Here is a 121,896-nt window from a genome sequence, read left to right as displayed (position 1 = left end):
CACCCAACAGCCTTCTTTCTGCTCCTCAGACACAACAGCCAGGTAAGAGCAAAGCCAGTGCTACATGGGGGTGTTTATCCACAACCAATCGGACACCAAATTTCAGAGCTCATGTACTGTAAATAAAAAGTATAATTCCTCGGGTAATTAAATAGTTAAAGATAATTAAAAGATAATATTTAATAGACAATTAAATAATTAAAATGTATTACCAAAAGAAGTTCTGCAATTTACTTTTTCTCCACTAGGTGGCAGAACAGCAGCAGAATAACAATTAGACCTGAAACAGACTGCACTGAACAGGGGTTCCTTTTACAAATATAAGTCCTGACATTTCTTGAGAAACAAAATATCAATGCAACACCGGAGCGGCAAAATACTATAATATATTTTGAATTTTTATTATGTTGAAGTCTGTAATTGTTTCCAGTCGAAAGGTTTTACATATGGGAGATAATAAAAGCAGAATCAATCATTGAAACGGAAATCCGTTAGTATTCCTTAAGACATGCAAATAAAGAAAAATATGTATGAAAATACATGTATGACTACCTTGAAAATATAATTGTGTTAATGCTAAATTCTGGACTATTTCATATGTATGCCATGTACATTTGTGACCTTCATCCCCAGTGAAAGTACCAGGCTTGGCTGTTCCGATGGTTTTTCCCACCACGTCAGGCCTGTGAGCGTATAGGTGTGTTCTTCCCTCCTTGGCACCTCGGTCACAGCGGCAGAGTGACAATTCGCAGAGGCTCACTGTTCCTGCCGTTGATGATGGGCCAGGGGTTGAAGTAGGGGTACACCCTTTCGGAGAAGCTGTCGGAGAAGGTAAACAGGTGGCTCATGTCGCCTGCGTCATAGAAGGAGACCTGCCCACGGGGGGTAGTCCAGGTAGATGCCGATACGCCGCGGCTTCCTGGGCAGACGCAGCAGGTTCTCGGTGGACGTGCAGGCCTCGTACTCGTCCCCGTTGCGCAGCACCAGTGTCCAGAAGCCATCCTCGGGACAGAGGCTGATCTCCTTCTTCCTGTTGACGGACTCGGCGGCCACCCCCAGACCCCAGGCCGTCTTGTCCCCGACCTCCACCTCCCAGTAGCGGCGGCCCGACAGGAAGCCTTGGGAGCCGAGCACTATGTTGTAGCGAGTGAAGCGCTCGGGGTTGTCGGGGAGGTTTGGTTGGATCTCGCCCACACACACGCTGGTGCGGCAAGCGGACACAGTGAGGCGAGGGTATGCTGTGTCGGGGTCCAGCGTCACGCCCATGGGTCCTGAGAACCAGATCGCGGTCGATGAGCAAACGTGCGAACAGCTCGGATTTCACAGCAGAGCTGAAATAGTCGTCTGTATTTTACTGCACTTCCCATATTGTTCATGAAGGTATCTCACTGCAAATGAGGAAGCTCTCTATATGCTTTTCTTGGTAGAAGCATAGATGCTTATAAATTCAATTGTAACTATTCAGGTTAAACACCTTGCTAAAGGATGCAACAGCGGGAAGTGAGATTCCAATCCAGGTCCTTGGACTGCAATGTGGTGGCTCTAATCACTACACCACCTGCTGATCCCCATTTACTATAGTAATGAAGAAGTTCTTAGCTGTAGAACTCAGTTAGGGACGAGGGAGGGTGACTTTATATTCTTTTCTTGGTGTAACCATATAAACTATATAAAATAAAGCCAAACAACATTAATTAACCACATAAATCATAATCCATAATCCATGCTTTTAAGTCATGCGCTAAGTCTTTATGTGATTTGTTGTGGTCCCTTCAGACTGTTTATCGCAGTTACAGGAGGGTCATGTGGGGCACTGACACACCATACCGTACCTGAGTCTCCCTCACTGTACCTGGGTTCAAGACAGACCGCATCTTCCTCCACACCCTGTACTGCAGCGGCCCCACAAAGTCCCCGGGGTGCAAGTCCGTGGACACCTCCTGGGGTGGCTGGAACGAGGTCTCTGTTCTGCGGGGGGAGGGGGGGCACGGCCTCAGAGCTTAAGCTACAGCTAGAGGAGAGCAGCGCGGACAGCGTGGCGCAAACTCAGCCCTTACCTAAGGATGAAATCTCTGATGCCCTACAGGAAGAAAGAAGAAGGAGCTTAAGCTGCTGCTCATCGTCCAACAGTATTTCTTACACTGGGATCATATTTACATATCCTTCATTATTTAATATCCTATTATTCAGCTGACACCTTTATTTGAACCATCTTATAATGACAAGTTTGTATACTAAGCTGTTTACAGCAATTTAACCATATTTACAGGATGGTGAATTAACTGTAACTACAAATGGCAAGCACACCTTTCTAAAAGATACAACAGCGGGAAGTGGGAGTGGAACCCAGGTCCTTGGACTGAAATGTGGTGGCACTAACCACTGCACCCCCTGCTGACCCCAGTTTATTAGACTAATGAAGAATTTCAGTTGCGGGGGGGGGGGGGGGTGACCACTGGCAGTCTAAGAAAATATATTTTTTATATTTTAGATATGAAATAAAAAAAACTTAATTTTAATAAAATGTGTTTTTTATTTTTTAATAAAAATATGGTATAAAAGTATTATTCATCATTTAATTATTCATCTTACATATATAAGTTATACTTGTATAAATTTCACCATAAATGCCAATACTGACAAAGTATGATATAATAATAATTGAACAATATTCAAAATAAAATAATGAATAAAAAGAATCTTAAAAACACAAACTTAATATCTGAAAATAACTCATAAAAATTCCTCCCTCCCCACAAGCTCAAACCTCCAGGTTCGAATCCCACGTCCTCCTGTAGTACCCTCGATGAATGCACTTACCCTGAACTGATACAGTAACAGGTTCCAGCCGTAAAAATGGGTAAATCAGTGTAAGCAGCTTCATAAGCAAACCTCACTATGCAGATTTGGGGAAAAATGTCATCTAAATCATGTAAAAAATTCTATAATAAAGATATCTAGGATCACTCAGGCTGTTGTGTTGAGTTCCACACCTCCACCCCACGCTGTGCTCTTCAGCTCACTCTCTGCTTCCCCTCACTGCACCCCTTGTCTTCATTTCCTCCACAGCTCCTCACCCGCAGCAGAAACGGGTTCTCCTCCTGCCTCAGTCGGAGCTCCAGCTGCTCGGCGCTCATCTCCAGCAGGGCCATCTGCTCCGTGCTCCGCTTCAGCGACTCGTCCAGCTGCCGCAGCCTCCGGTCCTTCTCCTGCCGCAGGTGACCCCTGACCTGGTCCTCCTCGCGCTCCAGGAAGTCGCGCAGCTGCCGGAACTCGTGGGCGATCTGGTCCTCCAGAGCAGCACCCTGCTCCTGAGGAGAGTGGAGGTCAGCAGCGCACATGATCTCTGGAGTCCCAGTGACACTGGGACCGAGTGTTCCCGCTGGGGTACCTGAGGCACACCTGCCTGTAAGATCTTTATACACTTTTCTTGGTATAAGCCTATTGGCTTGTAAATTTAATTGTAACTATTCAGGATAAGCACCTTGCTAAAAGATGCAACAGTAGGTAGTGGGATTCGAATCCAGGTCCTTGGATTGAAAAGGGGGAGCACTAACCACTACACCACCTACCGATGCCTGGTTACTATAGTTCTTCACTCTGGAGCTCAGTTAGGGATGATGGAGAGTGACTTTATTTTCTTTTCTTGGTGTAACCATATAAACGATATAAAATAAAATTAACCCATGAAATCCATCATAAGTCAAAAATATCGTAAGTTGAAAATGCATTTAATACACCAATAGACACCTCTGCGTGACACACTGGGAAATGCGGATCGCTGCCGCTGCCCAGCATCACGAGAGAGTATCGCTCCACATATCACTTGCCCGGGAAAAAAATCAAAATTCAAAATTCGAAGTACGGTTTCTACTGAACGCCTGTTGCCAGCTCACCATCGTAAAGTTGAAAAAAACCGCAAGGCAAACCATCGTAAATTGGGAACCACCTGCACTTTAAACGTTTTAAAAACTTATTGCAGTTTGAACCACATGCAAGAATGAATCGTTAAAGTCTTTTTTTAAACAGAAAACTTTCTGGATCGAAAACAGAGAGCAATTCTGGGAGTTCTCCAAGGGATGGTGCCTCTACGCTCTCCCAGAACGGCCAACATATGACACGAAGACATGAAACACCCCCACCCTCAAACACACAGCTTCTCAATATCCCCCCTAACACACCCCCCCACCCTTAACAGCGACTTCACCTTTATCTCCATCATGCTCTGGCTCGTTTTACTCAGAGAGCGGACTGCCAGCTCCATGTGTAGCCGGACCCTCTGCAGGGCGACCGACAGCTTCTCCTGCAAGCAGAGCACAAAGGACCATGGTGGAGCAGCATTAGCACCGTGTCCCACTGACACTACGGACAGCAGGCGTCCAACCTTCGAACCGCTGTAACTTGACACGCTAACACAATGAGCGATGGAGGCAACAGGTGGTACACAAACACAGGACCAAGCATGGGGTGGGACAATTTATGGAACGGAATGATGGATGGCATGATGTATAGGATGAGATGATGGATGGGATGATTCAGAGCACGGAATGATTGACGGGATGGAATGATGTACCTGGTTGTGTAGCAGTTAGAGCGTCTTTGGACCCAAAGGTTGGAGGTTTGAATCCCACCTTTGAGCAAGGCACTTACCCGAAATTGCTCCAGTAAAATTACCCATAAGTAACAACCCGTAAAATTTACCTGTATAAATGGGTAAATAATTGTGAGTACACTAACACTGTAAGTGGCTTAGGAGAATAAATAACTGAATAACTGAATAAATATAAATATAAGGAATGGGACAATTGATAGGATGGTGTAAGGGATGTGAATTAGGAAGGAATCAGGCCCAGTAAATGGGGTGAAGCTGCATTCAAGTGGCAACATCATGGTTTTCCCTAACACACAGGCTTTGTCCATAACCACTATGAGCAGGATGTGTGACCGTAGTAAAACCGTCACTGCACAGGAGAGAGTCACCGTCACCATCGGGGTCCTGCTACGTACCGCATTGTCACATATGTCTCGGATGTGTACTATGACGGAACAAGAGTAGCATGTTTAGCGCGTTTACAGCACGGTGGGAGGTGATCTTCTAATGCTGGGGATGCACTGCATGCGAGGTTATGTCTCTTAATGTTCGTGAGGGAATGAGTTTTGTTTTGAAGCAGGTGTGTATAGTGCGTTAAGAGAAGAGCGCTGTTCATAGAGATGTTAGGGAATGAGGGCGTTGGGTCACTTAGATTTTCTCTGAAACTATCATGGTTATTAAGTATGGAATAATAGATCTAATAGACGACTATGTGTATTAGTGTTACCATTTCTGGATGTTCACAGGTAACGTGAGGTAACAACTGGTGATGTGTGACGTGGAGAGTCAAGGAATTTGCGCTGAGTGAGATTTGTTTCTGTGCGTAATGATTCTTTTTTTTAAAAAAAAATCTGGTGATTTTTTGTCATTGTGATTCTCTTGCTGTATCTGGACTAGTACAGGAATCCACAAAAAAGGGAACAGATCGAGGACAGCGTGGGAAAGACCGGCGGCACCCAAGTGCCGAATTCCCCTTACTGTCTCCACAGGCTATTTCCCGCGAGAGGGATGCAATGCGCACGCGTTCCCGGAAGGCGCGCGCAGTCACGGGTTTCCCACCGAGAGTCGAAGCGCGCGCTGCGCCTCAGCGACTCCGCGAGTGCGAAACACCTGCACGTCTTATAACCCTTCTTATTGTCTACTCATTTTCATTTAAAACGTTTTAAATGTATAAAGAAACCATTCTAAGGATGGTGATTATATTCTACTATAATGATCTATAAGTGGAATAGAATGTTATTTTCAACAGGTGAACCGAAAACATCTATTTTAATTTTCATGTAATATATGTGCTTAATATATTTTAGTAAATTAACAATTTATATATGAACACACACAATTATTATTTCTTGGGTCCAATAACAGATTGAAGCCGGTATTACTTAGAATTATGATCTAAATGAATTTGTTTGATGCTTTTCTCCAAAGTTACTTTACACCGATTCGCACAGTTGGGTAATTTTTACTGGAGTAACTTTTTAGGGTAAGTACCTTGTTGACGGGTACGACAGCAAGAGAGGTGAGATTGAAACCTGGGTCACTCTCCCTGGATGATAACGGTAATGATAATAATCGGGAGAACTTTGAAACCAAACCTTAAAAATATGAATAAGAGTAATAATAACTTAATAAGTGCTTCAAATGCTTTTTCTTTAAAAAAAAACACACGAGTAAGTGCTGCAGATGCTGAGGTGCAGCAGCCGAGACACTAATCTCAGCTCGTTCACCCTTCGCGCTCAGTGGCGCCCCCTGGCGGCGGACCCGCTCAGCTCTACCTTATAGCCGTCCGCGGCTTCTTTGATGGGCACCACGCTGTGCGTCCGGTGGAGCCTCGACATGCCGCACACGACGCAGATCGCAGCCTGGTCCTCCTCGCAGAACAGCTTCAGCTTCTCCTCGTGCTCCTCGCAGTAGTCGGAGCCGGCGTTCCAATCATGGGCGCGCCGCGTCGTGAGCGCGACCCTCGCACCCGTGTGCGTCGCGCGCGCCCGCCTCACACTGTCCACCACGTTGCACAGCAGCGAGTTGGGCCTCAGCTCGGACGCGCACGGGGCGCGGCACTGCGGACAGGTGGCGCCCTCCTCGGAGCGCGCCTCCCAGCAGCGCGCGATGCACGCCCGGCAAAAGTGGTGTCCGCACTCCAGGATCACGGGCTCGCGGAACAGCTCGAGGCAAACGGGGCACGTGAGTTCGCTGCGGAGCTCGTCCAGGGCGCTGCGCTCGGAGGACGCGGCCATCGCGAGCACCACGGGCACCACGCGCGCCCTCCCGACTGCCGACGCGCGCGGGAATTCCACAGGTCCGCATCGGTGCCCGGGTGTGGTCCCGCGCAGAAGAGTGCCGTGGACAAGCGCGGTCCCTCCACGGGGGGGCAACGAGCGGGCACGTGGCAGAACAATAAACGCTGAAATATAGAGGCTATTAAAAATTAAAAAAAACATCTGTAGGAAGGTTATCAGGTGTGTAATGTATGTGTGTAATATCTATATATCTATACATCTATAATTAAAGTGCGGCCTGAGAACCCAGATTTGTACTGATTCAGTGTTACATGTGCCAGAAAAAGTATTTCAGTTAATATGCTGCTTTCTGAAGGACTGAAACATCTATAAACAAAGGATCAGGACACCCTAATACATACACACACACACATTTTCAGAACCGCTTGTCGCATACAGGGTCGCGGGGAACCGGAGCCTACCCGGCAACACAGGGCGTAAGGCCAGAGGGGGAGGGGACACACCCAGGACGGGACGCCAGTCCGTCGCAAGGCACCCCAAGCGAGACTCGAACCCCAGATCCACCGGAGAGCAGGACCGTGGTCCAACCCACTGCGCCACCGCACCCCCTCCTAATACATACAATATTAATATTTTTAAAAATTACGAACAGAAACATACCTCTGTCCCTCACCAGTGACCTGATGAAAATCTGATACACTGAAAACCAGTCCAAAATATGTGAAGAAAACCTTGCACTCCCTTACTGGGTGTATTTGTACTTCTTTCCAAACACAATAGCATATTATCTGTATATTTCCATATGTTTTCTCATACCATACTAATATGTATTCCAAAATGCATTTCACTTCCATAGGAGTAAGGCATGGATGTCTGATATGTTTCACAGTAAGAAATCCCTCTCTCACTCCTTCGCTCGTTATCACTAACCGCTTGTTCAAGTCAGGGTCACGGTGGTCCACGGCCTATCCCAGAAACAATAAATTACTTTATTCTCATACGAGCCAAATTGTCACAACAGCAAGCACTAAAACATGTGCACTCCAATAACTTTTAGTTATTGCAGACCATCACCCTCTATCACACTTTTTTTTTTCTTTTCCCCCCAGAGCAACGCAACCCTCGCTAGACAAGCAGTTACTGATAATGGACAGATGGTTTTAGATAAGAGCTTCTCGCTGGTTTCAAATACGGTTAAAAACGGATTTGCTCAGCCCCTTTGATATTTTCACACGCTGCAGACAAGGAAGAAAATTTGCAGTGCTTCAGTAGCTGTCGCTCATGCAACAAGTCCTGGCGACTGAGAAAACCACAAGGTCTGTTGAGAGACAGTGATGAAGAAACACATTTCTTCATACCTAAGAAGACCGCTGCCATACACAGCGTAACACGTGTAAGTAAAACACACTTTGGCTCAAAGAAGTCAAACCTGCGTACAAAAAGGCAATTTAAAGAATCAGGACACATTTTTTAATTTATTCAATCATTCAGCGAAAAATTTCCTCTAAAGCAACTGATGATAATTTACCCATTTACACAGCTGGGTAGGTTTTACTGTGTCAGTTTAGAATGAGTACCTTGCTCAAGGGTGCTACAGCAGGAGTGGAACCCAAAACCAGGCCTTTCCAATGCAAGGGGGCAGACAGCGCTAACTGTTACGCCACCTGCTGGTAATTTGAACGCCAGAAGCAGGAGCTGAAATCCCAGGCCGTCTGTTCCGATGCCTCCAACGCAGAGACGTGTGGATAGGAACTGTCTACAGGGACAGGAAGGAAAGATGAACATGAGGCCTGAGACGACTCTTGTCTGCAGGTACGAGCCATTCTCGGAACCACCGAGAGCGTATAGCATGCAGTGTTCCTGCATTCTCATTTTCCTAAGCGTGCAGTTTTATTTCCAAGCAGCACAGAAATCACAAGAAAAATCCGCAGACAATTTTTAACAGCTCTATTAGTTTATATTACTGTGGAAATCGGTTAAAAGTGCTGCTGGAAAATTTACTGAAATAATATTTCCGCCAAGAAAATCCTCAAGACTGTGTCGGTTTCTACACCGAGATGAGTTATATTTTCCTAAAAACTGGCCGAAAGAATGCATCGTAACAAGTTCGCCATTTAAAGACAGGTGCACGTGTTGCAATCCAGGACAATTTTTGTTCATGTGATGAATTTTCTGTAACCCGTGTTGTGGGACTTCGAAATTATGAGAATTTAAATTTCGGTTGATGAGTCCTGTCTGTCTCGGTGACTCAGTTTCGATGGACTGGTCAGTCACCCTTCCTGCTGTGCAGTTTGTATGGTCAGCTCTGTGTGTCATGGGTGTCATTGTGTTACTGCGGTAACCCCGGAAGGCTCATTTCCCAGCAGGGTACATGCAGGGGTAGCAGTCAACGAGGAGAAGCAAGGAAGTGTCGCCGCGGCTGGGGAAGTGGTGACAGACGTGCGAAGAGCACGTATTGGCCCCTATTTAAGACACAACGCACTCCGTTGAGTGCAGACGCTTCTCGGGCGAGAGCACCAAGGGTTTTTCGAAAGACGCCACGAAGAGATCGAGAACCGTTGGACGCGACCTGGACCCGTGAGCTTCTCATAGAAGTTGGACATTCGGAGGACAGGCTTTCAGTCCTTTGCTCGATGCATGAGAAGATGTTGTGCCTTTGGAACCCTGATGGGAGGCCGGTGCCGTCCTGGGTGGGGTGTCTCTTTCTGGGTCTTGCTGCACTCAGCATTGGCGTGGGGGCTGAGGTGGGCAATTTCTCCTCCTGCAGTGAGTATTTCTACAGAGGCATCCCTCCGAAGGGGGTCGGGGTTCGAGAGAGCCCCCAGATCTGCCAGCGCTATAGGAACACGTACCATTTTGCCAGCCTGTACAACAGGCAGTGGCGGACACCCCTGTACTCCGCATACGTGTTCACCGCGGGGGGTAAGAAGAGGCCGTCCACCCATTGGAAGTATGAGCCACAGGTGAGGAAATGCATGCAACGTATACAAATAACTCACAGCAAATCGACTGAAATTCATATGCAAAATTTAAAATGTTTTAAAACTGTTACTACATACACATTTATTCATTTAGCTGATGCTTTCTGCCAAAGCGACTTACAACAGTAAGGTACTTACAATTATAATTTGTAAGTATAATAAATAATAAAATATAATATTCATTATATAAAATGTAACTATTTATCCATTTGTACAGTTGAGTAATTATTTTACCAGAGCAATTTGGGATAAGTACCGTACCCAGCAGTACTGTAGCAGTTGATGGCATTTAAACCTGCAAATTTTTTTTGATGTGAAGGCAGTAGCTCTAACTACTATTCTACTTGCATATATTACAAAAAGGATAACATTACTATTATATTAGTATGATAAAAATTACTAAATATTTCTATTACTATAGTAGTATTATAATATTACTAAATGTTGTATTAAATTACTATTATTCTGTTTTTTATACTAATACTATTTTCTGTAGTGTATGCAATGTAACAGCAAGATGCAGTTTAATGTAAATATGTGGGAGTAAAGTTTCCCACAGATACAATTAGCAGTGTGTGATAAGCAATAAAAGGTCTAAGAATGGGACAAAATCCCTAAGTTGTTGTGGATGCGCAGTGGCCAAGTGGGTAGTGGCGTTTCTTCGTAACAGCAAGTTTGTTGGCTTGCACCCAACCGCAACCCTCTGTGCACGGTCTGGGCTTCTGAACAGCTGCCTTTCCAACTAGGCTGGACTCTGTCTGGAAAAATACGATACTGAAAATATCAGCGATCATTTACAGAGTGGATGCATTTTAGTTGCTGAATCTTGCGATCGGTCCCCCAAGAGCTCAGAGAAGGCTGGGGGCATTTCACTTTATGGAGCCTTATGAGGAGTAAAAAATATTTTAATGTTAAGAACAGCGTGCGAAAAAATTATTTGTAGGATGCACTATGCGCGTTACTGGTGACGGCTGACAAATCATCTCGCTCGATTAGCAGAAAAAAAACACAATGAAGGAACCGTCTGAAGCCCTCGGACTGACAGTAAACTTGCTGGAGGACTTTCCAGACATTTCGTTTGCGCTCATTTTAAAGTCTAGCGTGAAGGAGAGACTGGAATATTTTCTCAAAGTTTCATTTTTGTTACGCCAGAGTTGTGGTTTCCTAAAAATGAGTAACGCCTGGATCTCTCATTACTGTTGCTGCTTCTGCTTTTTCACAGCCATAATTACTATATCATAACTTTCAAGCTGTCGCCTTCTTACACCGAGTGTCCTATATTTGGTATTGTGCACATTCTGTATATGTACTCCTTTTGTCACAGCTTGTTACAACATTGTTCTCGGATCCCCACCATTCAAATGGAATAATTCAGAGTAAAAAACAGGTTTTGTTAACTTCTTTGTGAAAATGCACCAAAAGTAATAGCTGACTCTCACCTTCCTCACCTATCCTGGTTCTTTGCTTCTCAGCTGGCCAGCTCCCGAGGTTCCCCAGAGATGGCATGCTTCCATTCCGGCCCGGTGGATCAGAACGTGCTAGAGAGCCAAGCTGTTCTGCAGGACTACAAAAACTCGTCGTACACCAAAGGCCACTTGAGTCCAAACTCACACCACCTCCAAGATCTAGACAAGAGAGCCACCTTCACCCTCACCAACATTGTGCCCCAGAAAGCCGGCTCCAACTCCGGCCCGTGGGCAGACCTGGAGAACAAGGTGGCTGCTGCTCTGACGGCTTACTGCACAGGGAAAGCTTACATTGTGACCGGAGTGCTGCCGTACACCACCGCTCGGTGGATCAAGAACCGGGTGGCTGTGCCAGAGTACCTGTGGTCAGCCTACTGCTGTTCCTCCTTCAGCGCAGAGCTTCCTGAAAAACTCCGCTCCACATTTCCCACCTTCGCTGCCATCGGCCGCAACGACCCCCTCAGCGACGAGGAAATCGTCCCTGTGAACCCCAACGCCCCACTAACGACCCGGGGCTACGACGTGAGGCGCATGCCCCTCACAAACCTGGAGATGTACCTGAAGCAGAGGCTGGGTGGAAACATCAGCTTATTTCTTAACCACTGTCGGTGAAGGATGACTGAAGAACATATCTTACTAACCCTAACCCTACAATAAAAGACAGCACTGAAGAACAGAATAATATTAAATTTATTTTGTGGAAATGCAATTCGGCACACAGCCCTCTTCAGGAAAGAAACAGAATGAAACTGGACAAATACATAGGCAGATGAGCAACAATGATTCCGTATCACTCACTATGGCACCATAATAGTTAGGAGAGAAAAGTTTAACTGAAAATACTGGGCAAATGAACTTGGCTCCTCATCTTATAAACACAGTAAAGACCAAAAGTCTGTTTGCAATTTGTTTTGGTTATAACTCCAAAATCAAATTTAGCCTTAAACTGATCAGTCACAGCAAACATCCTTCAATTTATTTTGTTTTTATAAAAATATTTTCATTAGTTGTATTAAAAATAAATTTTAAATAACTGGAAATAATAAGTAGCCAACACAAACTATTATTCAATACTGATTGTTGACCAGTTCAACCCATAAACATGTGCATCATTTCTCTTGTCATTGATCACTAACACTTTAGATGTGAACTGTAAACACTGTGGAGAGGAGTTGAATTAAGTGCCACAGATCTTATTTCATATGGGTGCCCTTTACCAGCATCTATTGGCTGGACAGGTAAAAACATGTTAAATTCACTGCTGCAAACAGTAACAAAAATGAAATGCAACTTAGAAAATGCTTTCAGAAATAAGCAAACAGTAAAATGTTTGAATCTTTGGAAATGTGTAACTCATAACACCAGGAGCAATTGTAATTATAAATGTACTTTTTATTGAAGTTCAGTGCTGGCCCTTTATTTCAAATTGACTTGCAACACAACCAAACGTTCAGTGAATGTAATTTAATTAAAAAAAAAAATAAATAAATATTTATTTAACCTGATAAATGCAACGCTGTGTGTGCCACTCTGGGTCCTTGCAGGTCCAAATCTTGTATTCCTCTTCTTTTAATCCTTTATTATACATTCTATGGTATGCTACCAATGTAATGAGTGCAGAAAGCAATAAGCTTCTAGAAATGAAAACATACACACCTAACACAATGACTAACTGTAAAGACACACACACACACACACACACACACACACACACACACACACACACACACACACCCCGCTTGTCCCTGTAAACATCTCTTACGAATGTGGCTGTAAGGCTTTTTTGGGCCACTTAACACCAAATGTCGAGAAGAGGAGAAGAAGAAAAAAAAACCCCCCCCACACACCGTTACCTGTGTGTGAGTGAGTGCTTCTTCAGGTGTGCCGACTGCGTGAAGCTCTTACCACACAGCTGGCAGCTATAGGGCTTCTCACCAGTGTGAATGCGCTTATGCCTTTTGAAATTGCCCAGGTCCAAAAATCTCTTCCCGCACTGTGTGCAGGTGTGCCGTTTCTCTCCCATGTGGCCTTGCACATGCACGTTTAGCGTTTTTCTGTGCTTGAATTTTTTCCCACAGATGCTGCAGCTGTACGGCGTCTCTCCTGTGTGTTTACGCATATGCGTGGTCAGGTCTGACTTAAAGATGAAGCTCTTGTCGCAGTGTTTGCAAGCGTGTGCCTTCTCCCCTGAGTGTATCAGCTGATGTTTTGTGAGACTGAACTGATAAACGAAACTCTTCCCGCACTGTGAACACAGGTACTGCCCCTCTCCTGTGTGCACTTGGCTGTGTCTGTTGAGTCCTCGCAAGCTGGGGAACGTTTTCCCACAGCTGTAGCAGGAGTACGGTCTCTCTCCGGTGTGAACGCTTTGGTGGGCTTCAAGGGCTGCACTCGAACTCAGGATCCTGCCACACTGCCTACACTGACAAGGTAACATGTCTGCCGGTAGCTGTGGCCTTTCCCGGGGAGGCACACTTGGTATTTCTCCAGAGCAATTATTTCTATCTAAACACTCATGACATTCATGGCCATCAATCTGGTCACGTCTTGGCTCAACGGAGTCCATTTTATCCATTACCTCCACAAGAGGCTCAGTCTTTTGAGTCCCATGGCCAACATCCAAAAAGACATTTTTAATGCAGCAGGATCTCGAAGGGGTTCTTGCAGAGGTGCACTCGGCGTCCTCTTCCATGTAGGATGCGTGCTGCGTTTCTGTATCCTGCACTGTAGCCCAAGGTAAGGAAGGCCCATCAACAACTGTTCGACTGTCGTCCTCATTACACACGGCCCACTGCCAGGACACCCCATCTTTGCTGCAATTGTTGGCAAAGTGGTCAGTCTTAAAATGATTACAATTCTGAATTTCCTGCTTATTCTCTAATATTTTCCTGCTGACAGATCCTCTTCCTGTGCTGTAAAGAGCATCTGTCCCCTTTATGCAATTGCTTCTGTCTATTAAATCCTCGCAAGCTTCATCCTGTTTTATAACTTCCTTGATATCTTCTACGTGAGCAGCTTGCACATCACAAGGTAAGTCGTCTCTATCATCACAAGTGCTGTTGTGCATTTCATTTTCTAAAAAGAGGTGCGATTTAAAAACAAAAGAGCATTGAAACCAATACAGAGGAGAAAAGAGTTAAACTCACAAAAGTATCATATTTCATTCTCTTTTGAATATCTGTGTAAGTGTGGAACGACAAGAGGAAGGAACCTTGGAAAGTAAAAGCATGCATTGAAACTAAAAACATGATTAAGAGGATTCAAAATCCATTTCTGTTGCAATAAAAAGTAGGAACATGATGAAAAAGTCAATCTGAATTGATTTTAAAAGCAAAGCAGAATTGGATTTGAATGTTTGATATAATGCTCTGCACCTTTGTCATACTTGATCACTATAACTTTAAACAACAGGTGTCACACTAATGAAGAAAGTGTATTCCAAATAGAAATAAGTTCCAATGAAAACTCTGCAAAATTTTTGCTGCTCTTTATCAGAGGGATATTTGACACAGAATCTGTAATTCTTCCTTACTCTTTACAGCTGTTTCCTTAGACACATCATGAATGGAAAACATCTCCTTGGGTTTCTCCTTGCTGACCTCAGTCCCACACTCCTCAGTGTCAAGATCCTGAAAGACAACCATGACTGGCTGAGATCTAGGGGGCATGAACTGTGTATTGACTCACACCAATCAGCCACAACATTAAAACCACTGACAGGTGACGTGAATGACATTGATTATCTCATTACAATATCACCTGTCAAGGGGTGGGATATATTAGGCAGCAAGTGAAGAGTCAATTCTTGAATTTGATGTGTTAGAAACAAGAAAAACAGGCAAGCGTAAGGATCTGAGCAACTTTGACATGAGGCAAATTGTGATGACTGGGTCAGAGCACCTCCAAAACGGGAGGTCTTATGGGGTGTTGCTGGTATGCAATGGTTAGTACCTACCAAAAGTGGTCCAAGGAAGGACAATCAGTGAACCGGCAACAGGGTCATGAGCGCCCAAGGGTAATCTACATGTATAGGGAACAAAGGCTACCCATTTGGTCTGATCCCACAGAAGAACTACTGTAGCACAAATTGCTGAAAACCTTAATGCTGGCCATGATAGAAAGGTGTAAGAACACACAGCGCATTGCATCTTGCTGTGTAGCTGCAGATCGGTCAGAGTGCCCACGCTAACCCCTGTCCACAGTTGAAAGCGCACGTGAGCATCAGAACTGCACCATGAAGCAGTGAAGGAAGGTGGCCTGGTCTGATGAATCATGTTTTCTTTTAGATAATGTGATCAACTAGGTGCATGTGCATTGTTTACCTGGGGAAGGGATGGCAGCAGGATGCACGCTGGCAGAGGCAGTGTGATGCTCTGTCCAGTGTTCTGCTGGGAAACCTTGGTTCCTGGCATTAATGTGAATGTTACTTTGACATGTACCACTTACCTAAAGATTGTTGCAGACTACGTACACCCCTTCATGGCAACAATATTCCATGATGGCAGTGACCTCTTTCAGCAGGATAATGCGCCATGTCACACTGCAAGAATTGTTCAGGAAGGGTTTGAGGAGCATGACAAAGAGTTCAAGGTGTTGACTTGGCCTTAAAATTGCCCAGCTTTCAACCCGATCGAGTATCTGTGGGATGCGCTGGAAAAACAAGTCTGATCCATGGAGGCCCCACCATGCAACTTACAGGACATAAAGGATCTGCTGCTAACTTCTTGGTGCCAGATACCACAGAACACCTTCAGAGGTCTTGTGGAGTCCATGCCTCGACAGGTCAGAGCTGTTTTGGCAGCACAAGGGGGACCAACCCTGTATTAGGCAGGTAGTTGTAATGTTTTAGCTGATCGGTATATACTGTCAGCTGAAATACTGTCCTCACTGACCTCGTGTTTGACCAAGCTCAAATCCACTGCAGAGTTTTCCTCCTTCAGAGTCACGATGGGGCTCATCTTGACGACATCAACTGCCTCAGACCCGGTGAGCTGAACCGCTGGGTTGCTACTCTCGTCTGTGTCTGGATCTGAGATCTCTGAAGTGGGGGGGGGGTGACAGAATGAGTGTATCAGCATTTACCTCACATCCAAAGCTGCTGCCAGTGGCATAGCGGTAAGAACTGCTGCCTTGTGACTGAGTAATGTGATGTGGGTGGCATGGTGGCACAACTGGTAGCACTGCTGTCTCACAGCACCTGGGTGGTGCTGTGAGAGGATTTGGGTTTGATCCCCACTCAGTCTGTGTGGGTTTCCTCCGGGTGCTCTGGTTTCCTCCCCCAGTCCAAAGACATGCTGTTCAGGTTCCCCCATAGTGTGTGAGTGCCAGTGAGCCATTGGAAGTGGTGTATCTAGCAGTGTAAGTCACCTTGGTGAATAAGGTGTGAAGGCTGATAACACTATCAGATCCATTGTAAGTTGCTTTGGAGAAAAGTGTCTGCTAAGTAATAAATGTAAGTTCAGAGTTGGAATCCAGCCTCCTGCTTTCACTATAAAACTGTTATGCAGAGAAACACACCAGCTAATTAGACAAATAATCCATGCAGCATTCTTTTTCACCTAGGAAAACACACACAAACAAACCCATAGTGAGACTCAGGTGAAATCGCCTGAGGGAACTTGATCATTTTACTTAATGCATTCTGTCCTACATGACATGATCTGCTTGAATTTGAAACGTTTCCATCACACAAACAAACGAGATCTGAGTGTTCACTGTAACTGTTTTCCAGCGCCCAGACCCAGAGGCGAGGTGGTAGGACGACGAACAAGCAATTTCGAAAAGCAGCAGGGGAAAGCACTCGTCACGTATTTAAAGAGACTTTCCCTCACTTCTCTGTGCGATGCTGTGCCTGTCCGCTTCCCCCGAGCGCCGCAGCCGCGCCTTCAGCTCTTCGTTCTCCTGCCTCACGTTCGCCATTTCCACCCTCAACTGGAGGACTCCCGACTCGAAAAGTTTGGTCGTCTCGCACACTACTGCTTTCACCAACATTTCCATTAGAGCCGCGAGTTGCGACTGGAAGCCCATTGTATTTTCTGACATTGTTCCTCCGCTGTTTGTGCTATTCCAGCACAGCCAAAGACGCGCTGATCCTTGTGTGCAAGGACTCTCGCTGTATTGATCATTCACTTCCCAAACCCCAGACAAAGCACTTCCGGTATGATGCACGGAAGTACTACCGTAATATGCGGACAATAAGCGCCACTGTCGTTTGGATAGCAGGGGAGTCCGAACTGTAAATGGTTGAGGATGAAGCCATTCCACCAAAAATGTATTTTGTAAAGCACAATAAAGACAATTTAACAAGTCTTTGCTGGCCAAGCTGTGTTCATTACTGTTATTAAAATTAATGAAAACACAGCACATCGCCCAGAGCACTCCAAAGAACCACAGACCACAACTCCAGCGTTAAAAAAGGGAGAACTTTTCACATGGCAGCAGCTGTCAACCCCTGGTCCTCCCATACCAGCCTCTGCTGGCTTATGCTGTAGCTGAATTCTTCATTAACATTTTATGGCAGCTTGAAAACCACACCAATGCACAAGTTCAAGTAAATATAACATCTTACATTTATTGATGTAAAACAATATACAAGAAACAAGAGTACAAAAGAGAAAATGGTATTAAGTAGTATTTGGATAAGACAAGGTCAAGTTATGCTTTCAAGTGATTATGAATTTGATAAATATACCATAATAGCTTTTCACCATCAGAATGAAAACTTCATCCTCTACCAAATTCAACTTCATTCACCATTAATCTACTGAGTGACAGACCTGTTTTACAATTTTTTTTTTTTTTGTTTAAAAAGAGTTCTCTAGAAAGGAGAGCTGAGGTCCATGATTGGTTTGCAGAAAAGCCACTGTTGCAACAAGTCAAAAAGAGTGTTTAAATTAAATGGTATAAAAGCACTGGTGATTTTTCAGCTGCTCCGGCTCACTGAAGGTCTTCCCACAGTGGCCACACTGGTGGGCTAACCTCTCTCCGTTGTGGATCTGCTGGTGTCTCTTCAGGTACTCGACTCGGCTGAATCGCTTGCCGCAAGCGGCGCAGCCGTACGGTCTCTCCCCTGTATGAATGCGCTGGTGTCGCTCCAGGTTACCTAGACGGCTGAAGCTGCGCCCGCATTGGGGGCAGCGGTGCGGTCTCTCTCCCGTGTGGACCAACTGATGGCGTTCGAGAGACCGCGAGTGTGTGAACCTCTTCCCGCACAATTCGCATCGATGTGGCCTCTGCTCTGAATGAACGCATTCGTGATTCTTCAGGTTCCAGGACTGGTTGAAAGAGCGTCCGCACTGAGCGCAGCGGTACGGTCTCTCGCCTGCCTCCTCGGTGTGTAAGCGCACGTGAGAAAGGAGATGTGAAGCCTGGTTGAAGCTCTTCCCACACAGGGTGCAAGTATGCTGCTGTTCCTGGACAGAAAGGAGACAGGGGTGCTCTTCCAAATCGCCAGCTGAGTTGAACGTGTAACCACACTGGTTACAGAGGTGAACGAAATCCCCCGGGTCTCCACCAGACTCTGCCGTACTCACACCTGCAACCTGAGACATGTGTGTTCCCATGCCCCCCTGCTCCATCTGAGCAGGCTGCAGTGCCAATCTCTCCATACTGGCAGCTTCTCCCTCCCTTGTCCTCTTCGGCCAGCTGGATCGAAGGTCTCCTGTTCCCACCGAGAGTGATCTAATACCCTCCTTCACACGCATGGAACTGAATCCTCGAGTTTCTGAATGTGGGAGCGCTGGGACCATTCGACCATGGACCTCCAGCACGCCGTCAGCGTCTCCGTCAGGTGCCTGTGCAGTTTGATGGGCAGCATCCTGTTCTGAGCTGCACAAGCCGTCCAACCCGATGTACTTCTGGGCCATCACGTACTCCAAGTCCCCCAGGGTGTTCTCTATGCTCTCTGAAGCTTGACTGCCAAAGTCCCCCACCTCGCGCTCAGCTCCCGACTGCCCGAGACACTGGGTTGCCGACTCTGCGCCCCGCTCTGCCTTCAAGCCAGTCTCCAGGCTAGGGAGCTCTTCCACACCGTGTCTAGTCCTCTGCTGCTCAGCGAGTTTCTCAGGGCCCCCTGCAGATGTGATCTGCGAGGCCCACTCGCTTTCACACTGCGGCGGCTCAACAGCAGTCCTCTCTGAAGTACCAGCTAGCTCAGCGCCAGGGTTCGTATCTCCTGCGGACACAAGTCAACATCACAGAAACTGAGAGAGTGCATTTTAATCTGTGCAAAACACTGACATTAACCAAAAAAATGACAGCATAACAAAATACTGTTTTTTTTTTTAAAGAAGATTTCAGATCACTTTTTCCACATTTATTACATTAATACAAAGCTGTGTTTTTGAGCATGTTACTCTACTTGTTCAGGACGAATCTGTTGTACGTTCCCTGGCTGTAGAAATTTTCAGATTGACGTGTGATGAAATACCAAGATTCTGATCAGCTGGATCCATCTGAAGGACTTCGTGTATCAGTTGCAGAGATTCTGGTCTGTATCCTTCCAAGTCTGTGGACTGTGTGTAACATGAGGATTTTTTAAAATGTTTTTATTGACATTCATATTGTGAACTTACTGTACAATATTTTATGCGTTAGATTAACCTGACATCTTCACCAGCGCTCTTATATCCTCTTGAGGCCATGCATAAAAATGTTTTTTGTACATATTTCTGGCATTTCAAGGAAGTTTTCAAGTCCTACAACCAAAAATTATGCATCCTTTCGATGCATAAAATGTCCACTAAAGTTTGAGAACTGTAGAGGTACAGTGTGGGAAATACATTTAAAATATGTACTGTATATATATGCTCTAGAGCGGACAAAAATTAATAAGGCAGTCTTAGGAGGATATAGCACCAGAAGTAAAGACCTCAATACAACCATCATCTAATTCACAATTTTCGTAAAATTAAATTCAGGAACTCAGTTTCTAAGTACAAAAATAAGGTTAATGTAAGAATGAAAACTTGGTCACTCGGGCAAAACAAATTCATCCTCACTTCCTCTTTGATGTTGGTAGTCTCCTCTGACTCTCTCGCTGTGCTCTCCACTGCCTCCTCTTCCTCCTCCTCCTCACCACCTGGGAGCTGAACGAGGTACACGTCCCGAGGCGCCCCCCCAGCCTCTCCCGTGGTGGCTGACCCTGCCTGCCAGGGGCCAGTGGGCCAGTCTTTTGTGAAAGCAGTGCTGCCTATGTGCTTGGTTCCTACGGTGGAGGAGAACAAGAAAAGAGAAAATTAGATTAAATAAAAAATAAGTGGCCAGCTGAATTCAGTTTATTAATACATTTACATTCCTTCATTTAGCAAACGATTCTCCAGAGCGACTTCCAATGAACTCTATGTAGTGTTATCAGCCCACACTCCTTATTCACCAAGGTGACTTACACTGCTAGATACACTACTTACACTGGGTCACTCATCCATACAGCAGTGGAACACACACTCTGTCACTCACACACTATGGGGGAACCTGAACAGCATGGACTGTGGGAGGAAACCAGAGCACCCAGAGGAAACCCACGCAGACACGGGGAGAACATGCAAACTCCACGCAGACTGAGCGGAGATCAAACCCACGTCCTTTCGCACCACCACGGTGCTGTGAGACTGTAGCGCCGCTCGCTGAGCCACCACGCTGCCCACAGTAAAAACTGCCCAGCTGCATAAATGGGTAAATCAGTGTAAACTGCTTTTGGAGGAAAAACACCAGCTAAACAACTAAGTATAAACAGAAATGTTTTATTGCATTTATTATTATTATTATTATTATTTAGTATTATAAATTCATGGTTTAGCTGATCCTTTTACCCAGAGCAACTTACAGTCTTTATTTATACAGCTCTTCATTTTACCAGGCAACAGTTCAGGAGTATCACGTCATGAGCAACAGAAAGGGACTGGAACATGTTTAAAAGTATTCACTCAGCTGACGCTTTCTCCAAAGCCACCAACAACGTTAAACTAACTACAATCATCAATCATTTTACCCATTTTACAGCAGTGGGTAATTTTACTGGAGTGGGGGTAAGCACCGCAGCCGGAGGCGGGATTCGAACCTGCCACCAAGCCTAAGCTAAGGCTTAGGGCTCAAAGGCAGCAGCTCGAAGTCCGTGCTCTCAACCACCACCAGCACCCCACCTGCTGCTGTCCGTGGGAACGCGACGCTCTCCGGAATCGTGGGCTTCGCACTTACTGCCCGCGTCGCTCTTCCTCTTCCTGCGGCCGCTCTCCTCGGACACGAGCAGGCCGGGGGCGCGCCGGCCCGCCGCCCAGCCCATGCCGTACTTGCGCTCGTTGCGCAGCTTGTTCTCGGTGAGGCGCAGCCGCAGCTTGAGCGCCTCGTTCTCCTTCCTGTTGAGGGAGATCTCCACCAGGTAGTCCTTCACCGTATCCTGGAAGAGCTTCGTGATCTCGCACACGGACGCGCGCACCAGGCTGTCCAGCACCGAGGTCAGGTGCGACTGGAAGGTCTTGACCGAGTCGGCCATGGCTCTCACGCGCACAGAGGAGGAGGGGGTCTCAGGAGCCTTGCGAGGAGGAGCGACACACAGTGACACACACACACACACCGTCACGCTGACAGCCGGCAACCCTCGGGCTCTCTGGAACAACCCTTCACCGAATTACGCACGCGCACACTCTGCAAGCAGCATTTCCATCCATTGCTGAAGTGAAAAAAAAGCTTCATTTCAATCATGTGAGAAACTGTGCAAATTAATTATTATTATTATTACCAGCAAACTCGGGGTGAGTTACGGAGGTGCACTGTGTGTGTGTGTGTGTGTGTGTGTGTGTGTGTGAGATAGGGGGGGGGGGACAGCATGCCACGATGTTGATGAGCATCATTCGGACCCGATCATCATCCCTGCTGCAATTATAGAAGTGGTTATGTAAGTACGGTTTCCCAAAATGCTGCAAATCGCACATGCCGCACATCCACAATGCCGATTAAAGAGAGGAGTGGCAAGCACAGCGAACATTAGGAAAAGCAGGAATAATTAAGTACAATACTAACTACTTTTCTTTCTCTCGCCTCCTCAAGCGCCGTGTTTTCATCCTCAGCAACAACATTCGGATGCCGGAAGTTGAAGACTGCGCATGCGCCAATTTTTACCGTAAAGCAACGAAAAGAGTCTTGTAGACATAATGGTCTTATCCAAGCCATACAGGCAAAGACAATATCCAGTGTGTGAGGCGTAAAAGAAAATGATAGTGACCTCGTTATACTGAGAATAATTTCATTTTCCTCCCCCTTAGTTTAATTTTTAATAGAGTAACCTTTAAAATAATTCATTGTAATATATTCTGCCTAAGTACGCAGTGCAGTAGTTAAATTTAAGCCCTTATTCAAAATATTATATGCACATGCATGTCTAACTCTTAAAAGAAAAACATTCTTTATAGAGCTATATTATGATTATGCATACTGGAGAAATAAAACAACATTCAAAGCAAGGTCAACAGGTAAATATGCATTGCCTCCGGAAACTGGTGCTCAGGTTAAGTGAAATATCTTTCTTTATTAACCGTTGATTAGATAATGGGATGTTTGTTAATGGACACAGGTCAAGTCTGGCTGAGATTCGAAAGTGAGATCGGGAACACACACAAACACACACACTGACTGAGGCTGCTTGTCCCAGCGGGGTCGCGGCGGGCGGGGGGTGGAGGTGGGAACCACCCAGGACGGGACGCCAGTCCGTCGCAAAAACCCCAAGCGGGGCTCGAACCCCAGACCCACCAGAGAGAGAGCAGGCACAGGCCAAGCCCGCTGTGACGCCACGCCCCCTCGCCCCCCCTTCGCTCCCGCCCCCCCAGATCAGGAATATTGCGATATATTTAAAAAGTGCAGCAGTGGTGAATTGTAAAGGTTGCAAACATATATTTAAATAACGGGCCATTCTCTATTTGAGAATATTTGAATATTTTCTGTTGAAAGAGTATGTAATTTACATTTCTCTCTTCCCAATGAATTGTGACTTCCTAGATTTCTAATGATGCAGTGACAGATGATGCAAACAAAAAAAAAAAGACATGAGCGTTATGGAATGACATTGCTGATAAACCCAAGTTATGAAAAAGTATAACAATAGGAATAATATATTTTAGGTCTCAAAATGCTTGTATTTTCTATTAATGTAATTCCTGCATTCGAATAATTTGAAGAAAGGGGGTTCATGGTTCTTGAACTGTTTCCGTCCTACATTAAAAAGTACCGTATTGTAAAAGCGAATCAGAAAATGACCCGTTCCTCTTGTCCACTTCTGCGCTCCGTAATTTTGGCGCAGATAGTCATTCCTTTCTTGTTTTATTTTATTAAGAAAATGTATAAACGTGAATTGAGACGTTTAAAATCTTCGACGGAGATATTCTGTCATATGTGACTCAGTATCTACTTGTCTTGATTTAGGGCAATATTTTGTCTAAGAAAATAAATGTCTGTGTGAGTTCGCAGCCGGCAGCTCTCAGGACGGGCTAGTTGAGACGCCGACATTATGATTATTAATGTTTTTATTAAAATGTCGATTCTTCGCTGGAATGTGTTCCGCGTTACCACTTAAAGACATAACAATATGCGCTGTTTTACTGTTTAGTGATTGTGTGAGAAGTACGCTACCGCTGCACTGTGTGTATTTGCCCGAGAAACTATCCTCTTGGCGCCCATGACATGACATGATGAAAATGATGATGGGAAAGTCAATATTTGTGTTGTGCTTTGGCTGACAGAGACTTGTCCAGACTGATGTTGAAATTTGGAATGCAAGTGTAGCTTTTTTGGGTGTGTTCCCAGGGCCAAGTTGTTTCTGTGTCCCTTTGAGTGAGGTCGCAGGACTTTCCTCCTGATCGGATGTGGCGCGTTGACACTGCCGTCAGGAGGCTGCAGATCCTCGCCGACGACTGACGACCGAGGTCTCCGCGAAGAGTCGTGGAGCTCCTCCTAAACACGCGGCGCTATGTCTGCCGAGGCCATTCTCACGTTCCAGTCCCAGCTCTCGGGGATCATGGAGACTGTCCTCAGAGCGGCCGTGCACGAGATCACCTCCCTGGTGGAGGACAGCTTCAAGGGAGAGGTGGTCCGCAGCAGGAAGGAGGTAGAGACCCTGAGGCGAAGGCTGCAGTGGTCCGAGCGCCGATGGAGGGAACGGGACGCCGGGCCAAGGTGTGCAGAATGCGGCCGAGTGGGTGTTTCCCCCGGGGAACAGGAGCGAGTTCCCACGGGGACTCGAAACGGTTAGTCGACAGTTCCAGTTCGTTCACGAGGAATGGAAAAATAATTCCCCACATCAATGTGCTATTTAACAACGGTGCTCGCACACGCCTCTGCTGCACCACACCCTTTTGTTTTCTTAGCAAACTTCTGTAAAGTAATTATGTAAGGACTTATTTCTGCATCCGTCATCCTTACTATATATGGCAACAGAAGCCAGTCACACAAATAACACTCGGAGCAGCGCTTGTTGAACTGTTCACCTTGGGCTCTTCCTTGTCGGTTGCAGAGGAGGAGGAGGACCGCGGTGATAAAGAGAACAGTGCTCTGGACAGAGACTGGTGTGAAGGTTCTTGGACAACACCGGATGCAGAAAGTGCTGCCCCACTCAGCCCCATTATAAACCCAGAGGTGTGAGCTGCAGTATATCTAATGCTAATTATTGTAATGCTCGTCTGGAAGAAGGAATGATCTTTGCCCTCTTACTTGGTGCAGTACTGTATGGAGTAGAGCTTATGTCCAAAAAAATGCTGGGTTTAACCCAATACAATGAAAAAGAATTATATTGTTGCATTGTTTATTGTTTATACTACTAGTTCAGTTACTTTCTATGAAGCGTAAGTTTGCCTGAGCTGATGCTGATTTTCTTTGTAGCAGAACACAGATCTTGAATGGGACAGGTCTGACTTATTACACAAAGAAGAGACTCTGAAAGAGCCCCTAGACACCAGATGTAGTAGTCTGGATGGTAAGTAGTGAAAATGTGCTAAAAATGTTTTCATTTTTTTGCTTTGAAATATTGGTGGCCTTAAATGATATTGTCTTCAGTGTATTTTAAAAAAAAAAAAATTCAGCATTGTCAATTTACTCACAGCAAGCGCATTTGTTTCAGCTAAAAAAAAAAACATTTTTCATATTGGCTCCTATTTACTACTGACTATAATTCTTCATCATGAACTTGTCAGAAATAATATTGCAAATGTTATACATATATTGAAGTGACCATTTAATTTGTGTTATCGTCTTTTCCCCCCAGTGGCTGAAGCCTCAAATATTCTTTGTCACAGTAACAGTCTTACTGAGTCAGAGCCACAGAACTTTGAAAAGGAGTTGAGAGAAAGAGATGCTGAAGACCTTCGTGGCAAAGCTCTGAAAGCTGAGCCCAAGGATGTGCACATAACTCCAGATGCAAAGCTGAACAAACTTGACTTGGGTGACTCATTAGTCAGAATAAACCAAATTCGAAAAAAAAGACAGTCAAGTCATGTTAAAGCTGAATATGGCCCCTTTAATTCCAACATTCATACCTCTGACAAGTCTGTTAAAGCTGTTTCAATGGACATGAACAAAATTGCAGACCCTAATCAGTGTGGGCCATGTTCAGGATTGTCTCATAGTGACATGGATGTGAGGGTTTTCATCAAAGAGAAGGAACATCTTAAAAGTCCAGACAGACATGATGTGAGACCGTCTGCAACACAGCTAGAGAACAAAGACAGGCAGCCAAAACACAAATCTCATGATTGTGAGTTCTGGGTATCGTCACAAAAATGCACAGAGGACTGCCTTTCCAGTAGCTTCATGAAAAATTGCTACTCTTGTCCTTACTGCAGGCACACCTACAGTAACCTTGTTAATTTAAACATCCACCTACAAAGTCATAGCGCAGAGAGACTCCACAGTTCCTCCCAGCTCCCAATGGCCTGTAAGCAGTGGGATGGCAAACACGATTCCACTTACTCATGCTACTATGGTAAAAAATGTAACAGCACAGGTACCCTGGAGAGACACCAGAAAGTTCACAAGGGAGAAGTGTTGCATCGGTGTGGTCAGTGTGGGAAGACCTTCAACCGTGCTTACAATCTGAAGATTCACCAAAGAAGTCACACAGGAGAGAGACCTTACCTTTGCACTCACTGCAAGAAGGGCTTCATTTCTCCCACAGATCTGAGGAGACACAAGCGCATTCACACTGGAGAGAAACCATATGCTTGCATGCTCTGCGGGAGTAAATTCAGCCAGTCATGGAGTCTGAAAATACACCAGCGTATTCACACGCAAGAGAAACCTCACTGTTGCATGCAGTGTGGGAAGTGTTTTAGGTGTTCCGGCGATTTGAGCAAACACATGCGTGTCCATACTGGCGAGAAACCATACATTTGTGAGTTGTGTGGAAAGAGATACTCTCAGTCACAGAATCTGAAGTCGCACAGATGTTTCACTCAGCTTCAAGCAGGTAACTGTCAAGGAGGCTGCTGAACGATGGAATTAAGATGTTTTTGGTCATTTAAGAACAGCTTTCATGTTCATACATTGTATGTAATGTCTGACTAGCATATATATCGTATATTGTTCATGTTTTGGTTACCTGACATAATGGTCTTATGTATCCAAACAAAATTAAATGTGTGCATGAAAACTTGACTTTATTAAATGAAAGTACAGCTATGATTTAGTGTTTTGTGTTGAGTTTCTATAAAAACGTTTTAATTGGAAACAAGCAACTCCAGTGCAACACAGCTGACACATTAAAACCAAGGCACAGATTGTGGCTCCACACTCAGGGTTGCTGAACATTGACTGCAGAGCACTTTGAAAGGATGGGGGTATATACAGTATGGGCTTCAAAACCTGATTTCATCTGTTTTAATGACGAGTGTAATTCTGAAATCCCATATCATATGCCACGGACACCATCTGATTTAGTATGTTGATTTTTACTGTTTTAGCAATTGTGTAACACAAGTGTCTCAGCGCCGGGCAACAGGGCGCTTGGCACTCCGAGCAAGAACCTTGGACTGCGCCTGGGCGATTGCGCAACGTCTGCTCTGCGTTTTTTTCATGTATTCTCAGAAAAAGCAGGAGCTTTCTAGCCTGGGTGGTACAGGGGAGCGGTAGGTACTGCTGCTGGTGCCCCGCAGCTCCTTCCTGGGCTGTGTGTTTCGATGTGGGTTTGAATCCTACACACACAGTATATGATCATGTTGTAATGTTTGTGGTTTTATGAGCCATTCGACACCTGGCTGAGTTAACGTAGCTTCTTTATTCCGCCATCTTGCATGAACACACAATGAAAGCCTCCTACTTCGTAACACGTCACTTACGTATTTTACATGTTATAATTGAATATACTACAGCACATATGTGGGGTTCATGCGTTTGTGTGGGTTTCCATACGAACTGTACTTCACCTCAAGTTTTCAGTCAGCGGTGCTGTTGGATTTAGTTTAATCGAGAAAGGATTTAAGTTCACGGGACTGCAGACAAACTGTCTACCCACCTTACATTTACATTTATTCGTTAGCAGACGCTTTTCTTTAAAGCGACGTACATCTCAGAAAAGTACAACTTATGACGACATTACAATTTGTGGTCGACATTAATAAGAGAAAGAGACAGCTGCAGACATGTGACTCAACTTGAGTCTCATGTAAACCTAGTTTGTTACCTTCCACTTGCTTCACCGAGGTTCATCGTTCAAGTGGATGCATGATAAAACACAGGATAGACAAATCCTGAAACCCTCCTGCAGTTTTTTAAAATATTAAGATACACACCTTTTCCAGTCTTTGATTAGCAGAGATTATTATGAAAATCGGAGGTTTCAACCAGAAAAGTAGCACACATAATTTTAATTAGAGTTTTTGTAACTTTCATCATATTCCGGAGCGCATGCCTCCAATTAGAATGACTCATACTAGTCAATGATAACATTTAAATTAATGCGTTGTGTTCGTTTTTACAACCAAAATATATTATACTTCTTAACTTATTTGCTTGGTATTTTAGTGCTTAAACAAAGTGGGTTTTTTTTTTTTTTTTTTTTACTGTTGTAAAGAGTTTCGTCCTGTGTTATAGTGATGTTCCGCACTCGCGCCGCGCACATTTTCCTCTACTTTAAATTAAACACGGTAATGTGTACCGTCTTTTCAGGTGAGCAGTGCATTGTGGGAAATCGCAACCGGAAGCCAGGCGAGTCCGCCGGTTCACGTGCCTGCGCGAGCCATTCGCTCCATCGCAGCGTGCACGAAGCGGTCGACAAGCGCGCCCCTCCTTCGTATTTTCAGCACTCGTTCTTTCTGTGGCGGAGATCCGGGACCCGAGGCGCGATGCCGATGTTTGTGGTGGAGACGAACGTGGCGAAGGACGCCGTTCCTGACGCGCTGCTCTCCGAGGCCACCCAGGATCTGGCCAAAGCCATGGGCAAACCTGCGCAGGTCGGTGCGCTGCGAGTGCGAGCGCCATCGCGGCGTGTGCGGGGGCGCATCGAGGCTGCAAGGATGGAATGGGTTGTGCTACGAGCCTACGGGCTACCAGCACTATTATTATTATTATTTTTCAGCTAGCGGGCCGTGGGGGGTAACAACATCTCCAATCTGATGTGACGGATTCGAACCTGACAGTGAGTGTTAGTTGCGAGGCACCAGCACTGCAGCGCTATGCCACCGCGCCACTAGCTAAGACATGGGATGTAGACGTTTTAAGAAACAAAAGCACCCCGAACACGAGGTGGATGCGTTCGAATCCGCGTCATATTGTTGGCTCGCCTCGTGCTCACACAGGCCACCTGCCCTCGTGGTTGCGGGTTCGAGTCCCACCCACCCACTCCTTCTACCACCGGCTCTACTTTCCCTGGGTTGTTCTAGCAAAACGGTGCTGTGGAAGTGGGTCAGACAGCGGCGGTCGCTTTGCTAAGCAGTTGATTAATCAAAATTGAATTTTTTTATTTTATTGAATCATGCTATAGTTGTGCCCTCAGAGTAAGAAAATGAACTTGTGCAGTGAGAAATCATCATGATTATCATCATGTGTCTAACTCATAAAGCCAAAATCGGTTCATTCCCTGAAGTGGACTTTTCCAACTTTGGATACTGATATACTTTGGATCTGTGTATATTAATCTGTGTAATAACCGTGTTTTCACTGGAAAAACTGCAGAATTTCATGTGTTTTGTGCAAGTTGCAAAACTTATTTTTTAATACTTGGGGCATTTTTTTAACGAGAAGACCGGCTTTATTTCTGTAAAAGGTTGTCATATCTATTAAATGAGTGTATGCTGTGATGTTTATATTTTTGTTAAATAGTATCTGGTGTGTGGGATATTATTGAGGTGCTATTCTAGTAAATTTTTTTGTTTGCAGTATATTGCAGTGCGCATTAGCGCTGACCAGAAGGTGTTCTTCGGAGGGACGCCGGATCCCTGCGCTCTGTGTTCCCTGCAGAGCATTGGAAAGATCAGCGGGGCACAGAACAAGCAGTACTCCAAGCTGCTCTGTGGCCTGCTGAACAAGCACCTGGGGATCCCTGCAGACAGGTACACCCACATTCCAGTGCTTAATCACACATATTCATATTGCATCTGATCTGCATCTCGTTCCATATACAGATTTATGTTGCGATGTTTGCTCGGGAAAAACCTGTCAGTTTTACTCTGTTTTTATAGATATTTGTTTTCTCTTGTTGGATTTTAATGTTTTGACTGACAGTGTACCCTTTTTTTCTCCACTGAATTTCAGGATCTACATAAATTTTTGCGACATGCCTGCAGAGAATGTGGGTTGGAACAGCACCACCTTCGGCTGAAGTGTATCTCTGCGCAGCTTTTCACGGAAAACTGGATGTCCTCTTTTGTGCCCAAGCAGTAATAAATGCACTCTTCTTCCCTTCTGCTTAGATCTCCCCACAAAAGATGGCTTGTGACCCATTTATTTTTTTTTTTTCTTTTCTTTTTTTAAACTTTGACCATGCTGATTAGGTTGCACAGAAACAGTGAACTTGTTGGAAGTCTGTATGAGTCATTCCATGTTAAATAAATAAACCTGCAAACTGAAACCCTGGAATCTAATGTGAAAGAGACTTTTGTAACATCAGCAGCTGCTAAAGTACAACTATATTGTAGAAGAATGTATGGAGCATGCACAAAATGTTTTAAAAGTATACATTTTTCTAATTATTGCTCTTAAAATTCCTTCAGTATTTTTTTACATTTACTCATTTGGCTGACATTTTTCTCAAAAGCAAATTACAGCATTAAGGTTACAATTATTTACCTGTTTGTACAGCTGGGTAATTTTACCAGAGCAATTCAGGGTAAGTACCTTACTGAAGTGTACAACAGCCATAAGTAGGGATCAAACATGCACCCTTTAGATCCAAAGGCAGCAGTCCTAACCCATATGCTCCCAGCTGTCACAGTATAGTTGTAATATATGAAATTTTAACAAATTAGGTAACATCTTCATTGTACCTTCTGAAAACTGTGAATGTAGAAACTCAAACCATCTACTCGAAATGCTTAAACAGCTTTCTCAAAGTACACGGAAATGGAATGGAAGCAGCTTGAATCTGAAAAACAAAAGACATTAGGTCACATAGAGGAGCAGCAATGTCGATAGAATAAAAAGGAAATGACAGTTACAGATTGTTAGTGTTTCTATAAGAAGCTGAAGTATTCTTACCACACACCATGACGTATCTAGTACTTCGAAACAGGAAAGTCATAAAAGCAGTAAACTGACAGTATCCTAGTATCCATCGTTTTGTAAAATGTACTTAAGGCCTCAGTTGGTACAGTAAAAATACCCTGTTTCATTGGGTAAATTATAAATTTATCTAACTTTGTATGTCACCTCCGATAAAGGTGTAACTTGCTTACTAAAGACAAAAAAATAAATTTTAGACACGCTCCATTATTAAGCTTTTTGACCTAAAAGCTGCCTGCGTTGCAGTTCGGGTCATACCGTGTAGCATTATTACAAACGCGGTTTCTTTCTCATTCTTATTGACCTTACACGGTTTCCGTAGATTTCATGTTATTATACAGTAATGGTTCGTATTACGCCGGGGTTCAAAGATTGAACGGACTGATTTCACCGAGGTTATCATTATTGTTTTTTTTTCCCTCATAATCTGTGTGTTTAGTTAATCTAACAATTTAATCAGTCTTAGTAAAATACTGAATAATCTTTCATCGTGGAGCGGTCTATCTGTTTCTCCTGTTGTTCATGCGAAAAAAATCGTCACAAATAAATTCTGCTTATTTAATTTTTTCAGGTATGAAATGAATAAATCTCAGCATCTAACAAAAAAGGATGATATTAATTGATGATTACTGACAAATTTAGCTCAGATTTTAAATTGCGATCTCATTCTCACATACATAGGCATTTTGTTCTGATTTTGCGAGATATTTAAAAAAGTAACGTGATTTATTCATGTTATACATATATAACAATTTTTATGAAGAAAGATACAAATTTATCAGTTTTGACTGAGCTGTGGAAACATCTAAAAACCGTTCGCTGTCATTGTACGAGGTAGACAATAAAATAACTACATGACATTTTTTTAAATGAGAACCAGTGTGTCTAAAACTTATCTGCTTTAAATGTTCACAAAATTTAGACATTTGTTTATATTTTTACTGTTAAACAAAATGCTTAAATTGGTCTCTTAATTCTTATCTGATGTATAGGCCCATTTAATTTTTTAGTGTTCATTCCATAGCATTTGTCATATTAAATTTTTTGTGCTTATTAATTACCCTATGAAACAGTTGTCTGCGGTACATTATTAAATGTTGATACACAGTGAATAAGTTCACAGGGTCATTGCGCTTGTCCTCTTTTAATGTTGCGTATCTCACCTGCTGGGCCTGGACTGCAGGATGTCAGAAGCAATCGTCACGTTCCAGTCCCAGCTCTCGGGAATCATGGAGACTGTCCTCAAAGCAGCTGTGCGTGAGATCACCTCCCTGGTGGAGGGCAGTTTCCAGGGAGAGATGCTGCGGAGCAGACAAGAAGTCGAGTTCTTGAAGCAGAGGCTGCAGTGGTCAGAGAGGAGATGGACGGAACGAGAGCGAGAGCGAGGGCGAGGTGGAGGGGCTAAGTGTGTGGAATGTGGCTGTGCTGCAGACTCCACTCTGGTAATGGAAAGTAGGATCTCAAGGACTCAGTCTGGTGAGATTTTGGACACTGATATCACAGATAAACCAGTAGGATCCATGGCGTATGATGTGTTTGAATTATGACTAATTTCTTTTACCCCAAGCATCTTGTAGCATTTGACACAGACGGGAATTTATACACAGACAAAGCAGAGAAAGTTCCTTCATCAAGACTATTACAGCAAGGCTTCTGTTTCTGCCAGGTACTGAAGAGGGACCTGCTGTTAAAGAGGAGAAAGGACCGGTGAAGAAGCAGAGCAGCTGCCTGTGGGAAACGTTGGCTGCAGGTCCGCCTACTCTTTCAGATGGAAGAGCCACACCGAGTTCCTCCACGTCTTTGGAAATGGCCAGAGAAAGGGTGAATATCAGAGACTTGTTTGCTTTGTATATGCTGATAAAATTAACAAGTTATGTTTATAAATTTGTACTTGAAAACACAAATGAAAGTAATAATTTAAGTAATAATAATAGTAGTGATTATGTCATTACAGCCCACAGACTTAAAATGGAACAAGAGAAATTTAATACATAAAGAAGACCTCCTGACTGCTAAAGACAGCAGTGTTGTTCACTGGGAGCCCAAGGTTCATTCAGGAGGTGAGAATCCTTTTTTTGTGTGTGTTTCTTAGAGGCAAAGCTGCTATTCTTTGCTCTTTAGACCTGCAGACTTCAGTGAGTATATTATACTAGACATATTATTGCCTTGAAAAAAATACTTAAACAGTATATGCAGTACAAGTCTAAAGTTGAGTACACGTGATAAATCTGGGCAGTACTTTTATGTGACAAGAGTGAAAGCAAAACAGCCCACAAATGTCTTATATCTCTGGGAACTGCTGTAGAAGAGCTAGGAAGGCATGCCAGCTCATGTTCTGATCAAACTAGTTAACCAAATGCACTGTGGACAAAAAGTAGTTTCCAGTGAGCGTACTCAAACTTTTGACTTGTAATGAATGATAGCGATAATAATAATTGTAGTAATTTATTCAGCTTTACGTTGCCTTATAGGAATGGATATTTGCGCAGACAGTATTGACACTGAGGAAAAACAGTCCATAACTAGAGAAGGTGTAGAGGAGCAGGTTGAGTCAGTCATGGTGCAGCACAGCGCAGAGAAGATCTGCAGACTGCAGCCTGGACCCGAATGCAGCTCAGCAGATCCGCACGACCTGAACTCCGAGCGTATAATGTACGAGAAGGTCACTGTGCTCACGGATGACGTCAGCGATGCCGAGAGCGACGTGCTTGATTTTGTCCGTGCTCCGGAAAGTAATTCAAGGCCGAGTCCTGAACTGATTCATGCACAAGACAAGCCGCACCACACGGCTGAGGAGAGTGAGAGGATGCAGATAAACAACGTGATCAGCTTGTCTCACATACACAACTCAAAGGAGACAGAGAATCTATCACTTCAGAACAAACTTCCGTTACGCAGATCTGCAGGCAAACACATCCAGGCTGCGGGATGGAAAACCACAATGCAAGCAAACACAGATATTCCAAGTGAGAATATATTTGATCAAATGAACTTCACTGCATCAAAACACTTTACACTGTTTCCAGACACAGGCACTGGGGACAGTCAGAATATTTGCATATATTGTGGCAAGAATTTCTTCTACATAAGCCGCCTTAAAATACACCTACTGAAGCACACAGGGGAGAAACCCTTCAGCTGTACGCAGTGTGGAAGGCGGTTCACAGTTGCCAGGAATTTGGAGAGGCACCAGAAGATTCACTGGGGGGATGCAACATTCTGTTGTGGCCAGTGCGGGAAGCGCTTCAGGCGAGCGGACCACCTGAAGGTCCACCAGCGTGTGCACACGGGAGAGAGACCCTACTGTTGCACGCAGTGCAACAAGTGTTTTCGATTCTCCGGAGATCTAAACACACACAAACGGGTTCACACTGGGGAGAAACCATACCGATGTACCCTCTGTGGAAGTCAGTTCAGTCAATTAAGGCAACTAAAGTCACACATGAGAGTCCATAAGGGTGTGGGTAGACACCTGGCTCAGTGACTGTATTTACTGTAGTAATTCTTATGGCATTCCTACCTAAACTTACACCATAGTTAATGAATCTATGTTCTCGTTGCCTCTTTTTACTGATTTTTCACAGCACATAAATATCACATATATAACTGATTTAGGAATAATTCTTATTCCAACCATCTGTGAGATGATGTGAAGGGAACAATAACTGCATGCGTAGACAAATCTGATAGTAGGAAGGGGATAACAGGATAAAGGGAAAATGATATGCGAATAGGAATTTTTTAAAAATAAATTCTAATTTTGTATACAAAAACTGTGCGTCTGGTTTAACAGTTAAAGGCTTCGTATATTATGATGTGTGGATTTTTTTGATTATTTTATACAAGTTGCCTGAAAAGAGTAATCACTTTGTATATATTTTCATCATTTTCAAATCTGGAGGTTAGCAGTAATATTTACTGGGTCCTCATTCCCTCTTCCTCAACTTTGTGCCACTGGTAGCAGCATCTCCTCGTAAGTAATCATCCATTTACCACTGTATATTTACTGCAGCTTACCTTATTTCGTACCAGCAAACTTACAACCCTCATATGTTCTGATGTGGTTTGATATAGCAGCTCTAGAATAAAAACTGAGTCAAGCACCTGGAAAACCTTTTAACACAGTTAGAAAATAAACAATAAAAAATGATTTTGTCAGAAATGCATCTATGATCTGTGTTTTTTTTAATTGAAATTCATTCTTAATATGACAGATTTTTTTTTTTTTACTTTTACTTACTATTGCTCTTACCTATAAAATGCACTTTATGAATCAAATAGTACAACAAAAGAATTGGTCCAAAACTAATAGGGCAGCTGTTTGCACAGGACAAGCTGAAGGTATTTCCAAGCATGCAAGGACACGGAATGCGCTTTGTTCAAATAAAATACCTGGCAGTATAAACACACACACACACATTTTCAGAACTACTTGTCCCTTACGGGGTCACGGGGAACCGGAGCCTACCCGGCAACACAGGGCGTAAGGCCGGAGGGGGAAGGGGACGCACCCAGGACGGGACGCCAGTCCGTCACAAGGCACCCCAAGCGGGACTCGAACCCCAGACCCACCGGAGAGTAGGACTGCGGTCCAACCCACTGCGCCACCGCACCCCCTTTAGACATAAGTATATCTATATATTTATATAAATGTATTTATACATTTCTATTACATATAATGTATTGTATTATAGTCACTTCATATCTATATTTTTAGCATGAATAATTTCAGCACTGAATCAGTTTTATTTTGTTCATTTTCTCCCCTAACCACAGGTGATCATTCTTGAATTCGTGGAAAACCCTCACTGATATTTCAGCAGTATAAACATGCAAGGATAACTGAAAGTGGTGCCACGACAACAATCTCTCGCTCAATGTCAACAAAACAAAGGAGTTGATAATAGATCCACGGAGAACAAGGAAGCAACACTTATCAATGCATATTGGTGAGACAGCGGTGGAGAGGGTGAGCAACTTCAGATTCCTGGGTGTTCATGTTACTGAAGATCTCACCTGGTCTCACAACACAACACATCTGGTCAAGAAATCACATCAGCATCTGCATTTCTTGAGAAGGCTGAGAAAATTTGGCATGCCAAGCCGAATCCTCAGAAGCTTCTATGGGTGTGCAATCGAGAGCATCCTCACCAGCTCTATCACAGTGTGGTTTGGAAGCTGCACAGTACAGGATCGTAAGGCGCTACAGCGAGTGGTGAAGCTGCTTGAACCATCGCTGGAACGCCCTTACCATCGCTGGAGAGCCTATACCAGGCAAGAACCATTAGGAGAGCCACTGACATCATCAAGGACAGCAGTCATTCCCAGCACAGCCTTTTCACACCCTTACCATCAGGCAGATGCTATAGGAGTGTTAAAGCCAGAACCTCAAGGTTGAAAAACCGTTTTTACCCACAGGCCATCAGGCTTGTGAACAACACCCATCCACTCCCTCTCTACCCATCACAGCAGACACAGTTCACCCTCTGAGCCTGAGAGGTGTCAACTACCCCCTATTCCTCCAACACACACATACACATCCACAAGGCCAATATCATCAGAAACCACAGTCTACCTCCGCATACCTTGCGTACGCAAATACACCCCCCGACCCCAACTGCGAATAGACCCAATCTACCTCTGCAGGACTTTGCACATGTACGACTCCCATCTTTACATTGCGACTGTACACTTTATATACATATATATAACCTCATTTCTTGGATTTTTGCACTAATAGTAATTTTAATCATTTTTGTAATTTGTGACCTTGCACTAATAGTACTTTTTGTAATTTTGTGATTTACACCTTCTGTTGTTCTTGTGTTTTTCTTGTGTTTCTTTCCTTATAATTTATGTCATAGGCTGCTGAGAGGATTCACAGAATAAGAATCTCATTGTACGGTGTAACAAACTGTTTAATGTACACATGACAATAAACAATTGAATCTTGAAGTAGCTCTAGTTGACTCTAGGTTAATGATAAATTGTGGGGATGAATACACACTCAACGGCTACAATCACTTTTGCGGTGAGCCAGGGCCTAGCCCAATCGCACAGAGTGGGACACGCCCTGGACGGGATGCCAGTCTGTTACAAGGCATCCCAGGCAGGACTCAAACCCCAGACCCACCAGAGAGCGGGACCTGGCCAAGCCCACTGTGCCACTTGTCCACCGTTCCCCTCGAGCAGGATCAGTGGAGTGAAAATAATGCAACTGAATTTTGACATGGTACCGACAGTTTTTAGAGAGCTTTAACTTTATTTAACCAGTTCAACCAGAATGTTCACTTACTAGTATCTTCTGAACGATAATTTCCAAAGTTGAATTAATTCAGTCAATTTTTATTTCAATTATTTATGGCAAATGACCATGAGATTTGTGCCAGCCTATTAATAATAAAACGCGTTTCGTTTCCGTTTGTTTTGGTCTTTCCGGACCGCCGTATCACGAACTCTTGGAGTCATGTGTGCAGAAATATGCGCTGTTTTTATGTACATACACACGACACGGTGCACCAATTATAGGAATTTGAAACAATAATCAGCGAACAGATATTCCAAATATTATAAATATTCCTACAGGCGACCTGATGGATTAACTGTCACTCTCACGTCCTTAATTTTAGGCGTTTAAAGACAAAACAAAAAGGAGACGCGTTTTGGAAACCGAGCTGCAATTTTGTCTAAGAACTTTATGACTTTGCTGCGAATGAACGTGATCCGAATCGAATGTTTCTTAAATTCGATGCCTTCACTCCTCATTTTTGTCCATATTATACTGAGACCGTTCTTCGGTCGTAACGTTTCTTACCGCATTGTTGTCTCATGTCATGATCATCCCAGTTTAATTAAACGTGGAGTATTATATATTGTTTATGTGACGTAATCAACTAACTAGTCTAGTGTGTCATCAGATGGACTAGTTTAATATGATTGTTGATTATTATTATTATTGTTGATTATTTTGTTAAGTATTATTAATTGCACTGCAGGACACTTTTTTTTATATTGTGAATTTTGAGTAATTAAGTTCAGATTGGAGTTTAACTGATGAATTGTTGTAATCTCAATATGATAAACAGTTTGTGTGTTGCGTCCTAGGAATGGAAGACAGTCGCGTGATTATCGGTTGAAGCTGGACATACGTCCTGCTGACAGTGTGTGTAAGCTGAGGGACGTCCGCATGATAATAACCCATTGGTTAAGTGACCCCATCACATCCTAGAAATTAATCTTCTCTGCTTTCTACCAGGGTATCACTTGGTTTTAGGGGACCTTTGAAAGGACCTTCGCTGAAGCTTTGTCCAAAAATCTGTGGACATCGGCACTTTGCTCTGAGATATAACTTAAGACAGTGGAAATGTCCGAAGACATCCTCCGTTTCCAGACTCTGCTCTCCGGAATCATGGAAGCTGTCCTGAAAGGGGCCATTTATGATATCACCAGACTGGTGGAGGACAGCTTCCTGGATGAAGTCGTGAGGAGCAGACAGGAGATAAAGGCTCTGAGAGAGAGTCTGCAGTGCTTCGAAAGGAGGTGGAGAGAGCGAGATGGGGCCATGAGGGAACGGGGTGTGGGGTATGGAAGGGCTGAGGTGTTCGGTAAGGAGAGGATCCACAGAGCTGCGGAAACGCAGTCTGGTGAGTAAGGTGCAGAAGAGTGAGAAAGCTCTGCATTCATGAAATATGATCTCACCTGTTGATCATTTGTATTATTTTGTTCATTCTGAAATGCTACATATTGAAGCTAATGCCTGGATTCTTTCACAGTAGATGTTGAGGAATGGCTGGAGGTCAAAGGGGCAATTGTGAACCAGGGCCCATGCCTTTGGGAAGAGTTGGACAGAACGCCTTCTGAGGTTCGTCCGGAAACAGCTGCTTGCAGGGCCACCATGCCTCTCCAGATGGCCAATAAAATGGTGATTGTGGTTAAGTCTTCGAGAAAGCCTGCTTATTTAAAATATCTGAGAATATTATGTTTATTGGTTATGGAGACGTTTGAGGAAATGCTAGTATTGTCTTGTGCACAGCCCATGGATCTGGAAGGAGATGTACTTGAGTTAATATGTAAAGAGGAGGATCTCAATAAGGAACCATCAAGGGCCCATCCAACTGGTGAGAACCACAGAAACTGAAATACCAGTAAAATTCTTATCACCTTGAACTCCATACCATGGAGTTAATTGTGGAGACTCTGATAGTTGGATATATCTGTTTTACAGTAGTTGGTTATCATTTGCATGTAGTTATTTTCCTTCTCTTTTTCAGGAGCTACAAGTGGCAATAACAGTCAGCTCTATGTTGACCTCAGCGAGCAGGTCAGTAAAGCTCAGCCCAGCCTCAGCCTTGGCCAGAACACAGATCCCTCATCTACACGTGTTATTTCTGAGACGAAGAGGCGTCCAAGTGAGGGGGAAAGCAAGAAATCCGAATCGCAACTTGAGAATTATATACTGAAGCTCAGTCAAACCGAGGCTGAGGTTGGAAGTAGAAGGATGGCCAAAACAGGTTTTAATCACGTGATACACAAGATTGTGGACCGACAGCCAACTATACAAAAAGCTGTGTGTGGTGCACCCAGTATCTCCGGTCCTGCAGAACGGTACTCAGATGATCAGCATGCTGACCACTGTCAACCCCCTGTGGAATCTGTCAATGGGAAACCAGAGCACCCCTTGGCAGGTGCTGTGTCCATTAAAGAGGAGGTTGAAGTACAGTCTGCGTGGAGTGAAGAGGCCAGATCAGCGTCAGCTCGTGAACAACACAGCGAGCCTGGAGAAAACTGTCCGAATGAATTGCCGGTTCCCTTTCCTTTTGTAGTCGATGCAGTGGGGCTTCAGAGACTCAACTCTGCAAAGGCGAAAATCCCCGCACCGCAGCTGAGGGGGCAGGAGCACAGATTTGGGGAACACTCCCATCCAAGTGAGAGCGAAAGGACAGACCAGACTAACTCCAGTTCCACAAAGATGACTCATTTTGTTCCTCGCAATAAAGGATTTGAGACATCAGCAAACGCAGGCAACTACAAGGTTGTTTCCAGTGGAGAAAAACCGTTCAGCTGTCTGCACTGTGGGAAGAGCTTCATTCTGCTGAGGAATCTTAAAGACCACCAGCGATACCACACCGGGAAGAAGTCATACACTTGCACGCAGTGTGGGAAGGGCTTTGTTTTTATGTGTCACCTTAAGGTGCACTTGAAAAGTCACACAGGTGAAAGACCCTTCACCTGCACACAGTGTGGGAAGAGTTTTACTTACCTATGCAACTTGAAATCACACGAGCAATATCACACGGGGGAGAAACCGTTCAGCTGCTTACAGTGCGGGAAGACCTTCAGCCACCTTAGTCATTTGAAAAAACACCAGCTGGTTCATTCTGGAGAGAGACCATACAGTTGTAACGAATGCGGCAAAAAGTTTTCCACAAACGGGGACCTGAAACGACACCAGAAAACTCACATTAGGTAAAACTGTGTAGCTGTTTCAGAATCTTCTTCTCTGCAATGTTGATGTTTTTTCTTTTAAATGATCACCTGCTAATGTTTAACATCCTCAAATAAAAAATGGTTATACCCGCTTCTGTTATTTTTCACATTATGTTGTACGTCTCTTTAATATGCTGAACCTAGTAAACATTGTTCAAAGAGATGGGTATATTTACTATTATATATACTGTAATACATGCATAAGTTTACAGTACAATATAAGTTTTACTGTTATTCCTCTGTAAAGCTATATACGCATTTCATGAAAACTATATTCGAAAGGAACTTTATGAAATCTGAGGTAAACTGTCTTGTCAAACACACCATACTGTTTTTTACAGAAAAAAAAAACTAAAAATTGCAAGTAAGCGTTACACCGTTGATAAAATTGACCGGTCAGACTTTAACATGGTAAAATAGACAATGTGTGCATTAGCAGAAATGGAAAATGTGTGGATTTTCGAGTTGGGATTTGTACTAAATGTTTAAAACAAAGTTTTCAGCATTAAAACACACAGCACAATAATTTACACTATTTTTTACATCGTGGCTCAACATTTAGTTTCTGTTTGTTCACCCCAAATACGTTTAAGTCGATAAAACAATATCCGCCGTGCCTGTGCTTCCCCTTTTAATTATGTGTCATATTCACAAATTAATGACATTTTAAATGATTTCTTGTGGGAGACAGACGCGCCTGTTCGCTCCACCTTGCTGTCTGACAGCGCGCGCTCCCCCGGGACGCTCCGTGTAATGACGTCAGCCCGCCACACTCCACTCCAGCAGGGGGCGCTGCTCACCTCTGCGCCCCTCCGCGCAAAAACCTACGTTTCAAGTGAAGAAGAAGCGGACGCTCTATATATGGTGTGACCCAGGCGGAATCTTAGGGTTTCTTCTAGTGTTTTGGATTTTGCGTAGTTGTCGGCGCCACACTGTAGTGGTTTCTGTGCGATAACATGCAGGTCCGTTCTCCCTGGAGAGGGCGAAAGCGCACCGTGGCGGTGCCTGGGCGTGCAGTGAGAATGTTTTTCTAAAGATGAAGCTGTGTGAGTGAGAAAAGTGTGAGCTGTTACTGTGTTAGTTACTCATCATGACGTGGTTGGCTGTGCATCAGCTATCACACAGTTGTTGCTTTTTAAATAGAAGTAAATAAATTGCTAAAGTGAGGCTTTCACCCCAAAGCGGCTTTGAGCTTTTCTACAGTGAGGTATTTTGCTGCAGCAGTTTATTAGGGTAAGTACCTATCAAGGGTACTAGAATAGGAGTGGGACTCGAACCAACAACCTTTGTGGCTATGACTCCATCCATGTACGTTGTACCACCTGCTGTCAGCTGTTATGCTCTTCTACAGAGATCTAGGAGACCTTGTGAAAAGACCTGGTTTCCTGCCCTGATAGCTGCCTTGCTGACCGCTGCGAGGATGTCCGAGTCGGTGAGGAAGACCTTCAGCAGCCGCCTGAGCACAGTGATGGAGACCCTGCTCCGGGCCGCCGTCTTTGAGATCACCAGGATATTTGAGAGCACCCTGTGCGACTCTCAGCTGGAGCTGGCGCGGAGCAGGAATGAGATCGATGCCCTCAAGCGTCGGCTGGAGGCCTCGGAGAAGCACGTGAGAATTCTGGGGGAGGCCGGAACGATGAAGAGAGCGGGTCGGGTTCTGGGTCCTGTTGGGTGCGCTCCTGCTTCCGGTGCAGGTGGAGAACTGGCGGCGCCTCGACCCGGGGGTGAGTGACACAGTTGCTGTCCCAGTTTAAAGCCCACTTATGCTATTTTCGGAAATGCCACGAGTTGTTGCTATTTTGGGAAATGTGAAGTTTGTCAGACATCTGGTGGTGGTGGTGTTGTTAGTCCATGAACTTGCAGCTGGAAGGTTGTCAGTTTGGGTCCCACTCCCTATTACTGCTATGGTATGCTTGACCAAAGTACCTACCCTGAATTTTACATTCAAAAGTACCCTGATATGTAAATGGGTCTGATATTATAAGCTCAGCACTGCTGGAAGTGTAGCGGTTACAGCGGCTGACTTTGGACCCAGTGGTTAAAGGTTTGGTTCCCACCTCCAGCTGTAATATGCCTGAACGAAGTACTTACCCTAAAATTGCTCCCGTAAAATTTCCCAGCTGTATAAATGGGTAAATATTTGTAAGTTGCTGTGGAGAAAAGCATCAGCTAAATGTTTAAATTCCTAGCTGTCCCTGCTTTCCAAAGCACCTTATATTACAGTTTAAATACTTCTTAATGTGAATTCCCAATTTTGGGCCATTGGCAATATCAGTAATGTTTTAAAATAATATTAATAATACACTTAATGTCAGGTTAGAAGTGGCTGTTTGTTCTGTTCTATTTGTGTGACCAGGGCTTGCAGGCAAGAGACCCCCTCTCGCAGGGGATAAGCTCCCGCTGGGGGACGGGAACCTGCAGAACGGCCCCAAACAACCTAAGAGGGCGAAAGATGAGGGGCAAAGGGCGGAGTCTGCCAAATTTCGAGAGACAGATGCCGAAGTAGTCTCTGTCATAATCAAAGAGGAGGTGAGTGGTGTGGAGGTGATCCCTTAGTGAACAAGAACAGATCTTGCACATTGTCGCTGTTTATTCAGGTACAGCTGTCAAACCTTGTTGTGCTCGTGTCGCACGGATAGAACCCTAAGCTGTGATGGATTTTTGAACCAAAAAGAATGACTAATTGATAACTACAGTTAGCAGTCAGGTAACATCTGTCTTTCTTCCCAGGTGGTGGAGCAAGGTTCGGATCCGGTGGTCGAGATCAGGTGTGCGGAGAAGTCCGGTCCAGGGGTCAGAGCGGGACACGTTTCTGAAGGCAAGTGCTGTTCAGGTGTTTCCTTTCTGCAAGATTCCAGCAAGCTGAAAGTCACCCTCCAACTCCAGGGCTTGAATTAATTGTGCCAGTTCTGTTACCTGCTGTTTTATTTTCTTGTAAAACTTGTGCAGATAATTACCCTACTGTATTACTTTCACCTCACAAAATGTGTGACTGATTTTCTAGAATATGTGGGGGGGAGGAAAACTTATAAGGTGTACCCTTAAGTATTCTGGTATGTAACACTGGTGTCTGTCAAGTGCATTTTGTTTACTCCAGTTTGCATGCGGCTTTTGAGGAAAAGAACCGTTTAAATTAATAAATGTATTTTAGTTTATTTTGTGAACACTTAAAACTATATCCATTTAGGTATTTATGCTTTTTAATCCAAAATGATCTTGTTAAAAACATAACAGTATTGGAACACTCTACCCCCCACCCATATATATTTAAAGAAAAAAAAAAAAATCCAGAGCAACCTTTCACCATATTGAATATTTCTGAAAACTGTTTTGTAATGTTTGTGGCATTTTAAATGTTGAGCCCTCATTCCCTTTTGTGTTGCTTAAGTTCCCAAAGAGGGGAGTCGGCAGGGGTTGCAGGTGAAGATGGAGCCTACGCCAAACCCAACTGTATCACCACGCTTATCCCCCACAAGGGGGCCCAGTGCTCTGAGAAGGACCTGCGTCCAAGACTGCAGCCTGCAGGGCTTCAATGGCCTGAGGAGCGACAGGAGACAACCTGGACAGGGATGTCCCGAGACCCCCCCTGCATCCCTACGAGAGCACGGGGATGCGGGGGAAGCGCTGCAGTGCGGCATTCAAACGTGCCGCCTGACCAGTGTCCAGCAAAGATGCACTCGGGCAGAGCTTTCCAAGCATCCTCCTGACAGTGGGACTGCCGCCTTTGGGCCATATCAGCCCTGTCTGCTATCGGTCCGTGAGATTTCAGGGGTAAACAGGGCTGCGGAGAGCCTCCAAGCGCAGTATACGGTAAAACAAGGGAAGGCGACCACCCCGATCCAACCCCAGAGGCAATCTGTGCACAGCGCTGCGGGAGAGAGGCCGTACTCCTGCAGCCTGTGTCTGAAGGGCTTCATTAGCCCCTCCCATCTCAACATGCACATGCGAGTGCACACAGGAGAGAGACCGTATTGCTGCCCCCAGTGCGGCATGAGATTCGCTCAAAAGGGCAACCTGAGGGCCCACCAGCGACAGGTGCACCAGGGCAAGAGGCCATTCCCATGTCCCGAGTGCGGGAAGCGGTTCACAAAGCGGGGCAACCTCAGGACCCATCAGCAGCAGGTGCACCTGGGCAAGAGACCGTTCCCGTGTACAGAGTGCGGGAAGGGCTACTTCTCTCAGAAGGACCTGAAAGTCCACCAGCGTGTCCACGGAGCAGAGTAGACTGTGCCGTCGCTCCTGAATCCTGTAACTTGGGACGTTAAGGGAACGGCACCTTAAACTCAAGTAACCTGTGTGTGTATCTAGCAAGAGAAGAAATGCAATGAAACTTGTGGGAAAAGAGCCTGTAGATTCATGACATACTACTTTTGGTTAGTAAAATGCTACAGTTGGCAGTCCATAAGAATTACATAGTCTTTTGTGGAAACATGATTTCTGCTAAAGGGCTGAATTTGCATTAAATGACCCCCCTGCTCTGCCTGGCGAATGTCACATCAACGTGTTTCAAGTTCTATTGAAGGATGGACTGGCTCCTCACCTTATGTACACAAGTGAGATCAAATCTGTTTGCAACCAGATTTGTCTGTAAATTCAAAGTGACACGTACCAGCAAGTAAAAATTTAATAAGCTTAATATAGATATGCTTCCATTTGTTCACAGCTTCTGTGAAGACCTCCTAAAGCTATAATGAATTTAAAAAAATTACATGTTTTAACTTCAAAATTACTTAAAATTGACAATCACTGAACTTAAATGTCCATACCCTATTGCAACATTCTTCATTTTGTTATTGATCATCACTAGTGAGTGGTGCTGTAAGCACTGGAATGTCAGTGTAAATGTAAAATAAGGTGAGTTATCCTGTAATCTGTTTGGGGGCTGTTTGCTACAAACTAAGATCTGAATGTGGAAAATCTGGTTGTTTTCTTGCTGCATCAGGCAGGAATTTTAGAAGATGGATCGGGGGGGATAAAACAGAACTAAACTGGAAACTGGTGATATTTTTGAAAATGTGTAAGCGAAGGTGCCAGTGCAGTGGCTTTCTTGTATGACATGCAGTGCCCTAGACAACAATTCCAACTGCTACCTTAGCAATTACTTTAGTTTAATTTTATGGTTTAATATCACAGGGAGGTAACTGCATTTCATTGTATATCTGTTTTTGGGTAATGACCGGTTTAAGAAAAGCTTGCCGACGTGAATGTCGCACACAGTGACTTGATCAATAGTGCTGGTGCCATTGAACCAAATACTAGAGTATAGTCCAGTTGTTGAACCTGACACTTTGTTAAAAATGTGAACAAGCAGGGAACATGCAGAGAACATTCAAAGTGATAACTGAAGCCACTTTACAACTGCTCATTAATGTTGGAATGTACAATGTCATTTAAACTTACATTATTCTCAATGCAGTTGAGTAAACACTGTACACCGTTTAGAGAAACCAAAGGTCTGGGTATGATGCACTGGGTAATTGCTGACCAAGTAAATAAATAAACAGGTGGAAATGAAATTTCTTTGCTGCTGCCTTTGTGGTTCAGTGGTGTTTACTTCTTGCTTGAACATTTATGTAATTCATGCTGCAGTAACTTTTTAAGAAGTACACCAAGTTTGTAAAGAATCTGAAATTCACTCATTATAAAAAAAAAAAAAACTACTAGAATCTGTTCCTTTTTACCAGGTAAAAACAACTAAGGAAGCAAAGTTTCACTGGCATATTTGCTGACATGTTGGCTCAATGAACCACACTATGCATGGAAATGTTTGTCTTGCTGCATTTTCATGCAAAATTATACCAGTAAATGATAAAAATCGGTTTCTCTAAAGCGGTGTTTTCCAAAATCAAATTTCTGCAGCTGAGCGAAGGTACAATTTCCAAAACAAACTACACACAAATTAACACAAAATTCCCTCCATTCAAACCATTTGCAGATGCTGCTTTGGCATAAAAAGAGACAGATTATAATTCATCAATTGCACAGAGTGTGTCCCTCCATAATAAGGACTGATTGCTGATGACATACAGGGCACTGCGCTGGCCAGTTGCCCCCTGGTGGCACCTCATCCTCACACACCTGGACCACGGTGCATGTGGCAGCGCCCCCTACCGGGAGCGTGTGAACTCCAGCAGGCCCGCTCTACTTTTCATCACATACAGGAAGGGATTGGAACCAGCGCTGAAGACGGTGAACAGCAGAGCGATGGGCGGGGCCCACTGGGGCACATAGCAGGAGGGGCAGGCATACATGACCGCATTCAGCATGTTAAAGGGCAGTCGGGACAGGAAGTAAACTGAGAAGAGGAGGATGGTGAGGCAGGCGACCCGCCGCTGCCGGTGGTAGAAGAGCAAGTTTGTGGGCGACGGGGAAGGAGAAGGGGCGGGTGGGGGCGTGAAGCCCGGGCAGGTGTTTTGCTGGGACAAGCAGTGGTGTCGGATCGAGCGGAAGATGGAGAAGTAGAGGATGGCGACGACCAGTAGGGGGAGCCCCACACTACCCAGGAAGACGACATAGGTGAGGTACCCGAGCGACAGCACATTCAGGTAGACGCACGGGACCAGGCACTGGCTGGGAGACCCACAGCAGTTCAGGAGAAAAGAGGGGGGTGAGAGCACTGTAGGGAACAGGTGCCTATGACTCATAGGATCGTGATTTTGGTCGATTCCCATGTGGTCGGAACGATTCCGGTTTTGGAGGGAGACTTGCTCCTTCGACGAGCCGTGCACATCGCTGGTGTTGGGGGAAGGGTTCGAGGCAGTTTCCAGTCTGCTATGAGCTGAGTCTGCTTCCTCAAATTGAGTTGTGGCTGCGGGAACCGTGAATGTTGAATTAGGGGGTGGGAAAGATGTATCAAGTTGAGCAAAGGTAAGGAAGATTTCTGGAACGCACTCACTCATGCCCAACCACGATGTTCCGTCCGGCGATGCGCGACGCAGGAGACCGAGGCCCGTCATCGCCGCTCCATGAGGCGATGGCGTGGTCGTGTTTCTCGCACCGCCGTTGATGCGTTCAGCATACCGGGACAAAAGGAAACTCTCAAGGTTGCCATAGTTACCGGAGGATGGAGCTGAGTAGCTCTGCAGGTTGGTGTAGTTGTTGAAACCCATGTAGGGCAAAGAGCTGACAGCCACACCTGCCAACCAGCAGAGGAACAGGTGGAGAAAGGTGGAGGTGCGCGTCAGTCTGCACCTGTTCCCATGGGGGAGACGGAGTAAAATTGGGGGAATGTAAGTTATGCAAACCCGTCGGATCCACGGTGAAGTGTGCCGATTCATAACAGACAGCTGGAGCTGGAAACAGCTGCACTGTAAAATGTACTATTTCACATGTTCGACGGACCATGAGAAGTTGTTTACATGGCAACAGTAACGGAGGGAGTTCACTCCTCGGTTTAGTTTAATGTCTGCAGATCCTTCAAATGAAATGTGTAGACTACAGGGCCAGTCCAGCTGGTTTTCATTCACACACACACACACACTGCCTGAAACCACTTATCCCAAGTGGGGTCATGGTGAACCGGAGCGTAACCCAGCAACACAGGGCATAAGGCTGGAGGGGGAGGGGACACACCCAGGACGGGACGCCAGTCCATTGCAAGGCACCCCAAGCGGGACTCGAACCCCAGACCCACCAGAGAGCAGGACCTGGCCAAACCCACTGCGCCACCTTTGGTTTTTGTTCATTAATTATTATTTCATACAATTAATGAAAATCAAAGAATGCAAAACTGCCTGTTTACAAAACACCTTCTGTTAGCTGACATGAATGTGGAAAAGAGGCGCCGATAACAAGACTATGTCTTACACCAGGGAGTCACTGGTGTTCTTTATCTACGTTTACTTTAAATATAAACGTATGTAATATAAAATATCATATAAAATTGCTCATATTATAGGGACATTATATGGGTTGTTTCTATTATAAGGACAGCTGGTAGCATAGTGCTGCTGACTTTGGACCCAAAGGTTGCAGGTTAGAATCTCACCTCTAGCTGTAGGACCCTTGAGCAAGGTACTTATCCTAAATTACTCCGGTAAAATTACCCAGCTGTATAAATGGGTAAAAAACTGTTAGCACCTTAACATTGTAAGGGGGACCACATTGGGACCACTCTCCCAAACACACACACACACGCATGCGAGCGCTCACCGGAATGGCTGCGTCAGGAGGGTCCACCTGTAGTATGCCAGGAGCACGTGGTGGAGGGAGGAGACGAGAGCGCCGCCCAGAATCGTGCAGTTGAGCACCAGGCACGTGTAGAAGGGCAGGGGCACCGCAAAGTCGGACAGGAAGAGCGCCGGAGCGCCTGTCACGCACACGGCCAGGTCCGCCACGCCCATGGACAGCAGGACGCGCGTGGTGGCCCGCGAGATGTGACCGGCGCCACCGCGCCTGAGCAGCCACAGCATGTAGAGGTTGAAGGCTCCGAGCAGAGTGAGCAGGGCGAGGGAGAAGGGCAGAGTGAGGCTGACCGTAGCGTTGTCCGTCTGGTAGGTGTACAGCGCGGGGGATCTGGCTCCCGGTGCGGGGGACGCGACCGGGTCGGGCTGGCCGTTACCCTGAAGCAGAGGAAGGAGCGCAGACTGCTCCAGGTTGTCCATCGAAGGGACTGAAGGGACCTCCAGCGGAAGATCTTCGGATTCCGGTCCTGCTTCTTCTCAGCCGCTCAGCATAATTCTTAACTATTTCTAAAGGGTATTTTAACAAAGTCCTTAAAATCAGGTTCACCATTCAAGTTCTGGGAAGAAAAAGAGTAACAATAAGATCCTGGGGAAGCTCACGATATCGAACATCCAAAAGCCAACTGATTCTAACACTGTTTTACAGCTGTATTTTAGCTTTACCTCAATTTCAGTATCTTTACTTGCTGGAGCTGAGGATGAGTATTGTAAACTACACCGCTACACATACACATATGATGTACAGTACTACACACCTCCGGTACAACACACACCAGTAAATACTGACAGGCCCACGAATACATATTGATTAATCGGTTAATATTTGCTTAAATCCACAAACCTTCGATGAGTCCTTCTTTCCCGAAGGCGGTAAATTCTGAATTATCCCTCAAGTAACACGTCTTCTCTCCTGTACCAACTGTTCTGATCAAAATGAGGCACCTCCTCCCATCGCTCTCGATTTAAGCCGTTTGCCGAGGGCCAGACATAAGACTTTCCAAACGTCTTCGTTCTTGTTTTCGATGCTTTCACAACAGGCACCGAGTGAGAAAGAGGCAAAGACAACACGCCGAATGGTTAAACGCGTCTGTGTTACAAATTTAGCTTCGATTTAAATATAGCCCTAACCGGCCCACTCACTTTTTACGTTTACTTTCAGCACGGCCAAAACTGGTGCTGTTATCTTTATCCTCCACGCACCGCAGCTTTCCATTGTTTTCTCGACTCTCGGGCGAGAGCGGCTTTGTCATCGTTACCGTGTCCAGGTGTGTAATTTGTTTTTCCCGAGGTTTCATCCACGAGCAGCTCTCCAGTCAGAGCGTTCGGAAAAGGTCGAGCGGCAGAGCGGCTGATAGTCTCCTAGGTGCCACACAATGGTCAGCGCGGAAGTGTGAGCTGGTGCAGTGATTTTCGGCACAAACACACAGAAGCCCTTAACAAAGGGTCCAGGGTGTGTGTTTGTGTGTGTCTTCTGATTGCTTCTCACTGCAGTCGTGCAGGTCTACGTGCCTGTGTGACAGGTGCGTTGACCATGTGTAGTGTGAGCAGCAACAGCAGCAGTGTCACACAACACATGGGAACAGATCCATCCAAAGAACACACAACCTTGCGGTATGAAGGACACTTATGGCCACAGAAGCAGAAGCAGGATAACAGGAAGGACACCCACCCCCTCCCCCACTTTCCACCTGACGTGGGGTGTCACCCTGTTATGACGTGAATAACCTTAGTTATAGAAATCCAGTTAAAGAAAAGAAACCGTAAAGTATGTGTACATTTACATTCATTCATTTAGATGACACTTTCTAATGGTTACAATGATTCACTCATTTATACAGCTGGGTAATTTACTGGAGCAATTTAGGGTAAGTACCTTGCTCAAGCCTCAAGGGTACAACAGCCGGTGGTGGGATTCGAACCGGCGACCTTTAAACTTTAATGGATGTTTTTAAAAGTGCTGCACATAACTGCAAAATTCTTATTATTTTTTTTCTTCTTTTTAAATTATTTTCGGATCACTTGACTGGCTCGTATCTTAGGTTCAAAATTCAACTTTTTTTTACATGTTCTTCGAGCAGAAGGACATGTTTATTTTTAAGGACACTCCTCTTCAAAAACTTTGGTGCTAGTTAAAGCAGGAACTTTTCCTGACGTGCAGCACAAGGGTTCTTAATGGTGAACTGGGAAAAAAAAAAGTTTATGTAAACCCCTCTATGTGTTTTTTAGGGGACAGAGAAAACGTGCGAACGCTGGTGATCGCTGGGCCTCTCAAGTTATTATGCATTATTTATAGGCAGGCTGTTCCATATGCAGCTTGGCAAGGGCTCAGGGACGCGGAGGGACATTTTTTACTGTGACTTCACCACAGTCAGGCCACATGTGCGCTTTGAAGGGTAAACACTGGTGTCCTGTTCCAGCTGTGCAAGTACTGCAGCGCAGAAACAGAACAGGAGCGGAACCCCGCTGCCCTACACACTGCGCATTGTCGCCCCCTGCCGGCCAATTCGCGTCACTGCAGCCGCCTCCCGTCGCGTGCGGGAGCGCTGCGTTATGCGGGGATGCGACAGGCAGAATTTACGCTCCTCCGTCAAAAGGACCGTCTCTGGATAACAGTGTAAATATTACACGTGCGCACAGATGTACATTTAAAAGCGCTTTTATTGTTAAATAAATACATTTACAATCAATCATCGCTGCGCATCACAACACGTTTTCTCGCTGTGCTCCACGCGCTCAGGCGGTGCCCTGCTGCTGTCATCGATCTGCCACGCGCCTTGATGAAACCTCTGTCTGTCTCGCTCTCTCTTTTTTGGTTGCCTCGCTGAGCGGGTGGGTTTGCCAGCTGTTTACCGGTCCAGTTTCTGCAGGAATGCGCGCGCGCGCACATGAGTTACGGCTGCGCGCGCCGCAGTTATGGAAGTGGAAAAGCTGGCCCGGCCGATGAAAGAGGCAGTGTTCCTCCGGAAGGGCGCCCCCTCCCCTCCTCTCCCGTCCCCCTGCTCTCCTCCTCCCTATAGATCGTGCACACTTCCACGAGTCCGTGAACTGCGCGAGATACCGCACCGGGGGGGAGTAGGAGGGTACAGCAGGGTATAGGAGGGCTGGAGGGCTGGAAGGCTGTACGGCGGGAGAGGAGGGGAGAGGACAGCAGAAGAACATAGGAGAACACAGGAGGAGGATACGGGACAAGATCATTGGAGAAGGAAAGCAAAAGAGCAGAGCGCAGGAGGAGTTTATGAGTAATAGGACTCGCGGAGGAGAACACTGGGTAAGATGATAGGGTAAGAAGATTGGAAAAAGAACCCTGGAGGAGAACATTGGTCGGAAGAGGACATAGGAGAACGCTGGAGAAGAACATTGGAAGAGGACATAGGAGGAGAAGAAGAGAGAAGAGCAGCGCGAGCCCCAGACAGCGCTCCCCCATTATTTCCTATTTATAGGGAGCGTCCATCCAGGTGAGAGCCGCACCTCCACAATCACGTCCACACACAGTGACCATCAGCGTGATCTAACCGTTTCAGACTGAAGCGCAAGACGTGTGTCTGACTCCGTTAGCTGTTTTCTCTGCTTTTGCTGAGAGGTGACGAGTGGCAGTCGGTCGGCTGCAGACAGTGTACTCTGCTTGTGTACCATGATTTATACTATCTGAAGAAGGACATCTAATTGGAAACATCCCTGGTGAGTCACAGTAAAACCGGCGTGTGGGTTCGCTGACCACTGACTGCTCAACCTGCACCGTGGGACCTCCTCTCTGCTCCTTTTTTTGTATTCATATTGTTTCCATTCAGCCATATGAAAAAAAAAAAAAAAAAACAAACTTAGTTGCAGAATGCAACATGAAAGCAACAGAAATGGAAACTGTAATAATCATTTTCAAATGTTTTTCATTTGTGGTTCTGTCATTTTATTGTATGTTATTCATCACATTCGTATTTATCATCATTTTAGGGCACAAAACCCTGACATCACTGCTGCTGCTAATAATAATAATAATAATAATAATAATAATAATAATAATGGGTGAGATGGCTTCACGGCAGGTAGCACTGGTACCTCACACCACATGGGCTGTGCGTTAAGACTCGGATTCTGCATGCACCATGTTTGTACTACGATGAAACGGTGTCCCATCCAGGGTGTATCCTTCCTCACACCCTATGCATGCAGGATAGGCTCTGCACCACCACAACCCTGCACTGGACCAGCAGTTACTGATGACGACTGAATAATGATAATGATAACATGTTTAGTATAAATCCAGCGCAGTTCACTGCAGACTTTAGCATAAATAAGCACCTGTGAATTTTGTGTAATTTATTGCCTTAGATATTCTTTACTGTTTTACTTTACTGAAGACACTTGTTTGAAGGTGACTCTTAAACCTCTTACTGGATTGTGTACCTTTAATGGTGATCAGTCTTCGCTCAAGTGGAATGATAGTGATTTTTATTACCCCAATGAAATGATTGCATTTGGTTACTTTCCATATTCTCGTTCCATCCCTTTTTCCACTGTGGGAGTTTCTGACCGTAACTTGCAATCAGTTTACCGTTATATTGGATTCACACAAAGCAGGTAAGGGCTTTGCTGCAGGTTTGCCTTTCAGGCTAAGAGCTCTACTGGAAAACGTGATTATTGTTCAATAGCAAAAAAAAAAAAAAAAAAAAATTGGGCTCAATAAGGACAAGGATTATTTGTGACTCCAGTACTGAGAATATTACATTTCCAGAAGACTAACAATGTACAAATTTTTGCTTAATTTTTAACGTTTGATCATTTTTACACCCTTGACAAACAGTGCCAGTTACTCTGTTCTACACCATTTTTCAGAGCGCTTGCACCGTACTTCTGTTTTTAGTGCTTTACTGAATTTCTAGGCATCACTCCTGCAGGAACCGGAAAGGCCCTTTCTAGTGCACGTACAGTCAAAATACACACAGCTTCGTCCAACTAAATGCTTTCCATTGTTTGCACGCATAGAAACCCTTCACATCAGATTAAAAGTTGTTGCTCTTGGAGGTCCTCCCTGCCAGTGATTTTCTTTTGTACACTACACCATATTATGTGTAGCTCGTGCTTTTCTTGAAAGATGCTTGCAATATTAAGCCACCTGTAGTAATTTACTTGTTTACGCAGCTGGGTAATTTTCACTGGAGCAATTCAGGGTACAGAAAGTGCCTTTGCTCAGGGGGCTACAGCAGGAGGTGGGATTCGAATCAGAGTCCCACGACAGCGGCTCTGAGCAGCCGGGTACCTGTTGATGCACTGATTTACCCATAATGGAAAGGAAGTGGATGATCTAGCTGGTCGGAGTCGGAGAACGTGCCGCTGAGAGATCTTGTTGCCGAGTGACATGGTGTGTCCTGTCTTACAGGTATTGTCCTGGAGATGAGGGCTTCGTCGTGGTGGCGGCGTCCCAGTGCCGGGACGGCCCTGCTCCTGGCCGTGTGGCTCAACCTCGGCGTGGGACAGAACCAGCCCTCCGCGCAACCAGGGGGCGACAAACTGAAGCTGCGACTGGCGGGATACCCCCGCAAGCACAACGAGGGCCGGGTGGAGGTCTTCTACAAGGGACAGTGGGGGACCATCTGCGACGATGACTTCACGCTGGCCAACGCTCACGTGCTCTGTCGCCAGCTGGGCTTTGTTTCCGCCACCGGCTGGACGCACAGCGCCAAGTACGGCAAGGGGACAGGTGAGCGGAATACTGAGAAGCGTGGGAAAGGTGAACCGTGTCGGTGGCGGTAAGAGCAATACCAGAAGGGTAGAATATTTTGGGTGTCCTTGACTTATCAGGGAATATGATGAGCCGTAACACTGCAAATTCTAGCAAGTGTAAGCTGGTATAAATGTAGATATGACAAAGTGTGGAATAGAATGAAAATACACACACACACACACACACACACACACACACACACAGACACAATGTCTACAACTGCTTGTCCTGAACCGGGTCGCGGTGAGCCCCCCCAAGCAGGGGTCGAACCCCAGACCCATCACACAGCAGGCCCTGGCCAAATCCGCTGACCCACTGTGCCCCCCTAGAATGATAATAATACTGTATAATTGATAAACATGTGTTGTCATATTGATTCACTAGCGCCCCCTCTAGGCTGTACCCTTCATTACACCCGGTGTTTCCCAGGATAGACTCTGGACCGCTTCAGTCCTGAACCGGAAAATGGTTATTCCAAATTCATAGATGTCTACATTTATGGAATTGCGGAATTAAAAAAGGGGGAGGAATACTGCGATGGGTTCGAAACAAGGTAGCAGGGTGTACAACGAAGGGACCTCGTGGGTATACGGTGTAAACTTCAGGTCTGTGCCCCGTGCAGGGCAGATCTGGCTGGATAATGTGCAGTGCAGCGGCAGCGAGAAGGGCGTCGAGTTCTGCGAGTCTCGCGGCTGGGGTAACAGCGACTGCACCCATGACGAGGACGCCGGCGTCGTCTGCAAGGACGAGAGGCTGCCTGGCTTCGTGGACTCCAATGTCATTGAGGTAACGAGGCTCCCGGTGCCGGCGTCACGGGTGGAAAATGGGGCCGTGACCCTAGACGTCGCTCGTGCGGGGTGCTGGAGGACTCTATAGAAGGTCCGAAGCAGTACGATCGATGCCGTTCGCCAGCCCTGCGAAGCAGTCCTGTTGGATCAGAGCCATTTGGTGGGAACCATAAACAGCAGCTGCAGAGGAATGTTTGTCTTACATACTTCTGGCATGACTGTCCATGAGGAATGAAAACAACGACCTGCCATCAGCACGGCTTCACCCATCATCCCTAATTCCAAATCTCAGCTGTCGGTGCGTGCGGTTAAAAAGGGACAACATTTAAGGCTCTTCGCTGTGGATTGAAATAATTTTAACAAGCCCCTCCTCAATATCTGAGACATCTGGTGAATATAGTAAGCATGGGTGGTGTGTGCATAATTTTATTATGAGGACTGTACGGGTTAAATTTTAATTTTCCTCGTAAGGCCCACTCTGCTTTTCTATTTCCAGTCATGACGAGTCTCTGAACACCTGAAAATCCAGAGCAGCCCGCTGAATGCTGCACATTGATGCTAACGCTTATCTGGCTTTCCCGTAGTTCTCAGCGGTTATGCAGCCAACATTTCTCACAGTGAAATTCACCTCTTTAGTTTTCCCATGCATGGACCTGGTGACAAATCAATAATTAGAGTGAGTCGAGTTGAAGTGAAATATTTGGCGAGTGTATCATTTTGCTTAATGACATCAAGGATGTATTTTCCATTTCAATCAGATTTTCATCTGATTTTCATCTTGTCGTCCAATCAGACTAAAGAGACGCACCGTGACTAAAAGTATTAAGATGCATTAACTGCATTAAATACATAAAAGATATTTAGTATAAATACTAGAGAAAGTAGACTGTAGATCAACAATGAAACCGTCACCAACCTTTAGGCGTAAAGCCTGAGAGAACAGACAGAACTCTTCACTGGGACCTCTGGATGCTGGGAGTGTCTCTGACGTGGGAAGGCTGGTGGGGGGCGGTGGGAGGTGGTGGGGGGTCTGAGCTGGTTAGCGGCTCTGATGTTCCTACTGCTGTCTCAGCTCTGCTTGGCCAGCAGACGTATCCACCCCCACCCACAGTGTCCTGAATGGAAGGGTTCATTCGAGGCGGCGAGCTGTGGACCGGTTGTCAGACGGCTCTAGGAAAAGTCATTTCAGCTGCTGGGTAAACAGTCTGGCGTTATGAATCGGGCTTCAGCTGGCTCCTGTTTGGTATGTCCACTGTGGCCGGGGGCCCCGCACCCGGGGCTCGAACACTCCCTGTACACACAGCCGAGCGCCCTGGACAGGAAGGGCTTATCTTCTCCTTTTGAGCTGACTCATGTGGGCTTAAGGATGCTCTCTGTGCTGCCTGCTTCACTCCGGGGTTAATGACAGTGCGTGCGACACCCTGAATGGCTTTTAATTTAATTCCTCGAGAATTATGAGAATTAAAGGAGGAGCTGCTTGAAAAATCTTATGGCTGTGCATAAATATATATCTATACATGGTGGCACAGCAGGTAGTGCAGGTGTCTCCCGGCACCTGGGCCACGCGATGGGACGCTGCTTTAGTCCCTCGCCCAGCCTGTGCGGAGTCTGCATGTTCTCCCCGTGTCTCTGTCGGTTTCCTCCATGTGCTCCTGCGTCCTCCCACAGTCCAAAGATGTGTGTTTCGAGTGGACTGGTGACTCTGAATTGCCCTGTGTGGTGTGTGTGTGTGTGTGTGGGTGTGTGTCACACTGCTCTGTGTAGATCACTCTGATTAAATCTGCTAGATTTTATGAACTAAAAAGCATAAAAAGAAGATTCTGATGTTATTAGTGAAGTGTACCCAACATTAACACTCACCTGAAGCCGCTTGTCCGGAGTACAGTTGCAGCGAGCCAGAGCCTAACCCCATGATGCGGGTTGGCGGACACACCCAGGATGGGGCACCTATCCGCAACTGGGCACCCCGGGTGGGACTCGAACCTCAGACCCACCAGAGAGTGGGACCTGGTCAAATCTGCTGCACCACCCCACCCCCCTCCAACACATTAAGCAATTTCAATTCCCTTTGATTCTCGAGTTCTCTTATAGCTAAAGATATAGATAAAATGTATGAAGTCGCCTTGTTGAAACATGTTTTAGATTTTAAAACAACTACATGGAGCATCAAACCCTTAAAGTAACCATCCGTACCACAATAATAGTGATACAGCAGCGGGCCGTGTAACGGGTCTGTTTTTGCCGTCAGACCTCCGGTGGTTTAATGGACCAGTGATGGTTTGTATGATGCTTTGGAGAAAGGAATCTGCTAAACATATAAGTGCAACTGTAGATGTACTTATAGCTCTATAATAAGTTCTTCATTATGGTAGCCATTAGTCGACGTCTTTCTTTGTGTCTGTTTTTCTTGCTTTATGCCTGTGTTAAAGCGCTCTGTGTCACTGCGTGAGAAGAGGGCTCTATAAAAATTAAAAATAAAATTAAAAAAAAAAAAAACTTACAGTTGTAACTTCACTCGATCGGAGCCTGATCAGGTTGAATCGCTTGCTCCTCACCGGTGCTCCCTCCTCTCAGATGCAAGTGGACGAGAACCACTTCCAGGAAGTGCGTCTGCGCCCGGTAGCCGACGGCGCCCCCAAAAGGATGCCCGTGACCGAGGGGGTCGTGGAGGTGAAGTTCAAAGATGGCTGGGCGCGAGTCTGCGGCCTGGGATGGGGCCCCAAAAATGCACGCGTCGTCTGCGGCATGATGGGCTTCCCCAGCGAGAGGAAGGCCAGGAACCTGCACAGGTGAGCGGGGATCTCCCACGCGGGGCATCTGCTGTGATCAGGGTTCCCGGGCATCTTCGCAGTTTGTTCGGAAAAAAGCGAGAAATCCGGCACCACCGTCCGCGCTGCGTCCGTAGGAGTCGCCCCTGCTGTTTTACTGCAGTTTCCTTTGTTTTTTACTTCTTATTATTCATTTTTTCCATTTCCGCCTTTTTTCTTAGACGTGACAGTTGTTGTTGGTTAGCTGTGGTCTCCAGCTGATAGCTGTTTTTCTGAGGCCTGGAAAATTGGAAATTAAAGTCGCATGCACACACACACACACACACACACACACACACACACACACACACTCTCTCTCGCCAGGTCAAGGCTTTTAGCGTGATCTCGTCCAGCATGTTTGCTGTTATAAATCTCACGTCAAGGATGGATTTATGGATCGCTGGGTACGCTTTTCCAGTAGGTCTCGTCTTCAGAAGTCGTACAGATTATTAAGCGGAGTCGGGTTTTACGTGCAAGTTGACACATCTCGCTAGCTGGAAGGAACTGGGAAGGGAAAAAATTCCGGTGCAGTGCCCTTAGCCGGTAAGTATATATACAGTACGACAGTGGGATCCAGTGTCTCTAGAGTAAGCGAGGGTCTCTACAGTAGCTCACACTAGATTGCGTTACGCTACGGCCCCACAAACTCCAGACGAGGGTTTGTTTGTGCGTTCGGTCAGCCGGGCAATTTTCCACTGATTACGTTTAACAATCTGCACAACGATTCCTCAATATTCCCATAATTAGTAGCGAACGGTCCAAGTGGCTTAAGTAAATTCAGTCACAATACTTCAGAGGCTGCGGGGCCCCAACCTTTCTGGTGTTTTGCTCTTGGAAACGCGGGGGGTTTTTGGCCGGGCTCTCGCACACCCCAAAGGCAGTCGATCCTCTGGCCGATGAGGTCACCCTTACGCTTTAATGGCTTTTGTCTTCTGCTCGATCCATCTGCAGAAAAAGACGGCGTTAAGAAAAAGTGTTACAAGAGCAAAGATGCCGTCATTTCTTTTTCTTGGCTTGTGAGAGTATGATAATTAAGATGATATTGGTTTCAGGTTATATATTTTAGAAGAATTGAAGGGCTGTTTCAAAGTCTTCAGGGTTGCAAGTGGAATGTTTGCATTAACCCTGTAAAAACAAAGCAGTTTCCAAATTTTTCGAGGACAAAATCAGACGTTTGTTCTTCTGTCGACCGTGTCTTTGAATGGCGCAAACAGCGCGGCTGCTTGTCTACGAATTCCGGAAGCTTCCTGTTGCAAGAGTTTTGTGTACAGGGTTGACTGATGTTCTTTTTTGCAAAAGGAAGATGCGGCAAAAGAAAAATCCTCCTGCTGATTTTTTGACTCTTTGTTATATGATAAAGGAGGTCGTGGTGGCGTGGCGGCGCGGTAGGTTTGGCTGGATCCCACTCTCTGGTGGGTTTGGGGTTCGAGTCTCACTTAGGGTGCCCTGTGATGGACTGGCGTCCCATCCTGGGTGTGTCCTCTCCCCCTCTGCCTTGTACCCTGTGTTGCCTAGTTAGGCTCCGGTTCACCCTAACCCTGCTTGGGTCAAGTGGTTTCGGTGTGTGTGTGTGTGTGTTGTATGATAAGGGTCATTGCCATTTATGAGTCTTTTCTATTAAGTTTTTCCCAAATCTTTCACAAAGTTTGCATCCGCCGCTGTAGGCAGCTACTGGTGTCGCAGTTATAATATTTATATTTATTATATTATTTATATTTATTATGATATTTATAGGTCAACCGGAGACCCGAGTACTATTCAAATATGTAATACCTTTTAAAAAATAAGCACTTGTCAAAGTGGCACCTATTGATGAAGAGTAACTCTGCATGTGGTTATTAAGTGCTGTGTCCCTTCTCCAGGTCTGGAAGCTCAGATATTTTCCATATGTGTTTCGTGGTCCAGAGCCAACAGAATGGAACTGAAATCATTATCCGAGTCTGAAAATTAGACTTTTTAAATACAGGCGAGGTGATCGCACACAGGTCTGCAGTAACCATTTGAAACAATATAGGGTTGATGTTACTAACAGTGACCACAGTAAATGACCTTACTCTATTCATGTAACAGATGAAGGGTTTAAGCATGTGATTATACCTTCAATTTCTGTTCAACATCATACATCATAAGGCAGAAGGACCTACTTCTTTCCAGCCTATGAAGTGTTTGTAAAATGCAGTAGTGGTGAAATTAATTACTGAAGCGAGAGAAAGGTGCTCCAGACAGCCTGCCTCTAAAAATACACAAGAAAAAATGAAATCACACACACACACACACACACACACACACACACACACATTTTCAGAACTGCTTGTCCCATACAGGGTCGCGGGGGAACCGGAGCCTACCCGGTAACACAGGGCGTAAGGCCGGAGGGGGAGGGGACACACCCAGGACGGGACGCCAGTCCGTCGCAAGGCACCCCAAGCGGGACTCGAACCCCAGACCCACCGGAGAGCAGGACCGTGGTCCAACCCACTGCGCCACCGCGCCCCAAAATGAAATCAAATTCTCTATTTAATTAACTGGCCAATTAGTTGGAAATTGTTCCCTGTCAGTGACAGTGAGTAGAGCTCTTCCTAACTCTTTAGTCTCTAAAAACCAAAAAAAACCAATGACCCTACAGTGGACTTGCGGCAGAATTGTCTAGTAAACCATACCAACTATCTAGGAACAAAGTTCAAGATCACCCAGTATAAGTGTATTAAATATACGCTGAACACCATAGAGTTAAAGAGGTAAAAATTTGCTGGAGGGGACACATTACCAAAGACTCCTGGCCGGGACAGTCCTGAAAGCATGGGGCTTGCGGTCACACAGGTACTCTTTACGCTGCTCCGCATGTGGCTGCGCAAACGCGTACACGGTGTAACCGTAAATTATAGACACACGATGGCCTCAGACTGGGCCGCTCTGCTCTCAGGCGCTGGCCCGCTCGTGAATTCCTTTCATAGCATCCCGGCAGATCGCTGACTCTGGGCCTGTTGGTTTTATTTAAGGGGGCGCCGGCTTCGCACTCTGCGCTCAGACTGACCGGGTCCGGTCGCTGCAGTCCGCAGCTGGAACGGGGTCGGAGGATCACACCAGCTGGTGAAGCGCAAGCACGGGGTGGCGGGGTGGCGTGACACGGCTTCCAAGAAAGGCAGAAACAGGCTCGAAGACTCCATCTATGCTGTAATGACCTCAGCCACGTTTTACGTGGTTGTTTATAATGGGGGTCCTCTTTAATAAGTGGAGTTTGGACGTGCGAGCAGAATGAGTTGCTGTGGTTTCGACTTCACTGCCGTGCGCTTGTTGTCGGCCTTCGTTCCTATCGAATCTCTCTGCAGGATCAGAGCGGTTTCGACGTCTCAGCTTGTACGTGTCACGCTGCAATTTTTAAAAGTGATTTTTAAAGGGAAATGTTACCAGTAACATATTAGCTGTCCCGCTGCCCGCTTTTCTAGTAGAGTCTCGAGATTAAATGAGGTCACCTCATGTGAAACAGATGGGCTTGGATCCTTCGCTCTCCTTCTGCGAAGAGTCAGAGTAGCTGCGGTGCTCCATAAATCCACGCAGATGAGTGGAATGGTGATACAGTGCATTCCCCCGCTTGTGTATTCCTCAGGATGGATTTGTGCCGGAGTGGGGTGCTGCCCAGACTCCCCCGCTCTGTCCTAATGAAGGGGACGGTGTCTCACATGAGGGACCGGCAACTCGTATTACATCTACAGCTTTCTTACCGCGTTCGATTGTTCAGGGATACGTGAATCGGTATGGTGGTCGTATCGGGAGATGAAATCATAAGGATGTTTGGAGGCTTTGTTAAGATTTTGAAAGTCTTCTCACAGATCAAGTATTTATTTATTTTTTTTTCCATCCATCCATCCATCCATCCATCCATCCAAGATCCAGGGTGTTACCCTCATCCCTTCAGCCTTTCGCCCAGGCTTGCTGTGACCCCACTCGGGACAAGTGGTTATTGACGATGGATGGATGGGTGTTGGCAGAGAAAGCAAATACAGATCACTAATGCAACACAAGGACAAACCGTGACTGTATTTAGCACGGTTGGCCATGGAGCACAAAGAAAGTCCAAAAAGGCAACTGCATCTTCCATGTTTCTTACGAGTTGTCCTACATGTCGAATGTTAACTTTTCTAACGGCAGCAAATGGGGCAGTTGTGTCAAGCGCACGCGTGTGGACGGAACTCCTCGTACGGACCATAGCAATAACACACGTTTCGTCGCCAGACGCGTAAGAATAGTCAACCTGCTGAGATGGTGACGGTTAAAAACTTCCCGAATTTGTGATTATTCAAAAACATCTTTGGTCCTGACCGGACCCTCCGATCTGAGGGAACGGTGTATATGTTTTTTGTGATACGATGGACGAAATATCAATATGAATAGCTGCGAGTGAATGTGCAGGGCACTGTGGGATCGTTGAGGGTACGATACTTACTTTTCGGGACACTGTTGCGTGTCTGCCAGCAATTTGTTCCTAGCCAGATCTCAGTTCTCTTTCACAGGGATCTTGAACGGCGGAGTCGCACCCCCCTTTGCCTGATGCTGTATTTTGTTGCCTTTATAAAACCAGATGGTTGGCAGCTGCTTACAAAAATTCCGTGCGCTGTGGAAGAGAGATGCATGAGGGCGCCAGAAAAATTCATTCGAAACAGTTCCGAGTGCACGATCAACACGTCACCAAGCGTAGGCATGCGTTGGCTTTGTGTTCCAACACCTCTTTGGTGTAGTATGATTTACACTTTTATGACGATCTTATTTATTTATTAAGCAGGCATTTATTTATTCAGGTGATAAAAGCTTCAGGTTCCCCCACAGTGTGTGAGTGAGAGAGAGAGAGAGAGTGTTCCCCTGATGCATGGATGAGTGACCCAGTGTAAGTAGTGTATCTAGCAGTGTAAGTCACCACGGTGAATAAGGTGTGTGGGCTGATAACACTACATAGAGTTCATTGGAAGTCGCTTTGGAGAAAAGCATCTGCTAAAAAAAAAGTAAATGTAAAAGTAACATTTTCATGTGACGTCTATAGCTGTAAATTGTGTCCATAAGATGGGTTTGCTAAGGGGCAATTTTCCAGGTAAAGAGGCGCCGAAAAAACCCAAAACACACTTAGCGGCTTGTGTGTGTTGGTGTGTTCTGCCAGTGCACAGCACACAGAGTGACAAGGTCTTGCTGCTTTCTTTCAGAACGATTAATAAGAGAGCTGCGAAGTCAAAAGCCCTGATTGCCAATTCACCCCATTCCAGGTACCTTCTGAGGGGGACAAGCGGTGATCCCTTTCCCCCTAGAAGACATGTGACTCTGATAATGTGTGCAGTGGTTCAGTTTGAGTTCCATGCATGTGGCAACCCTGCCTTTTTTGCTGCGGTGCTGACACATCCACTCACTTCCTCAGCTGTAGTAAATGTCCCGCGTTTACCTGGTAATTTCCCGATCTCTCTAATTCCGGCTTTGCGGGCACACTGCAATAAATAACCGGGGAGTGCTTTGCAAACGATCATAATTATCATGACCCCATGATGATTATGGAATAATCTAACAGAATGAGCCCACAAAGGAGAGGGGGGGGCTTTATGAATCTGCTCATGAAGCCACTTCAAGCCTGTTTGTGTAATATCGCACTAAAAAAAATGCTTTTATAAGGTATGTCTTTCAACATCTTCCTCTTACTTTTATGGCGTGATCTATAATGTTTGCAAACTCCTTGCAAACAAGTAACAGAGCATAATCGGATACAGCAGAACAAAATCGGTCTGCTGTATCGGCAGCACTAATAAAGGTCTGCGTGAGTCCGTCTGTCTGATTCCTTATTTAACTACATCACATTTATTTCCAACCGCTTCCGATTCAATGGGCAGTCCAACGGGAGGAACATCGGAGTCCCATTCGCTTGTTTTTTCATAAAGGATATTTTCAAAAATAAACTGTTATTAATTGAAGCTTCATCTTAATTAGACCCAGAAAAATACATCTGTTGACGTCCGCTGATACACTGACTTCATTTAGTACGAACTTTGCGGGTTCCACCGCCGGATCGCCCCGTTGAACCTGCCCAGTACTGCTTCAGATGGACTCTTTGTACTGAATTATCTTTATGGTTTTAAAAATATCTAGAAATTCAGTTCGGTCACTGTATTAATGTATTTAATCCCTCTTGGCATTTAATGCAACGATTTTGTTCTACACCTGTCAAAATACCAGGAAAAATATTACTGAAGGATCCAAAACAATTGCATTTCACTACATCCCAAATGCAGGATTCTTTTGCATTTTTTTGTAACTCGCTGGATTGAAATACTACCCTTGTAACTTATTTCTGTCTGCGTATGACATGGGTTATGTGAATGACTGCTGTATGATCTCTGCTGAGAAATGTTGTCTCTAACTTGCGCTCTGGGGGTGAGCTGGACGCAGCCGGATCCGGATGGAAAATGTGGCTTCTGCCTTGTTTATTTATGCTTGCGTGTTTATCCTGATGACTACTTACTTTGCAGGCAGAAACTAAATTCTAAATCTAAGTCTAAACCGAGCAACACAAAGATCCACAAAAGGTAACCAGAGAATGAGAGATGACTCATCGAATACCCCGCACCAGTGGGCCCTCTTCTCTTGACGGCTGGCACCTTTCCGCCTGCTCTTCTGCACCCTCTGCATTCTGACAGCTCCAGCCATGCTGACTTCGCGTCCGAGACGCTGAAAGACAAGGCAATCTTTGTCGAGAGCGTGTACTCATTGAGAGAATTGCTTCCTGCCTGCACTTCTTGCTGTGTCATTTTCATGGTGCGAGAATAGACCTGGGGGTGGCGTGGTGGCACAGCAGGTAGCACTGGTGCCTCACAGCTGCTGGACTGTGGACTTGAGTCTGGCTCGGCCTGCGTGGAGTTCGTGTGTTCCGCATGTTTCTTCTAGCTCCTCTGGATTTCTCCCATACCGGACAAGCAGTTATTGATAAGGGATGGATCGATCACGGACCTGAAGAGATGTTTGCCCTCCTCTGTCACCCTCGGGTCTCATTCTGAGCGCCACCCCTAACCGAGCAGGGCTGAAGCACCACGTCTGCCGGTGCCGCTATTACTTACAGCTGTGTTTCTCCAACATCATTTCTGTAGCTTGCGGTTTTCTTTAACCCAAGTTAGAAGCAGTCTTTGCGAGCGTCACATTTCTTTGCTTTTGGTTTTGTATTAACAATACTTTACAGAGGCAACTCTGTATTATTGGCTATTCTTAACAAGTAACAGAAGATGATGCTAGATTCGCCACTATCGCAGACAAACATTATCCGCACGCCTTTATTCTTTTCCGCGTCAGATTTTAGAAGCTGAAGCATTTTAAAAAGATTATGATTTGTCTTTTTCTCTAATTCGATCCTGCTAAAGCAAAATATTTCTACCGTGATGACGTGACTTCTTTCCATTTCACGTTTATGCGCGTTTTCAATATTTATGGTGGGAATTTTCCTTCGGGAAATGGGAATATGAACTTTTGAGGAATTCGGTGTTGAAAAATGTACCGTGATGTAATGCAGGGTTATCAGTGGTCATGGAGATTTTATTTATGTCATGTATACAGAATGAAATTAATGCATGATGTTGATGATGTCGAACATGTCTTAGAATGCGTTCCGGCCTAATACCTTCCATCTATAGTTGATGTTCAGAGAGAAATTCACTGAAATATATCCAACCTAATCCTCACACCCCAGTGCCGCTTCCAAGCTGGCGAGCAACATCCGAATCCATTCCGTGGCCTGCGCAGGGAATGAGGTGCACCTGTCTGTCTGCCCCATGGAGTTCACCAAGGGCAACGTCAGTGTCGCCTGTCCCGGGGGCGTTCCTGCCATGGTCAGCTGCCTTGCCGGGCCCCAGTTCTCCCACATCAATGGCAAGAAAAGGAAGATCAAGACACCGGTAAATGTGTCTGTTTGGATGTCAGAATGAAATGTTTGACATTTCTTCTGTTGCTCAACAGATTCTCCAGAATACTTAGCAAAACTGAAAAAGTAAGGAGGAACTATGAAGAACTGGTTGTGGGAATGTGTGAAAATTGTCCCCACAGTCCAAAGTGAGGCTGAAGGGGGGAGCCAAAACCGGAGAGGGACGTGTGGAGGTGCTGAGGAACAACCAGTGGGGGACGGTGTGTGACGACCGGTGGAACTTGCAAGCTGCTAATGTGGTGTGTCGGGAGCTGGGCTTTGGAAGTGCCAAGGAGGCCTTGACAGGAGCTCGCTTGGGCCAAGGTGAGTGCGTTTCCTCAAAAGATCAGTGTAATCATGGGTCACCATAGAGCCATAGCAAGACTGAGCTATCATGGATTCATGGAAAAAATGCTTCTTCCTGGGGTCTTAGTGAGAATGTGCAAATGAGACCATAGTAAGAAGATGTCTTCATGGAACAGTAAGGAGAGCGTGTCTTTGTGGGACCGTGATGAGTACAGACATCCCTCTACTTATCTAAATTTGACACCTAAATCTGGATTCCCGGCATACGCATTACTTACGGACGGCTCTTACTCAAAACATCTGAAATACGTTAAGCGCAAGTCAGCGTAGCCAGACAAGGCAGGAAGCTGCATCTTCCCAGTTCCTGCGTTTTGAGCCATGAACCCATCTCCTCTCGTTAGTGTAGTGCTTTTTTCGCATATTTTCTACATTTTTTCATTATTTACCATGCTTGGTGGTAGACGTGCTCTTGAAGAAAAACAAGAACCATCTCGCAAGCGTACAGCAATCGATTTGTAGATTTGGAAATTGAAAATACTAAGGAAGTGTGAAGGTGGACCAAGATTATCGTCTATAGCGCGGGAACCAGGTTTAGCCGTATTGACTATGAATACAATAGTGACGGATGCTGCACGTGAAAGGAACAGCTAGCATAAAACAATAACGGAAAAGCGTCAGGGTGTAATAACTGAGATGGAAAAATTATTAATCTTATTACATTGAATGGTGGGGGAGGAGGGGGAATCTGACACATATAACTTGTGACTTACTTAAAGAGTTGAAGAACGGTCTTTTTGCGTAAGTCGAGGGGTGTCTGTATATGTTCTCACGGGGTCGTGGGCACAATGTGCGAAGAGACCGTACCCTAAAATAGATCTTTAGAAGGCGGTAAAGCAGTGCCATTGTATGGGAGAGAACTGACCCCTCTGTCCTAGACAGGCTGAGGAATCACAGCAGTGGGTCCTTCCAGGTTCAGTCTACGACTGTATTTAATCAGCGTAGTTCATCCGGCGCACAGTGGTACCTCAGCGGTCTGGGTTATGTGAAAAACCTCTGTGGACCTTTGAGAAGAATTTCTTGTTCTTGGAAGGTGGAAGATTTCACACTGGTGGTCTAGAAGCCCTGGTGCCCTGGGCAAGGGATTCCCCGCAGGCTGGAAAATGCAAACAATGTGGAGACACAGTAGTGATGTTTCCTCTCCGTTGACAGTAGACTTACTGTACACTTTCTGGGATGGACGTTGTGCTTCCATTCGCTCTTGAACTGAATTATAAAAAGGGTCTGGGGTTCGAGTCCCACTTGGGGTGCCTTGCGACGGACTGGCGTCCCGTCCTGGGTGTGCCCCCTCCCCCTCCGGCCTTACGCCCTGTGTTACCGGGTAGGCTCCGGTTCCCCGTGACCCCGTATGGGACAAGCGGTTCTGAAAAACAAATATTTTTTAAAAAGTTAATTAATAATTTGTCTTATAAATGTCAACATAACACACTTCTTCCCATTTATCTGATGCTTTTGTCAAAAGCAACTTACAATGATTTACCCATTTATACAACTGGGTAATTTTACTGGAGCAATTTAGGGTAAGTACTTTGCTCAAGAGTACTACAGCTGGAGGTGGGATTCAAACCTACAACCTTTGGGTCTAAAGGCAGAAGTGCTAACCACTACACGACCAGCTACCCCTGCGCCTACTGCTCACCAAGTGCGGGGTCTTGGTGGTACAGAGCCTATCCCAGACACTTACGGCATGAAATAGGGTACACCTTGGAGAGGAAGTTGATCCACAGCAGGGCAATATCACACACTAAGGGCCAATTAGAGTGAACTGTCTTTGGACTGTGGCTGGAAACCAAAGCACGAGGAAGAAATCCATGTGAACATGGGGATAACATACAAACTCCCACAAACTGATCTGAACTCGAAACCCAATCCAAATCCGCCTGCCAGGACCCGTGAGTTGTCAGCACTACTCGCTGCGCCGGCGGGCCATCCACAAAAAACATAGCAAAAACACAGAATTCATTCCTGAATTCCAGGCGTGAAACGCAAAATCCATGGTGATTCCCTGAGGTGTCTTTCCTCTAGTAATGGACCCCTGTTGCATCTTACAGCTGTGCTGTACGGTACGACCTCTTCGCTCTACTGATGACACTGATGACCTTTGACATCTGCAGGGATTGGCCCCATTCACATGAGCGAAGTCCAGTGCACGGGTTGGGAGAAGTCTCTGTGGAACTGCCACTTCAAGAACATCACTCTGGGGGACTGCAAGCACTCTGAGGACGCCTCGGTCCGCTGCAACGTGCCCTACATGGCCTACGAGCAAACGGTTAGAGAACCGAGACCTTCCCTTTGACGGAATGCAAATTTCTCATATAAACGGCCAGTGAATTTTACGTCTGGATTTATGAGCTATGCCTATTCATAATATGTCAGATACACCAGAAATGCACTAGACAACTTGCTGGGGGTATAATACTAAAAATCTTAATTTCACAAAATGTGGGACCACACTCTGGGGCCATAGAGTGAAATGAAGCAGCAGTTTCAGAAGCAGGGGCTCCTTACGTTGTGTTAAGTGTGGAAAAAGGCATCTGCCTTTCTGAACACTAATCCGGCACAATTACCGTACACTAACTATACATTTTACACTGGTGAGCCAGCTATAATTAGCCTTTTAATGACTGCATGTTGCATTTCAGGGACCTAAAATTTTTCATTGAATTTAAGCATTAATTTTTACTCACAGTTATTAACTTAAACATGTACAAAGGCATACAGCAGTTATGGCAAAAATTGAGATTATTACTCCTGCTTTAACCCCTCGGCTTCCTGAGACCCTGCAAAAAAGGTTTAAAAATATATTTCTAGCACTTCTAGGATGTTTTCCAAGCACCCCCTTCAAACACGTGCTATCATCTGAAATCGTGGGACGTCCTCTATGTCACGCATTGTGACTCGGCACGTACGGTTTGGGAAATGCACTTCAGAACGTGCGTCCTCTAGAGCGGACAAAAATGAACGGCTGGGTCTCAGGAGCTGAAGCAAAAACTTTCCAAATATATTAAGTGGTTAACAGTCACTGTTGTCTTATAAATCGCCATAACTGGCTTTTGTACAGTGTGGCCAGCAGCAGAGCTCAGCGTTCCTGCAGGCCAAACGCACGCGCTGCCGTGCGCTCTCGCGGTTCCGAATGAGTTCGGCGCTTGGCTTTGGGTGACCGGCTGCGCTTCTCTTGAACCCTGAGCCGCAGGATTCGTGACGCTGCCAGTCCTCTGCTCTAACCCCCTTGCCCAGCGCAGATGCGTCTCACCGGGGGGCGGTCGCCCACGGAGGGCCGCGTGGAGGTGGCCGCAAAGACCGGGAACGGGACCTGGGTGTGGGGGCTGGTCTGCGGAGAGGGCTGGGGCACACGCGAGGCCACGGTGGTCTGCCGGCAGCTGGGCCTGGGCTACGCTAAGAGCGGCCTGCAAGTAGGTAGCCCCAGCCCCGATGCACACCGCACCGCGGCCGCCGGCACCCGAACACTTCGCCTAACACTTCTCGCCGCGCCCGCAGGCCAGAGGAAACACTCCTGGAGCCAATGAGGCTGCTGTGTTTTCTCCTTGGAGGGGATTTGTCTCAAAGCCGCTGAATCTCAGTGAGACAAACAAATCTCGGGCGCTAAGATTGAAGAACTTTGGCTGGGGGAAGTTCTTCTGCTTTAATACCCATCTGAGACGCCTGCAAGTTTCGGCAGGCGAAGCTTTCGAAATAGGTGACTAATAACTAGCTGGGGGTCTAGTTAATGGGAGCAAGTGAGGGAGGGGGACGTGGAGCAGGTCATGCGACGGAGCTCTCGCGCTAACGCCGGCTAGGGCCTCTCTGCAGATCCGGCTGGTTGGCGGACGCAGCACCCACGAGGGGCGGGTGGAGGTTAAGGTGGGGTCCAGGTGGGGCACTCTGTGCAGTGATGGATGGACCACGAGGGAGGCTATGGTGGCCTGTCGCCAGCTGGGCCGGGGCTACTCCCTTCATGCCATCACAGTGAGTAAGGACCTGAGAGGGAGCGGCGGGAGCGGCGGGTGCTGCGGAGCTCCGTGTCTCCCCTCCCCCGCACCTCCGCGGCGGGAAACGGCAGAACATCGGGAGTGCGGAGCTTCACGTAGCAACACACTTGCTGTACGGCAGCTCATGGCGGCAGCCGACAGAGCAGATTACTGAGGATCTCGTGTGGCACCGCTGTTCTTCGGTTAAACACGTTCTACACACTTTTTAAGAACTGTCTGTCTTCACATTTCTGCATCCATCATTGCCTCTTAGACGTGTTTTTATTTTCTGCGTCTGTTTGAAAATTTGCTGCATTTGCAGAATTGCACATCTTTCATGTTTAATTCCTAATCTATTATTTTCTGGATGTCATGCGTCAGGTATTACTCAAGTTTTTAACAGAATCTGCTCAGAATTTAAAATGAAGCAAATGCAATATATATATATAAAAAAATGATTAAAAACCTTAGAAATTTAGCTGCATACTAGAAGTTTGAAATCATTTACAGTAGTGGAAGAAGAACTCAAAATCATGATTTGATGACCTCCTCCCTGACTGATGTGTCTTTCGCTGTTGCCAAGGAAACGTGGTACTGGGAAACCAACAATGTGACGGACATGGTTCTGAGTGGGGTCAAGTGCACCGGGAACGAGATGTCGCTCAGCCACTGCCGACATCACGCCGTGGTTAACTGCCAGAAGGCCGGTTCCCGCTTCGCGGCGGGTGTCATCTGTTCAGACAGTAAGGGGTGGGAGTGGGGGTAGGGTCACAGTCACCTCACTGGCCTCGCTTTCCGGGGAATACGGCAAAGTGCCATCAGTCCTTCCCAAAACCTTAGTACTTTGCCAGTAGAATTGTTGTATTGCTGCTGCACATTTTGAGACCCAGGGTTGAACTTTACTTATACTACTCCAGCTGATGCTCTTGTCCTAAGCAACATGCAGCGTCAAAGTACTTACACCGTTGTACTAATTTACAGAGCTGGGTAACTTTTTTGTTTCACTGGAGTAACTTAGAGTAAGCACCTTGCTCAAGGGTACAGCAGCTGGAGAGGGGATTTGAACCTGGGACCTCTGAAGGCGGTGGAAGGCGGTGGCTCTAAAATATATGCCACCAACTGCTCTTATTTCTAAAAAAAAGAGCCTTTCTCAAGGATACTACAGGGGGCTTGAACCAGCAACCTTCAGTTTATAAGGCCATCTCCTTTAGAACTACGCTAACACACCTGTTTTTCCTGTGACCCCTCTCAACCGTTTCCCAGCGGCCTCAGACTTGGTTCTCAACGCCCCGCTGGTCGAGCAGACGGTCTACATCGAAGACCGGCCCCTGCACATGCTGTACTGCGCGGCCGAGGAGAACTGCCTGTCCAAGACGGCTGCCAAAGCCAACTGGCCGTACGGCCACCGGCGCCTGCTGCGCTTCTCCTCCGAGATCCACAACATCGGGCGCGCCGACTTCCGCCCCAAGGCCGGCCGCCACTCCTGGGTGTGGCACGAGTGCCATAGGTAAATACGGGGCCCCGCCATGGCTTGCCGGCATGCCCGTGTCTTGCTGTCCCGATCCGGAGGGTCCCGGTGTCATTCATCAGCATGGCGACGCGGGCCGTGACTCGCGTGGCTCCCTGCGCTTGTGGCCCGCGTCAGTCGGCCGCGTGGCCGCGCGTCGACGCCTGCGCTTCGTCTGCGCCGTTCGCCTCCCGTGGCTGTCTCGAACCGTCCCGCATGTCTCTGTTGTTTGTGCCGCTGTTCAGAGTCGGAGAGGTGCCATCAGTCGCGCCGCGGGGTTGTTGGGGTTTCGGTCTGCATGTGTTTCCACTGCAGCTCAGCTCACGGCACGCACGCCGCACCTTTACACCGCTCTCCTCCCCGCGAGCCTCCAAGATGTTTCAGATGACGGTCGTTTAGAAACCATCGTTTAGACCTGAATGAATGTACAAGTTAAGTAGTGGATCCGCAGTGCTGTTAAAAGACATGACCCTATTTCTTCACGCTTAGGAAGCTCTTCATCAAGTCCTGTAAAAGTACAGGGTTAAATGTTTTTCGCTCCAGCTGTTATATTTAGTGTTAAACTTTCTAGAATAACCTGAAACAGAAACCAGTTAAGAGAACGTGAAGAAGTTTCCGGAAGTGGCCAGGAGAACGCAGTCGTGCAGTAATTATTTATAAGAGTTCAGTTATAAATTGGTTCTAAATGAGTTTGTCAAGTCTATGTAAATATAATACTCTCAGGATTTAGATGTGGATATGGAGAAATGCTGAAGTCTCTTAGGTTTCACGATTCTCTTGAAATGGAAATGATATTAAAAACATATTAAAATGTTTTTGGTAAACATTAAAAAAGGAAAAACATAATTGTACGGGAAAAACAGTGACTGCTTTCAAAGAGGACCGGTAGCGTCTGAGGTCAGTGCTGGAATTTCACCGTGGGCCACCCAGCTGACGCTCGGGGTTTGGCGCTACGGCGACACGGCGTGTCAGCTGGGTTTTCGCGGGATACTTGGGGCTGTACGACAAGCCAAGGGGGGGCCCCGTGTTTGCTCCATGGGTTCGGACCTCATCCTGCGCGCGAAGTGTCCACTGCCTGTCTGTGGTTTCCACCCTCGGTCTGTTCTGCATGACGCGTAAAGTTACGGCTTCTCCCCCCTTTCTGGTGCCGGAAGCCCCGCTTGCACCGCGGTTTACCGTGTTGGCTTCACTGTGTTTGTGTTGCACCTTCAGGCATTACCATAGCATGGACATCTTCACGCATTACGACCTGCTGTCGGTCAACGGCACCAAGGTGGCAGACGGCCACAAGGCCAGCTTCTGCCTGGAGGACACCGAGTGCCAGGAAGGTATATGGGCCTGGGGTCAGGGGTGCGACACCGCAAAGGGACAATCCAGCACTCGTCTTTACTAAGTTACAACTTATTCTCTCCAAATAGCCATCAGGGTGTTCAGCCACGTTCTTTGTCATTTTTATCCTTTTAACTCTGACAAATATGTACATTTCTTTATTTAGGTGATGCCTTTCTTCCAAAGTGACTTACAATGTAGCTATGTAATGAACACATCAAATCAAATATAATATAAACTGAAATATATTATCATTTATACAGCAGGGTAATTTTTAACTGGAGCGAATTCAGGGTCGGTACCTTGATTAATAGCACAACTGTGGGAGGTGGGATTCGAACCTGCGAACTTCAGGTCCAGGGCAGCAGCAGCAGCACTAACCACATGCCAGCATTTACCCCCCTTTTCCAAAATGCTCGCTTACATTTATGCATTTAGCCGACACTTTTCTACAGGGCGACATGCAGTGGACAGTGACCAAACAGGAAAAAACAAAGAACATTTCAGAGACTTATATGAACACTTATAAACACATCTCCCTTTTTTAGAATAGATACTGAATAGGCTGAATCTCTCCTTCAATATTAATTCAGTATTATTAATGGGGCAACTGGTACTGTAGTTGTCAGAGCTGCTGCCTTTGGACCCAAAGGTCACAGGTTTGAATCTCACTTCTGAATGTAGTACCCTTGAGCAAGGTACTTACCCTAAATTGCTCCAGTAAAGTTACCCAGCTGTATAAATGGGTAAATAACCGTAAGTAGCTTAACATTGAAAGTTGCTTTGGAGAAAAGTGTCAGCTACGTGAAAAGGTACAATTTCGAAGAGCCTAGTTGAGGAACTTGGAGACGAAGCAATACCACGCAACAATGTCCCATGCAGCATCTTCTCGTTCTTCACCCGTTTCCTCTGTTTTGTGTGTAAAGACACCACGGTTCCGATGCTCACCCTCTCGATAACCGTGTGCGTTGCTGGTTTTACACGCCTGCAGGCATCTCAAAGCGCTACGAGTGTGCGAACTTCGGCGAGCAGGGTATTACAGTGGCCTGCTGGGACCTGTACCGCCACGACATCGACTGCCAGTGGATCGACATCACCGACGTTAAACCGGGAAACTACATACTGCAGGTAAAGGCTGGCAGCTCAAGTGTGAGGAGGCGAGGAGGGATCGTCTTTTAGGGCTCAAACAAAGGAACGATGGGTGTGTCGAGTGCTCGGCGTCTTGGTGGTCGGGGATCGCAAACTGGATAGTCGGACCCTTCTGTTGCATCCTTGAGCGTCAACTATTACCGCAAAATATCCAACTGAACAAAAGGGCGAAACGGGTGAAGCGATCAAGTAAGGCACTTAACAAAAATTGAAATGTGTCACATGAAAGTTGTAAGAAACGAGAGGTTATAAGGACGTACGGAAAGGATTGGTTCGTAATACTGTAGCTAGAGGATATTTTAAAGCGCTAGGAAAATAGTTAAGAGGGAGCCGGCTCTTTGCGTGCCAGTGCATTTGACTCTTTTTATTACCGGCGGTGCTCGACTTACGACGGGGTTCCGTTCTCGACAGCCTCGTCGTAACTCGATTTCACCGTAAATCACAAAACTCCCTCACGATGTACTATATAAACCATAAGGATATATAAACGATTAACATACATGAGTTTTAATAGGTATTAGTAATAGGGCTCTGTTCGATTTTTTTCACTAATTTCACACAATATTCGCACTAAAATAATACTAGTACAGAATATTAATATACATCCAGAAAATTCTATTTTCATGCTGAACTATTACTTTCACTTTCATTTCTAGATCTAGATTTTCTTTTGCGTTTTCTACACAACAAATACATTTTCGCTTGGTAGACTGTAAACAACGGTAATTTGAATGGAATCGCAAACTCAACGTTCTGTAAATGAACATCGATTTTATAACAGAAACGCAAACCCTGGCAGACACGCTGACTGAGTCCGTCAGAAATATGGCGTCTTGCGGCAGCGCGGTCAGTCAATATTATCGTATTAGGAGCGGTCGACAGTAGGCGTCACGACCAAAAGTCGGAACTCAAAAATAATAAAATAAGGTGGTAAGTCGAGGATGATCTGTACGGCACTGTTTCGGTGACCGGAACCGAATACTCTGTTTCCCTTTTGCTGTTTTCAGGTCATCATAAACCCTAACTACGAAGTGGCGGAGAGCGACTTCACCAACAACGCCATGAAGTGTAACTGCAAATACGACGGGCATCGCATTTGGCTGCACAAGTGTCACCTCGGTACGTCGCTCCAAACCACGAAAAAACGAGAACGGCTGAGCTGGTCTGAACGCGTGCGGTGCGCTTACCGCTCGCATCACGCACTTTGCTTTACCGTGTATTGCTTCAGCTGCGGATCGAGTGAGAAAGAGCTCGTTTTTTCAAAACAAACTTTTGACCTGCATATACAAGCAGGTTGCATAAGGTGAAGGTAGAGTGAACTCTACCCTTTGAAATAATTGACCAGATTTCGTAATTAACGTATCCAAGCGGTACGTCTTAGTAAAAGAAGACACGATCATGGTTATCCGCAGACCGAAAATATATACACAGGTGGTCCCCGACTTACGATGGGGTTATGTTCCGCGAAACCCATTGTAAGTCGAAAATATCGTAAGTCGAAAACGCATTTAATACACCCAATACACACCTCTGTGTGACACGCTGGGAGATGCGGGTCTCTGCCGCTGCCCAGCATCGCAAGAGAATATCGTACCCCATATCACTTGCCCGGGGGTGAAAAAAAAAAATCTAAATTCCAGGTACGGTTTCTACTGAATGTCTGTCGCCAGCTCACAATCGTAAAGTCGAAAAAAATCGTTAAGTCTGGGAGCGCCTATATTAAGGCTGTGTATAAAACTTCCGCTGTAAATCGCTGTCACAAGGGAAAGTGTTTCTCCCAGGTGCACCAAACCGCTGCCATGACTACATGTTCCGACTCCCTTCTCCCCTCCCAGGCGACGCATTCAGCGAAGAAGCCGAGAAGAGGTTTGAACAGTATCCCGGACAACTGAATAACCGAATTTCATAACTGAGCCGGGCTTCCAAAACAGGCGACAAAGGTCGCATGGGAGTCGCGGTGTAATTTCTCGGTTGGTGCTTCTTTCGTACATCCCAGCCATCGTGAACCGCTTGGTTCCAGTGAACAAAAGAACCAAGACAAACCCCAGCAAGCAGCTGAAATGAAAAAGGGATGAGTCCGATTACTTGTCACAGAATTGTGAGGTGCTCCACTCTTTTTTTTTATACTCTCGCTATCCTTTACCCTTCATCAGGAACAATGCAGCTTCTTCACAGCAAGTGCATGAGATGTAGGTAGTATTATGTTCGAATATCTAGTAACCTTTTATAAATGTCTCTCTTGGAATAATAAAAAAAACATGAAGCTCTGTGTAATTTCTAGCTGTGAACAAAGCTGTCTTTGGGATTTTTAAATTATTATTAAAGTGCAGCCTGTAGCTGAATAAGAATAAATATGAGTAAATTAGTTGTTGCAGTTTAAATCGCAGTTCGGTGTCTCCTAAACTGGCAAACACAATTGGGACCAAAAATATTTTTGAAACTCGATTTGTTCCTAAATCCAAATCCAAAGTCACTTTTCCCTCTCAGTGACTATAAATAAAAGCTACCTAATATCAACCATCCTTCCATTTATTCATGGGTGAGATTCTCTAACACCCTCAGATGAAGCTTCAGTTAATTTAAAAATACTCTTCAATTTGTCGTTCCGTTACACAGCGCAAAAAATGTTTCATTCTTAGTGATTTAAATTTTTGCATTGGTCATAAGGAGTTACGGTTTACTGCTTACAAAAATATCACTAGTTCTTCTGTCAGTTTTAGTTTGGTACTTTACAGCCATTATATGATTCTAGAAGACATTCTAGAAAGCATCAGATCCTAAAAGGTGCTGGAATATTCTATGCTTCGGACCTGGTGCCAAAATTTACTAAGATCTGCTCATTTCGAGAATGTATTTTTCTACAAACTAACATACAGTATGAACTTAAGCCAAAACTATGCTTAATGTAACAAAATCAACAAATTTTCTATGTTGTGGAATCTATCATCGCTCGTCCAGTGCAGAGCTTGCAAATTAAAACTGAGATGAAAATCTTTCTGCCCCCAAATCTATGCAGAGGTAGCGATTTGCATACAGGCGATTAGGAAATGGTACGAACAAAAAAACTGCAAGCAATTAAAATAATTCCATAATGGAAACAGTTGCATCTTGTTGCAGACTCCCTGTACAACACTTAACAAGGAACAGGCACAAGTATGGTTTTACAATATTAAAGGCAGATATAAAATCCATGACCTACATGTGCAACTTGTGGACGTGTCAAAGCGGCAGAAGGATCGCAGCCGCATTTGGTCACGTGTGATGTCCGACCTTCCAATCTCACTTTACCTTACATGCAAAGCGCACTGGAGTTTCATGATCCACACAAACTCCTAAGCCACATGTCCTGATGTTTGGACTTAATGGTGGCACAGTGGGTAGCACTGGCACCTCATGGGTCTTTGGCTCCACAGCTCAAGTCCAGCTCTCAGTGGAGTCTGCATGTTCTTCGGTGCATTTTCACCCATGGTCCAAAAACATGTTTCAGGTAGACTGATGTATAATGGCCCATACCTCCAGCATAGACTCTGGGCCACCATACCCCTTCCAGGTAGAGTGCTTGGCTATGTGTCGGCATTAAAAATATTAGTTCTAGTGTAGCAGCTTCAAAAATCAATCTTGACAGTGATGTAGTTCAGGACTGCACCGTTCAGGGAAACAAGCTGAGCTGTATCAGTCTCTCTAGCTGGAGCCAACATTTTTGTTCCAAGCCCAGACTGTGTGCTTCAGACTGCTTAAAGATGTGGGATCATACAGCAGCACAAAAAGTGAAAATATAAAACCACAACAAACATGTAATATTAATCTGGACAACTACAGTGGAGGAACAACCAAGTCCTATACTATAAAACTATCCAAGACCTTCTAGTCAACTGACACCCAACTGAATTGGGGGGATCCAAACCAGGATCATCCAACTTTAGGACTTAGGAGAAGGAAGATGAAACATGAAAAACTGGTATGAAACATTTTATTTAGTGTTAGAACACTAATACAGTGTAACAGCTGAAGGTTGCCAGTGACAGTGTGACAAACTATCTGAAGAGGAGAAGACAGAATTCAGAGGCAAGTTGGAACGGAAAGTTAATTAAGCCAGCTCTTCCTCAGCTTCCTCCTCGAACTCGCCCTCCTCCTCGGCTGTGGCGTCCTGATACTGCTGGTACTCGGACACCAGGTCGTTCATGTTGCTCTCGGCCTCGGTGAACTCCATCTCATCCATACCTTCTCCCGTGTACCAGTGGAGGAAAGCCTTGCGGCGGAACATGGCGGTGAACTGCTCGGAGATGCGCTTGAACAGCTCCTGGATAGCTGTGCTGTTGCCGATGAAGGTGGCGGCCATCTTGAGACCGCGCGGCGGGATGTCGCACACGGCCGTCTTCACGTTGTTCGGGATCCACTCGACGAAGTAGCTGCTGTTCTTGTTCTGCACATTCAGCATCTGCTCGTCCACCTCCTTCATGGACATCCGCCCACGGAAGACCGCGGCCACGGTCAGGTAGCGGCCATGCCGCGGGTCGCAGGCCGCCATCATGTTCTTGGCGTCGAACATCTGTTGGGTGAGTTCGGGGACCGTGAGGGCACGGTACTGCTGGCTGCCCCTGCTGGTGAGGGGTGCGAAGCCGGGCATGAAGAAGTGCAGACGTGGGAACGGCACCATGTTGACGGCCAGCTTGCGGAGATCGGCGTTGAGCTGTCCAGGGAAGCGCAGGCATGTGGTGACTCCACTCATGGTGGCAGAGACCAGGTGGTTGAGGTCTCCGTAGGTGGGCGTAGTGAGCTTGAGCGTGCGGAAGCAGATGTCGTAGAGAGCCTCGTTGTCGATGCAATAGGTTTCGTCCGTGTTCTCCACCAGCTGGTGCACGGAGAGCGTGGCGTTGTAGGGTTCGACTACCGTGTCCGACACTTTGGGAGAAGGCACCACGCTGAACGTGTTCATGATACGGTCGGGGTACTCTTCGCGGATCTTACTTATGAGGAGCGTGCCCATGCCGGAACCTGTGCCCCCACCCAAGGAGTGGGTGAGCTGGAAGCCCTGAAGGCAGTCGCAGCTCTCCGCCTCCTTCCTCACCACATCCAGGACGGAATCAACGAGCTCCGCTCCCTCTGTATAGTGGCCCTTAGCCCAGTTGTTCCCTGCACCACTCTGACCTGGCAAGACATGTCAGGGAATTAAGTTAACACTTGGCACTTTAAGAATACGTAACATTCGCAGCCAGCCAGGCAGGACGTGTCTAACGGCTCTGCAACATTCGAAGTGAGCCATCCAAGAAATGTAGCCATCCATTTAACACCTGGAAGGAAATTCATACAAGATCACCATGATTTAAATAACTTAATTAGTACATAAGCCACACTAAAGGTTGACACACCCTCAAAATGCCATCCTTGTTGATCATAGTCAAAGATAAAAGGTCTTACCAGGAGATTACTTGTCAATACAGGGATCGAACTCATGGAGCCTAGAGCAACAGCTGCGCTGGTACGAGTTCATTACATAATAGCGCAATGTACCATAGAGCATCGGAGGACAACTTACCAAAGACAAAGTTATCTGGCCTGAAGATCTGGCCAAAAGGTCCAGACCTCACAGAGTCCATGGTCCCAGGTTCCAGGTCCACCAAGACTGCACGGGGTACATACTTTCCTCCTGGAAAAGCATTCAACATTTACAAATGGCTCATGTCATGATCAATAACCACCCTGGTTGTGAATCCCTGTCTGAGACAGAGAGACTTCACCTGTTGCCTCATTATAGTACACATTGATCCGGTCCAGCTGGAGGTCGCTGTCACCATGGTAACTCCCAGTTGGATCAATGCCATGCTCGTCGCTGATAACTTCCCAAAACTGGGGAGGAGGAAAAAAAAAAAAAAAAACCCATTAGAAACTACTTAAATGTTTAAGTAAGACGCTATATATACACACCTTTTTTTTTTTTTAATAAACAAGCAGATTTATTTTACGCCTCCTAGAATCCGCAGCAGGACCGGATTGCACATTCCAAAGAAGACAGATCAATGCGCCATTACACGTCAAGACCTACTTTCGAGACTTAACGGATAAAACTGAACAAATCCGCGCTTTAAAAACAGTACTTCACTTAAATCTCACAGGTCGTAGTAACCGAACCTATATTTATGAAGTTATTCATCTGACGACTTGCCACCAGTCATTTCACAGCAACTTCCTCGCACTCGATATTTGTTCGCGAAAGGATTTGAACGTTGAGGCTCGAGTCGCCGGCGATCATGGTATAGAGAGAAGGGACGGGTGAAGCGGGGATTATGAAAAGGATTAATAGGAAGAACGGGAAGCAGCGGGGTGTTGGTCGCTGCGGCGGAAGGGAAGGGCGCGCCGAGCCGCCCTAATTCACTGCGGGCCGCAGAACACCCTCGGGCACGCGCAGCCAACACCCTTCGCAGCGCCAGGGGAAGGAGCGGAAAAAAAAAGGGGAGGAAAAACAAAAAACGAGCGCTCAAGTCTAGTCTAGTCTAGTCTAGTCTGGACATCATTCCTAAAGTTCTTCACAAGCAGATTCTTAGTTAACATTTTCATAGCGTGGAAGTTTAATCATATAATCAATAATTAAAAAGTTTTTAAAAAAAAAAAAATAAATAATACTAACCTTGGCACCGATTTGGTTTCCACACTGGCCAGCTTGCAGGTGAACGATCTCCCTCATTTTTCCTCACTGGTGCTTTCAACGATCAAATGATGTGGAGAGGAAAATAACCGCACCAACCGCGAGCTCTGCCGTCTAGTCTCACTGCGCCACCAGCCACAAAGAAAAGCTGCCTATGAAATGTCGCAAAATCGCCCGAATTTAGATGCTTCCTATTTGTCCGCTACTCCGCTGGCCCGCCCCTCATCTACATTCTAATTGGTGACTTTTGGGCGACGGCGCAGCGATTGGTCTGTCGGGGCGAACGGAGGAAGCGCATTGGTACAGTGGATTTATGGGATTAATTTCCTCCATTTTAACGTGGCGAAGCGCATTGCAGCAGGTCCGCGTGGTTAATATATCCATCCCTACGTGGATGAATTCACAATATTCTTCTTTTTATCGACTCATACACTAATTTTCTCCTGGAGAATCAGCACCGAACATGAAAGGAGGGCAACCCGTTCTAAACCCTGAATAATATGTAGTGTATTTATGAGAAAGTTTTTAAATTAAAACTGTACACGTTGTTACGGTACAATTTCACTCTTTAAAAGCGAAGACCGATGGAGGAAAATTATTAAGATGTTATTAACAGCACTGCCCCAGCATTTGAAATGCCCCAGATTAGTGTTCGTAACACTATGAACGTCAGTCTGTAACGAGGTCATGCGCAGGCGGAGCGTGAGCAGGATTTGGACCCAATAGTCTGGACACACCGCCAAAATGTGAACTAAAGCTTTATTATGAACTTCCAGCCCATCACATATTCTTATGAAAATGTTTAGTTTCTCCCTTAGAGGCTAAAAAAATGTGAATAAAGTTTTATTATGGCACCACTCAAAAGATTCTCAATGGCACATTTTTTCCTGCATTCAGAACATTTTCCCTGCCGTTCATCATGTCTCGACTGCCTGTCTTTCTACCTACAAATACTTAACTTCATGTCATGTATTTGCTTCGAAATATCAACAACTGCATAATACTGCTGTTTTGAAAACATGGTGATGGGGAAGTACTGTTTGTAGACACGTTCATTAAAAGTGCTTGTCCCATGCAGGCTGCATACTCTGCAGTAAATGATGGGAACCATGCAATTTCAACTTTGCACTTATAAATGGTCAGCATTAATGCCATTAAAAGCGCAAAGACTGGATTTATTCAAACATATCGTCACAACACCAAATTTTCAAGATTTGACTTACAACAGATCAAGCTGAAACCTGCATCTATTTTTTTTTTTTATACCACCTTTGGACTGGGGGGGCAGGGAATACATATATTTCACTGACAATGGGTTATTACAAATTTATACCAAAATAATCTGATTTGTAGAGTTAAGATACATGCATGATTGCCATGCAAAATGTTTTAAAACCAAAACCCACAGAAGTTTCCAGAAGTCCATCTTTCCCCACACAAGTGGTAGTACAGAATCCTCTTTTGCAGATTTCATGTAAGTCTTTGTGATATTAAGGACCGTCATTGCCAAGAACTCTTGGCCTTGTTTTTTCAGATTCACATGTTGTTCTCCCGATTAAGTCCATGTTTCTCAATGTAACGTCTGCAAGAGAAGTACAGAAATGCATGTGAACATATCACACAGCTATATGACTTTGCAAACACAGATGAAGATTAAAATAATTTCAAGCCAAAATTTAAAGCAACATATTAAAAGAAATTCAAGTCAGTGTTTGATTAAATCACAAACTTGTCAACTACCGTTAATGAAGATGACTCAAGCATTAGAAAGTGCTTTCAAATTAAATGAAAACTGTAAAATGCAAAGACTGGTTTAATATACTGTGACAGGAAAAAAGATAGAATAGAATCAGTTGAGAAAACAGTATGACTTGTCAAAATAAATATTAAATTGTTTGCCAGCTACTCATTTTCCTGTCAGAGTATTTCTTGGAAGAATTAACTTCAGGTAACCTTGGGAGAGCAGGGCCTCCTATCGCTGACAGCAATACCGATTTTGGCTATTTTGCTTTGCTGCCCTTATAATAAATTTGGTTGTTAAGTGGACTCTGTTGAATATTCTTCCATGCTGCCCTCCATATGCATTTACCTTCTTGCATACTCATACAAGGCCTCTTTTCTCTCCTGGAGAGACATGTGCCGGTCCACAGGAGATTTGCCAAAGGTTTTAGCAGCAGACTAAGGAGGGGGAAGGAAAAAGAGGAGGAAAAAAAAAAAAAAGAAAAGAAAAAAAGTACATGTACACAAAATATCTGAAGATATAGCTTTATAAATGAATGTTAAAACACAACCATATATTAAGGATTGCTTGATACTCATTCAATGTAAAATATCTTTATACCTGCCAAGAGTCAAAAGTACTACATTCTTATGACAGGGCCCAAAAAAACAGCCAAGCAAATGTTCATCTATGATCTTAATCTCACAGACCATGTGCTAAATGCAGCTGACATCTAGACAGCTAACCTTCCTCAAATCTGTTCTCAATTTCAGAGACAATGCTGTCTTAGAGTGTTCAAGAATAGCCTTTGGCAGCTGTAATCATATGCAACAGTGTGATGTAAATGTGATTGCACAGACCTCGGTGTGCTTCTTTACCCTTTCATTTCAGCTTACTGCCCTGACCACCGATTACAGACTCACTGTGTTGTCAGAAGAACAGGTATTTGTTTACCCAAGGGGGTGTTGCAGGCCTGGTTGTGTAGGATGTGGGGCCCCTAGCTAGCCCAGCAGCAACTTCTCCAGAAGCAGTTCCACTGGAGACCTCTGCTGTCGCATCTCCACCGTCCTCAAGCAGGTTTGTAATGGTGGTGTCCACACAGTTCGTCTGCACTAAACACACAACCAGAGGAAAACTGAATTTGACAGCAACTCTACCTACTTCTGTACCCCCTGCAACACACCTGATGCTATACCTTATGTAGTGAAGTTAAACATAATGTGAAACTATTTCTGGGACTGGAGTGGGGTGGGTGTGATGGAACAAGGAAAACACTTTCAGCATGCCTCACAACTAAAGCGATGGGGCATACCCAGGTCCCTCATGATGATGCTGAGCGGGATGTCTGGTAGCACCTCCTTCACCTTCTGGGCCATCCCCACAATCCTCACATCGTCCACCCTGGAGATGGAAGCCAGGAGTCCCGGAGAGCGCTGAGAACGGGGTCTCTCATCCACATCTAGAGAAGATGTAGAAAGAACCATACAGTAACCAGTACAGCCAGACATCTGTGCCTCCTTATTCCCTGACATTCACGTTTATTCTTTTAGATGCAGCTGTTGCATCAAGAACCCCAATGTACATTTCACAGACTCATGACACAGGTAAGAATTAGCTTGGACATCACTTTTCATTTCTAGTGCTTTCTTACTGGTGCTCCTGATCTGAGGGGCCACGTGTCTTTTCCTTTTGATGTGTTCCGCTTTGTCAGCCCTTGTGATCTGTGTGGAGGCCAAGCCAAGCTCCTTTGCTATAAGCTGCAACAGCACCATAAGACAAAAAGAACTTATCAACTCCACCCAACTCTGAAATACTTTAGAGTACATAAGGCCCCACTACAAGTGTATTAATACCTTTTATCACGGTGTGTTCAGCTGACCTTTGACAACTAATAATACTGGAGACATCAGTCAACACAATGAACGTCTCAGATGTGAAAAGTTAAAGTCTCACTATATATGCTGTGACCCTCACCTGGTAAAGCAATATAGGACATTGATGGCTAGATGCTGTCTTTCAATTAATGAAGCAGCTGCAGTATTGTTACTGAGAAATATTGATGTAATGCAGGAGGAGGAAGGGAGGGAAAAAAACTACTCCAACCAAGCCATACCTCTTGAACTTTGTTAGCAAAATCTTGAGGTGGTTCTCCATCTTGTCGTGACAGGGGAGAAAGCCATCTGCAGTGAGTGTGGACAGGAGAAAACCTTCAATCACTACTTAATCACTAGTTTTTTTTTTTTTTTACCATTAGTGTGTAGAGTAGTGGCCGCAATTCTCGAGTACAGCACGTCTTCCAGTAAGGGTTGTGTTACACGAAAACCCCATCTGATGTAGCACCAACGTAAAACTGCTTCAATTACTTTTGTGTTTGACAAAAAGCAACGGCGTGCCGACTGGATTGAAAACAGCAACATAATACCTATTGTAAATGCACTGTAATCTGTGTCATATCAGATTGCCAGGGGGCAGCAAGAAAGAAAAGCTGTTCCATTGAATTTCCAAAGTTCATACACGTGCTGCATGGCAACAAATCTGCCTAGCTGTGTGATTACACAATTTCGTCAGAGAAAGAGAGAAACGCCACAAAAATAATCACAACCTCAACACACTCAGAAGACACAAATTACTGGACATTCACTTCAAAATTCAACACGGTCCATCTTTCTAAAAATACCAAAATTATTTTGCTGCTTTCCTTCACCGAAGGAACGTGCACATCTTTTTTTGTCAGTTCTGTGACAGTTAAGAGTTGGTTACTATACCACAGTATAGTCCTACAGCTAAATATACTGTATCTTCGCACAACCAATTTACAAAATTAAGAATGAAATACTTGCAATGCTTGAGTCAAACTCAAACATTTTATTGCTAGTAGAAAATGTTAAATCCTTCCAAAAGGAAATGGACTACCAATACAAGGAGAGATAATAATAGGTAGTACCTTACTTGGTACACTGTAAATGGGACGAATAGAATCCATAACAGTTCTGTCACCCAAGATGATTCTGCTGTGCTCTGAGTGAGATTGGGAAAGAGTGTTAGAATCGAACACTGGAAATTAATTATATCAATCTCAGGTATATCAGCACCAGATTCTGGACCCAATATGACAGAACAGGCTTTGGGCAGGAGCAAAATTACTCTGGAATAAAAGCTGTATACACATGTAGTGAGATTACCACAGCCAGCAAGGGTCTCCTCGCTGTCAGGGCCACGGGCTGGACAGTGTCGGTCACAGTGAAGGGCCAGGAGCTGGGAGAGAACACAGTACGATAATCAGGTTCACCCCTCCTCCGTGAGAGGAGCCATGAGACGCTATGAAGCTTAGTGACGTCTGCCCTTTAATCACCTGGAGGCAAGTACGTGACCCGGAGAAAATACGAACATGGCACTAACACCATAGCCGCATTTTCCATTCATACCTGAACAACAAACTGTGATAAAAGGCCCTGCAATTCTGACCAAGCAACAACTGCATTATTTAACAAAACTATGTACTGCCAGTTGACAATAATATTTCATGTGAGCCTCTTTGCAGATGTTTGCATTTTAGGCTGGAAATGCCTGATACAAAATGAAGCAGCTTTGTTTCTTTTCCACATGCACTGCATATTTATAAGTTTCCCAACTTGCCCTTAAGTGCTGACAAAGCAAACTGGCACTCAGGCACAGGTCAGCACTTGATCTCTAAGGTATGGCTGCCCTTGTGCCAAAAATTAAGGTTTGGCAGTAAAAACACAGTACAGGGCTGGATTCAGTAACACAAACACTGAATAGCCATTTCTATATTTCAATGTTTTCTTTCACATGCACCTCATTCTGTTCTTGAATTTTGCTTTAAAACAGTGCAGTAAGATGTATTATTAGCCTGGCAAGCTCAGTGTCGGGTTTTCCCCTCACGGCCTAAATCAGATTCTGCTCCTCTGTATTCATGAAGCATTAAGGCAGAGCCACATTTCTCATTTTTGACATGTATCTACCTGTCACATTGCATTTTACTACAGTTGTTCAGACACTGCTTTTCAAACCAGAGTTAAAGTAGAGAGTCACATGGGAGACACTGCATTAGTTATGACTTTAAAAATGTGGTGATTTACTCTTGGAGCAAATGAAAACGAAATAAAGTTATTAGGAATCCTGAGCTGAACAATACAAATCTACGGTGAAAAGGTTCGAAAGTGCAGCTCCAGAGATCAAGACCAAACATACAGGCGTAGAAATGCTACCTGAACTTGAGGAGGCCTCTGCGACCATTGGTGGTGTCCTCCTCCGGGAAGAACAGCAGGGGGAGAGCACTTAAATCAGAGCAGTACTGCTGAAGCCCCCCTGCCAGTTCAGTGTGGCTCGATGTCGTGTCCAGCTCTAGGAATCCCCGTGCCCAGCACAAGAACCCTGAAGAGCTCCCTAAAACAGGCTGGTGAGGGGACATAATGTCACATAGCCAGAAGGGCCATCATCACGTTCACATACGTCCTGTATTGTTGACATCTGCTTGGAGGGAGGATCATACCACACACAGCATACTTCTTTCCAATTCTCAACTTCAATCTCCCATATCCATGAATTCACTACATTCCGTACCACACTGTACAGAGACTAACAGTGGTGTGCTCACCGTGTTACAGGATGTAACGATGTTGATAACGTTGTGGTCAAATGGGGTCACGTGATTACTGATGTACAACTTCACGTTTCTGTCTCTTAGCCACGAACTCCTCTGCTTCACGTAGATTCCCAGCACGGAACACATAACCCTCAAAATGAATCTGAAAGAAAAACAAAGACGTGTTCATAGGGAAACAGCAAGGAGGAACGACTTCATATTATGTTTATGTTGTCAGCTTCTGGTCTCCTTTGAACATTGCTAACAAACATATGTTTCAGTGTTTAAAAGGGCAGAAGCAGTTCAAATTTGTAGGGGAACTTCCATAATTCAAACATTATTAATGCTGACATAATCGTAAAAAGTTCATCCTTTATATAATAACTACTTGCCCAATGCAGGGTGGTCCACAGCCTATCCTGGAAACTCAAGTTGAGAGACAGGGTCATGTAGATTCTCATATTTCCTCAGCTCTTATTGAATTAATTATTTACTTAGACAGGAGGAGATTTTTAAAAAAAAAAAAAAAAAAACTAATTTGTAATTGAGTGCTTGAAAGGTTGGTGATCTTTAGTAAACTGAATTTTGAGCTGGAATTCATAGTGCTCAATGCATAATGCCTGCATGTTTATAATGAAAAAGGGACAAGCGATAGCCAAACAGTTCCTGTTTATATATCAGTGTCTGACCTGATGAGGAATAATAGCAGATGCTGAATAGCAAAGAAGCCAGTGTAACTTCTGCCAGCACTGAGATCAATGTATTTTAAAACTGTTACACAGCATGCGATGCACTTACGGCGATCCATAACCATAAATGCACTGTCTGCATTGCGACAGGGTCTGAACTCAGAGCACAACAAAAGGTAATCTCAACAAAGCGCAACAATATTTGGCACATGCATTTATATGACCTATGCATCTTGTATTTATTCTCTTAATGCATCTTTAAAGAAATGAAATGGTAGTACAAAAACAAAAGTCACATTTCGCTTCTATACATTAAATTTTATTTGGCTGATGCCTTCGTCCATATTGACTTCCAACTTTAGATACACTACACTAAGTGACTCACAATTACCTACCAGAGCATTGCAACACATTCACTCAAAGACACACAAAGTGCGATTCAGTCACCTATCTCAGCAAACATCTCTGATACATGATCAATAACTTCATTACCCCCAAGGTAACTGAACATACATGTACAGACAGTAAAACAACTAAAAGTATGCGATAGTTGACTGTTCATCCGGTATGTCGGACAACTAGCAGCATAGGGGTTAGGGCTGCTGCCTTTGGAGCCAAAGGTCACTGGTTCGATTCCCATCTCCAGCTGCATTACCAGCAAGAGACACACACACACACACACACACACACACACTTTCGGAACCGCTCGTCCCATACGTGGGGACCTGGAGCCTACCCGGCAACACAGGGCGCAAGGCCGGAGGTGGAAGGGACACACCCAGGACGGGACGCCAGTCCATCGCAAGGCACCCCAAGCGGGACTCGAACCCCAGACCCACTGAAGAACAGGACCTGGTCCAACCCACTGCGCCCCCCCCACCAGCAAGATACCTACCCTAAAATTGCCCAGCTGTATAAATGCAATTAGCAGTGTTGTAACATGAAAACAGAATGTGTATTGGCACTGTAGGCTGCTTTGGAGAAAAGCATCTGCTAAAAATGAGTAAGTGTAATTGGGCAGCATGAGCCAAAACATGTGGCTATAACCAGTGACTGAAGGGCTGCAACACTGACATGGCATGGAAAATGAGTTTCACGTGTGCTGTGTGTCACCTGTGACAGACTGTATACAGAAACATCATGAGACATACAGTAAGTAAGTGTGAGGACATGGATGGATGGATGGATGGATGGATGGACAGACTCACCTGCGGAGAGAGCAGCGTGGCAGGGCGCAGCTCACTAAAAACACGTGTACGCCGACAAATATTCGCAGCACGAGAAGACACAGGCCGACGGGGAAGTAGAGAGCCAGCAGGAAGAGCAACACACCATCGTGTGGAAACCTGCGGGAGAGAAGTACATTCCCACCTTTAGTGACTAATGGGACACGCACTGCTGTCCTCTTTCGCGCTCCTTCCATCACAGAGAAATAAGATATTATTAAAGGGGCAGTGAGCAGCCGAGTAGCAGCCGCGGCAAACACGCAACCATTTGGACCACCTCCCTTTAAGAACACACCGTTTCCCAAGATTAAGAAACAATAACTCCTCAACAGCCACTTCTGCTTAGCTCTTCAAAGTTAGCCTACTAAGACTAGACTAGTTACTACAGAGTTGGTTCACCTTTTCCTCCTCACCCGCTACCGTATATCTGCTGAATCGCTACGCGCGTACCGGCGTGTTGACATTCATGATTCAACATGCATCAAGACGAGACGGCACCTTTTAGTCTAACAGCCAGTTACGATGCGTATCTGTCCTCGCGCCCAGTTAGCAGTTTAACCTGCTGCTGTCCGTCAGGATTAACCAGCTCGTGGTAGTAGACAAGTCGCTAGCAGCTCCCGGTCGGGCTTAGCTTACCTGTTGAAGTCAAAAAGCTGCTCTATCCTTGGCGCGTCCATTGTTTTACTTCTCTATTAAATTCAGAGCTGCAACCTTGATTTCCTGCATACTATTATAGTGTTCCAGCTGCCCAGATAGCTAGTTAGTAGTTAGAAGTTGACACATATAGACGATAACCGAAACCATGTTAAGAAGTGTAACCAGCTGGTCATTGGTGGAGATGCGACGAATCAATTGGTCGTTTGTTCAGATAGAAGGAATTGATTGGTCACTGAGGATGGAAGGAATTGATTGGTCATTTGTGAAGATAGCGGGAACTGATTGGCCATTACTGGATATGGGCGGGTCCCTATTGCACCTTTGTATGAACACTACTGACATCTATTGTTGAGTGAATGTATTACAGGATCAGCATAGTTCATTGTTCAGAGTTCATCTGCATTTCAGAGAGAAAATTGCAAATGGATCAATCTAAAAAGGGATGAATTAATACATATAAACTTTAGCAATCTCCCTTGGAACGAGCAGTAAACATATTAACCTGTACTATGACGGTTAGCCTTTCTTCAGTGTCTATTAACTATGTTGTCTCGAATAACTCATTTACTCAAGGCTTGTAACCTGAGGACTGCAGGTTTAAGCCTCTCCATGCTGCCCCTGAAATACCTTTTCAGGATGCTTGCCCTCTGTTGTTCCAGTAACCATATGGTAGAAACTGGTCGAACACACTGCCTCGAGACACAACTGGCAGCTGGCCAACACCTTAATTTAAACAAGCATTAAGATATATGTCACACAAATAAGAAAAACACAAACCATGTTTTTATTATCTGGAGTCATTACCCAACAATTTCCACTCACTTTTCAATTTGGAAAAAAAGTTCTGGATAGTTGATTACAAAATTGAAACTCTAGATCACTCACACACTGTCTGAAACCGCTTGTCCCAAGCGAATTGGAGCCTAACCCGGCAACACAGAGCGTAAGGCCAGAGGGGGAGGGGACACACCCAGAACAGGACGCCAGTCCATCGCAAGGCATCCCAAGCAGGACTCAAACCCCGGACCTGCCAGAGAGCAGGCCCCGGCCAAACCTGCTGTGCTGCCGCGTCCCCCCTTACTCTTTAGATCCTGAAGTGCAAATGAAAAGTATGTCATTTTGACCCCTTCCATGAAATAAGAAAATCACAGCAATTGACAACACACAGCAGTCAATACACAAATGCAAATACACAAATTGTTTTCATATTAAAACACTAATGTAATTAACTGAAGTTAACGTGATACTTTACATGTATGAACCCATAGCAGTAATTCTTAGAGTAATTTCCCACACATGGAGAATTTGCAACCTTTCAGCTTACAGGAAACATACAAGCCATTTCTGTGTAATAGTACAAAAACAATTACACAGAGAAAACAGAAAGTGATGTTTCGTGATAATCTAAACATGTAAAGTAACGAACACTCCATCTCACGTCCGTGTATAACATTTGCCTGCTAAAGCAAAACTTCTTTCAAGAGAACATTCATGAAAGGGAAAAGAAAGTGTGGTTTCTGTCCTTGGGGACTCTTGATTCTGGTATGGATGAACTAAAGCAACTGTGTGCTGGAAGTCCAGCTGTGACTCAAGGCAGTGCAGTTCGTTTCACAATCCTGCCCTCCTTGTCGATGGCAAAGTTGTAGTTCTTGGGATTGTCCAGAGCTTCTTCGATGCGTTGCTCCAAATTCTCTGTGGTGATGAATGTCTTAACTTCCTCCTGCAGAAGATAGAGCACAATGACACCTGGCATCACAGTGAGAACCGAACTATCCTCAAAGTGTGAAACTTACAGCGGTAAGCAGCATTACACAAGCGCATCAGAAGCTTGGGCAGTATGAGAAGGGAAATGTAGTCTTAGATACTCAGGGACACAAGCGTCATCATCTTAAAAAAGGTACTTGATCTGAGCTGCTTCAGTAAACATCGACGGAAAGTGCACATACACACTTCCGAGTTCAGATACCCTATCAAAGTGCACTGAAGCAGACGTCCGTACCTTAGGAGTAGTTATCAGAGAAAGGGCAGAAAAGTAGGCGACGTCAGCATGTAATGCACTGCGGAAGTCTGTGGCCACACAATCGCAAGGTTCCTGGTTCAAATCCCATTCCTACTGTAGCACCCTTCATCAAGGTACTTACCATGAGTTGATATAATAAGAATACCGCCAGTATAAATAGGTAACCCACTATACACTTTATCTGAACACTGCAAGTTGTCTTGTCGTCTACATATAAAAACAAATGATACTTATTCCATGAAGAGGAAAATGGAAAATTTGTGGCTCAGTGAGGCTGTTGGCGAATTTATTTAATGCTTGTGCTGTACCTGTAGCTGCAATATCTCTTTCTCTTTTTCTCTCAGAACACTTTGTCTTTTCTCTTCTCGCAGGCTGACCACCTCCGCCCGCTTCTTGGCCTCCTCTTCCACCTGCTTCTGAATCCGTATGACCCTGGAGGGCGGAACATATTTGATGCATGAAATGTCATCATTCAGCCATCCTGCTGCCATGCATTCAATGCAGTTCAGACTGAAACGGAAAACTGAGGATCCAGGATGAGCCAATATCAGCTCATCTATTATTAATAAGTGCTTGTTCGGTGCAGGGTGTCGATGGTCCAGAGCCTATGCTAGAAGCACAGTGTGTGAGAGAGGGCACAGCCTGCATGGGAAACCAGTCTATCACTAGGGAAACCCCCGACACACAACAAAGGGCAATTTAGTTCTCTCTCAAACACGCACACACACACAGTCTGAAACCGCTTGTCCTGAAGGGGGTCGCAGTGAGCCGGAGCTCAACCTGGCAGCACAGGGCGCAAGGCTGGAGGGAGAGGGGAGACACCCAGGACAGGATGCCAGTCCATCGCAAGGTACCCCAAGCAGGACTTGAACCCCAGACCCACCGGAGAACAGGTCCTGGCCAAACCCGCTGCGCCACCGCACCCTCCCAATTTAGTTCAAGTTGTTTTTAATTGTAATTCCTCTATGTAGCATGTATACAGCGGAACGAAATGTCGTTTTCTCCGGAGACCACAGTGCAACACAGAACACGAGTCACCAACCCAGGTGAAACGACTCTCTGGACTGGGGGAGGAAACCAGAGCACCTGGAACAAACTCTACACAGACCGAGCTCAGCTGGAACTGGCATCCGAGCCCAAACCCCAGGAGCCACGAGGCACCAGCGCTACCCACTGTGCCGCCAGCGACACCCAGGCGGCAATGCGACTCCAGCTGTTCCTCGTGCCCCCACTGTCCGGATGTTGTGAAAGTGGCCTCGCGCTGGCCGACCGGCCCTCCCTCACCGCAGCTGCCGCAGTCGGAGGTTCTCGCGGTCGTTCCACTCCATGAGCGCGCGGTGCTCCTCCGCCTCGCGCTTAGCGCGCTCCTCGGCGCGCGAGCCCACCTCGTTCTCGTAGCGCCGCCGCACGATCTCCTGCTTAAACTCCGCTCTGCGCCGGAGGAAGAGAGAGAGAGAGAGAGAGAGAGAGAGAGAGAGAGAGAGAGAGAGAGAGAGAGAGAGAAAAGAGGGAAAGACCACCGAGGGAATTAATGCAAGTAACTCAGGGGAAGCGTGTATGTAAGGTAAAAAGGCTGGTGGTCGGTTCGAGTACCGCTGCCCTGAACTTGCTGAAGCCAGGTAGGTACTCAGCCCAGTAAAACAGCCGACTTGTGCAGCAGAGTCACTAGGAAAAGGTAGCACTGCAGTGCCTAAGCTAAGCAGCGAACTTCGAAGGGCTCCGGACGGCGCACGGACCTGAGCGCGCGCACGACGAGGTCGTACTGCTCGTATCTCTCCTTGAGAACCACCATCTCCTCCGGGTCTATGCGCGGCGGGAGCTTCACTCTGTCCGCTTTCGACTTGGCCTTGGGGTCGTTCCGACTCTTCCTGCCCCGCACCGCCTCCACCAGCACGCCTCCCCGCGGGGAGAGCAGTCGAAACAGCGGAGCCGGACTTCTGACAACGTGAAACATGACGACTTTGCGAGTCGACGATTTCTCCTCGGTGTTACATGCAGGCGGCCATTGTGGATCCGGTGCGATCCTTCCTCTACGGCTTAGCGTGACCGAAGCTTCCAGCCGCAGGCGAAGAGCGCCCCCTACCGTCGCGGAGGACGCGTTTTGGCTGCGCAGCCTTTCTACTCAGCGCGTCGGCGTTAAGTGTCATTTCAATGACCAGCCTATATAATACCAGCGAGGACTATTTTTACTGAGTTCCTAGTTTGTTTTATTAACTGATTTTCTCCAAATACACTACATGCTAGGCTTAACATGATGATCCTAGAGGAATATGACAAGGCAAATTACACGCGTTGTTATAATACGATCAACAGGCATAATAATACTTCAACGATAATATTGTAATAAAACGTTTCAGACGCAAAGTGCTTCGCGACGCGAGGAGACCAAATTACTGTTACTTAGTCGAGGCTCTCCTGAGTGTGTGACTTGTGTGTTCCGACAATAAACAGTGTCAGTGTCTGTGTAGGCAAGCGCTGTTCCCGCTCCGGCCACTAGATGCCACTATTTGGACATTTTCCGTCCCACTTATATAAAAAGTGTCACTTTTTATTATCAGTATAAATTAAACAATGAATCCCACCCAATTTTATTATGTTTTGTACAATTTCATTATAGGACAGCATATATTGTCATGGAAATCTGAATCAATGTTTTACGTGGTGGGCCGAACAAAGGAAGGGGGTTTAATGAAGTACGTAAATAAAGACCTTGCATTGTTTTTTTTGAACTTCTTAAGCTTTTCATAATTTTTTTACAGTTAAATTGGGGTACAGGTCCACATTCTGTGACGCTGCTGCGGTGGAACAGTGCAGGGTGGGTTGTTTGCCGTGCATCTTGGCCAGTGGTCAAAGTGGAGATACAAAGAGAGTTTGACCGGCTGTCCCCGGTCTTGGCCACTTGAGAAAGCTGTCCAGTCCCCCTCTCCCCCCAGGCCCCCGTGTCCATCACGGTCCTGACAGCCCCCTCCTGTTTGACAGATAGCAGCGGTGCTCCTTTAGCGTGGGGCCGTAGCCCCCAGCTGCAGCTCCTCTATACATCTCCAAAGCAGAGATTGAATTTGCCCCATTCATTAGTCTAAGTGGATGAGGCTCCCTAATAAGAGCTCCCTTCCCCTCAGTAATTGCTGTTGACTGGCGTAAATTAGACCCTAGTTGCCAGACGGGTGATTCTCGACGACGATAATACAATTTCAAACTCAAACTAATAGGATTTTAACTCTGGACTCGCCTAATGTCCGTCTGCAAACTCCGCCTGGGTCCCTGCGCCCTGTCGACTGCCTGGACTCTGTTTCATATCCGTGCCCGCGGCCACCCCCACCCCCACCCCTTCCCCGTCCCTGTCCCCCAAAGCCTGGCACGACCCCCTGCCCGTGACCCCCTCTGTGGTGTTCCCCTTCTGTCAGCCATGGTGCTTCCTCTCGCCAAAGTGGAAATAAATGAAACTGTCATTCGTAAAGATATTATTTATTGTACTAATTTCGAAAGCACCAGGACAAAGGGACACACTGAGATAGAGGCGTGGGTTCGAAGAGCAGCGCAGGCCTAACTTTGGTAGGAGATACACTGTTGTTTGCAAACTTGAACCCACAATTTCATATTTTGCCTGTGTGTGTGTGTGTGTGTGTGTGCGCGAGCCTTTTGCTGCTGCTGTTAGGTTTGATGGTTCACCGATGGAGCCCAGTGTGTGAAGCACACTCGCTATTCTCTGCCTCTCCTATGGCATTACACAGGTGTGTGTGTGCGTGCATGTGCACGTATTTCACCATATTTATTTCAGTGTTTTACCCTGAGCTGATATGGTAAAAATTACACTACGATACAAATGGGTAAATCAGTGTAGCAACCTCACTTTTTATGTTTGTAAGGAAAAATTAAATTAAGAGACTGCTACTAGGTGTGGGGCACAGCTCGTCCGATGCGTGCAAAGAGCCAAGGACACAAAAAGGTAATTTTTACCCTGACACCCAGTGCGGGGCTTCCCTCAACCTTCACCGCCGCTCCCTCCACGATGAGGCCAAACAAACCAAGTAAAAAAATTGTCACATTTATCCAAGAGCGATCGCGACGCAAACTGCTGCGGTGTCCCGTTTTCGTGCCAGGACCTCGGCTGCCCTACCTGGGACGGTGAAAAGTGAGGCACAGCCGCATACTTTCAACTGCGTTATACTCCATTTACGCACTACTCTCGCCGCTGTGTTTGTCCTCAAAGTTAAACAGCAATAGAAATGATCCAAAAAAAAAGTGGAAAAAAAAACTGCTCCATTTATTGGCAGTTCTGAAGAAAGTCCTTGTGTAAAAACTAGAATATTAAATAATACTATGACTTGAAGAGTGGATGCAAAGAAGTACAGAGAATACAGGAATATGTTCCACTACTGGCCCTTTTGGTGTGTATTTCTTGTGTTACTGGTGATTAATAAAGAACGCGCTTCCTCCTGACTTGTTTCCTACACTTACGCTCACCTGTCAGAGCAGATTAATCCACTCCAGGTTCATCTCAAAGTAAAAGATGCACTTAAGTATGACGTGTGATAAGTATGAGTAAGTTGGAGCACTGATTTAAAGAAAAGGTGTGTTTCCCTCTCATGGTGCTCACCTGTCAGCACACATAAAGCTGATGAAAGAGTAGTAAGAGTTACTAATTTGGATTCAAAGATTGTAGGTTCGATCCCCACCTCCAGCTGTAGTACCCTTGAACAAGGTACTTACTTTAAATTGCTCCAGTAAAAATATGGTGTACTGCATATTTTATGTGAATATTGTACATATTGAACAGGCTTTTTTGTGTATATTGTATATATTTTTTGCAGTCTGTATGTAACTTATGCTGAACAGCTGCGGAGAACTCACCTAAGAGTTTCACCACCTGCACATTTGTGGTTATGGTGAGTGACAATACAGTGATTTGATCTGATTTGATTTGAAAATTACCCTGCTGTATAATCGGGTAAATCGTAGTAAGACTGCAACCATAAAAGCGTAAGTTGTTTTGGAGAAAAGCTAAGTGAATGAATGCAAAGCTGTTTCACTGCATGTTGCTCTTTTCCTTCCTTATTTTAAAGCCCAATTAAAGGTCCCCGAGGCTGCGGCCTTATATCAAATGGAGCTGATCAAGTTAGCGCGGCTCCTCCTGTAACGATATGCTCTTCGGCTCAGAATTTGTTAATTATTCATCTATTTAGTGGCGCTCCATTGATTTCTCCGACTTCGTTAATAAAGTGTGTCCACAGGTATTAAATATGACCGATGCGCAGTGTAAGCGATCCCTTTCGAACAGCGGCCTCCGGGCTCGATGCCTCTGGGCCACTTCATCTGCACACGCGACAGGTGTTATTATTCATATTTTCATATGGATAATAAAGCGGTTTTCTGGTGCGGCTGCTGTATTTTTTGCACAACCCCAGTATTATTATTTCCTGAGACAAAATGATTCATTCGCAGTGAAGTGCTCTATTGAAAAATACAAGTTCGGGTTCACTGGTAGTGTAGTGGGTTGGGTTGCTGCCTTTGGACCTCAAGTTCACAGGCTTGAATCCCACCAGGAGTTGTAGTGCCCTCGAGGAAGGTATTTACCCTAAACTGCTGTAGTAAATTTACCCAGCTGTGTAACTAACTGTAAGTACCTTAATGCTGTAAGTTGCTTTGGAGGAAAGTGTGAGCTAAATGAATGAATGGAAATGAAGTGGGAAGACTCAGGTTTGAGTGCCAACTACTGCCACGGTGCCCTTGAGCAGGGTTCTTAGGCCTAAATCGCTCCACTAAAAGTAGTTTAAATAAGTTGCTTTGGCGCATCAACTAAATTAATAAATGTTATGGAAAAAAAAAAACGCGCACTGTTATTTTTTGAAGGCGTCCCGCATTTTGAAACACATTGAGCCATTTATCACATTAATAGGTGTATTTAAAAATAATGTGGGAACGTCCTTTCAATGTGGGGGGGCGGTGGTGCAGCGGGCTTGGCCGGATCCTGCTCTCTGGTGGGTCTGGGGTTCGAGTATCGCTTGGGGTGCCTTGTGATGGACTGGCGTCCTCTCCTGGGTGTGTCCCCTCCCCCTCCAGCCTTACGCCCTGTGCTGCCAGGTTAGGCTCTGGCTCCCTGCGACCCAGCTTGGAACGAGCTGTTTCAGTCATTGTGTGTCTGTGTCCTTTCAATGTCCGCAAATTTCTTTGTGCTGCGAGTCATCATGAATATGAAAATATGCAGAAGGCAGCATCTAAAGTGGGATTTTACAGGTGGAAAAAGGAAGATGTAAAGGAAGAGACTTTGGACAGTGAAAATAACTCCTCCGGCACTCCTTCGGAAGCCCGTCTGTCGGCTGCACGGAGCCCTCGTTTTGGCGCCGTCCTCTCCGTGCAGGACAGAACACGTTCAGGGGTTCGAGGACGTGAGTCCGAGGCTCCGTTCGGACATTGTCATCCGTAGGTAAAGGGATCCGTCGCTGCCTCGGCCCGAAGCCTAATGAAACTCCACTCCATTAGCGCTGAATCGGACAGATTGCTCTGCCGGAGAAATGAATTGAGTTTTTTGTATTTGTGAGATCATTCTGCCTCCATTAACGGCTATTTATCCCATCTCTTCATCACGGCTAAATTGCGTTAGGCGGCCATGATTAGCCGGAGAGGCCTCCCTTCTTAAGCGGTAATTGGGTTTGGCGGCTCAGCTGATAGCGTCATTAGGGCCAATAAAGGCAGGGTTTGGCTCATTGAGTGAAACAGATTCTTCATGAGCAGATGGCGCATGCGGTATAAATAGAGAAAACAAAGTTTGTACAGCCAGTGTGCACTTTAATGCCTGGCCTCCCTAAACCTTTTCCCTTCTCTTAAATATATATACATATACTTATACATACATATATATATATATACACACAGTATACTGTATGTATGTATGTATGTATATTTTATTTCCCAGGGATCCCCAGCGCTAGAGGTTCCGCCAGCGGGCCGTACGTTCGACACCCTTCCGACCGACTTTATCTCCGGCGAAATTAATGAAGACGCTAATTAAAAGTGCCATTTTTTTCCCCAAGCAATTCATAAGACACACAAATCTAAATGACCACCGTGATTATGGCTTCGCTATTGATCTCGTTTCCATTTTATTAGCCTGGGGTGTTGCACTTCGTGGGGCACTTTCAGGAGGACGTGGGGGCAGAATGAGAACATGATGGAAAGCGTGATTCACACACACACACACGTGCGCCGAGCGTGAAGGACGCGGGTCGTTAGGCTTGTCACGAGCAGTCCTGGTCGCTTATGTCTTGTGACACGGAACACGTGTTCCAGCAGATCCTAGCAGATAGTGTTGCAGGACTGGCGTGAACAAGGCGTGACACTGAGAGCACGCTATGATATTTGTCTCTCCCTCTAATGGGGATATAGTCATACATACACATATGGATCGCTAATTCATTAATTTATCCATTCACACACACACACATAGCGGTTCAATGGGACATAATGAGAAAATTCACAGTAATACCCAAAATGATAATAGGTATAGTAAAAGATACACAGCAACATCAGTATTTGCAAATTACCATTATACCTAACAGTGATAATAATAATAATAATAGTAGTAATCATAATAATACTGTTAGAATTAGCATATGAACTCAGGTGCGGAGAGTGCAGGTAGGGTAATGGTTAGAGGTGTGGTCTTGCAATGGGAGAATGCTGGACTGAATCCCACCTCCTGCTGTTGGACTGTTGATAAAGGTACTTGCCATGAATTGATACGGTAAAAATTACCGTGTTGTGTAAATGGGCAAATACATTTACATTACATTAACATTTTTTTATTTAGCAGATGATAGGAGGGTGCGGTGGTGCAGTGGGTTGGACCACAGTCCTGCTCTCTGGTGGGTCTGGGGTTCGAGTCCCGCTTGGGGTGCCTTGCGACGGAGTGGCGTCCCGTCCTGGGTGTGTCCCCTCCCCCTCCAGCCTTACGCCCTGAGTTGCCGGGTTAGGCTCTGTGACCCTGTATGGGACAAGCGGTTCTGAAAGTGTGTGTGTGTTTAGCAGATGCTTTCTCCAAAGTGACTTCCAATGAACTCTATGTAGTGTTATGAGCAAACACACCTTATTCACTGCAGTGACTTACACTGCCAGATACACTACTTACAACGGGTCACTCATCCATACATCAGTGGAACACACTCTCTCTGTCACTCACACACTATGGGGAAGCAGAACAGCATGACAAATAATTGTAGGTATCTTAGTGTGCAAATCTCTCTGGAGAAAGGTTTTAACTGAGTGAATCAATAGTGACGGTACTATGTTTTGTGCTCCGGATGCTGTTTTAGGCTGCCTCCCATGTCACCCAGGTGTGTGTCCAGCAGCGGGTCCAAGAGCATGGATCCTCCTACCCCTGGAGACGGCTACACCATTACCTGTAGAATGGACAGGATTAGCCTCTAGTTCGTACCCCTCCTCGGTGAGCACGCTGACCCATCGCTGAGTCAGACCGATGGAACCCTTAGTAATTAACAACCCAATAATTGTAGAGACACAATTTAGTGTTTGTAGGTCCTGGGCACTTTCACTCTGAAATATGCAAAAATTGGGGTAAACGCCAACGGAATTACATTGATTGACATGATCCACTTTATCCTAACTCTAAACCGTGAATTTTGGAATCATGTTTTTGAAATGTCATTTTGAAGTTCAACTTGCATTACATTTCTGACTCACAGTCTTTTCCCAATATTTTTTCCTTACTTTTGGTGCTTTTTAATTTTCTCCCTCCTTCCAGGCCTTCGGCACTGTGCCTGTAGGGGCTGATGGGAAATCCAGCCCTGCTAACGCTCAAGCCGCCCTGTCTCTACAGTTCTAGTGAGCTATTAATTATTTATCTAGAGCATTTTTCAGAATTATAAAAAAAATCTTAAAATGCAATGGAGGCTCTGTGATCTTACATGTTAAAAGCTAATAAACTATAAATATGATCAGAATCAGTTACTGTTACTGAATTCATGCAGGTATATTCCACTTACAACGATGTCCTTGTAAAATCACTCCTAAACACATCTAACATTATTTTTTTTAACACTCCTGTTGAATCGTGCAACATCGGCACGTCTTACATACCTGGACTGTATGGATGAGGTTACAGCTTGACCAGACTTTGAAAGACTTCTTCAACAAACGTGAGAATTAACATTAGCTGGTCTCAGGTCCGAACCGTTGCTTTTATTCGTCTGGCTGACGCTTTTCTCTAAAGCAACTTTAACTGTAAAGCGTTTTGCTGTGATTTGCTCATTAATACATCTGGGTAATTTCTATTCGATCACTTCGAGGAAAGTACCTTGATCAAGGGTCCTACGGCACATTTGTTTCGAACCCGGGTCCTTTAAGTGGAAGGTGGACTCTAACCGCTACGCCACCTGCTGCTTCAGGACACCATTTTACACCGTTATTGCTGCACATATACCTTCATTGCGAGTTTGTGTTTAACGTCCTTCGCTGGGGGCGACGCTGCTCTTCCACGAGAGCCGACGTGGCCGGGCGAAGCCATCGAGCGCGATGTATTAGGCTCGCAGACATTAGGGCCGAAACTCATCGCTCAAGTTGCACTCGCTGCTGCCGCGGACTTTGAGAGGTTTGCGAAGCACTCTTGTTATTTATGTGCGGTGGACAGCGCAGTCCGGCGTGCCGTAGTGCAGAGATTCCCGCACGCTCGATCCCCGAGGAGCCCTAATGAGCAAACACTTCAAATAAATGATGTATGCCGTTTTTAATTATTCAGCTCGGGGTGTGCATGGGCAGTGACTTATGGGAAGCGGAACGTGATGTCACTTTTGACTTTATGCAGTTGCGCACGTCTGCTTAACTCTTCAGAGTTTGTCCGACGTCCAGCGTTTCTGTCATTTGCCATAATAAAGCCATAATAACTGGCGTATGATCATGTTTAGCCCATTGATTCGGCACTATCAATGACAAAACTGCTCTTCTTAATAATTAACGAGTTCTTTGAAGGATTATGAGAACCTTTGCGAGCATCTAGTTGGTACGATGTTTGGTACATGTTTTCTCAGTCTAGGGCAGGACATCATCGTAAACATATTTCAATGAATCAACTTTTTCCAGCTCACTCAGCTTCTTGGAAACAGGTTGAGGTTTCTATACTGTGTAAAACTGGTAAATTACCGTATGCAGAAAGGGATGTATTGGGTTATGTTGATGTGGATTTTGTCAGTTTTGAATAATGTGGCAAAATCCTATTATTCATGTGTCTCTTCCAGGCCTTCTGATGATGATCGCATCAATATTTTTCTTTTACCGTCTTTGTAATTCAGCCGTTGACTCTGATATTTCAGTCAAAAATGAACACCCTATGGGCAAGAGGGAACACCTGGCTAATTGCAAGTGAAAAATGAATCAGAAAACCATCTTAAGTACAAACTGGCGGTGAATCCATGCGTGCGGCATCCTACAGCTTTTCAGCAGAACAATTATCGTTTACAGTTGAAGGAATTGTTTACTCATGCAGCTCAAGTATGGCTGATTTCCATCCTTTTAGTAAAAAAGAGATATCGCGTCTGATCCTCCGTGTCCAAAAATCGCTAAAATATTATTTCTGAATTCTTTTGTTCATATGATGATGTGAAACATTTCCACCATGTGGGACTGTAGGGGAAATTGCACTAGAGATCTGAGACTGGAAAACCATAATTTCTCACAATGGTAAAAAAAAAAGACCATGCCAGACATCTTTCTCTTAGATGGAGACCTCTACTTGTGTGTGTGTGTGTAAGAAATCCTACTAACAGGTTACAGCCTCCCCTTCGGAACTAACACCCCGAGCTTTTAAACAATTCCCGCTTTACATTTTCTCTTTTTTTCCAAGAGATTTAACACATTCCCTGTTCTTAGCTCGAAAGGTTAGGCTTTCCAAATAAACGCTGACGTCCGAGAGTCACGGATGTAAACAGCCATAAAACTGCCTTTAAAGGGGTCCCGTTTCATTCCATTTCATGCCATGAATCATCGCTTTTTATATTATCAGGGGCCGCTGCGAAACCTCCCCAAGGTGAAGTGTATCTCTCCCCTGTTAGCACTTAGAATAATACAATGAGCGTTCAAACGGTAATACCCCATTCATTGCTTTTAACATATCCTGCTTTGAATTATCTCCACGTATGATTTCCACTCTGTGCCGGCGTAATAAAATAATCGCCATTTTTGAGGCTCCGCAATGGCTACCTCATCATTTTAGTTTATGGGGTGGGGCCTTCCTCTCGGAGAAATGGATGTCTGGATGGCTGTTTGCTCCACTTGCCCTGTGTATGGTTATTAAATGATCTTGTTTTCCCCAGCATAAAGGGCCCATTTCATACAGGGAGGTAATCTTTCACGAGGAAAAAAAGGAAAGGAAAATGAAAGGCCATCGATCTTGATAGAGTTGTGCTTCTTTTAAATTGGAGCAGGCTGAGCTCTGACATCAGCGCAAAATAAAAGGCTCTCAACGACATGCTCCCAGGACACGGGGAAGCAAACAAACACATCTTCGGGCCTCGATTATTGCATGAGTGCGGGATTTTGTGCGGCGACACAAAGGTCCCCTTCCGCCCATCTGGCTGCCGAAATTACCCTGTTCACGTGGAGGATGGAACTGAATGAGCGCAGTTATTCGGCTGCCGCTTTTCCTGCCCCTCGGAAAACGCTCCATATGCGATGCGGACGGTGCTGTTCGAGGTATCTTCATGACCTGGAGGCTCCTCTGATGTCTGTTTAAGTTCTAACATGATTAAAATGTTTTTATACACATTTAGATTCACATTCAGTTTGCAGCAACGAATCCTCAGTCCATGCGATGAGGTCCAAAGTGGCCCTCGGTCTTTTTTTTTCTGGTCATTTCCTCTAACATTTCCGACTCTCTTTCCTGTCCAAAGGAGCAAAGCGGTTTCATCATGGTCCAGACAAACCCCCCAAGGCCAAAAAAAAAACAACCTCTAGGAGAAAACTCCCTCCTTTGAAACACAAACTGGGACAGAACCAGCTCTTTTGCACTTTAATGCCATTTAATACCATTATAATTGGAAGAAAAAATATAAATTAAGTAATTTAATAGTGAAGTAATCCAGCGACTTTAGCCGATACGCCACCAGCTGTCCCCTAGAAGTATCTTAGTGAAAAACGCACACATGGTCATTTTGGAGAAAAGCATGGGCTCAATACTTAAGTAATAACTATACTGTATATGCTTATTACCATCGTTGGTGAAAAAAGGTGTATGGAGATGAAATGAGTGTGGACAAAACCCTCCTATGATGAAACCCCCCAGGACAATGAGGATATATAATGTATTTGGACTGACAGGTCGCAGGTTTGATCCCCACTTCTAGCTGTAGTACCCTTGAGCAACTTACTCTAAATTGCTGCAGTAAAATTACCCAGCTGTATAAATAGGTAAATGACTGTAACTAATACCTGTAACCCAGAGGGGGTGCGGTGGCGCAGTGGGTTGGACCACAGTCCTGCTTTCCGGTGGGTCTGGGGTTCGAGTCCCGCTTGGGGTGCCTTGCGACGGACTGGCGTCCCGTCCTGGGTGTGTTTCCTCCCCCTCTGGCCTTACGCCCCTGTGTTCCCGGGTAGGCTCCGGTTCCCTGTGACCCCGTATGGGACAAGCGGTTCTGAAAATGTGTGTGTGTGTATGTGTAATACCTGTAACCCTAACTTTGTAAGTTGCTTTGGAGAAAAGTATCAGCTAAATGAATAAAGGTAAATGTACCCAACTGGGACTTTGTTCACCAGGGCGATTCAGGCTGAAAATCTTGATCGACGTTACGGCAGAAGCCGGGACCCGAACTGGGGACCTTCCCACGGCAAGGCAACGGTTCCAATCACTGCACCACCACTACCGTTTAAGACATACCCGCTGGCTGCTCTAAATCCGTGAAGGAAAATGGACGGAAATGCGATTCGCTGCTTTTAAAATACCTGTTTGTTTTTTTGCCCTGATGAACGCTACGAGTCTAAAAGCTTTGGCCCGCCGGAGAGCCTTTCACACCTCTAAAATAACAGAGCTGCCAAAATGTGACGGTAACTTGTGGAATTCCTGGAGCGCTAATCACCGGGGTGCCGGGACTCCCCGGGCAGAATTACCCTCTTTTGTGGCTCTCCCAGGCGCCACGGCTCTGCTTTGTAATTTCCCCTGAATGTTTCCTGTGGAAGGACTAAGACTGCGAAGCGGCCGGCGAACCTACATGCCCGGGAGGAGCCGACGCACACAAATGACAAGCCGTCGCACGGATGCTTCAAAGAGTGTGTTTTACGGGCAGCGAGGTGGAGAGACACGGCGATGCGGAGCAGAGGGCGCTAGAGCAGCTCCGTGCCTCTTGCTGGAATACCGGAGGACGGTGGGGCGGGTGGGTTGTGTCTCGGTAATCTACAGTGGCGTATCCATAAAACACTTTTCTCCCCGGGATACAATGACTGGTGGGAGCAACTGCTTTGGACCTCCTGTTCCATTTGACTGCTGCCCATCACACACACACACACACACACACACACACACCCACCAGTCATGACAGTGATATTAGCCATAGATCATTAACTCTTTACCTCCTGACTACCACTGGATGGTCTAACGCACTGTTGTGTTCATCAAACCAAGATAATACACCCTTACTGGTGTAAATTGTGGTTTAAAATGGTGTCTAACCATGTTATACAAATGCATTTAGTCATTTATCTGACTCGTTTCTCCAACGTGAGTTACCGTGTTAAGACACTTTCACTGATGCAAACACACATCTGTGCATATGAATATATAATTTATATTTACATTTATTTATTTAGCAGATGCTTTTCTCCAAAGCGACGTGCATCTCATAGAAAATACAATTTGTGCATTACATTAGGAGAAAGACTAACCCTAACCCTAACTGCAGATGTGCGATTCTTAAGTACAGTTAGTTTCTTTCCATCATATGAATCAATGCACATAACACAAGTAGCTGCATAAAACTTTATCAGAATATCGACGTTTCCTGATCACCTTCCTAGTAATAATTTTTTTCTGAGATATATATAAACATTTATGTTACACACATACATAATAACGGGGGTGCGGTGGTGCAGTGGGTTGGACCACAGTCCTGCTCTCCGGTGGGTCGGGGGTTCGAGTCCCGCTTGGGGTGCCTTGCGACGGACTGGTGTCCCATCCTGGGTGTATCCCCTCCCCCTCCAGCCTTACACCCTGGGTTGCCGGGTTGGGCTCCGGTTCCCTGTGACCCTGTATGGGACAAGCGGTTCTGAAACTGAAACATACGTAATAAACACTTCAAATCACTTCCTTGAAAGGTTATTCACTTAAAACATAATTTAAGCACCGTGTCATTCATAAGCAGCGTGGGTCCTGCAATGACACAACAAATTCCAAAATCAATAAGGATAGAGCGCTATAATGAGGGGACATCGCTGGATGCAGGGAAGGGTGCCTGGTCTCTCGCACATCTGCTGCCACGGACCGCGGGAAGTCTGGGATGTGGTTCGGGCGGCACCGGGATGCCTGCGAGGGTCTCCGCAGGCACCTTTCCACGAGAGATGGAGCGGCATGGTGCGGAGCATCCTCACTGTTGATCTGCACAGCATGCAGCAGCTCTGGCCTTTTCATGCCACCTAGGGCCCTGCTCACCTTGACCATTTCCATTTCAGCGGTCCGCTGAGACGGCCTGAGCCAATTAAAGGCAACAAATATGTGCTCATTAGGCAGCACCGAGTAAATAAGATCTGCAAGACACAGTTAATCAATATTAGTGATTGATAGTATACAATTAACAATAGGGCCTTAATTACCTGCTAATTATTTACCGTTATTTATTTCTCAAAACCCATTGCTTTTGGATCCACTTCTCTCCCCATTTCCACATAAATTTGCGTTGCACCATCTGTCTTGATCACATTTGTATTTCCTATCAATTGTATAATTACTGAAGCTATTATAATCAGCCATTCGTGTGCCCCGCATAGTAAAAACGGTTTCGCTGAGCAAACTGACTGCGCTTTGGCGATGTTGCGCGTATGTATCTAAAACTCTTTGTCTGTCGTGAAAGGAACTTTGTTTCACCGAGTTAAGCGTCACAGTGGGGAGAAGTGTCTGCTGAAGGAATTAACCTAAATGTAAATGTACTCTGTTTGAGCGATTGCTCACGCAGCTCAGGTATCAGTTCACCACCTATTAGCGTTACATCGACGTCTATGGAATGCGACTTTTCCGCGTTGTTGTCATTTTGCTGTTAATCAGAACCTTAATTTCATATCAAATGCTCCAGATTTCTTTTTTAAGTGACGTATCGCTAATGAAAAGCGGCATCAAAAACAGTGACGCTCTTCGGTCAGGGATGGACTGCATGTCTGTTTAGTATTAATGAAACAAATCCTGAAGAGCTCATGTGCAGGCTGAGAGGGAACAGATGTTACGTGTGGACGTAAATGAATAGTAGCTGTGAGCAAAATGCTGTTTTACCTTCTAGCATCTGGTCGAAGTTATCGTTCAACTAAATTCCTGTTGGATGAAGACCGGTACCGTGGTACTCTTGTGGGTATTAGATGTGCCCGTCTCGGCTGCGTGAACCTCTGCCGGGGTACGTGTGGCTAAGGATCGGTGTCACCAAGGCCCTTTGAGTGGTGCTGTGATGATGTGACCGTGGAAAAGACTTGGAGAGCAGCAGAAGGTCTCCTAGCTCCCGGCTGTAATGGGACACCACGGACGCTCCACTCCGCCCATGGCCCATTACCATTGACACCCTGCAATTTAATTGACTCTCCCGTGAAGACTTCCACAAGCCCCCGTGGGATCTCTCCTTCCCCCTGGAAAGGGCTTCATGCCTTTTGTCAAGCTCTGGGCGGAAAAGCCAAAGCCAGGCAAGGCTTCGTGAGAAGAAGCTGAGAAGCTGAGCCTGGATTTTGATGAGAAGCCTCAGAAAACTCCTCTGCTTAACCTCACGAGGAGATACCGTACAGGAGCGGTTCCCACAGGCCCAGGAACTGTAAGTTCTTGCGGTAGGAATAGTTTTTAGACCCACAGATATTTAAGACTCTGTTACGGAGACTCGGCTACCGGGGCCACTTTGGAGGTTTCGGCGATGGAAATTGTGGCCTTGCTTCTGGCGCTCTCGCTCTTGCCGTGGTTCGACACTCTGCCTGCTCGGCGCTACCGGCCCCGGGACCGACGGGTGAGCTGCCCGCAGTGCAAGCCCGACCGGTGCCCTCCGATCCCGCGCTGCCCCGCGGGTCGAACCCGCGACGCCTGCGACTGCTGCTGGGAATGCGGCAATGGCGAGGGGCGGCTCTGCGACCCGGACACGTACTTCGGCACCTTCTTCGGCCGCTGCGGGGAGGGGCTGAGCTGCCGGGCCGGACCGCGGGACCCCTTCTCGGACGAAATCCCCAAACCCCGGTGTGTCTGCAACAGACAGGAGCTGCTTTGCGGTTCCGACCACAAGACCTACGAGAACATGTGCCAGTTCCGGGCGGCCCGCTTCAGGCTGCGCGATCGGGGCCGGCTCACCGTGACCCACTTCGGGCCCTGCAGAGCCAGTAAGTGCCTCACAGGTCTTGTGCTTAGCAGCGCCTCTCAGATGGATCACTTTACTTTCGCCATCGGGTTGTGTTCCAGACAGCCTTACATTATTGGTGCTCCCATCCAAAATTGGGTCCCTCATTATAATTGTTTATTGAACAATTATAGAACACAGATGATCACCTAATGCTGTGTTACAACGTTTAACCCCCGTTAAGACACACCGGGGCTTTTGAAATATTCCATTAGTACGAAATGCTCATTTGTACAATTTATCTGCTTTAGTTATGTCACAGAGTGATTTCTATCCTTACGTCTTCTGAAATTTAAAGTATTTATTCCGTTTTGTTCATTATTTCAGATAATGCCTTTTTACGACTTACTTGCGTGACAGAGTCAACGTTTTTCTTTGTGCTGTTGCGTTTTACACCTCGTAACTGAAACATGGAAGATGGATTTTTTTTTCTCTTTTTATCTCGTCGGAATTATTTGCCACGCAAGATCAGTCCGTTCAAAAATAGTGATCATCTATTCAAATCAGCACTATATTCAAAGGGCTCATCTTTTAAGTTAATTTTCTAGATTGAAAACTCAGGATTGTTTTTATGGCAGGGAGGTTTCCCATGATGCAACAGGTGAAACAAAAGGCACGTACCCCTGCTGGGGGGCAATTACCTTCGCATGGAAACGAATGTAAATTCATCGTAAATATAACACCCGCCATCCAGGCAACAGGGGGTCCAAGGAATTAACTAAACAACAGGCTCTTTCTTTAGGTCTCTTTCGCTTTGTGTTTTCGAATGCGGCGCTTTGATTTAAGGAACGTAGGTGGCAAATACAACTGGGTTCCCTTATGAATTCTGGCTTTCTCTTCAAAGTTTGAAAACTCTTGAAATTCCTCAAACAGCAACACTTTGGAAGACATAACACAAGCAATAATTAAGTATGTAACAAATAAAGGGAAAAACATTTTTTATACTTCGAATTTTGAAGTGTAGATAATTCTGTTTAATGGTCCTGTAATGAAGGGGGCGCGGTGGTGCAGTGGTGCAGTGGGTTGGACCGCAGTCCTGCTGTCCGGTGGGTCTGGGGTTCGAGTCCCGCTTGGGGTGCCTTGCGGCGGACTGGCGTCCCGTCCTGGGTGTGTCCCCTCCCCCTCCGGCCTTACGCCCTGTGTTGCCGGGTAGGCTCCGGTCCCCCGTGACCCCCTATGGGTCAAGCGGTTCTGAAAATGTGTGTGTGTGTGGTCCTGTAATAAATGACTGTCTAATTACCTGTAATAAATGGATATAGAAGGGTTTGACAATAGCCATCTTTTAACTTCATGGGACCCTTTTTTTCGTTTTTGGGAAGTACAGACACAGTCACCCTTCTCCCATGTATTCCTGCACACTGTGTGTAAACAAAAAAACAATGAATCTTTACCAGAGCCGGTGATTGTCGGTCCTCCCGGCGACGTCACCGGCAAGGAGGGAAGCGACGTCGTCTTCAGCTGCAAGGTGCTTTCTTACCCCATGGCAGTGATTGAATGGAGGAAAGAGGGGAACGGTATCTTCCTACCTGCGGATGACACCAACATGATGGTGGAGGTATGAAGCATTGCCACGTTCCGTAGTGGTACAAATGATCCATAAACAAAACTTTTAAATCAACACACTTATAAGCATCAAAATCAAAGCAATGCCTGTCTTCATACTTTTTCTGTACACAAAAATTTTTGTAGGTATCATTGGGTTTACTTAAAAAAAACCTGAAATAAACCCCAAGAAATTAACAATTTCATTTGTATTAATTCATTTAGCAAATGCTTCTCTTCAACGTGACATGCAATGATTTTTATGCGTTATTTACCTGACACCTTGGGGGGGAGCGGTCGCGTAGCGGGATTGGTCGGGTCCCGCTCTCTGGTGGGTCTGGGGTTCGAGTCTTGCTTGGGGTTCCCTGTGGTGGACTGGCATCCCGTCCTGGGTGTGCCTCCTCCCTGTCTAGCCCTGTGCCCTGTGTTGCCGGGTTAGGCTCCGGTTCTCTGCGACCCCACCTAGGATAAGCGGTTGTAGACATTGTGTGTGTGTGTGTGTGTACCTGACACCTTAGTGCAAAGTGACTTACAATGTGAGATAGACTACATTGCACTCCCTATAATGACAATCATTCATCCACGTACCAAAATCCCACCATTTTTACTGCGAAAACTGACATTTCACATTTATCTGGTGCCAGTAATTTGCAATGTTAGTTTTTAATGTTAAGCTTTTACAATAATTTGCCCTTTATACAGCTGGGTCATTTTTACTTGATCAGTTCATGGTAAGTACCTTGATTAAGGGTCCTACAGCAGGAGGTGGGATTTGAACCCATCGTGTAAGGCGACAGCTCTGTCCACTTCACTACCTTCTTTTCCGATTTTAAATGGTTTGGTTAAGGTTGGCATATTGAACAATGTTCACTGTTATTGCACTGAACGCTTATATAATAGAGGTTTTGTGCATCTCGCTGCGTGCAAGGAAACCTGGGCAGCCCGTGCAATGTGTGTCTAAAAGCGGCTATCCTTTCCAACGTTTACCCCACAGGCACACGGTGGGCCCCGGCGCTTCGAGCTCACGGGCTGGCTCCAAATCCAGAACATCCAGCGGGCCGACCAGGGCACGTACACCTGCGCCGCCAGGAGCCCCTTCGGAGAGGTTTCTGCCTCAGCGAAGCTCTGTGTTCTGGATAAAGGTACAATATGTCTGATTGGTGGGCTGTGGGGGGTGCGGTGGCGCAGTGGGTTGGACCACAGTCCTGCTCTCCAGTGGGTCTGGGGTTCGAATCCTGCTTGGGGTGCCTTGCGGCGGACTGGCGTCCTGTCCTGGGTGTGTCCCCTTCCCCCTCCGGCCTTACGCCCTGTGTTGCCGGGTAGGCTCCGGTTCCCCGTGACCCTGTATGGGACAAGCGGTTCTGAAAGTGTGTGTGTGTGTGTGTGTGTGGTGGGCTGTGACCTGGGTGCTCTGGTTTCCTTCCACAGTCCAAAGTTGTGTATTTCAGTTGAACTGGTGACTCCAGATTGCCTGTACTGTGTGTGAGTGAATGAGTGTGTGTGATGGACTGGTGTCTCACCTAGGGCTGCCTCACACCTTTTGTTTCCAGGACAGGCTCCAGACCACCACGACCCTGCACTGCACTAGTGGTTGTTCGTAATGGATTTTAGCATGTGGGTTGCGTAGCAACAGGGCTTATTTCTGTATAGGCCTGAATGTTCCAGCCTGTGGACGCATTAACTGTGACATCAAACTCTTAAAAACTGATATGATGTACACTGAAACATAAACTTCATCAGCCATTATGACTGTTTTCCATAAAGGTGGCAAAATTAAGAATTTTCCTGAGGCTTGGAATATGTGTCTTTGGTGTCCCTGGGAAAACATGGTAAATCTCCCCATCGCGCTAACCCCTCCCCAACCCCATCAGAGGTCACCCATCTAACCCTAACCCTAACCCTAAATCTAACTTTAACCCTAACCCCTCCCCGATCCCATTGGAGGCCACACTTCTAACCCTAACCCTAATCTTTAACCCTAATGCTAACACTAAATCTAACTATAACCTAAACCCTAAGGCTGAAAACGACCTTTCAAAGAGCCCTTTTCCACAAACGTACCTCATGTTATACTTTAGACGAAGATTTAGCATTTTCCCCAAAGCATTTCTTGCCTTCTTTTCTCCTCGTCGCCTTTCCGAGGAGAACTCTTCCAGCCTTGCTCCTCCTCCTCCTCCTCGTTCTGAAGCCCTTCTGTCCGGCTGAGTTCTCCAGTCGAGCGACGGAGGCGGCTCGTATCAAGAAGCGCATTAACCACAGTCTGAGATGAGCAGGGAAGACATTCGTATCAACAGTAAATGTCAATCGATTCGCCCTATCAGCCTCCGTCGTCTGAGCTCCGGCAAAGGTGAACTTGGCATTCCGAGAAAATTCACGGAGCGCAGATAACCTTACTGCGTCTCGGCCTTTTTTTTTCGCTCCTCGAGGAAAAGGTGCATTAGTGTTGACGGACGGTCAGAGGAGATGGGAGATGAAGGCAGATTAAGACGACTGGAGCTGCGCGCGTGTATTATGTGGCAGGCGGTTTCGTGGCTGTCTCCCGCCGATCCCCGCTATCTCGCCCCCACGGGGCCTGCCGCTTCTCCCGACCGTCCGAGGGATAGAGTTTTTCCTGCACTTTTCCCGGAATCGGGACTATAGGTTGTCCGCCGCTCCGCTGATGTGAAAGGTGACCCTCGGTGGAGCTGGTTACCTCCTCTCCGCTTCGTTCTGTTTCAGCTGGATGCGGGCAGCAGATCTGGGGGGAAAAAAGTCACGTGTTTTTTAAAACACTTTCGTTCACAGTTTTCGATGGGAGAAGATCCCACTTTTAATAGAGAAGCTTGCGGATGCGCTTATTGCGCAACATGTCAGAATAAAGTGCTCCTGTTATGAAATACAGTTCCTTCATGAACTCAGACTACGTTTGTACCAGCTCTCAGTGACCGACCACACACACACACACACACACACACACCTCCTATTAATACTAACAATTTACATTTATCCATTCAGCTCATGCTTTTCTCTAAAGTGACTTACAATTATTTATCTATTTAAACTGCTGGCCACTTTTTACTGGAGGAATTGAGGGTAAGTACCTTGTTCAAGGGTCCTGCAGCTGGACGTGGGTCCAAAGGCAGTAGTTCTAAGCACTGCATTAGCAGCTCCCTGACCTGTTACATATGCTTAAATATTCATTCATTCATTCATTCATTCTCACAGTTTTCACCATATTTCCCCATCATTCCATTATTTTTCCTCTTACTTCCCTGGTCAAATTGTTTCAAATCTCATTTCATTTTAAATGCTTCAGAACGAAAACTTCCTTGCACAGTATAGCAAAGTATTTCCTTAGTGAGGCACTTGATGATGTGAAGATTTAAAAGTATTTAAATGCACTTACTGGAATCACAAATGAATTAAGTGATCACTCGTAATGGTTAAAGCCATTAGGCTGAACCGATACAGGCCCACACAAAATGCTTTGACAAATCGGGCACTCAGGGCTGTTCTACCATACCGGTTCCGTGCGTGTTTGTGTGTGTGTGTGTGTGTGTGTGTGTGTGTGTGTTAGCTGTGTACCGCAGACGTATGTAAATTGCGTTAACGCCCTTTGTATGTTCTTGCAGAAGTTCAGCCGCCACGTCCTCCTCCGCAGAACACGGGAATTTACGACGTCCCGGACGACGAAGACTACGAGAGCTTGTCCAGTGGACTTTCATATTAAAGATAAAATTTCCCCAGGGACACTAACAAAGAAAGATTGACCTTTTTATTTCCTTTATTTCGAAAAGCGAAAATCAAAGGCTTCCGCAGCATTTAGACGCAGCGCCGTGCGGAAACATCACTCTTTATATTCAGCTGCTTGTTGCAGTGAGATGGTTTTTTTCTTTTTTTTGGTTTGAGTGCATTTCTATTTGAGGGCAGTGGAGTCGTGTAAATAAAAAATATCTCTTCCTCGTATGATTTTTTTCGGCTTTGTTCGGTTTTTATGCACTTCTTTAGGCCGTCAGCGCAGACACTTTGAAAGTCCCGGATGACACAGGAGCTCAGGATCTTTCTACGTTTAGAAAAATGGTACTGGGAACATACAGCGTGAAGCCCTGCGTCCCTCAGTTTTACCATGAAATGGCTCATTAATGAGAATCAGCGTTTCTCATGTGACATAATAGGTGTGTAATGACCAATTCCATGTTACTTTAGAGGAAATCATGTGTGTAGTAGTGCAGGTGCAAAGATACTGTAAGCGAAGCACAAGCTGCATTTGCTAAACCAAGTAGGTGAGTAGAATAAAGGGTGTAAATCACTGTCATTTATTAGTTTTATATGTTTATTTTAAGGTTTACATTTTATAAGCTTATTTTAATATTTCATCCAAGCATAACGACCATCCCTATAGGGTTCACATACCGTATTTGTTGGTTTGGGCGCTGCATGTGTAACATGACATCTTATGAGCAAGTAGATGAAAACATTCTTTCCTCATATTAAAAAATATATAATATATAAAGTCAGCTGCCGAATGGGGCATGCGAACATTAAAGAAAATCCTTTCCCCCCCGTGTGTGAATAAGTGTACAGGAGCACACGAATTCCCAAATCCACGGAGCCCTTTAACCTGAACAGACGCAAAGAGCTGAGAAGGAAAGAGACTGTTTCTTGGACGCGCTGGCCGTGTACCCCTGGCACGGTGCAGCAATCACCCATATCGCCGCGCAACACCGTGGCCTTAAAGACCAGGCGGCACGAGAGTAAAGAGCGCACAGGTTAAGTAGTTTGAAAGCCCCGGGATTAAGAGGTATTTTACACTTTAGAATTTGGTTTTGCAGGGGTTTGTGTTTCCCCTTATTGATTGATGCTCCACTATCAATGCATAATAGAAAAGCACTCAAAGCAAATGCAGGGTTATGGCCTTGCTGGGAGCCGGGAGACGAGACAGCAGCAGAACGCCATTATTGCCCCATAAAAGATCCCGCGGGAAGCGCGCGCCGTTTGGATCAGCACACACCAAATACCCAATTAAAAAAGACTTTAAATCTCTCCTCTTTCCCGGGCGGAAATCAATCAGAATTCAATCTGCTTAGCTGGGATTCCAGCAGAGGAGGAAATTGCTCACAATCAGTCAGATGGGTGACAACCGCTCAAAAGGGACACACCGGTGCGACGGGGTGTTTTCTTTCAGACGCTCGTCCCCGCGCCGCGCTTTTAAGGAGCGAACTTGTCGAGCCTAGAGTTCCACGACGCGCCGTTGCCTTTCGCGGCGTTCGGATCGCTCCTCTAAAGCCGCCTGTGGCCAGCAAACCGTCTGAGGCCTGGCCAGCCATGTACCATATACCACGGGCTGCACATTTTTTTTGTTAACACCAAGCTGCTGCTGCAAAAATGGTCAATAATGATATGATTCATTTTTCACACTGCTGTAACTCAATCTGCACATATTAGCATGAATGCCCTGCTCCACGGCGGTGTTGGGCTCAATAAAGTCGTCCCCTGTTACTCTTTCCACTCTTGCCAAATCTGCTTAATGGCTCTTTCCCGAGGGGAGCGGCGGGTCTCCGGCGGTCCGCGCTCCAGGGCGGCAACGGGAGCCGGGCGCGGCAGCAGGTTCCCTCGGCCCGTTATGTTCAGGGGTCAGCCGGGGTCAAGGGGCATCGAGAGAAGACTTCGATTAATGGATGTCTCAATAAGTAGGCTTATATTACCAGCTCTGCTGTTTGACCCGGAGGAAAAGAAGAGAGAATATCGCTTGTTTGAAGAGGAGTTAATGATGCTTTCTTTTCTAATGGGCCCGTAGGAGAGGTGGGAAGTGCAAAGTTTGACTTGAAACTGAAACGCCGGGATGCGCGCACACGCATGAGAAATTTAAATTAAAGGCAAAAGTGCATGTAAACATCTCAAATGTCATGTAAAATATTGCGATAATTTCAAATAGCCCCATTAGTTCTGCCCGGTATTCATTCTTCAAACATTATAGAAGGTTTTCCTTTAAAATATGCCGAATTTTCATTCCTCAACTCGTGAGAGAAGTTTGGAACTTGGAACGAACAACCATTTCCAGTTAAACCCTGTGCTGGGACTCATTAAAGGTATTTCCTATTATCCAAAAAAAAAAAAAAAAAAAAAAAAACACTTCTAACGTGTTTAATGTCATTTATGTGCAACGTGAGCTTGACTGCGAAACTGGAATCTGACTCTTAAGATGTGAAATCAAAGCTAGCATATTCAATAGCAACACTGCCAGGGGATGATATCACTTTTGATGAATGGGTCGAGGACATCTGTGAAAGCCTTTTAATGTTTATTAGTCAATACATGGTGAATATACACTTGAGAAATCAATGCAGATATATTGACTGTTTATACTCCGTAAGTGACTCCTGCTTTTGGAAGATTTACTTATACGGCAACATTTTCGCAATCAGCGACCGGAGGAGGTATCGAAGTATGTTTTTACTCGCCGTCTGGTGATGCTCTGGAAATAACGTGAGGGCATCAAAAGCGCCGAAAGCGACAACTGTGGCACATTTCCGACTCGGACAAGAGGGAGATGATAAACGGCAGTGAAGAGATTTGAAGTGGGACGGAGTGACGATAACGCAGACACTTATATTCGCACAATGGTTATTCACCTGGGCTTCTTTTTAAGGCCTGCATGTAAAAATGTGGGTGATACAAGTGGAAGGCTTCACCAGCAGTTCCATGGCGCAACTGGGCTGTTTCCAGTGGCTGCACTTGCGCAGGCCGGACACTAGGGGGCACAGTTTGCACTCATTTGCACCCATGTTCCCTGAGCCTTTGTGCTCCCTGGCATTTGGATTATGGATCTGGGCCTCTCTCATTAACATGGCTGTGGCTGAAAAATGTCTCTGTCTACCTTGGTCACAAAGCAATAAAGAAACCATATTCTTCCACGCGGTTGTTAATTATGAGAGCTAGGGCTGAAAGAGTTTTTTTTTTTTTTTTTAATTGATAAATGACCAATTTAGCGAAAATAAAAGGTTGCGGCTGTCTTGCAGGATGAGAGTGCAAATGATTTCTTTTTGGAGAGCATATATCTTCTTCTACATAAAGCTGTCTCAATAACTCGGCTGAGGAATAAAGCTGTTAATCACGGCTTCCCAACAAATTACAATTTTAATCACCCATCAATACATGTCTGGAATTTATGAACTATCATAGGAAGTAGCTGTCTGACAGATTAAAAGGCATTAAGATTAAATTTAATAATTGCACAGCAATCATATTCTCAATCACTGCTGCTAATGTATTTGCCAATTCTGAGTGATAGATTCCTTGTTCTTGTTTTAAATGAGTGCATCTTTTCTAACACTGGGGATATATTGATTAAATTCAATATTCTCCTGGTTGGATTCTCTAAGAAATGTATTATTTTGGCCAAATCTGTACTTTGGGTAATTTCATATCATGGTATCATTATTCGTGATATAATTTGTGACTGCTGCAGAGATAATGAAGTAGTACATGGATTTATTTTGCGCAATTATTTTCCTTCAGAATGATTTGTTTACTTGGGTTACAGTGTGAAAGTCTTCTTGGTTAAGATTTTGAATGGATATTGAAATAATAGGTTCCCTGCAAAAGCAAACAAATTAATTTCTGTTAAACACAATTGAGAGCTGCCTTTCAGAAATATGTATTGCTTCAGTTACATTAATTCAGCAGATGCTTTTCTCCAAAGCAACTTCCAATGAACTCTATGTAGTGTCATCAACCCACACACCTTATTTGGCAAGGTGACTTACACTGCTAGATACACTACTTACACTGGGTCACTCATCCATACATCAGTGGAACACACTCTCTCTGTCACTCACACCCTGTGGGTGAACCTAAACAGCATATCTTTGGACTGTGGGAGGAAACCAGAGCACCCAGAGGAAACACATGCAGACAGGGGGAGAACAGGCAAACTCCACACAGACTGAGCAGGGATCGAACCCCCGTCATCTCACACCAACCAGGTGCTGTGTGACATCAGTGCTACTCACTGTGCCACCCAATTAATTTCTTATGGTTGTGTGTTACAGTTAATCTGTTAAATGTAACTTGTGGAATAGAAGCAATTTTTAAAATATAGTTACACACACACACACAAACACACACACACACCTTCAAAACCGCTTGTCCCATACGGGGTACCGGAGCCTACCCAGTAACACATATTTATAAATTCATTACCACTGAATTTTGACAGTTTTGCAAGTTTTCAATAAATAGGAACAGTTATTTCAGACTTCTGGAGACAAATCGCCAGTTTATTGTAAAATAAGTATTGTAAATTTAAGTGGCCAATATTAACTGATACAACTGCCTTCATCCAATGATAAAACACTCACTTGCAGTGGTTCACTTCCAGCATCCCTTTCACTGCCCATAATATTATTGTAATCTGTGAAAAAATACAGCATAATGCATGTTTGACACTCACATTGTTTTCAATCCCTCTCATAAAACGTGACCTTCATATATGCTGAAAAATGTAATTTTTCTCGTATATTTTCTAAAAATAACCAAAAAGCTCTTTATAGCATGGTATCTTTGTGAGTCACTACATAATGACCAGTATTTCATGATATTTGACATTAAATTATTTGATCTTTTCCAGAATAAATTTGAGGAAACGTTTCCAGTCGTGGCACCATATGATTTGCTCTTTGCTTCTGTTTACTTGTCATAAATTTTTTTTATTAGGACACAGTGCACAGCACCATATCTTTGTAAAACAAATGAAGGATTAGACAGTGAGGGGGATGCAGTGATGCAGCGGGCTTGGCCAAGGTCCCGCTGTGTGGCGGGTCTGGGGTTCGAGTCCTGCTTGGGGTGTCTTCTGGCGGACTGGCATCCTGTCTGGGGTGGGTCCCCTCTCTCTCCAGCCCAGTGTGAGTGTGTGGGTGGAATAAACAAATGATCTGCTTTTTGCTGCTGTTACTCTACACGTGTCTCCTGGTCGAGGTCAGTTAAGAGATAATCATTGTTTTGGCACCTTTAACCCCTGACTCCGAGTGCAGTCTTTCCGCAGCATCCATCCCTCTTCCCCAGGGGGACCAGAGGAGTCTTGAGAAGAGGTGGGACGTTTCCCGAGGGGCTTGCTGACCCCCCTCAATATGTCTCTGACACACCTGTTGTCCAGAGCGGACAGAGTGCAACAGCACCCTCCCTGATGGCCTTAAAACACAGCCAGTACCTTATCGCACCCGTCTCATTGATGAAGTAGTACCCATGGCTATGAGTAGCCCACGCCTGTCCAGCAGTAAATAAAACTGTTTTGAGAAGGTGTCTTCCTGGCTCCTTGGCCTGCTCCCACCCGCCAACAAGACACCTTCTTCAGCCCCGGCTCAGTTTAACGATTCGAACCCCCATCCATAAATAATTATGCGATGCCACTTGCTGCGTGGCTGCGCCGTTCGAAGCGTCCCGCTCCTGCGAGCCACTAATCACGGTGGCGGGCTCGCTCACATTCTCACATCTTCATAACCTTGTGGTAGAATGTCGGGAGGGCCATAAACTCCTAAAGGCTGATGGGTTCCCGTTTTGCCATTAACAAAGCATTACTGGGAGCGATGAAAGGGCGGGGGAGGAGTACTCGGCGCGCCCTGATGGGATTAAGAGGATGATTAGAGGGTTGCGGGGATGTGCGGTGACACCTACTGTGGCAGGGTCCTCGGGGGGGTGGCATGACGGCCGAGGAGCGACCGGGATATCCGGCGCCGCGAGGGTTGCGAGCCGCATTAGAGGACATTAGAGCATTGTGGGAGAGTCCTGGGGTTATGGCCCACTCTCCGGGCGGTGACATGACGACACGGCGCCAGCGGATGCTTGGCGATCCCAGGACCCCCCCCCCCCCCCATCTCCCCCCACCCATTGTCATCAAAACGGAAATGGATGAAAGTGCTTTCCGTAGATGGAGGGTGTGGGGCGGGGTGGGGTGGGGTGGGGTGGGGGGGTGTCGGAGGGGCCCGGGGTTAAGGGGGGTGGCAAATGCGATTATCAGAAAACTGCATGCAGGCAATAAGTGTTAAATGCACAAAAGTGCAAAAAGTGATATTTTATTACACCAAAAAGCTCTCAAAAATGACAGGAAAAAAGGAGGGAAAAATGGAAATCGAGACATCGAAACCGCTTTACCAGGGGCTAATTTGTTTATCCCTGATGCGTCCTGTCATTTGCACTCTCAACTTTTTTGTCTCGTGACCCTGTGATTGAATTGAGCGAAAGTTAACGTTTCGAAAAAAAAAAACCACTTTGCTGTAATTGGTCGGTTTGGAGAAAGACTCGAGGAAGAGCGATTCTTTCAAATGTGATTTTTGGGCCTCTTTTTTAATTGACCAGTTTATACAGTAAGAAACATGTCTGTTTCTTTTCAAGGGAAAAAGCATTTTGTTCCACGCAACAAGCCATGCAGAGTAATTAGATAAAAGAAGAAACAATAAAGATGATTTATACAGGACATTACAGGCAGGGAACAATGCCCAGTCCCCCCCCACCCCCCCAGCATAGGAGAAATCTACAAATGTGGAGGTAAAAGTCTAAACTGAAATCTAAAATTTATGTTCAGCATTTGAGAACAGGAAATTCATTTTGTTTAAAAAAAAAAGATAAAAGGATCAAGAGGGTGGAAATGGCAGTGAACAATTTGTTAAATATTTTAACTTCGTAGGTAAATAAGCACCTACAAGAGAAAGACATCATAAAAATGACCGCAATTACAGGTGATGGAGAACTGGATGGTTGCTTTGGCTCAAATGTGGGGTTCAGACACACACAGTCCAGCACCCTGCAGTACACTCCACACACACACACACACACACACACACTCTGAAACTGCTCATCCCAGGTGGGGTCACAGCGAGCCGGAGCCTAACCCGGCAACACAGGGCATAAGGCTGGAGGGGGAGGGGACACACCCAGAATGGGACGCCAGTCCGTCGCAAGGCACCCCAAACAGGACTCGAACCCCAGACCCACCGGAAGGCAGGACCTGGTTCAACCCACTGCACCACTGCACCCCCTCGTACACTCTAGTACACTCCAATATGCTCCAATACACTCCAGTGCACTGCAGTACACTCTGCTACACTCTTTTACAATCCAGCACATCTTCGTTGCTCCTCACTACTGCACATCCTCCTGTTGTCACAGTATCCTCATCCTATATTCACGTTAGAAGATATTCACAGTCCTGCACACAGTTCTTGTCTTGGTTCTGTGCTGTTGGAAGAAAACGAAAAAAAAATTTGACTGGGTCAGAGTCTGTTCATAATTCGATTTGTTTATAAACCAAACTGCTGCATCAACCTCAATTAAAATTTAATCATAGAGATGTCCTTTGATTTTTTTTCGGGGGCGATGTTGTGTGAAAACCTTGGGCAGAGCTATAATTAAGTGACTATTTGCTCTGAGACTTTTTTATTTATCCCATTTTCACCAGTTGCTTGTCCCCATGCAGGGTTTCCAGAGCCTATCCTGGAAACATGGGGCATGGGCTAGTTTTATTTTATTATCATTTATTAACTTGAAACAACAAGTGTGATAATCTACCTGTTAAAGATTAATAGCATGGAGAGGTATAAGTGAGTTGTTGCTACAGTTTTACTGCATTGTCAGTTTGAATGTACGTATGAACTGTGCCATAGTTTCTTGGATTAATGTTCATTTTGTCAGAGGGGTTGAACAAACCCTCTGCCCCGGGTCGGTGAGGTACCCCTTAAATGTTCCGATTTGGTGGAAACTGATCTTGGCACCAAAAGCCACCACATTCAGTGTCATCTGGAAAATGCTGGAAGAAAAAAAGTACCGCGCTTTCTTGGAGAATCACCTCCCGCCTTCCAGGTGGAGGAGAGATGAACACGTTCGGTGCAGAGCTTCCCCAATCATACCGGTGCTGGCGCTTGACAAAAGAAGTCGATCCAACCAACGGGCAAAGCCACAGCGCGTTCAGGGTCACGAGCGCAAATTAACAAGCGCAAAAACTCCAATAACAGCCCCTATTCCGCACACAAATGTTTAAAACATACTTTTAAAATATCTGGAACCTTCAT

At 45.6% G+C, this 121,896-nt stretch overlaps 13 protein-coding genes and 1 pseudogene across 26 annotated transcripts; 8 read left to right on the top strand and 6 right to left on the bottom strand.

Moving 5' to 3' along the window:
* Positions 1-456: 456 nt before the first annotated feature.
* On the bottom strand, positions 457-7,112 carry LOC108930882 (zinc-binding protein A33-like; annotated as a pseudogene).
* Positions 7,113-9,344: 2,232 nt separating this feature from the next.
* LOC108930917 (endonuclease domain-containing 1 protein-like) lies at positions 9,345-12,695 on the top strand. Its single transcript, XM_018746408.2, has 2 exons — positions 9,345-9,794; positions 11,285-12,695. Exons 1-2 carry the CDS (start codon positions 9,465-9,467, stop codon positions 11,888-11,890), a joined length of 936 nt encoding a protein of 311 aa, XP_018601924.1. The 5' UTR covers positions 9,345-9,464; the 3' UTR covers positions 11,891-12,695.
* Positions 12,696-12,845: 150 nt separating this feature from the next.
* LOC108930916 (zinc finger protein 16-like) lies at positions 12,846-17,401 on the bottom strand. Its single transcript, XM_018746407.2, has 4 exons — positions 17,110-17,401; positions 16,171-16,316; positions 14,811-14,907; positions 12,846-14,353 (listed from the first exon to the last, which is right to left on the bottom strand). The coding sequence occupies exons 1-4, from the start codon at positions 17,318-17,320 to the stop codon at positions 13,128-13,130; spliced, it is 1,680 nt and encodes a 559-aa protein (XP_018601923.2). The 5' UTR covers positions 17,321-17,401; the 3' UTR covers positions 12,846-13,127.
* A 718-nt stretch (positions 17,402-18,119) lies between these two features.
* Positions 18,120-22,520, bottom strand: LOC108930883 (zinc finger protein 551). Of its 3 annotated transcripts, none has more exons than XM_029252407.1 (5): positions 22,295-22,520; positions 21,473-21,944; positions 20,278-20,483; positions 19,707-19,791; positions 18,120-19,451 (listed from the first exon to the last, which is right to left on the bottom strand). In XM_029252407.1, exons 2-5 carry the CDS (start codon positions 21,765-21,767, stop codon positions 18,172-18,174), a joined length of 1,866 nt encoding a protein of 621 aa, XP_029108240.1. In that variant the 5' UTR covers positions 21,768-21,944; positions 22,295-22,520; the 3' UTR covers positions 18,120-18,171. The 3 variants fall into 3 exon arrangements, with proteins under 3 accessions (XP_029108240.1, XP_029108238.1, XP_029108239.1); XM_029252405.1 differs by having other exon boundaries at positions 21,473-21,806; XM_029252406.1 differs by lacking the exon at positions 22,295-22,520 and having other exon boundaries at positions 21,473-22,019.
* Positions 22,521-23,501: 981 nt separating this feature from the next.
* LOC114910530 (zinc finger protein 2-like) lies at positions 23,502-26,927 on the top strand. 3 transcript variants are annotated; one of them, XM_029251975.1, is made up of 4 exons: positions 23,502-24,510; positions 24,780-24,898; positions 25,142-25,235; positions 25,524-26,927. In XM_029251975.1, the coding sequence occupies exons 1-4, from the start codon at positions 24,234-24,236 to the stop codon at positions 26,744-26,746; spliced, it is 1,713 nt and encodes a 570-aa protein (XP_029107808.1). In that variant the 5' UTR covers positions 23,502-24,233; the 3' UTR covers positions 26,747-26,927. The 3 variants fall into 3 exon arrangements, with proteins under 3 accessions (XP_029107808.1, XP_029107806.1, XP_029107807.1); XM_029251973.1 differs by having other exon boundaries at positions 24,777-24,898; XM_029251974.1 differs by having other exon boundaries at positions 23,503-24,510; positions 24,777-24,898; positions 25,145-25,235.
* Positions 26,928-28,420: 1,493 nt separating this feature from the next.
* mif (macrophage migration inhibitory factor) lies at positions 28,421-30,328 on the top strand. Its single transcript, XM_018746395.1, has 3 exons — positions 28,421-28,704; positions 29,630-29,802; positions 30,005-30,328. The coding sequence occupies exons 1-3, from the start codon at positions 28,597-28,599 to the stop codon at positions 30,069-30,071; spliced, it is 348 nt and encodes a 115-aa protein (XP_018601911.1). The 5' UTR covers positions 28,421-28,596; the 3' UTR covers positions 30,072-30,328.
* Positions 30,329-31,294: 966 nt separating this feature from the next.
* Positions 31,295-35,072, top strand: LOC108930884 (zinc finger protein 420-like). 2 transcript variants are annotated; one of them, XM_029251983.1, is made up of 5 exons: positions 31,295-31,541; positions 32,154-32,446; positions 32,637-32,791; positions 32,925-33,030; positions 33,442-35,072. In XM_029251983.1, exons 2-5 carry the CDS (start codon positions 32,155-32,157, stop codon positions 34,452-34,454), a joined length of 1,566 nt encoding a protein of 521 aa, XP_029107816.1. In that variant the 5' UTR covers positions 31,295-31,541; position 32,154; the 3' UTR covers positions 34,455-35,072. The 2 variants fall into 2 exon arrangements, with proteins under 2 accessions (XP_029107816.1, XP_029107815.1); XM_029251982.1 differs by having other exon boundaries at positions 31,301-31,365.
* A 2,985-nt stretch (positions 35,073-38,057) lies between these two features.
* LOC114910531 (zinc finger protein 79-like) lies at positions 38,058-40,543 on the top strand. Of its 5 annotated transcripts, none has more exons than XM_029251979.1 (5): positions 38,058-38,132; positions 38,226-38,613; positions 38,743-38,891; positions 39,003-39,087; positions 39,241-40,543. In XM_029251979.1, exons 2-5 carry the CDS (start codon positions 38,334-38,336, stop codon positions 40,437-40,439), a joined length of 1,713 nt encoding a protein of 570 aa, XP_029107812.1. In that variant the 5' UTR covers positions 38,058-38,132; positions 38,226-38,333; the 3' UTR covers positions 40,440-40,543. The 5 variants fall into 5 exon arrangements, with proteins under 5 accessions (XP_029107812.1, XP_029107811.1, XP_029107813.1 ...); XM_029251978.1 differs by having other exon boundaries at positions 38,058-38,136; XM_029251980.1 differs by having other exon boundaries at positions 38,058-38,613; positions 38,746-38,891.
* Positions 40,544-41,510: 967 nt separating this feature from the next.
* Positions 41,511-45,957, top strand: LOC114910532 (GDNF-inducible zinc finger protein 1-like). Its single transcript, XM_029251984.1, has 5 exons — positions 41,511-41,689; positions 41,808-42,180; positions 42,813-42,985; positions 43,187-43,274; positions 43,845-45,957. The coding sequence occupies exons 2-5, from the start codon at positions 41,877-41,879 to the stop codon at positions 44,678-44,680; spliced, it is 1,401 nt and encodes a 466-aa protein (XP_029107817.1). The 5' UTR covers positions 41,511-41,689; positions 41,808-41,876; the 3' UTR covers positions 44,681-45,957.
* A 5,791-nt stretch (positions 45,958-51,748) lies between these two features.
* LOC108930907 (lysyl oxidase homolog 3B-like) lies at positions 51,749-76,800 on the top strand. 5 transcript variants are annotated; one of them, XM_029252271.1, is made up of 17 exons: positions 51,749-52,094; positions 54,014-54,334; positions 54,981-55,144; positions 57,721-57,935; positions 63,146-63,205; positions 64,454-64,510; positions 65,662-65,866; positions 66,015-66,195; positions 68,349-68,503; positions 69,477-69,647; positions 70,045-70,200; positions 70,786-70,945; positions 71,466-71,709; positions 72,922-73,037; positions 74,030-74,166; positions 75,195-75,306; positions 76,023-76,800. In XM_029252271.1, exons 2-17 carry the CDS (start codon positions 54,028-54,030, stop codon positions 76,094-76,096), a joined length of 2,514 nt encoding a protein of 837 aa, XP_029108104.1. In that variant the 5' UTR covers positions 51,749-52,094; positions 54,014-54,027; the 3' UTR covers positions 76,097-76,800. The 5 variants fall into 5 exon arrangements, with proteins under 5 accessions (XP_029108104.1, XP_029108101.1, XP_029108100.1 ...); XM_029252268.1 differs by lacking the exon at positions 69,477-69,647; XM_029252267.1 differs by lacking the exon at positions 70,045-70,200 and having other exon boundaries at positions 51,750-52,094.
* A 1,340-nt stretch (positions 76,801-78,140) lies between these two features.
* tubb4b (tubulin, beta 4B class IVb) lies at positions 78,141-80,996 on the bottom strand. The gene is made up of 4 exons (XM_018746388.2): positions 80,813-80,996; positions 79,926-80,034; positions 79,724-79,834; positions 78,141-79,335 (listed from the first exon to the last, which is right to left on the bottom strand). Exons 1-4 carry the CDS (start codon positions 80,867-80,869, stop codon positions 78,275-78,277), a joined length of 1,338 nt encoding a protein of 445 aa, XP_018601904.2. The 5' UTR covers positions 80,870-80,996; the 3' UTR covers positions 78,141-78,274.
* Positions 80,997-82,114: 1,118 nt separating this feature from the next.
* On the bottom strand, positions 82,115-89,888 carry aup1 (AUP1 lipid droplet regulating VLDL assembly factor). The gene is made up of 12 exons (XM_018746389.1): positions 89,708-89,888; positions 89,054-89,191; positions 87,169-87,319; positions 86,780-86,967; positions 85,733-85,805; positions 85,495-85,568; positions 84,664-84,730; positions 84,202-84,307; positions 83,863-84,009; positions 83,505-83,662; positions 82,920-83,008; positions 82,115-82,412 (listed from the first exon to the last, which is right to left on the bottom strand). Exons 1-12 carry the CDS (start codon positions 89,746-89,748, stop codon positions 82,367-82,369), a joined length of 1,278 nt encoding a protein of 425 aa, XP_018601905.1. The 5' UTR covers positions 89,749-89,888; the 3' UTR covers positions 82,115-82,366.
* Positions 89,889-90,742: 854 nt separating this feature from the next.
* On the bottom strand, positions 90,743-93,772 carry mrps26 (mitochondrial ribosomal protein S26). The gene is made up of 4 exons (XM_029252381.1): positions 93,485-93,772; positions 93,033-93,179; positions 92,057-92,180; positions 90,743-91,448 (listed from the first exon to the last, which is right to left on the bottom strand). Exons 1-4 carry the CDS (start codon positions 93,700-93,702, stop codon positions 91,317-91,319), a joined length of 621 nt encoding a protein of 206 aa, XP_029108214.1. The 5' UTR covers positions 93,703-93,772; the 3' UTR covers positions 90,743-91,316.
* A 14,070-nt stretch (positions 93,773-107,842) lies between these two features.
* Positions 107,843-113,564, top strand: kazald2 (Kazal-type serine peptidase inhibitor domain 2). Its single transcript, XM_029251906.1, has 4 exons — positions 107,843-108,296; positions 109,708-109,868; positions 110,850-110,997; positions 113,467-113,564. Exons 1-4 carry the CDS (start codon positions 107,843-107,845, stop codon positions 113,562-113,564), a joined length of 861 nt encoding a protein of 286 aa, XP_029107739.1.
* Positions 113,565-121,896: the final 8,332 nt, after the last annotated feature.

The sequence above is a fragment of the Scleropages formosus genome, chromosome 5, assembly GCF_900964775.1.
Source record: "Scleropages formosus chromosome 5, fSclFor1.1, whole genome shotgun sequence".
NCBI classification, from domain to species: domain Eukaryota; kingdom Metazoa; phylum Chordata; class Actinopteri; order Osteoglossiformes; family Osteoglossidae; genus Scleropages; species Scleropages formosus.
This window is presented reverse-complemented; position numbering and strand designations above follow the sequence as displayed.

Coding starts and splice junctions, on each gene's coding strand:
- LOC108930917 (XM_018746408.2), top strand. CDS start 9,465: ATGCATGAGAAGATGTTGTGCCTTTGGAACCCTGATGGGAGGCCGGTG. Junction 9,795..11,284: donor ATTGGAAGTATGAGCCACAG/GTGAGGAAATGC, acceptor TTTGCTTCTCAG/CTGGCCAGCTCCCGAGGTTC.
- LOC108930916 (XM_018746407.2), bottom strand. CDS start 17,320: ATGTCAGAAAATACAATGGGCTTCCAGTCGCAACTCGCGGCTCTAATG. Junction 16,317..17,109: donor GCACAGCATCGCACAGAGAA/GTGAGGGAAAGT, acceptor CCCCCACTTCAG/AGATCTCAGATCCAGACACA. Junction 14,354..14,810: donor TAAGGAAACAGCTGTAAAGA/GTAAGGAAGAAT, acceptor ACCTCTTTTTAG/AAAATGAAATGCACAACAGC.
- LOC108930883 (XM_029252405.1), bottom strand. CDS start 22,444: ATGGCTTGGATAAGACCATTATGTCTACAAGACTCTTTTCGTTGCTTT. Junction 20,484..21,472: donor GAGGAAGAGCGACGCGGGCA/GTAAGTGCGAAG, acceptor CCTCCACCGTAG/GAACCAAGCACATAGGCAGC. Junction 19,452..19,706: donor TCCAGCTGATCAGAATCTTG/GTATTTCATCAC, acceptor TTGTGTCCGCAG/GAGATACGAACCCTGGCGCT.
- LOC114910530 (XM_029251973.1), top strand. CDS start 24,234: ATGTCTGCCGAGGCCATTCTCACGTTCCAGTCCCAGCTCTCGGGGATC. Junction 24,511..24,776: donor TCCCACGGGGACTCGAAACG/GTTAGTCGACAG, acceptor TGTCGGTTGCAG/AGGAGGAGGAGGACCGCGGT. Junction 25,236..25,523: donor CAGATGTAGTAGTCTGGATG/GTAAGTAGTGAA, acceptor TTTTCCCCCCAG/TGGCTGAAGCCTCAAATATT.
- mif (XM_018746395.1), top strand. CDS start 28,597: ATGCCGATGTTTGTGGTGGAGACGAACGTGGCGAAGGACGCCGTTCCT. Junction 28,705..29,629: donor CCATGGGCAAACCTGCGCAG/GTCGGTGCGCTG, acceptor TTTTGTTTGCAG/TATATTGCAGTGCGCATTAG. Junction 29,803..30,004: donor CTGGGGATCCCTGCAGACAG/GTACACCCACAT, acceptor ACTGAATTTCAG/GATCTACATAAATTTTTGCG.
- LOC108930884 (XM_029251983.1), top strand. CDS start 32,155: ATGTCAGAAGCAATCGTCACGTTCCAGTCCCAGCTCTCGGGAATCATG. Junction 32,792..32,924: donor TGGAAATGGCCAGAGAAAGG/GTGAATATCAGA, acceptor ATGTCATTACAG/CCCACAGACTTAAAATGGAA. Junction 33,031..33,441: donor GCCCAAGGTTCATTCAGGAG/GTGAGAATCCTT, acceptor GTTGCCTTATAG/GAATGGATATTTGCGCAGAC.
- LOC114910531 (XM_029251979.1), top strand. CDS start 38,334: ATGTCCGAAGACATCCTCCGTTTCCAGACTCTGCTCTCCGGAATCATG. Junction 38,892..39,002: donor TCCAGATGGCCAATAAAATG/GTGATTGTGGTT, acceptor TCTTGTGCACAG/CCCATGGATCTGGAAGGAGA. Junction 39,088..39,240: donor ATCAAGGGCCCATCCAACTG/GTGAGAACCACA, acceptor TCTCTTTTTCAG/GAGCTACAAGTGGCAATAAC.
- LOC114910532 (XM_029251984.1), top strand. CDS start 41,877: ATGTCCGAGTCGGTGAGGAAGACCTTCAGCAGCCGCCTGAGCACAGTG. Junction 42,181..42,812: donor GGCGGCGCCTCGACCCGGGG/GTGAGTGACACA, acceptor TTGTGTGACCAG/GGCTTGCAGGCAAGAGACCC. Junction 43,275..43,844: donor AGCGGGACACGTTTCTGAAG/GCAAGTGCTGTT, acceptor GTGTTGCTTAAG/TTCCCAAAGAGGGGAGTCGG.
- LOC108930907 (XM_029252271.1), top strand. CDS start 54,028: ATGAGGGCTTCGTCGTGGTGGCGGCGTCCCAGTGCCGGGACGGCCCTG. Junction 57,936..63,145: donor AAGGCCAGGAACCTGCACAG/GTGAGCGGGGAT, acceptor GCTTTCTTTCAG/AACGATTAATAAGAGAGCTG. Junction 64,511..65,661: donor AACACAAAGATCCACAAAAG/GTAACCAGAGAA, acceptor CTCACACCCCAG/TGCCGCTTCCAAGCTGGCGA.
- tubb4b (XM_018746388.2), bottom strand. CDS start 80,869: ATGAGGGAGATCGTTCACCTGCAAGCTGGCCAGTGTGGAAACCAAATC. Junction 79,835..79,925: donor GTACTATAATGAGGCAACAG/GTGAAGTCTCTC, acceptor ATGCTTTTCCAG/GAGGAAAGTATGTACCCCGT. Junction 79,336..79,723: donor GCCAGATAACTTTGTCTTTG/GTAAGTTGTCCT, acceptor ATGTCTTGCCAG/GTCAGAGTGGTGCAGGGAAC.
- aup1 (XM_018746389.1), bottom strand. CDS start 89,748: ATGGACGCGCCAAGGATAGAGCAGCTTTTTGACTTCAACAG. Junction 89,192..89,707: donor CAGCTTTTTGACTTCAACAG/GTAAGCTAAGCC, acceptor TCTCTCCCGCAG/GTTTCCACACGATGGTGTGT. Junction 84,731..85,494: donor TTTACAGTGTACCAAGTAAG/GTACTACCTATT, acceptor CACTCACTGCAG/ATGGCTTTCTCCCCTGTCAC.
- mrps26 (XM_029252381.1), bottom strand. CDS start 93,702: ATGTTTCACGTTGTCAGAAGTCCGGCTCCGCTGTTTCGACTGCTCTCC. Junction 93,180..93,484: donor CTCGTCGTGCGCGCGCTCAG/GTCCGTGCGCCG, acceptor CCTCCGGCGCAG/AGCGGAGTTTAAGCAGGAGA. Junction 91,449..92,056: donor AAGAGATATTGCAGCTACAG/GTACAGCACAAG, acceptor TATCTTCTGCAG/GAGGAAGTTAAGACATTCAT.
- kazald2 (XM_029251906.1), top strand. CDS start 107,843: ATGGAAATTGTGGCCTTGCTTCTGGCGCTCTCGCTCTTGCCGTGGTTC. Junction 108,297..109,707: donor CTTCGGGCCCTGCAGAGCCA/GTAAGTGCCTCA, acceptor AATCTTTACCAG/AGCCGGTGATTGTCGGTCCT. Junction 110,998..113,466: donor GCTCTGTGTTCTGGATAAAG/GTACAATATGTC, acceptor ATGTTCTTGCAG/AAGTTCAGCCGCCACGTCCT.